A 140,642-nucleotide genomic window follows, 5' to 3' on the forward strand; every position below is an offset into this window, starting at 1 on the left:
CCGGTTCTGGCGGAGATCAGAAGGTTAGAACACACGCCGCACTTAGCTAGTCTGTTTGATCAACAAAAGCTTTTGTGACTAGATTGAAGACGTAGAGTCGAAGACGTATGAGAGCGAGTCACAGTGATGCAGATGTTTTAATTGCGTGCGTCTCGGTATGAAACATGATTAGTGTTCCCGCTCATTAACGAGCTGATGAGCCCCTCGTTCTAACGCCATGGTAATGCGCTAACACGTTAACGCCTCGCATATTGGGCCGGACGTGCGGTGTGCAACAGAATCTAATCAACGCTGACAGCAGTGCACGCACTTAATTGCTTCACAGCAATTAGTTGATCATTTGCCCGAGTGTGCATGTGCTGGTGGAGGGTATATTGGGGTGGCTGTTTACTATTCATGCACGCATGTTTGTGCGGTGAACACCTTCGCATACGTCTATATAAGCTCGCGTGAATTCATGTGCGTGAACCTCCGTGAGAAGACATTAACCGTAACTCTTACAGTTTCGTTTGGAAGTAACAAAGAAAGGAAGACAGAGATTTATTTATTTTTGTATGAAGTGAACATGCTAGATATGAGATGCTCACTCAACCCCACCTTCACCCAATAAATAAATAAATAAATCACCTGACTAGTAAGTGAAGGTCTGTGTTCAAAATAACCTATTACGTACTACTCGCGTAGTGATTGGGCCCCAAATCACTGTGCCGTATGTGTATGTGACTATGGAAACACATGGAAAATACCCGGATACTTCCATCAAATATTCTAGTATGCGACCAGAGCTATCTTGGTGTACTGCATGCCATTATGCAATCATAGTAGAAAATGTTTCCCAAGTGGGCACCTTCGTAGGTTCACGTGACCTCGTAGTATGATTTGTGTTTGTTGCATACTGGATGCTATAGGCCTACTGCATGTTACTATAGGGACCGGTAATGTAGTATACACTATGTAGTAGACTATTTCAAATATAGCCTAACTTAAACATTTACTTAAAAATTGTCCAGAGATGAAGGCTATGATCAAAATAGCCTACAGCATACTGTATGCTGCATACTGGACTGAGTATATATTGTATACTGTTTCTCATATTAGTATACAGTATCCAGTATTTGACAAATGCAAACCATATTTTGAGGTCATGTGAACCTATGAAGTTTCTTCCACTTTGCTTTCATCATATTCTGGAATATTTTGCTGCAATAGTGTGTCATCAGGGTATCTTTCGCATAGCCTACTGGAAATATTCATTTTGGCATACAGATTTTGGGCCCAGACTGTATGTGAGTAGTATGTAGTAGGCTATGTCAAACACAGACAAAGAAGTTGAAGAAGAGTAGAAGGAAGATAGAAAAGGGGAGTGAAGAGATGGGGATAGATAGAGGTTAATGACAAAAGAGGAGGTGAGAGAGCAGGGCCAAAGGAAAACGTGACTGAAGGAAAGAGAGATGAAAAGAGAAGACCTGGGCGAGATGTTCTGAGATAGAGAGGATGAAAGAATGAGTGCTCCACTAAATCAGCTAGATGTCAGAAAAATCTCTCCCTCATCTCTGATCTCCTGGAAAGATGCATGTGAGCTCTTGGTGGAAGCTGCCCTTTTGCAGTGATCCAATAAGAGCTAATGGCAGGACTGGTCCAGGTCGTAGCCTAAAAGGATCATCTCCACCCTGCTGTTTGGTACAGGTTGTACAGGATACTTTTAAAAGATCTATTAATCTTGAAAGTGTGTTTCAGATCGCTTTTCCCCATTTCCTCATTTCACTTTTTTTTACTTAAGTAAGATTGTTCTAATTATATTAGGCCTTAATTATCGTATTGATGTATTTTTAGTTACATAACTGCATAACTTTATCTGTAGCCATGCAAAGTGTGGCAGCACCATCCACACTGTTTATCAATGCTCAGTATCTGACCAGAGAACCACTGCTGAATAGCTTGTAGACTAGTGCACTGTTACAAACACAGGGTTACTGGAGCTGTTAATCATATATCTAGTAAATTGGCTTAGGAGATGAGATGAGAGATATATTTTTAATAAAGGGGGTAGTGAGTGGGAACCCTTTTACATTACCTAGATTTCTGCATGAATTATAAGTGCATTAGATTATACGTGATCTAATCTCCTAAGTAATATTAATAAACAAACAGCCTCATTTAACAGACAACACACTACATTTGACAGTATTATATCTTTACTGAGCAAATGGTTTAAATGTTCTGGTTAGGTGTCTAAAAAAAATGAAGTGAGATAGAGTCCCATTATTTACATCATTCCAAAAAACCCAAAAACAATAAACATGAAAAACTACAGTGGGAGTAATCAGAATCTTGTATAAATCACATGTTTCTCTTAATCCTTTTTTGGCCAAAACTTCTGTCAAACCCTTTCTGCAATAACTGGTCAGTTTAGCATTTGGTATGTCCCCCTATATCTGTTTATGACTAATTTTTGTTGTACTCAGGAGCCTGAAGAAGATATTTTCACTGATTAGTGAAAAATGCAGACACAAGGAATCTAACTAACTACATCAAATTAGCCAAAATTGGTTAGCAAGCAGTGAACAGTAACAGGGACATTTGCTGACACACGTCAACACATTAGCCCACAGCTTTGGGACATTTCAGAATAACTGCAGAAACCAAAGGTAGGCTGACTAAAGGTGCATAGTTTCATGTGGGTCTGAGTCCTTGCTTGAATGTAATTTGAAGAGTTATTTGCGATTTGGATGAATCCTATAATTATTTTTAACATCTTTTGTAACTTGCTGGTTTGATAAAATGACATGTAAAATGTAGAATATTTGTGATAATATACATAGTGACAGAGATTACTGTAGTTGTTCGTCTTAATGTGTGTCACATGACATACTCTGTTTGCTGAGATTTACAAGTGTTTCCAATATGGTACTGTTGAAAGTATAGCACTATTGAACTTGCATGAAAGGTAATGTGCAGTAATTGGGGGCCCCGTAAAGCTGCACTTAGCTGCCTGGTTTCTTTTTCAGATTCAACATCATATGATGAAAGCCTCTTGAAGCTTTATACCCAAGTTTGAGTTCATGTGCAGTTCTTTATTATTTTGCCTAAACAGCCTTCTTGAGATCACACCACAGCATTTCAGTGGGACTAAGGTCAGAAGTCAGCCATTCTAAACTACAACAGCTCTCATGTTTGAGACTCTCTGAATATGATTTGCTCCTGTGATTTGCATTATTACCATGCTGCATAACAAAGCCTCTTTTGAATTTTAAAGGTTAAGACATTCTGCTGCAAAATTTCTACATATTTGTACCTATTTTACCAGTTTAAACAATCAAAGTCAGTGATGGAGAAAAGCATGTAAACATCAAGGAACATCTTATTTAGAGTAATTTAGTTGCTGGAGTCAGGTGTTCCCATCAGTATGGTTCACCTGCCCTGCCACAGAAAGAGGGCTCGTTTTTGGTTAACTTCTCAATTCTCTTGCAATATCTTGCAATATGGCTCAATCAGAGAACATTCTAGAAATCCTAAGATATATCTAAAATGTTTTGTTCTTTTATTAATTCTACATTAATATTAATATTAATAACTACTGCATTCTATAACACTACAAAATTGCTGACACTAAATAGAACACTAAACATTAAGTGGGTGTGAATCCAGACACAGCTCTAGAATAAAGGTTCTTGAAGCTATTAAGACTGACAGGGAATATAAAAGGGTTATAAAGACTTGGGATTTCATCTGTCCAGATACATAGTTGCAAATGTAAGGGTTCATCACTGTTGCACACTACCTAGAATTGGATGTTCTAGAAAGATCAAATGTCTGCAGATCTGTAGAGTGACAACTAAGGTTCTGGAGATGTCCTTTAATAACATAACATTTGATCATGAAAGTACCATAAAAAAACACTCAACAAGATTGCTATTCACTAAATTACTCCTGAAGAAAGTGCTTTCTGGGAAAAAATAATTATTGCAGGGCATCTCACACTTACCAGATACCACCTCGATGTTCCACATCACTGCTGAATCTCAGCAAAGTTCGGTGGGCAGCTGAGACAAAGTAGTAATTTGGAGGAAGTGTACATAGGATTATCTGCTGATCTATACTGAAGAACTGGATAACTGATTTAATAACAAAGTATGTCTAAAACTCACCGGCCATGTTGGTTACTCACTTCCACTGTGTAGATAGAGTTTCTCGCTGAAAATCCTTTCAATATGTTTTGTTTGGTTTTTTTCTTCAGAGCGTATAGTAAAAGGATCCATGGGTGGTCATCTAATTGGGGTACTTTATGAATGTATTCCTTGTCTGTAAGTGTCTTGATAAGATTTTGATATTTTCTACACTACAAAATTACCATCCATTCTTGAGTGAGCTGTTTGAGTGTTTGGAATGTTTCAAGTCAGAAGTGTTGTCCATGTCTGGCTAAATATAGAATGATTAAATGTAGGATACTTTTATGCATTATGCTTTGATGTGCGATATGTTAAGTACTGCATTTATTATAGAACTATTCAGTTCATACAAAATAGCCTAATAGCCTAACTAGATTCAAAGAAAAGGCTGTTGTTTAAGCCATTTGTAATACAGGTAACATCACATGGTTATGTTAAATTCAATTTTTACATATTCAATCAACATATAGATAGATAGATAGATAGATAGATAGATAGATAGATAGATAGATAGATAGATAGATAGATAGATAGATAGATAGATAGATAGATAGATAGATAGATAGATAGATAGATAGATAGATAGATAGATATGTGCTCACACATTTTTATTATTTCTTTCTAGCACACACACAGGAGCAGTTATTATTGACAAGCCTGGAGATTAATACGCATTCACTGTTTTACTCACTACAGGCTTAAGTGATACTATGGTATAGCATGTGCATGCTAGGATATGTATGGTTTGAGATTATTGTGGGTTTTTTTTTGTTTAAATCTCTCTTGTTCCTTCGGTTATCACATCATATATGTCAGATTTTTCATTTTCTGTGTGTCACACAAATCAAATGTAATACAAAGGAACACACAATAAGTAGTTTCACTTTGGCCTTCTGTCTCTGTCTCTCTATGTTGTGTGTGTGTGTGTGTGTGTGTGTGTGTGTGTGTGTGTGTGTGTGTGTGTGTGCGCGTGCAATAGCTGTTGAGGATTGATATGGATTGAGCACACACTCTGAAGTGAACAGATATGAAAAATGACATTTCAAGCTGTCAGTGTCTTCTCTCTCTCTCTCTCTCTCTCTCTCTCTCTCTCTCTCTCATGCACACACACACAGACTCTCTCTCTCTCTCTCTCTCTCTCACACACACACACACACACACAGGAACACTGCCTCTGATAGCACTCTGCTCAGCACACTTGTCAATCACAGTGGTGTCAAATCTGTTTGGTTGGGACAGGTGTGGTTTAGCACAGGCTGGAGGAATAGGACAGAAGTAACAACAAACAGCAGGATGAGGCATGGTGAGAAATCAAGCAAAGTGAACCTGACCCTCTCTCCCTCTCTTTCTCCCTCTCTCTCTCCCTCTCTCTGTCTCCCTCTCTGTCTCTATTCGCCTCTTTCTCTCACTCCCTGTTTCTCTCTCCCTTTCCCCCGTGTCAGTGGTTTGACTGACAAGCTGCCAGAGATCAGTGTCTGGCTGAGGCAAGCGGGAGGGCTGAGGGTGACAGACCTGGAAGAACAGTAAGAGGGTTTATCAGTGGCGCTTAAAGCGGGTGGAGGGGTCTGGAGGGGAGGGGAGGGGTCTGGAGGGGAGGGGAGGGGACAGGAGGGGAGGGGAGGGGTCTGGAGGGGAGGGGAGGGGTCTGGAGGGGAGGGGAGGTTGAGGGAGAAGAACAGGGCGAGAGAGCCCAGGGAGGGAAAAAATGATGAGGGGAGGAGGTGAGTGAAGGAGAGGAGGTTAGGCAGTGAAACAGAGCAGCTGCAGCAAACCTTAGAGAGGGGGTGGGGTGGATGGGGTAGTGGAGGTGGGTGGGGGTAGTGGGGGGGGGGGGGGGGGGGTCTCTTGCACTGCCGGCATGGGATGTGACTGGATTCTCAATAAGCCTGAGCCTGGAGCTAAAAACCAGCTTCTGCTTCAGTGATGAATACTGCAAACACACACACATACGCACACACACACACACACACACACACACACACACACACACACAGGAAAGAAACTCACACATTTACTATATTTAGTGGTCCTGTTGCACTTTAGATCTGTCTGTGTATGTGTGTGTGTGTGTGTGTGTGTGTGTGTGTGTGTGTGTGTGTGTGTGTGTGTGCCTGTGTGTCTGTGTGTGTGTTCGCGCGCAATTTGAAGTGAGTATTTCATGCTGTGTATATCTGGTTTACTGCCTTGCATCATTGCCAGTTTGCAGCACAGAGGCATTATGAAATATTTGCCTTTTATTCTACCCCTCATTGCCACATCTAGACGAGGAGTCACATGTCATTCCCGTTTGAAGGCTGCATTTCCATCCCTCCCTCGCAATTACGCCTCATATGTTTTATGACCAGCTAAAGGACACGGTGTCTTAAGGGTAAGTTTACAGCCAATGCCGCAAATGCTGCCTGATTTGCCACTACTTTACAGATGCCGGCCTTGGCAGCTCTCCAGCCAATAAACAAGTGGCGTTTGTGTCATCTGGCCAGTGCGGGGAGCGCGCTTCTCCTAACCTCATTTACCATTGGCCTTGCTTGGCCTCAGAGCAGTCCACTTATTTTAGCAGTCCACTGGCCTGAACTCAGGGTTCTTGTGGACAGAAAGATAATAAGGTCATGAGCAAAATGTACAGATGTTCTTAAAGGACATAATCTATGTTGGATTATAACAGTGATGTTTTTTTTATCCAAAACTGACTAGAAAAGTCAAACAGGACTTGACTTTGAGTTGACAAACACAAAATGAATGCTGCAAGGATACTGCATGGATACGGGCCGATTGCGCATGAATGCTGCACTATGCTGATCTGTTTGGTCACATGAGCTTCATGATCCAGTCCAACACCTGCAACAAAACTCCGTGTTGGCAAACTGAGTATCATCATCTGCTCCCTCTCTCTCCCCCTCTCACCCTCTTCCCTCTCTCCTTCTCTCTCTTCTTTCCGTTACCTTCTTTTCTTTACTACCCCCTATCTTTTACCTTCCCTCTTTTCTCTCAGTCTCTCTCTCTCCCTCTCTCCACCCCTCTCTCCATCAATTGCTCCTCTGTCGCGGTGAGAAAGCAGCCAATCCATCACGAGTTGGGGTTCAGGGGCAACGTGACTCTGAGCATTCCAGTGCACCCCTCATCACCCTCTCCTTTCGCACCCATACCACCCCCATCCCCCCACCCTGAACCCCTCTCCTCCCCCACCCACCTGCCTGCATCCTGAGGCTCTGCGCCACCTGACAGGCAGGGGGAAATGGAAACACACATGCTGCTCATCTTTTACTGAGCACCTTTAGATCCTGTAATGACCAGCCAGCCTGTGCAGGGAAGTGTGGACATGCTATGAACAGACGATAACTGCACTCTGAAAGATTGAGCAATGGGGAGAGTACACAGACCTGTGGCATATATTATTTTTGGGGGGGAATTATTAATGATTTTTGGTATACTCCTGCAAAGCCCATTAATAGATTTTGGCCTCTCTGACTTAATCTGAGTAATATTACCATTACATACTCTAGGTTAGCGTTGAAATTAAGGTTAAGGTTAGAGATGAGATTAGGGTTAGGGTTAGGGTCAGGGTTGGTGTTAGGACTGGATTGAGGCTTGGGGTGAGGGGAAATTTGAGTTGTCTTGCATAATCCTGCCAAAAAATGATGTTTAGCTAGCAAATTTTTTATTCAAAAATCAGCTTTGTGCTTCCAAGTCTCGGAGTCTGCACTAAAGTGGCTGGGGAGGCGGATACCTTTTTTGCATGCAGCATGCATTGCCTGGGTTGGATTGCACATTAATTGTAGAACATTTGATCTACATGTTACATACGCACAACATTTTCATAACACAATGATCTGAAGATCAGATAGTATGGAGAACTCTGCATGAAATCTGCATTACAAGGTCACAGGCATTACCACGATTCCGTCCGCACAGTCACACAAAATAAGTCAAATATTTGTAACGTGGGTCATTTCAAACACAGCAAGAAAATGTTTCATTTCAAAGAGGGAACAAAATGATCCATGGAATGTTTCTGGCATTCTGATATCATTCAGATATTAGAGAGAATCTCTGTGGTGAGTCAGATGTAAGAGCTCTTTTAGGAAGCCTATTCATTATTGACATGTAGCGGATACTGAGGTGTTCCCTAGGCGACGTTGTAGAGTGACCATCATCAGAGATTAAACCCAGAGCATCTGGAGTTGCTGCCAACTGTTCTAGTCTCTGTACTCCCCCTCATCAGAAACATCAGAGCATTACAAGTAGGTGTAAGTGTGTGTTTATGTGTGTGTGTGTGTGTGTGGGTGGGTGGGTGGACCTTGTGTGTGCGCTAATGTGTGTAGCAGCGTGTACCTCTTGAAGCCTGTATGTGCATACAAATGAGTGAGTTTGTGAGAAACGGTGTACTCATCGTGTTTGTGAGAAACGGTGTACTCGTCAAGTTTGTGAGAAATGGTGTACTCATCGTGTTTGTGAGAAACGGTGTACTCGTCATGTTTATGAGAAACATGTACTCGTCATTGTGAGAAATGGTGTACTCATCGTGTTTGTGAGAAACTGTGTACTTGTCATGTTTGTGAGAAACTACTTGTCATTGTGAGAAATGGTGTACTCGTCATGTTTGTGAGAAACAGTGTACTCGTCATGTTTGTGAGAAACTGTACTCATCATTGTGAGAAATGGTGTTCTCATCATGTTTGTGAAAAATGGTGTACTCATTGTTTGTGAGAAACTGTGTACTCGTCATTGTGAGAAATGGTGTACTCGTCATGTTTGTGAGAAACAGTGTACTCGTCATTGTGAGTAATGGTGTACTCGTCATTGTGAGAAATGGTGTACTTGTCATGTTTGTGAGAAATGGAATACTCGTCATGTTTGTGAAAAATGGTGTACTCATCATGTTTTTGAGAAACTGTGTACTCGTCATTGTGAGAAATGGTGTACTCGTCATGTTTGTGAGAAACTGTACTCGTCATAGTGAGAAATGGTGTACTCATCGTGTTTGTGAGAAATGGTGTACTTGTCATGTTTGTGAGAAATGGTGTACTTGTCATGTTTGTGAGAAATGGAATACTCGTCATGTTTGTGAGAAATGGTGTACTCATCATGTTTGTGAGAAATGGTGTACTTGTCATGTTTGTGAGAAATGGTGTACTCATCATTGTGAGAAATAATGTACTCACCATCTTTGTGAGAAATGGTGTACTTGTCATGTTTGTGAGAAATTATGTACTCATCATTGTTTGTGAGAAATGGTGTACTCGTCATGTTTGTGAGAAACAGTGTACTCGTCATTGTGAGTAATGGTGTACTCGTCATTGTGAGAAATGGTGTACTTGTCATGTTTGTGAGAAACAATGTACTCGTCATTGTGAGTAATGGTGTACTCGTCATTGTGAGAAATGGTGTACTTGTCATGTTTGTGAGAAATGGAATATTCGTCATGTTTGTGAAAAATGGTGTACTCATCATGTTTGTGAGAAACTGTACTCATCATTGTGAGAAATGGTGTACTCATTGTTTGTGAGAAATGGTGTACTCGTCATGTTTGTGAGAAACTGTGTACCCGTCATTGTGAGAAATGGTGTACTCGTCATGTTTGTGAGAAACAGTGTACTCGTCATTGTGAGTAATGGTGTACTCGTCATTGTGAGAAATGGTGTACTTGTCATGTTTGTGAGAAACGGTGTATTCATCATTGTTTGTGAGAAATGGTGTACTTGTCATGTTTGTGAGAAATTATGTACTCATCATTGTTTGTGAGAAATGGTGTACTCGTCATGTTTGTGAGAAACTGTGTACTTGTCATTGTGAGAAATGGTGTACTCGTCATGTTTTTGAGAAACTGTGTACTCATCATTGTGAGAAATGGTGTACTCGTCATGTTTTTGAGAAACTGTGTACTTGTCATTGTGAGAAACAGTGTACTCGTCATTGTGAGAAATGGTGTACTTGTCATGTTTGTGAGAAACTGTGTACTCGTCATTTTGAGAAATGGTATACTCGTCATGTTTTTGTGAAACGGTGTACTTGTCATGTTTGTGAGAAACGTTGTATTCGTCATGTTTGCAAGAAACTGTGTACTCGTGGTTGTTCTGAGAGTCTCTGCTGGAAGGATGAGAGTTTTGTTAGCCTTTGACTAAGGATTAAGACGAGCAGTTGGCTTGTTGCTTAGCTGTAGCAGGTTTTCTTCCTCTAGCTTTGGCGGAGGTTTAGCTCCAACTACGGAGTTGTTGTTTTATTTCTAAACTTCTTTTGTGTGGTGGCTAGAAATAGCTGCAGACAATGGTACTGCAGGGCCTGGCTAATGATACAGATATTACACATGTTCATGTCACATTAAGGACAGATGCAGATATTATACACGTTCATGTCACCTTAATGGAACAGAAATAATGGTTTCTAGCCATGGTCTTTGATGGGGTCTGCCCTTGAAATCAAAGGAACAGTGCACTCTTGTGTGTGTGTTTGTGTGTGTGTGGCAGTGTGTCTGGCGGGCATTAGTCCTATATTGTATGGTAGGTGTGATTTTACATGCAGATCTGGTGTGTGTGTGTGTGTGTGTGTGCGTGCGTGCGTGAGTGTGTGTCGCTAGTTGAAATGAATAAGAAATCGAGTGCCTCACCTCTTCTGTGCTCCCTTATTGGAAACTGAATATGAAGGATTTTGTGAGTCAAACCCTTCTGACCTCTCAAAGCTACTTTGATTGCTATTGGCTAAAGAGCAATCAATTCAGAAATTACCCAGCAGGTAGCAATGTCCAACATGACATGAGTTTTAGGATATCAGTTCCAATCTCTTTCTCTTTCTCTCTCTGTCTGTCCCCCTCACACACACACTAACAACTTTTCTATCAACACATTCCAAACAGACTAGATTTTGATACATTTCACACTTCTGCTCCATCTTTTTTGCAAGTATGATTGTTAAACAAGGTTCATACAAAATGTGTGTATTCATGTAGGCTATTAATTAACACTTACTGACACATAAGCTCTTGACATTCTTCTGTGTTGATAAGACACCTCCTTCAACATCATTTTCTTTTATTTTGTGGTAAAGTAATTTCAAAGTATCACCTTAAACTGTTAAATGGTGACACACGGTTATTATTATATTAATATTACAAGAGCTGACCTGAGAGAGCACTGCATCATGAGATGCTGTCAATCAACTGCCTCAGTCTTATTAATCACCCTCGTCACCCAGACTGCTGAGACTGGGTCAGAGGTCACCATGTCACATGACTCTGAACAATGATCCCTGATAGGGGGCACAACCCAGATCCTCACCACGACATAGACAGGCTTACACGAGAAACCTCAGCAGTCTGGTGCTCATTGCCTGCAGCGAAGGAGAGAGGGAATGAGAAAGAGAGACAGAAAAAAGAGTCTTTCTCTTTTTCTCTCCTTTTCTCTTCACTCACTCCCATTCTCTCTCTCACACACACACACACACACACACACACACACACACACACACACACACACACAGACACACACACACACACACACACACACACACACACACACACACACACACACACACACACACCAAAGATCCAAAGTGTGATCCAAAGGACTCCCTGGCTGACTGGGAACAGTCACGACCATCTAGTCGCCAACCCGTGCGTGTCGGTGGTCTCACGTTCCCGCGCCGCCTGTACCCTGCACTGTTCCATACGTCCTTCCTCCTCTCTGCGGGCACGTCGCCCCGCCTCTACAGATTCTCAATTCCTGAATCGACCCCGAAAGCAATCAAAGTCCCATAAAGCAGCAAGTGATGGCAAGGTCTGCATCCACGCCCTTCCTTCATCAGCATTTCCCAGAGTCACACCGCAAGTACACTGAGTCAGTGCCAAGGGAGGCATGATCCTCCATATGTCTTGCCTTGATGTTATTTCCTTACTAAGTGACTATACTACTCATTTCCCTCCTGGGGTAAATAAAATTTTGTTAAAAACCCAAATCTACACTCTGCCACATGCATGCAACACATTCAGCTACATTATTACAAGGCAAGCTGTTCAAGCACTGTACATACTTCGTAAGCATATTTACTGGTAATACATAATGTGAAATTAAATCTACATAGTACATGATCCACAATAAAGGACTGATCTGGGCTTGCCAAACAGATACTCTGGTGTGTGGGTGCCATGATGTAAGGTGCTTTAAAAAAGATGAAATTAAGAACTAATTTTAAATTTAATTCTGGACAAACAAGATAATGAGAACAATAATAATATCTGCAGTCTGTTCTGTCTGTGTTTCTTTAGTAAGCCAGAAAATTGCCACTGAAAGCAAGGTGCAATGCACAACACAAAACAAAATGACATAGGACATGAAACGGAAGTGAGGAAAGAGAACATTTGAGAGACAGGTAGAGGGCACCTTTTCTGTATGAAAAGCAGTGTCATATCTAGTGCTTTAGAATTCAGTTAACATTTAGAGACCAATCACAGGGTGTGAGTGCACTAAGTTCAAGAATAGACAAAAAAAAATCAGCCTCTAGTTCAGTCTCTATCCTTAGGCAAGCTACTTAGTTTGCTAACATGTCTTGTGATAATTAGTTAAAAGCTATGTGGCCTACATGCCACATAATTAGGCTGTTCTGCTGGGTTTGTTGTTGTTGTCATTGTGTCATAGTTTAAAAAGCTGAATTGGGGAGAGTTTAACTTGACTATTACAAACTATTTCTGTTTGTTTGGAACACCCATAGACAGGAGAGACTTGCACAACTGAAATATATCCTCAGTTAAAGATCCTTGATAACAGCCAAACATGCAACAGCATCCAAAGGAAATGAGTAGCTAGTTACTGAAGCTGTCACAAAATCAGCTTGAATTAAACGATGCCCCAAAGAAGCCTTGGTCTTTTTGTCTAGATATAGCAGAGAATCTTAAACCGATTCGGAATGAGATTCTATCATTCTACTCATATTTTTCTCCAACTTGCTGCTTCTCTGAGCACAATTTTGGCCAAATCCTCTGAAAATGTCTTCTCTCTGTCTCATCTCTCTCCTTCTCTGTCTCCCTCTCTGCCTCTGCCCCCCCCCCCCCCTCCTCACTCTAGGGTAATAAGTGAGCACCCTCATTCCCTTGCATGCTGTGCCACATTGATCTGGCCTGCAGGTCAAGTTCAATAGGAACAGCAGAGTGGCTCTTTTTTCTCTCTTAAGGCCCACGGCACAAAAACGCACACACGCATGCATGCATGGTCTCACACACACACACACACACACACACACACACACACACACACACACACACACACACACACACACATATTTAAACAAATCAAGTGTTATGTGTCTATGCGTCCCTCTAAGGAGGTCACACTTGACGAGTGCTCTGCCCCAAAACAGAAACTGGTCTCTTTCTTCATTTGCATGCAAAAACATATGCATAAACACACACACAAAAACACTCAACACACACACATACATAAGGACTGAAATGAGTCTCATTCAACATGCAAACACATATATGCAAACATATTCAATGAAAAAACAGAAGACCACGTTCCAGAAGTCAAGTTAAGTAGCCAGTGACTCACTGGAGGTGCTGCACACACACACACACACACACACACACGCACACAGATGCTAACACACTCAAAACGTCAGTAACAAAATCCCTCAACAAGAGTCCAGAGAAGCCCCTTGCAGCCTAAAGTAGTAACATTCTTTTCATTCTTGTTAGAGTTGTACAAGACTTTCTATGACTGCTGTACTGAAGTAATTTATCCCAGAGAGAATGGATGAAGAAAGGAATGCTAGACAGCTTTTCAAACCAAACTTAATCATGTTTGTTTTATCCAGAGGGGTGGTACTAAAACTCTTGCACAGTTTCACTGTTCTCACTGGAGTATTGCTTTTAATATTTACTGCTGACTGCATTAAACCCATTTATTTTATATCCTCAGTAGTGGAATATATGAGTAATTATGTGCTACCACACACTGGAGCTATACTTACTGCATTATCCATGAAGTTCGGGTGTTTCAATGCATTGGTCTTATAAAATCAAAACATATACTGGATAAGTCAAGAAAAAGGACCAAGCAAAAGGTAAGAACCACTTCTATTTCTCCTTCTCTCTCTGTAAACACACACACACATACACACACGTCTGAGTGTGTGTGGAGAGAGAGAGAGAGAGAGAGAAATGTATAATAAATCTACACATGCATACACCATAGGTTCAACACCTAAAACACCACTCAGTCCATCTGCACTGTTGACTGACTGCAGTAGGGATTTTATGTTTTCATAAAAACATTGTGAATGTCTATTCAAAATAATCCAACACTACCTCAGTTGAATGCTGGTAAGGCAAAAACTCAACCAAAACAATTAAAATACTGCATGTCCTAGAAATGTTCTGTATCACCATTATCAAATCTGTGCAGCACTGTAAACAAGGCTTGTTATGACAAGTCTAAATCTGGCAAATTTTAATATTAGTATATCTACTCTGTCAATCTATTTAGAACTAAAAACTTGTTATTGAATAAATAAATAAAGGAACATGGTTTTCCACCCAGTTGTTCTAGAAGAGTGAGGAGATTTCACTTGCCCAGTGAAAGCACAACCCTGTGTGTTTCCCAAGGCCTGCCGTCTGAGCGAACATCTGGTAGAGCACGTGAGCTGCTGTTAGCGTGAGGTGACTGCCGCAGCGCCTCTTCCTTCTGCCGGAGAGACTAACTGTCAGATCAACAGGGCTCTGCTCACGTTCGGCTCCATGACGCCTTTCATGGGGTTTCATCAGCTAGTGTATTCCTGTGCCAAAGAGGGGGACCTGCGATGATCAAGCACAGTTCTGTTGAATGCAAATGCAAAGGAAGGGTCCGGCCACCTAAACAAAGTCCCAGAAGTCCGCCGCAGTAACGAACTTTGCTATGTTTGTCGTTTATAGAGTTTAAGAGAAAATCTCTATTTTTTGCTTGTCTCTTTTGGAAATGAAAATATTGTTGAGGACTTTTCAATTTAAAAGTTTGATTTGAAAGAGAAAGTTGATAAACTAGAATGGAATCATGGAATTTTGCTTTATAGAATGTGAAATGGCTTGCAGTAAAAGAACAGTCAGCTAAGCTATTTGCACTTTTCAGAAATGCAAGCATTCTGTGATAACATAGTCTCAAGCCCAACCCGTCAATCTAGCTGAAAACAATTTTAGATGATATATAATCTTTATATGGTGAATAATAATCTTTATATGGTGTGTTACCCAGTTGTTGGTAATATATGTGCTACTTTACATGTTCTTGAGAGGACTTTCAGTTGTAGCATGTAGACTCAGTAAGTCTACACAAGTCTAAACTAAATGACTGAACGCCACTGGACCAGAAGCAGGCCGTGGACCAGCTTTGATCACTCTGTCATCTCTGACGTGCTGCTTCAGGTCCATGTGGTGAAGCTCCACTAAATGGCTCTTTGAGTTTTGGTTGGTCTTTTCTCAGGCACACAGAGTAGCCACTGAGGGCAGGTTGGGGGCCTACCGTTGCCATGGTAGCATGGGGTCAAGCGGGTCGCAGCTGCAAGGTGCAGCTTTGTAGGGAATCGTAAACCAGAGGGGGGTCCGCTAATCTCTCACATACGCGCGCACACATACACACACACCCTCATTCTCTCACAAACAAACAAAGACACAGATAAGGCTAGACACACATGTACACAAAGGGGCATGTATAAATAGGACGCCTGACATACACCATCCTGCACCACTCTTACCTACGGCTCCCGCGACTGGCTGCAGCAGCTCCCTGTCTTCCTCGCTTTCGCAATCGCGCTTTCTCAGAAACACACACACACACACTCACCCTGTGCCCATAGTCCTTTATGATGGTGGACAGATGGTGTCCTGTCTTAAACCACTTCTTTTCTTTTTTCCCCCTTCTTTCGGACGGGGGAGCGGGCCTCTTGGGAAAGTGACCTAAACGAGGTGGAAGCTTTAGTGAGGCTTGAGTGGATCTTAAGAGAAACAGGGACGGGAGACTCAGAGGTTTGTTGGCCCAACAAAGAGGGCAGAGGTGAAAGTGTGAGACAAAGGCGGTACAACAAAGAGAGAACGAGCACAGAAAGAACCAGGGAGAGAAGGAGAAAAATAAGTGAATTGGCGTATTGGTTTATTCGGTTTATAGGAGCTCGTCAAGCTGGTCTTGCATTGCCTGTTTATATCTGTGTAATTTGGCAAACAGAGACAACAGGGCAATAGAAATGTCTTTTTCAGTTAATAATCATTGTTCTCATTGGTTAGAAGAATGATCAGCCATTCAAAGCATCGTGACACACACATGCGTGTCCAAATGTGCTCCCGAGCTAAACCGGCGTGTGTGTAAATCCACTGTAAGCACCGTCGCTTGTCTTGTTTGCATTTCCACCTCCTGCAGGATTGTTTAAAGACACCGTCTGAAGGCGCTTCTCTCATCTCACCTTTAACTGCTCGAACCTGAGTGAGATTCACTGTGTTAACCAATGCTTTTGCTACACACCACTTTGCTCATGCTTTTAGCCGCCCTAGCATACCCATTAGCACTGAACTGGGCAGATATACTGCCATTTTAAACCGCGGTTCAGCCATTTATATTGATTTGGACTGATATACTCCGGCTTTAACCTGTAGTGTAACCATCCGGATTGATTTGTCCAGATTTACTTCAGGTTTAATCTGGGGTGAGCCCATCTATATCGATCGTCTTAGACTTTCATGGCTGTAACCTTCTGCAGTGCCGTGAATATTCCAAGGGGCTACAAAAGGCCTAAAAGACATCTGCCATCATGAGTATAAGTGGAAGTGACATTGGTAAGAACATGCTTTACCAAGTGTAGTGCTTCTGCTAGAAGCTTTGTCAGTAACGGTGATGTCGACTGTACACAACGAATTGAGCCCTTTCTCATTTCGTCTTTAAGCTGTTATGACTGGAATCGTGATTGCATGTCCAAACAAGACAGCCAGCATGGAATGACAACGGTGAAGGACACAGGCTGAACATCTTGGACACACCCCAGTCATGTCCAACGGTGGCTCTAGCCCAGCGGTACATTTTGCATTCACAATTCTATCTCTTCTTCTGATTAAGGTCTTAGAAAAACAGGTCGGCGACAGTCAATAACATTCCTGAACCATATTTATTACACTGATAATTACAATGATAATTTCATTGTTTTCTTTGTAGGAGAAAATGAACTTTTCAGTATAAGGCAAAATGTCAGCTGCTTTATTTAGCAAAATGACTTCAGTTTAAGAATAATGCATAATGCGTCTTCTAAGAGATATTAGATAAAAATAAACCTTTTACCTACCTTCACATTTAATGCATTAAACATAGTAGGTATTACACCTCACTCTTTCAAAAAAAACGATCCTCAGGATTGCACTTGCAAACCTACACATCTTTATTCTCCAGCTGAATTTGCACCTTTATGATTGTATACCTTTTCTGACATACTTGGAGGCTACACAATAAGAAAATAAAATACTATCCATCCATTTTTAGCCATTTCCTTTTATAGCTTCATCTCCTGGGCTGTAAAATGCACCCAGCCATTAAACTATTCAAGAGGATTCTAACTTCTTACACTGTTTGAGTATATAGGCAGCCAGATACACTAGAGCATGAGATGCTCTTACTGCCTTGCTGGAATCCTTTACATGTACCAAACACCTTAATGACTACAGAGTCATGTATTATAATCTTTGCAGGCACTCAAACCCCTCAGCCATTTGCTCCGGTTACGTATATAATTCCCCTAATTAGGTGGCTAATTACAGCGTCCTGCACAAAGTCTGAGACACTGGGGCCACAGGATTACCTGGTTAATCTGTCGATGTAGAGATGCATTCATGCAAGACAGTGTTACTGTCTGTCATAACGTGCATAAAATTATCTTAGTGACGGCCCCATAATCCCGTGCGTGGCACCAACAGCTCTACTGCCATACTGACTGAGGTGTTTAGGAGTCAAGCTGCAGGGAGAGCTGACGCAGTGCTCAGGTTCCATTCATATGTGTTTATTTGTTTGTTTGTTTGTTTGTTTGTTTGTTTGTTTGTTTGAAGCCGGCCACCTGACGTGCTGCAGTCGGACTGAGCACACCATCACTACGGAGGTTCGAATCATGACAGCAGCAGAGCAGTGGAGTCTGGTGGTTTGGGCCATGTCTTTCTCCAACCTGCCAAGAGGAGTCAAAGGAGCTTCTGCTCGCCTCCACCCATGAACCCCCTCTCCCCCACCATGAGTGTAGCTTCAGTATTGCAGAACATCCCATTTACTCTCTTGTCTACAATTCACGTCTGTAAACACACATGACATAATGCTACAACGTTGTAAAAATCCAGCATGTAGTGCATCATGCCGGTGTTTAGCATTCTCCAGGGGCAGGAGGGATGAACATGTCGTATGAGCACCTAGAAAATGAGTTCACTGAAAGAAACTCAGGGATGCTCAGTTTGTTTGTGTACATGCTTGTAAAGTAGGAGAGGATATGATGCTTCGTGCTGTGGGTGGCTTCAGTGACATGCCTCAGTCCACACCGAACTGAATGGAATAATTTGTTAAGTTATCTCACCTGTGCCATCTGGATGTCAAACATTTAAATTAGTATCTGATTTGGCCTTTATTAAGTTACTGAATGTTTGTATTTGTTTACTACTTAGTAAAACCAGTGACTACTACTGGGGCTCCAGAGTGGGACATTCTAACCTGTGGGGTCTAGTCCAGGCTCTGCATCTGCAGACGGCTTTGTGTACTGCAGGCCTGAGAGTATTTGATCTAATGAGGTGTGTGTTAATCTAGTACGAAGCTTTTGTGTATGTGTGTGTGTGTGTGTGTGTGTGTGTGTGTGTGTGTGTGTGTGTGTATGGGTGTGCATGCAAGTTTTCAGCAGTGACCCCAGTGTTGCTGTACTCAGTGGGAACCCTTTGCACTGAGCTAAGCTGACGGTCTTTTATAAGGAGGATAATGCCCATTCCCCTACAGCTGGCCAACACTATCAAAGGGAAGGGGAGTCCCGGGATTACACTTTTAACAAGGCCTTTGTGAGGCCTAATTGCATGTGAATGTGGGACAGTGGGGCCTGCTAACCCAGCCCCACTCATATCTACAACATGGCTTACCTCGGACAGGCTTTGTGATAAACAGCTGCAGGCAAGGGAGAGTGTACATGAAAACTCCAGCCCCACAATACTCTCATACACATGCGTTATATAGGCTACTTCTTGCATGTGTGCTTGTGCCCCGATAAAACATATAATAAACTGTATTATGATTGAGTAAACAAAAGAACAGGCCACAGTTCATTCTAATTAAGATGTTTGGTGACAAACAACAGGATTTCATGATTTCAAATGAGCTTTATAAGCCATGCCATTCTACAAAATGTGTAATGACATTTTCTGGCAGTCCTAAAGCAATATAAAAAAATATTCGTTACTGCTTTTGTGTCTTTTGACAGTTTGATTGAATAATACTCATGGTTTGCTACATTTGCAGTGAACTCCCAAAGGTAGGCTATTTTTTCTGTTGTATGTGTGTGGGGGTGGGTGGGGTTGGAAGAGAGAAAGAGAGAGAGAGAGAGATTTCGCGTGAAATTTTGTTTTAGCGGTACCCCGAAATTTCCGCGTACGCATTAATTATTAACTTCCTTATATCAGCGCATGGCCATGTTTTAAAACATTCTATTAGGCTATTATGGGGTGGGAAGGCTGCTTTACCCAATTAGCCAATGAGAAATTCAATCTTTGCGGCATGGGGTCGATATAATTACTGTTAATTTAACACTAAAATTGTTCACCAATAGCTTGTAGGTTAACTTCTGAAAAGCAGACAGAAAAGAGTCGTCTAAATAAACGTAACCTCTTACGTAACCTCTTATATATGCGTAAGAAATTCAATAGCTAGTCTGTTAGACCTAATAACGAGCTTCGCGTCATTTATGCTATTAAGTCATGTAATTGAATGACCCATAGTTTACATATTACTCTATTAAGGTAATGTGTTTCTGTTTCGTCTAACGCGATTGTCTAAGCATCGACGGCTTGTAATTATAACAATTACATCCCAATTACCTAATGTTCTTGCTATTTGAGCAGCTCGTAGTCATTACTTAGCTTATCTATATATTTGTCTTTATTATAAGATGGGTCAAGCATGACAGCTCAGCCTGTAGGCTGTTTTTTTCAATGTGTAAGAAGTCGATTAGTTTATGTTTGTTAGAAATCATATTAGAAAGTTTCTATGTTTTAAAGCTGTGGATTAAACTAGGAGGATCGAAGCAGTGGCCCTCTTACCACTGGATGTGCAAACACTGTGCGCTCTGTATTGACAAAAGACCGTCTTGGTGTGGAGGTAGCCCACACTTTGGACAGGCGCAGAGAACAACTATTCACCTCTCCTTGGCCCTGCGGCCCGGCCCGCAATGCCCTCTGCTTTTCAGGCATTGTCCCGCCGGCATAGCCGTTAAAATGGGCCTTTTGCGAAAAGAGAGGAGGCTCGAGCAGCTGTGACGTGGGCGGTGTTGTTTCATTCACATCTCGCCATAGCAACGAGCAGAGGCTCGAGAAATATGCCCTTTCGTGTACACGATGACGGGACGGAGGAGACAGAATATGGACAGAGAGAGGGGCAGCAAGGGAGAAGTAACATGTTGTTGTTGTTGTTGTTGTTGTATTTAAGATATAAATAGCTTTAGATCAAATAAGAACACTAGTCTATTATATTACTACCAACTAATAACAATGCTGACGACGAAGATTGTTATCGCAATTAATATAGTGTCCCCTGTCGATGATATTCATTTTTTTTGTTTTGAACATCAGAAAACAATATTTTTTTTGTCATTTTAACAACAAAAAAAGATTATTCAAGTTTTGCTATTGGATTCTTACACTAGCTATGTAAAGGTAGAGCACATAATCCTGTTTTGGTTGTTTTTTTCAGTAGCCTACAAAAATATCTGATTTAGGCTACTTCAGGTTTTGTGGTTTTGTTGATGTTGTTTCTGTGTGATTTTAGTTCACAATTTACAAGTTCATAATTTATAGGACGAGATAACACGGGATCTACTTTAAATGTAAGATTTACAGACTATAGCAATATCAAGTAGGCTAATTGTTCAGAATTGTTCGTTTTTTTGTCACATACAAATAAATAAAAATCAAACTGAACTCAGCAGCTTAAATTAAGAGTTAATTTGACCGAAACTTACCGGATCGTAAATAGATTAAGAAATGATTTACTAATTCAAAACACAATTTATACTGCACAACCACAACTGTATAATGCAGACCACACAATGTTTAAAAACAAAAGGCATTTGCACTCCGTCACTTCACGCTTTACTGTGTTGGTGTTCAGCCTAGCACGAAACTTCAAGTATTGTTCAGGAGAGTGTGCAGGGTTCTATAATCTCTTGTGACCAATGAATGCAAGGCTGTCAGGGGCAACCACATCTGTCAACCATTTCTGACCAATAGAGAGCAGAGCAAGGCGGACCTCAGGTGCGCGCCTTTGCGTCCTCTCGGCTTGGCGCTGGGGAGCCGCCTGTGGCACAAAGTAACTGTCAAACGCGCGGCGCCCTTAACACGACCAAACACTCTGCCTCCTGGAACTATGGCGACCACGGCGTCAAACCATTACAGTATTCACACGTCCAGCGCGTCTGTCGTGCACTCAGAACCAGGGAACATGCAGCAGGCACCGGCCTACAGTGACGCGCAAAGCCTACTGCAGAATGAGTACACCACCCTGCAGAGCAGCGGGAACCCGCTCAGCCATGCGCATCAGTGGCTAACAGCACTGTCGCACGGAGAGGGGTCGCCGTGGTCCTCCAGCGCGCTGGGCGAACAGGACATTAAACCGGCACTGCAGGGCGACACGGAGGAGCTTCAGCACTCGCCCAGTCTGCAACAACAGTCGCGATCAACTCATTTGATCCATCAGGCGCCCCACGAGGGGACCCATCACCAAGCGGGGGCTTGGAGGGCAACAACCACGGCTCATATGCCCAGCATGACTGCTTCCAACGGACAGAGCCTGATCTATTCTCAGCCGGGATATGGTAGCCTGGGACCTGGAGACGAAGAAGGAATGCACCATCATTCCCTTGGGGAGGCGCGCGAGGACGACCACAGCCCGCACCTGAGCGAGCACGGCCACCCGCAGAGCCTTCATCAGGGACACCACGAGCACTCGGACGAAGACATGCCGACTTCGGACGACCTGGAGCAGTTCGCCAAGCAGTTCAAGCAGCGTCGGATCAAGCTGGGCTTCACCCAGGCGGACGTGGGTTTGGCTTTGGGAACGCTTTACGGCAACGTTTTCTCTCAGACCACAATATGTAGGTTCGAAGCTCTTCAGCTTAGCTTTAAGAATATGTGTAAACTGAAGCCACTGCTGAACAAGTGGCTGGAGGAGGCAGATTCCACCTCCGGTAGTCCAACGAGCCTGGATAAAATAGCTGCCCAGGGAAGGAAGAGGAAAAAGCGGACGTCTATCGAGGTGGGCGTCAAAGGGGCTTTGGAGAGCCATTTTCTAAAGTGCCCGAAACCCGGAGCGTCGGAGATTAACTCTCTTGCGGACAGCCTGCAGCTGGACAAGGAGGTAGTTCGAGTTTGGTTTTGTAATAGACGGCAAAAAGAGAAAAGGATGACGCCTCAGTGCGGACCGCTCCCAGATACCAAGGATGTATACGGTGACACCCAGCCGCACCGCGGAGATCGGACACCGGTTCCGTGATTTGGAGTTAAGGCAGGCAGCAACCTGAACGGCAATCTCTTTGTCCCTGCCAAAGGCCCGGTAAAGGCGGACCAACTGCTCAGAGAGCCTGCATGACACCTCAGAGGGACGCGAAACGTATTGTTACCCAAACAATACAGACAAGGAAGCGACAAGATGCGCTTATGTGAAGCAAAGATGCTCGCGCTCCAAGGAAACCTTACAGGTGCAAGGCGATAATGTCATTTATAAAACACCTGATTAAAGTTTAAGTCCGAGGATCTGTGAAAAGCGCATCATATCAGTTGGAACCGAAAGCTGTGAAAAGGCGTCAGGGACGTCGTGTTCAATACGCCATCTTCCCGTCATGTCCACAAAACATGTCAACACTGTTATCACACTGATGCAGTGTCTGCCATTCAGATTTTCCCAGGTTATAAGGGAGATAACTGTTATTATTATTATTATTATTATTATTATTATTATTATTATTATTATTATTATTATTATTAATGTTGATAATCTAAACTTCTGACTAAATATTTCAGCCAAGGCCATTTAAAGCTCTGTACGTTTTCAACCTACATCTTCTGTATATACTGTCGGGGTCAGTTTTGACAACAAAGGCTGCCAGGTGCTGCTGTCAAGTGCTGTGCAGACAGAGGAGTTCAGTTTCCTGCAGAGCTCGGAATGGCACCGCTGTTGTACAAAACAGAAACCCTTGTCAAGATGAAGTCTATTTATCAGGAAGATTAGACTTTTACGCCAGTCGTTCTCACAAGTGACGGCTGTGCATTAGTTGTCTAGTCACCGACAAAACATGGGTCTGAAGAGTAACCCATAGAGAATGAAATACAGATCTGAATGCTGTAATATTAAATATCATTTCATTCTGCAATATTAAATACTGTTTAAACTGCTGGTTGAAAACCTACAGGCCTTGACCTTGTCAAAGGGATATGACAATTGAAAATTAAATATGGTTACAAAGTGGTTACAGTTTCCATAGGTGTTTCACCACAATATAATTCATATAATTTATCTTTAAATTTATAGGAAACGCTATATACTGTATTTTATGCTTCAGATGTTATTGTTTTGTTAAAAAACGTATTTGAAAAATTATTATTTTATAATAATAATAATAATAATATAATAACAATAATAATAATAGTGTTTTACTGCCTACAGCAATAGATTTGAATAATCTCTAAGCATCATGTAGGCAGCCTCACCCTAATGTAAATCTGTACGTGCTTGTTTGTATTTTGTAATTATCTCTTGTTAAAAAAAACAAATTGTTGATTCGACCATTTTTGTCAACAAAAGTAACCTGCTTGCCTTTTATTTGAAGGAGGACATATCCGGCACCAGCTCTGTGGTCAGTGGATAGTCTACATTTGATCACCAAAACGATTATTTGATACAGTAAGAACAAGGTTCTTATAAGCTACTTGGGATGTATCTTTTGTACGGTTTTGTGGATATTGTTTGTCTTGTCTACTTATCTTGGCGTTGCCAAAGCACAACTTCGATGTAGCTAGCCTGCTGAGACGAGAAATGTTTCTGATTTTGAAAATACTTGACGGAAAACTTGCACAATTTTTAATATCTTTTGTCATTAAAGGACCACTTACTTTTACATCATAGGCTGCCGTATCAAATAATATCAGTATATTTTTGTTTATTATTCATTCATTGTAGCATAATCCTTGTTGAAGTACGCAGTAAAACCACCATCGCTGAATACAATAATTGTTCTCTTTGCATCGTGTAATCTGGACGCGGATAAACGCAGTAAAACTCATTCAGCTCTGGGATTTTACTCTGTTAAATGTAGGGATTCAAATGTGTACATTTATGCGTTCAAAGAGCCTATATGCTAAATGTAATTCAGTCTGAAGGCTACATCATCAGTGCCTATCGTTTGCAAACACCTTGCTCAAGCCCGAAATAAGAGTTACGTGATAAAGAGTCAGACTGATTTTCACAAAACAAGATCTTACATACGTGTCGTTGCTACTTTAAGGAGGATACACTTGGTTAGGCTCGCTTGCCTGGCCTGTTTAATACTTTTATAAACAAAATATAGCCTACTCTTGAAAAATCTGATGGAAGCTGTAAGATCAATTGTGTGTTTATGCGTGTTCAGGTCTACCTACAAACGGTCATTACCACTGGGATTTTTTGTTTGTTTGCTTGTTTGTTTGTTTTTTTATTCTAGACTATAACGATTTCATGAATCTATATCTGTTATGAAGAATGTTCAGTGATGAAGAATTTGCACATTTTTTACTTAAATGCAGTTTACACCAATATTTATTACATTAGTCTTAACATATAAGTTAGGTTTCTGTAATTTTGCTTTTAGATTCAGAAATAAGTCAAGATTATTTTAACTGAAAACTGCCAGGCCACACAGTGTAAACACAAAAAGCTGGCGTAACTGCACATATATAATGCAGATTCGGTTAAATTAGCTAACTGACACAAACTGGCCCGAATTTTAAGACATAATAGCGTCTCTCATAATACTAAAATAATGCTTGTAACATGGCAGTCATTAATAAAAAGAACATTGAAACAAACAAAAAATATATTATTTAGTAAGTCTATCTATTAGACGTTTCAAACAAAAGAACACTGACAATAACCTATATAAACGTAATAATCTCCTAGGCTGCAGTATATTTGTATAGACATTAGGCCGTTATCGAAGGGGTAGTGCCTGATTGTTTGATTTTATAGACTGGCTATGTCTGAAATCGTACACCTTCGTACTGTACTTCGTACACATTTTTAGTATGACTGTGCAATTCGTATACTCACATCCTTGCATACATAACCTATATAGCTAGCATACTTAAAAGAACCCGGATGCCATACTAAAATATCCCAAAATGTAGTGCTTTGAAGAGGACACTTGTCATACTATTTGAAAAACCGGCATGCACTACGAAAAGGAAGAGGTGGGGCTATAAAAATAGCAGCTAAAAATCACAAATATTTAAAATAATATATTTTAAAAATGTCATGTCATGATTTTTCCAAATTCAGTAGGAATGTATCACTTTAGTTTAAAAAGGTAGTCTAGCTAGTTTAAATCTGAAACATGCCAGCTAGCAAGTGTGTCAGTGTGGAATTCAGCCACATATTTCATGTTAACGTTACTAGAACCTGCTTCATAGATTAGTGAGTATATTCTCTGATAAACACAAAAATAGCCCGAAATATCAGAAACAGAACTTACTTTTCTTTACTCTTCTTATTTACCCTTCAGGCCAGAGAATGCCAGAAATACCACTAAACGTGTCTTGGATTAAATTTCTTCGAACAAAACAAACAATAATGTAAAATGCTGCACTTACCTAAACATAAAGGATGAACATATCTGTGCCAGTCTGCTGTTATTCGTTTATTTTTTTGTTTGTTAGTTTAACGTTTGATTTTAATATTATACACAACAAATCAAACTGTCGGTAGGGATACACTGACACGCACTAATTCGTCATTAACAGCCTTCATGCGTAGAGCCTATGAACTAAGCAAAGGCAAGACATAAGCGCCACCTAGTGGTTTTAATGCGAGCATTGCGTCTGAAGTCTGGACGTAGAAACTGCGCTAGCTGTTCGAGTGTAAAAATACTGTTTTGAAAAATGTGTAAATTACATATTTCTAGAGTGTTACCTAAAGGGAAAACCACCAAGGTTAATATAGTTAATAACATTACAACATGTGCTGTGCCTGTAGAGGCTAACATGAGATGCCTTAAGAACCTACATGCATTTTGATCTTCTAAAGTCTCACACTTTGTGCCTATTATGACACAATCCCTGGAACACAGTCTGTCTGTACTTCTTGCCTGTGAAATTATCTGATTTTAATCTCAAATTCCATTTAGAATTCATCCACAAGGTGTTCCACGGAACACTGAATGACTGACAATGACATTGAGACGTGGGCAACATGCTACAACAGCAAAATGAATCACTACCACAGCCCTGTCAAGTGAAATTAGAACCGTTGTTTTTATTTAAATATTTTTGAGCACTTTTTTTCATACAACCTTTCATCTCTAGTTACTATACATTCAAAGGAAGAACCTCATAGTATTTTTACACTGGTTAACATAGTGTACATGATCCCCCACACAAAAGTGTACATGATATCCTGTAAGTCCACACAACAGCCATCACACACACACACACACACACACACACACACACACACACACACACACACACACACACACACACACACACACACAAACACTAAATCTGCAAACTGTAGGATCTGCTACATCCCATACATATAACACACAGCTGTGAGGATGAAGCTGATATGAACTTTCTGCTTATCTGTTTCTCCTGTCACCACAGTAGGTCGTTTGGTGTAATAAAAGTTTTACGTTTTTGAGTTCAGAGTTCCACGCCACTTTAAAAAAACCACATATGTCAACATAGCATTTTTTTTCCTGATGGCGAAACAATTGAGTATGATACACACCCCTCAAACTGGATTCACTTAATGTGTGACAGAAGTTAGGTGCAATTCTGGAATATGAATGTTAAGAAAGGATGTATGGAACCTTTCCACTAAGGACCAGTTCCCTCTGCTATTAGATTTAGGTTTTAATTGATCTGTTGCACATCAAGCTTGACTTATTTTTTAAGTCTTGATAAACTCAAATAGACATACATGATTTTGTGCATTTATTTTTTAAAACATACTTGTTACACAGTTTAATTGAAAATGAATAATGCTTACATTACTCAGAATCTTCTAATTCTAGAAGGGTTTATTTGATTCATCTGGAATTTTAAGATATATTTGCAGTGCTTATGGTCTTTGTTTTTAGACACATTGCCCAAAGCAGTTTGAACAGGACAATCACACTCTTCTGACCAAATAAAATGAGTTATAACCCTGCTTAAATCAACTGTAACTATCCCCTGTGTGCAAAAATATATACTGATTAATTAATATAAATGATATTTAAAAAATAAATATTGTATGGTTTGAATAAACAATACAGCCAAATTCAACATTCATATTTATATGTCAGAAACAATCATTTGTTTTTGCCATATCAGGCACAGGTCTGTTGGGCTGGTAAGACCATATTCAGTGTTTCCCAAAGAAGTCCTCTGGTAAAGACCTTTGTATGCAGTGGTCTGCTCATGCCATTTGAGAGTGAGTCATAAACAGAGAGAGAGAGAGAGAGAGAGAGAGAGAGAGAGAGAGAGAAAAGAGCGAGAGAGAGACCTGGGGGTATGGAGAAAAAAACTGAGAGAGAGCAAGAGAGAGATTATGTGAGGTGTAACTATGAGTGGGAGATAAATAAAATGAAGACAGAAAAAAGAATGAACCACTGAAAAAAAACCTATAATACATAGAAAAAATAGTGTGTATTTGTACGGCTGGCCACATGGGTTCCTGTAAACACAGTCCCTGTTGAGCTCAGAGACTGTCAACTGTTTAACAGAGTAAACCTTTAATGCCTTATGCAGAATGCCAGTTTAATCATCAGCACCTCAAACATACAGATCTACTAAATGTGAATATTGTAGCTGAACTGCCATGTCAGACCTGTGAGTAAGCTGTAGTCGCTGTTTGGCTAAATGCAGCAGAGTGTGAGCGGGGACTGTGAGCATGGCCCTGTGTGTGTACGCCACCCATCTGACACCTGCCTCAGACATCTTTCCACTGAGTGTATTTTTACAAGACTATGACTCATTGATGCACCAGACAGACAGATGCATTTTCTGTGAATTTTCAGGACATGACTTTAAGCATATTGAATGGGTATTCTTTAGACATATGTAAATATATGCTTTAAAAATATATTTATTAGTCTTGTCCAGAATCTAACAAACTAAAATTAAGGATTTGTTTTGCACTTTGAATAGAAAATGAAAGGCTTTGGAACGTTTTGACTTAAATTGGTGACTAAATTGGTCCTGACAATTTAGGTATTTTTCTCTTATTTTCCTATGTAGCCAGAACATATTTGTCTTGAAAATTCACATAAACAAGCATGCACACACACAGACACACACCATTCTTTGCATTTGCATATGCAATTCCTTATTGGTGCAGTTCCTGGCACAGATTCCTGGAAGGAACGTTTCCCTTCTCAAAACCCAAGGCTGATGTACAGCAGTACAAAGAGATAGGCCAAATGTGATCTATATTTCACATATAGATATTGATGTTTTTTAATAAATCAAACTACTATATATGAAAGAAAAACTTTACACAGATCACCAACAGGTCAGATCATCAAACTTGCTGCTGCAGCATATAGCCACATCCATACTGAAACCCATGATCACGCCAACTGGATACACATCATGGGGAAAACACGTCTCTCATGGTCCCCATGCTTTAGATTTGAGCGTTTGTGCACAAGTCCAGGCATGCAGTGACAACAACATACAAAGTGGATGGATCACACGGACAAACACGTCAAAGAAAGGCCTGCACTGTGCATTTAGGTCTTCGTGCAGCAGCTGAGGGTTGATTTGGGGAGGTCTAGCACAACTAAAGTCTTAGGAGAAGCCAGTGCAAGTCCCATAATGGCTACGTGTGTGTTAGGTAGGAAAACAGCAAACATAGGCTACAGACGTCATTACATTATAACGCAAGACGCTTCTTTCTTCTTCGCATAATCACTGCAATGTTTGGACTGCTGTGTCAGAATGAAACAGGGCACAGTTTGTGCACAAATGCTAAGGAAAAGATCCAGTCATTGAGGAATTGAAAGGGGAACAGTGCTTTTATGTTTGTTTGCTTTTAATATCAGGTTGTGGGGCTGTTTCAGGATCACATGTGTTAATAAGGTCAAAGTCTGATCTAAGACAGACAGACAGGTGCCCGGTACAAGACAGGGCAATCTGTGAAGAGCAAAACCAGCTTTTATGTAGCAGAGTCTTTGAGGAATGGCCGGTTGACTATGCCGCCCAAGCAGCACAAGGATAGGCAACTGCAAGGATATAATCATCAGAAAACTTACCGACAGCTCTCCTTAAAGTCCCTAAAATATTCACACTCATACTGACGTTCGTGCAGGGAATGAATCTTAGGACAGGTGTGAAGAAGAATGTGGTCATAGTGGGTGGATGCATCTAAAACACAGAGCGACAGCAAACCTGCACATCAGCACGGCTCTTCCATGACCGGGAGGGGGGCGGATCAGCTGGGACGTCATTCCCTCCCTTCTCCTGTCTTCCTCCCCTTCTGTGATCTTACCATTCCAGTTTTCTCTCTTTCCCTCATGTCACAAGAGCTGCTCTGATGTATCACTTACTCGCTCAAGCTGTCCTATGTGGTTACCTTTCTGCTGCCCAGAGTTCTCCTGCATGTACTGGATAATAGAGATTCTCCAGGTTTCCCACTGTCATTGTTCAGTCTAATCATCCTATCTCTCTTGTACACCTGGCATGTTGGAAAAGCCCCGCCCTCCTCACAAAGGTATATTTCTGCTAAACCCCTCCCCTTCTGACTTGCAGGAGAGTTGCAGGAAGGAGGCGAGGACTGGTCAAGGCTCCGTTGGAGGGGTGGGGCTATCAACACTTCAGTTCTGCCTCTGAGTGCTCTGCGTCCATGTCGGAGTCGAAGAGGGAGTGTCCGGTACGGTCACTGTCCAGAGAGTGTGAGGTGGCAGAGCGCGAGAGGGAGTTGGCCTCGTCATGGAAACTGTCGCTGTGTGTGTACAGGCCCAGGTCAGGTAACTGTGACGGAGAGTCCGCCTCCTCACTGGAGCCATCGTAGTAAAAATCATCGACATCCACAAACCACTCAGGCCAAAATTTCCTCCGGATGCGCTCACAGTACATGGCTAGGTTGATGAACTCGCCTGCATAAAATGTCAAATTACCAATTGTAGCTAACCACAAGAAATACTGAAGTTCAAGTTTGTCAGTTTAGGTCACATTCACCATTATAATGTAATATTTACTAGCTATATTTCAAAATACTGTATACAAAGCTATCATAGGTTAACATTCTATGGTAAACCTGAAAATGTCCTACTGTTTTCAACAAAGTAGCCACCTCTTATGTACTCAAAGTGACTTTTGGTCAGTCGTGCACACACATTGTATTGCCATTTATAAACAACCGACAACAAAAGCCACATGCAAAACTTGGAGTACGGCTGAAAGTTCAGTGGTCTCACCTTTGATGAGCTGCTCCGGACGGGTGCCGGGCAATGTCCACATGGCTTGGGCAAGATGGCCAAACACTGCAGCGTCCACCGTGGACACCCTGGGGCCCATGATGTACTTCTTATCTCCTATACGAGTGTAACGGGACAGTGACATTTAAAAATTTTAAAACTTTTGTATTACGCATACAAAAGTGCATCTTTTTGTCCCGTGTATGGACAACTTTTACCTACATTGGGACCGAATTACAAGTGCAGTACCTTGTTTTCACCAAAAGGTGTCAGCACTGATTTGCTGTAGTGATATTACTGTAGTTTTTGGGGTTTTTTTTTTTTGAAAGACCAGAACGCTATTACATTGAATAATGGAAATATACATCTATAAATGATTAATTATTTCATAATCTAAGTAAATACAATCCTAATATGATCTATCTTAAATATTCTTGTTACCAACATTTCAACATCATCTCATTTCTACTCACACAAAACCACACTCACACACACACACACGCACACACACATGCACACACGCACACACACATGCACACATAATCCCTGCTCCGCCGCTGTGTGTGCTGACCAAGCAGAGTGGCGAGGGTGCGCATGTCCTTCTCCATGAGCGCGTACACCTGCTCCCTGGTGAAGCGGCCGATGCCGTGGCCGTACATCTCCCTCTTCACCAGTCCTCTGGTCACGTGACTCAGGATCCACCGGAGCAGGTCACTCAGTGGTCCGCTCACCGCCAGCATCCTCTTGGTCTCCTCCAGGTTCTCCACCCACTGACAATAGGCTATCGTCCTACAAACACACACACACACACCAGTGCACGCACACACACACGTGCACACACACCGAGAACATTCACTTGTTTCATAGAGACAATGCACCGAGTTTCATAGAGACAACGCACTATGCTACATTTTTTACAGTGGGTACGGAAAGTATTCAGGCCTCTTTAAATTTTTCACTCTTTGTTTTATTGCAGCCATTAGTGTGCACTCAGTACCCCTATCTTCAAACAGAAATGTGGGCATTTTTGCAAATTTCTTTAAAAAAAAACCTGAAATATCACATGGTCATAAGACCCTTTGCTGTGACACTCATACTTACCTCACATGCTGTCCATTTCTTCCATCCTAGAGATGGTTCTACTCCTTCATTGGAGTCCAGCTATGTTTAATTAAAACTGATTGGACTTGATAAGGAAAGGCACACATCTATCTATATAAGACCTCACATCTCACAGTGTATGTCAGAACAAATGAGAATCATGAGGTCAAAGTAACTGCTCTAGGAGCTCAGAGACAAAATTGTAGCAGGCACAGATCTGGCCAAGGTTACAAAATAATTTCTGTATTATTATAAATAAGAGCACAGTGGCCTCCATAATCCTTAAACAGAAAAAGTTTGGGACGACCAGAACTCTCCCTAGTCCTAGCCGTCCAGCCAAACTGAGTAATCATAGAAGAAGAGCCTTGGTGAGAGAGGTAACGAAGAACCTAAAGATCACTGTGGCTGAGCTCCAGAGATGCAATAGGGAGATGGGAGGAGGTTCCACAAAGTCAATTATCACAGCAGTCCTCCACCAGTCGGGGCTTTATTGGCAGAGTGACCTGTCGGAAGCCTCTCCTCAGTGCAAGACATATGAAAGGCTGAAGAGAGTTTGCCAAAAACATATGAAGGACTACCAGACTATAAGAAATAAGATTCTTTGGTCTGATGAGACAAAGATTGAACTTTTTGGCATTAGCTGTGTGTGAAGAAAACCAGGCACTGCTCATCACCTGCCCAATACAATCCCAACGGTGAAATGTGGTAGCAGCATTGTGCTATGGGGGTGTTTTTCAGCTGCAGAGACAGGACAACTGGTTGCATTTGAAGGAAAGATGAATGCGGCCAAGTACAGAGATATCCTGAATGAAAAGCTCTTCCAGAGTGCTCTGGACCTCAGACCAGGCCGTTTTCATTTATGATAAATTTGCAAAAATTTCTACATTTCTAGTTTTTTTTTTGTTTCAAGATGGAGTGTACATTAATGAGAAATAAAATTAATTTTTGATTTTAGCAAATGGCTGCAATTTAAACCAATATGAAGGGGTTTCTAATACTGACCAACAACCATCACAGACAAAGGAGGAGGCCTAGACATGCATTCTGAGTGATAGTTTCATAGGAATTGTAATAACAATGATCACATGAAAATGACCTCATATCCTTCGCAGGATGAGTTTAGGGGGTGGCGGTATATTTAAATTCTTAATATAGTGTGGTTTTTAACTACTGGGATTCAGACTAGCTCTGCTGGATCCACAGTACTTTATTGTACTAAAGGTTTTCCATTTTTTCATCAAGTTCGGAGAGACGTCCATGTTTTTCTTTAAAACAGCCACCCAACACATGTTGCACACACTGCAACATAATACGCACAAACCTTTTATCTAAAATGCACATACTGTACATACTCACAATATAACAAAGTCAATCAGCATGCACTGGTAATATATTCAAAATTTTCAGTCTGTAAGACTCAACTTTAGAGCAAGGTCACTACACCATAACCATAATTCTCAAAACCAACCAATGGTATCGCCTACATTAACATTTACAGCTGTTAGTAGATGCTCTGCCCACAGTAACGTGGAGTAGTGCTTAGCTGTCTCCATTGAATAATTTCTTAAGCTAGAGCTCTAGGACTGAGTCTAAGGACACCATTACAGTACAACCCTGTCAGAGGGAAAACACAGAAAAAAAGCACATGGTGGTGAATATTAATTCTGCAAACCGATTTCTTCCAATGCACAGTAAACGTCGGGATTAATGCGGAGTATATGAGAGGTACAAACATCAATCAGTCCTTCAGGTCTGTTGCTGGTCCTTCAGAACGTCTAGATAACAGATACACAGGCCACAGCGCCAGAGTTCCTTAAACAATCACAGATATGCTGTGTTGCCCCTCCTCTGTGGTCTAGTGTTGGCTAAGAATGAGAAAGAAAACTAATAGGCAAGATTTCTCATTAGCAAGATGTAATGCAGAAGACCTGCGGCTGGTTTGTTAAATTAAATGAATTTAGGGATCTGTAGGTATGCTCGAGAAGACAGAAGTGAGGTGATTCATTATGGAACTAGGTGTCTGCCTACCAGCCTGCGTCCTTGAGAACTGCAGAGAACACAGAACATTTAGACACCCACAGATACACACACACACACACACAACCACACACACACACAAACACACACAAACACACACAAGTGGATGTACAAATGTGCACACATCTGATTCAGCTAATCCAGCTAAGGTCTCTGGCAGAGCTTGATGGATAAAAACAGCCTGACATCACATCCTGCAGCATAGTGACTGGCTGGCAACTGTCACTGTCTCTTCCACAGATACATCTGTTCTCCATGGAAATGGACTGAGCAGCCCCTTCCTTCATCCTCTCGAGCACACCATTACTTCAGGTTTAGCATTTTTCAGCTTAGATGTATCATTACTCTAATTATGTAACAATTATTATGCATTTACATATATTATTATTATTAGTGTAAATGGTCAAGATTCATTTTTAACTGTAAAATTACAACTAGACTTTCTTCCTTAAAAAGTATCATACAAACACAGCACTGGGGATTCCGTGATGATGCGGATGAAGATGTAGTTAAAGATATAGGCAAAGATCTGACTCATATAGCTACATGAGCTGGTAATTTTTTATATTAAATCTGCTACATGCAGTCCATAGGACATTTCAACAAGGTGGAACCAATAATCACCAACCAAGCCCGTGCCGAGGGTGGAGCAAAGAGGAGCAGCACGCCTCACCAGTAGAAGTGCTCCTCCACCATTTTGGTGATGGCGCGGGACACGGCCCTCTCCTGCGCGCTCAGCCCACCATTCAGGTTCGCGCCCAGCCTCTCCTCTAGGAAGTCGATGATGAACTCCGAGCCGTACACCTGCTCCTGGTTATACTCAATCCATGGCATCTTCCCCTGCGGAGACAGCTTCCCGTCGAAGTAGTTCTGATCGGGCAATGCGAAACGGAAAAGACAATGAGGTAGGTGTAAGATTACAAGCAGATGGCAATGCAAAGACTAATCCTCACGAAGAGGATATTCCACATAAGTGATTTTCCAACATGCAGAGTCATGTGACCATATTATACTTGTTTACAAAGCTTTTAGGGGCAGCTGCCTTGAGTGCATTTCAGAATTCCTCACAGTTTTACAAACTGAATGAAGTTCTCAGGTCAACAGCCAATGGTCTTTTACTCCTTTCCAAATGGAAAACTACTTTTGGTCATTACGTTTCCATTTTGTGCAACACAATGCCTGATGACCTAAGAGCTCCCACAATTGTCTTGTTTTAAAAGTAAACATAAACCCTCGTACTCAGACTTATTCTCGAATTTGCTAATTTGCATTTAGCCTAGATGTTCGAATTTACCTTTCAATGTTTATTTGTCTTAACTGTATATTCTTACAGTCTGTTACCCTTCCTTGTCAGGCATTTTACTGCTTACTTATTGCCAGTCTTTCTCAATCGTAAATATTTATGGTCACTATGAGTGTGTGATGTTCTTTCTCAGAATAAACATATCTATAGCTCATTTAGTCTGATACTGCCTTTTTCAATTTGATGTTTTTTTTCTTTAAGTACTTTGTGACACATCTTATCATGAAAAGTGTTATATAAAGATTGTTGTTGTAGCTTCTGCATTTCTTGTTTACACCCCAACTGCCATCTCTGGCTGTTTGTGTGTCTCCCAAGCAAGTGAGCACCTGGTACGGCAGGTCCACCATGCGCAGGTAGGTCTCCATCTTCAAGCAGAAAGGGGACAGGCTGGGAACACCACTCTTGGGCCGGGAGAACTGATGGAGGATGATGGCATCCTTGGAATCCAGTTCCTGTTCTTTTCTGCAAAACACAACGGACATGTAGGTGTCACATATGGCTCTGCCCTGCACCTCTGTCTTGTTGTCATGTGCTTAGTTCCGTTTTTGGTTTCCATGGTTTTCCTTTTGTCTGCCACGCCCCTGTACTTTGCCTCCCTGCCTTCAATGATAATTTTCAGCTGTGTCTTGTGTAATTACTCGTTTGATCTGTGTATTTAATCCCTGTGTTTCCCATCATGGTTTTCAATTATTGTGTTTGCATGTCATAGTTTGATCTTTCACTATTCCTTTTTATTTCTCTGTAAAACCTTCATCTAGTGCCTAGCCCTGTGTTTGTCGTTGTTCCGTCGTTTGGTTATTTCTTATGTTTAGCTTTGTGCTTGTTAGTTCTGTCTATGTTTGCAATCCCCAATATCTCAATGTTGTCTCCATGTTACTTTATTTGATATTAGTGATATTGTTTCCTTTCTGTTAGTTTCCTTTATTAAATACATATTCTTCTGCATGTACATCCAGCCTACCTGCCATCATGTTACAGAGGGTAAGAACACATGTAGTCCAGACGTGGGGGAGGTGTCAAAGGAGACAGTTTTGGAACTTCTATACACCAAATGATCATGGCCAGCAGCATCAAAAACAGATATGATGAAAAACCAGTAAGGACAAACACTTACTTCCCTTTTGATTAGAAACTTTGGTGGCGGACCACTATCAACACAGCAGTCACATTATCAACCTAGTGGCACTGCAGTGGTGCTGTGATGGCAGGAGCTTATCAGGCACGGTAGTGTTGCAGAAGTGTGAGTGTTACTGCTGGGTTGAGACTGGTCTGCCACCCAGTGATGAGGTTTGATAAAGGCTGAAGGGTTGGAGAATGACTAAATTAAACTGTGTATGGCTAAAGACTCAGGAGGTGTTCTTATTAGAGTGGATGAGGAATGCAATAGGTACAAAGTGTCAATAGGTACAAACTGACCCTGTGTGCTTGACCAGGTGGCTGGGAGTTACTACCTTGGTGCTGATTAAGGAGCATCAGACCACATCTCTATTATCATGCTTGAAACAGAAAAACTTGTCCAGGTTCAGTACTTCCACTAAAAAGTATTATACCATACAGACACTCCCAATCCATTACTTCTACTTTAAACAAAATGGTAACAGACCTACTGAGTGTAATTCTAAGTCACAGGGATACATGGTACAAAACAGAATACCCACTCGGTAATTAGCAAAAAAAAAAAAACCAACCTAACGCGGCTATTTAAAACTAAGCAGTCCCTAAAATGTTGTTATCTAGATATCTGTCGCTGTCCAGTTGTAAGCGGTCCTGAAACGTGCCCTTGAAATATTACTCACTAAGGATATTATACCCATTGACACCTCGCTACTATGAATATGTCTAATATTGTGAATCATGACATGAGTTCTGAACTGTGCAATCGCCAGTGTTGTCGATTGTTGTACTGTTTTCATGCAAGCTGAATGTTCTTTTCTGGGCCTAGTGGCCGAGGTCTATTAAAGCTGTCTGTATGCCGAGATAATTTTGTGAAGAGCAGGAAATTTCAAATTTAAAATGCTAAGAGCAATCTTTGCGACTCTGTTATTACTCCGCGTTTTAAAAACACCACCAAAAAGGTCAAGAAAGGTCATTCTAACACAACAGCAGCAATTTCCATGTGCAATCACAGGAGACATTTTCCTCTGGGATAAAACACGGCAATGCCACTGGAACTGTTGTCCTTGAGAGAACATGTATCAAGCTATGCTGTTTGCGGGGCGCAACTCTTATTGTGTAGGCTATTTGAATGCGCATTTCTCTCACAGCATTCTCACGAATCTCTAAAGGAATCATCAGTCGCTTACCAACGCTTTACGCTTTAGTGAGTCATTATTTCAGCACATTGCGTACTGTGTTAGCCCATGTTTCTCTTACTCAGGAGATACTGAGATATTGTGGCGATGCTCCTACCCAGCCCATCCCTGTCCTATGATAGGCCTACATCTAGCCTACGTAGAAATGCAACATAAACAGCCTGCTGGGGACAACAGGGACTGCCCACGCAGACTGACAAACACATCCGAACATACACAAAGCACCGTTTTAGTGCCTCCGAAGTAAAGATACATTCGTAAATACGACATCTAATCAACGACATATAGAAAACAAACAGTAGTTACCTGATAACGAGCAACTCGTGTAGTAAATAGGCAGCGGCGGCGAGCAGCGCGCCCCCGGTAATGTAGAGCGATTTCCGCCACCATGAGTCCGACCCCAGCGCTGACATGATCCCACCGAAGTCCTGCAGTGGGTACGCAATGATGTACCCATAAAGCGAGAGCTGTTCATCCGAGCTACACAAGCCGAAGGAGAGGCTCTTGTTGCGGCCAAAATCAACTACACACGATCGGGTCCAAGCGACCCCGATGCGCCAGTACATTCTCTCTCTCTTCTTTCCGCCCTTCGGCCCTGCTTGGTTTTGTCAATGGGGGCTTCATCGGAGCTGCCTGGTGGTGATCATTTGTTTCTTGCGGAATGGAGGTGAAGGGAGCATCTCTCCTGATGCTCGTCTCCGCGGTGGGGTCGGCACCCGTCCGCAGCCGCCCGCCGCCGCTGTGCACTGGGAGCCTGCTGCAAGTGCAGCTACCACACGGGACGTCATCAATAATTCCGTACTACGCGGTGGGTCGCGTCATGAAAATAATAATAATAATAATAATAATAATAATAATAATAATAATAATAATAATGTGGGCAAATGAAGAATGTTACTTCTAAAAGGATCATTTATTAATCGCATCGTGGGCTGCATTTATTAGCAAACGCCTATGCGATTTATAAATGAATTAACATTTTCATTTGCCTACATGATTTCTTGGAATGCAGTTTTAGGCTTATACTATGATTCTACTTACTTATAAAATTATTTTTTAAACAATAACAATTGTCCGCTTAAGATGAAATGTGGGTAATTGCCGCTAACACGGGGCGTGAGAAAATTTTCCTATTTAATAACTTGACGTCCACGTCTAATTATTACTCTTCTTCCACATTTCTACATGCTCAATTTACTTGGTACCTTGGCCAAGAGCGACATAGCTATGGCTCGCAAGGAGCAACAACCAATGACCTTTTCGAGGTGATAGAAATTACAGTATTAATTTTGGTTGGGTACGACGGATTTCTGGGTCTTGTAGAAAAACCTTAGACTGCACCAACGAAGTCGCTCACTAGCGCTCCCCTAACGTAACGCGGCCATTAACCTTATGGGTTTAGAGTATTCATTAATAATACAGCCCGTCATTAACGTTTCATGGTTAATTTTAGGTAAAAACGTTAATGACTACACGACTAGAAATTATAAGAATCTCGTTCTATCTCATTTTTGCCTTCAAGATGACACACCTGTTTAAACCAGCAGCTTTATTTAATAAGGCATTCAATCTGTGACAAAAATCCAAGACAAAATCCAAATACCTTCTACATCACTCAGAGGCCTTAACATATTTACAGGAAAAGTATTATACCCAAATAAAACAACAAAAACAATCAATTAAAAAAACCTGCCACATCACTAGCCACAACTACATTTGAGCTGGCACTTTCAAAAAAGGCGATAACATTTTTACCAAACAGCACTAATACAAATAATTTTTTTGTGACAGAATCTGCTGTTGTACAGTCCAAGGCCCCTGTGAGAAACACAATCAACCAGAGAAAACATCTCTTGATCCTTTCAACAGAAAAAAAAGAATGATGTTCAAGACCTAAGAACACATACTGGCTACGGGGGAAGATTACCACAGCCATTATACTGGTGGATGTTTGAAATCCACAAAGCCCACATACTACACCTAACAGCAGTAAAATAAACCTACATAATATCTCCAACAAGACATAAAATTAAAATAACTGTTTGGTTATAGGCAAATACAAGTGTGGCAAATTCAAAGAAATTGAATTTGAAGTTTATCTTTTTAAATATACATTTTAAAAGCATATTTACAAGTGCAGGTTTGGGATGGTGGTGAACAAGGTGAACTTCTAAAGGAAATAATATAACCTGTGCTTTCGCATTCACAGTGCCTATGTCCAACTGCAACAAAAGACAGGAAAAATATCCAATCAGGATCAGATTACACAGTACAAGGGTCCAATGAGATCACGTTCACATAGCCCTGTGGCCAGTTATTTCACAGACAGCCTTCTGTGGAGTAAACTGCGTTTTCCCTGAGGAATGCAACCTGCGATATGGTCAACAAGAAGCGCGCAGACAGACACACACACACGCACACATGCATGCATGCATGCATACACGCACGAATGCATGCACGCTCGCACACAGAATGCAGAAAGAAATTATCAAGTTCTCTTATTCCCATAGAGCACCTGCTTCATAGGATTCTTCAAGGAAGTCAGGATCAGGTTAAAGAACAACATAGCTGAGTACACTTCACAGACAGGCGTGTGTGTGTGTGTGTGTGTGGCCATAATGTTAAGCTAACATTATGACACAATACAGCTATATCGAAACACCCCAGATTCCTACCAGTATTCCATCACTGGTTAGCTGAGGCCAGAATTGTGGCTCCATACCGTAAGCAAACATTAGCTTAACAGAGACTCTGATCAGTGGAGGAAACACAGTGACATCACATCTGCCCTTGCTGCGGGAGCTCATAAGGGCAGACGTCGCATGGGTGTAGACAGGCTGCAAAGTGAGTCTGCATCATCCCTCCATCACTGAAACAAATGGGGTTCTTGACATGAACAGGAGTCAGGTGTCCACAGTGTGCCACCGTGCTGGGTCTGGACTCCCCTCAGCTGCCTCTGCTGGGTGAGCTTTAAGACTGACTGTACGAGCTGTTTTGATTCCCGTTGGAGCTCTGATCATTCTCACTGCGGAATGAGAAAACGGGGAAGCAGATGATTAAGCAGCAGATCTAACAATGATGCGTCTTTATAAACTGAGGCCTTATGAGAAAGGCTTTGTTAGTAGAGGAGTAAGTAGCAATAGCTTTTTCTGTATCTCTATCATTTCCAAAGCTTGGCAATGCTTCTGTGTCTGCACCTATTGCAATATCAACCAAGTGCAGTTGTGATCATCTGTTTCTCAGGTCTTGTCTGGTCTGTCATACCTGTTGGGAGGTGGCTTGGGTTTGGGAACTTTGTTTAATATGGCAGGCATTTCTTTCCTGTCATCAAAGTTTTTCCACTGATCATAGAGCTTCAGGATCACTCTGATGATCTCCAAGATCTAACCAAAAGACAACAAAAAAATAAGTAAATTATTAGCAAACTGTGGTGTATTTCGTAAGTCATTGTCCATTTAAGATAGCACTGATTCATGAGATGTAATGCTGTTTGTTGGTTCTAATAAAAATGAAAAATGGCATCGTCACGTTAACTAAAAGGTCCGTTTCTGTCTCTTTATTCAAAGAAATTGTAAATTTCTACTTTTACCTTAAATGGTTTTATGATATTGTTTTGTTAAGCACTTTAGACAATGCAAGGCATTGTTGGAAGGTGTTAGATAAATAAATTTATAAATAAATAAATAAATAACCCCAGCCTACACACGACATAACACAAACATTCCAGCATGGTCCTCGAAGACGACAATAGTCTGGTTTTTAAAATTGCGCCTTGGTCAACGCCATCTAATTTTAAAGACCCAGGCAATGAAGAAAATATTTCCATAGAGCACCATTTAAGGGCAATAACAGTTAGCAACAATTGTTCTTTCTCTTTAGTAAAGAAGTTATATAGGCTTAGCAACAGGAGCACTTGGGTTACCGCCTATGAGAAGCTGCAGTGGAAGTATACCATGAATACCAGACCTTTACTTCCTACCTTATCCATGTCCACGGACAGTTCAGCGAACCACTGCCGGGCGTCCTTCTGCTGCACCACACATGCCACATGCAAACATGCTGGGGAAGGAAAGGGGGAGGAGATACAGAGGTCAACTCCAAACCAGCAGCAGATCGAGCACCAAAGATGGCCCAACCAATTATCTTAATAAGACAGTGTGGAGACTCCACTTGGCATTTAATAACTGTGTCTCAAAGACCATCACACTCGTTCATTTAAAAAGCACCTTCTGTTAATTGTCTCAAGGCAAAAGGATGAAAAGAATGAGTGATTGTATGGTAGCTGCATGGAGTAGCCATGCCATTATGAAACGAACCTAAATTTCTAAATCGCCTGGAGATAATCACGTAACCAACTTATTGTGAGGAACATCTTAAAGACGTCAAACAACCTGTGGCAACTGATGCCGGAGAACGAAGAACATTTATCTGTTAGATGTTTCGACTTCTTAGAGTGTTGAGTTTTAATGTTCGACAGGATTTTCAATGAGACAAAGATTAAATCTTTAGTTAACTCGAAAATCAGGCCTAACTAAATTCGTCTTTCAGCTCTCAGTACTACTGCATCAGGCCATTAACTGTAGTAAAGACCTGTTATAATGCATTAGGAACTGACATATATCAGCAGTTTGAACGGTGTGGTTGGTCACTAGTACTGTGCTGAGAAATACAGTATACTGCATACACATACACAAATACTGCATATGCATACATATACAGTTTCTACCCAGAAGTAAAATTTTAGAGCACCTAGACCTTAACTGCATGACACACACACACACACACACACACACACACACACAGAGAGAGAGAGAGACAGAGACAAATAGAGCTCTGAACTGCCTCTAGAAGTAATATCAGCAGCACATCTGTGGGCCAGGAGTTGTTACATAAGAATCTCCTACCAAATTAGTGAATTTGCTTGTGGGAATTTGGCTGGTTTCTGAGAACCACCATAGTGGGACATCACAGAACTTCAGAATGTTTTTACTTGTCATAGAGGATAAAGTCTGAAGGTTATGCTTTTTGGCATATTTGGCATATTGCATACAGCAGTCCAGAACCATTTTGGTCACCGATCGTTTTGGCATGTTATCCTAACAATTCCAACTAAAACCCAACGGATACCTTACCAAGAGCAATCATGAAGGGCGGATAGAGCAGACACAGGTCAGTTCTGTACGTGTCATTCACTATTCTCCTATAGAGGCAGAAAGAACAAAAACTGAAGAAACATACAGACTGCTGCAATCAGCAATGCGTTGTTTCATGGACACAAATGTGTTTTCAAGCAACACCCGATGAACTTTAGAGCATTAGTGTGATTAGAGCTACATTATACAGACAACAATGATTGACTGCTTGATTACATTGCTAGATATTACAGACATTCTTTGTGATTCATGAAAATGTTAGGGGGGGGGGGGGTATTACCATGCTAGTGGGAGGAGCATGTCCTCCTGACCCATGTCCTGTACATACTGCAATAACGGTCTATAGGGATGGTACACAATCAGACAGCAGTCCTGAAACAGCCAGACACCTCAAATAAGTGACATTAAGACCATTTTCTGGGCATTTGGGGGGTGATGTGGGATGGGACACACTAACCATAAGCTCCAGCAAGTAGAACTCACACTCCAAGATCTACAGAGCCAGAGAGAGATGGAAAGTATACACTCAGGTCTTGTTGATGAAAAACAGCCCCATATATCTCAACACTAGTGCAGTAGGTGTGCTACCGACCAGCCCACGCCTCTACCTAGGCCCACGGGCGGCCGTTGGGCAGTGCATGCGCGGCTACCCACAAATAACCCTCCTGACCATCAGAAAGCACTTAGAGCCAGCGTGAGACCCAAGAAGAGCCACTCCGCCACAATATCTTGGGGCAGCGCAACGTTTGGCAGGGAGGTGCAAGGAGCGCGTGCGTAATTCCTTCACAGATGTCAGAAGAGTGACACACAGTACATGGCTGAGGAACGTTCAGTCACCCCACCTACCCCACCCTCGAGTGCACACGCCCATGCAAACACACAGGCGTGAGTTTGGCATTCTCTTCTCACAAGCTAGTCAGCAAGCCATTGTCAGAAGCGTGGCTGTCAGTTTTCCATAATTTAACCAATACAGTCCTTGTCAATGCTTTCAGGAAGGGGCGCAAACATAATGTGTCTGTGTTTTAAATCCCCAGTATATGTATCCATGGTGAAAGGGAGGAAAGCATTTATACAAGACTAATGTTACTTACATGGTTCATTCTATATGGGAACTCCTTAGGAAAGGCATAGGAGAACCGTGTTTTCACTGTTGAGATAAACAGAAGCACAGAGGGTGCTTTTCAAGTAGAGTACATGGAAAATTTATTTTAAATAAATACTGACTGAATAATAAACCTGCTGTCACTGTTCCATTTAAATTCCAACCTCCAGAGAACAAATCCAAAGCATCAAAATGTTTAAATAGATGATGACATGAAAGACGGTTGGGCAAATCAATTATTGTAAGTAAATCTTCAGGTTAGGAATCTTGAAAACGATCATTTATTTTTGGGATATAGAGGCTGAACAGCAATTGCGTGAGGGGCAAATGGATTTCATGCCACTGTATTTCGTCTTTTTCACTTACACACAGAAGTTGCTGCAGAAATAAGGCGAGTATTTGAAACAACTCCAAATTCCTGTCATGAACAAAGACAATACTGGTTTAGATGTTGAACCAAATGTGTTAAAAAGTGAAGGCATGGAATGTGGGAATTACTTTTTTACCTCTACTTTAGAAGCTAGAAACACACAAGTAGGAGCCATCAATACTGGGTCTATGCTCTTTAAAGAGTACCTGCGAAAAAAGATTGAACTGATGATAAAAAAATAACCCTTTGACACAAAATGTGATGTAAAAACAAAGGCATGTTTATGAACCTGAAGTTCTGGTATCACATGTTTTTTAACTACTTATCAAGCAACACTCCAAGCTGCACAGACTGAGCAGTGCACACCTCTATTCCACTGCAGGGCCGAATGCCAGTGGAATGTCCACCTGGACAGGGTCTGGCATGGAGCACTTACAGATAGAAGCAGAACCTTTATGGAAAATGCCTTAATAATGCATTCAATGACTGGTTTTACACCATTAGCTCAAGCACAGGTGGTCATTAGCAATATCAGCTAAATGATGGTAAGAGAATGAAAGAAAGAGGGGAAAACAGAACAGCAAATATGGTCTGACAGCTTCTGAACAACATATGTTTTAAAGCACAATTTTGAACAACCCATTTTAGGGTTATCACAGAGCCAGCCTACTCACCTAGCATAAAATCGCTTGAAGTAGACAGTTGCCGTGGCAATGACCTGCTGTCTCAGTTTCAAGTGTTCCCCCAAGGCCTGGATTACTAAAAGACAGCAGAAGTTACTCTCTCACCTTAGTAGAATTATTTAGGCACCAGCATACTTCCTCTTTAATTTGGCGCTCTTACATTAATTTTCTGAAATAAAAGTTTTTTCTTTCATTGCCATAAGTTACTATGGCATAAGTTACCAACTAGAAGATGGCTTATATTATGCAAAAATTATATTCAGCAGTAAGCTACATTCCTAATCACTGTTAAAAGATTTCAAATTAACCAAATACATACTGAATGTAAATACAACATAAATCTTAATATGCTAAATGAAAAACTATAATTTGTCTTGTACCATTTGCAAAAAATATCTGCAGTTTCCAGTACTCCTCCTCTGTGAGGAACTTCAGATCTTTCTGACGCTCTTTCAACAGATCCTGCTTATCCAGGACCCACTGCAGGCTAATAAAACAAAAACTGGGATCTTAAAACCAGATTAAAACAGATTTAAACACTTCTGTTTACTTTTTAAACCTGCAATAAGCAATGGATTATACGATCTCATATTCTAAAACATTTGGAGTACTTTCCATATAAGGTTAAGTGCTGGCTCCACATCTACCCAAAATCTCAAACTAGTCAACTTCCTTCTAAGAACTGGATTCACATCATGAAAAGAAGAGAGTTAGGGCTTTTATTTTGTATTTACTAATTAAACGCTACTGTTCACGGTGACACTTTCATGTTGGCTTGCACAGCAATCCACATATGAACACAATAAATTTGTAAGCATGACACCAAGACAAACTATATGTTGACAATCTCCACGATCTAGTCAATTCTTCAAATTTTCATCATACATCTCTCACCCTGTAGAATATTGTCTATCTTAATATGTTAAAAACTACGAATTAGATGTAAGGACGTGAACAACAATGACAAAGCAAATGTTTTTTTAATCCGTTATTTGACAGAAAGACCATCTGGCTATCTAGATTTTAATTCAGCTTAAAAATAGCAAGAAACAGAAGCAAGCTACGTTATTTATTCAAACTGACGTTTGCCAGCTAGGTTAAATTAGCCAGCAACAGCTATATTTCCTAATAATAAATATATTTCTTTTTCACTGGTCACCGCTCAAGATAGCAACATAAAGGCTACAATAAGAAAGTAAACTTTAATTATGTGCTACTATAGGCACCGATAATGATCCTAGCTTACATCAGACAGCTGGAGGACGAGAGGTAGCTAACTAACTAGTTAGATATAGCTCGTTAGCTAGCGAACTGTTTCGGTCTTTAAAACACTAGTTAAGTCGGACGCTTCTCGGATTGTCCGTGGTAGTTATGTTCGAATTCGTATTTACCACTTTCATGCAAACAACATTACAGCTCTAAAATACTTGCTGTCAGGTCCTGGTTGGCCATCTCTAACGCAGCTAACCCACTAACGTTGGCTAGGACGTCTAAGGCCAGCTGGGAGAGCTAGTTTAACTAGCTACGAAGCTAGTCACAAATGTTAGCCAAATTCGCAACGCAGCAGGCCCTGAAACAAAGAAATCATTCATAGCGAATGGACAGACTTACTAATGCGAACTCTGCCAAAAGTTCCCTGCCATTGTGGCCGAGTTGAGGTAGAAAATGTGATATAAAGTCGTTTTCTATTTTCTGGAAAGCACTGGACGCTTGAGACAAGTGGTTACTTCAAGTAGGGGGGCACCTGAAAAACACTCCGACGATTCTGCGTCCGACCGAGAATAACGCTCGGTGGGGCACAACAGATCGTCTGAACACAGTTCTGATCTAAGAGGGCTAATGAGATGAAGATAAAAACGAAAATGATCAATAAAGGCATATAACACAACAACAACAACAACAACACAGTTGTGCTCCTGGTTTACAGATGAATACGTACATTATTATAGTAATTTTATGTATATATTTTTTCTTTTGGTGTGTTAGACCGAATATTTATGTTTTAATCTTCATGTTTATTATGTTGAAAACAGCCTAAATCATTGTTATTATTTAGTTGAATATTTTCTTTTTTGTTTGTTTGTTTGTTTTGTTCATCCATTCGTTTATATTACTATCTCGTTTCTAACAATAACGTGGGTGCGTCAGAATCAGATACAGTGTGACTACAGATCTGGAATTTGCCAACATTTCACGGACTAATTAAGTGCTCCATACTTCCCTCTGCAGCTCAGTAACAAAGACAATACTCTTTCTCCATCTCGCGCATGTATGCCACCAAAGCATTATCATAATAATTTTCCTTTAAAATACACTGTATTGGCGAAGTTTCAGGTCACTGGTGACCCTGTAGCATGATTTCTACATACAGTAATGTCTCTCCTCTTAATTAAGTGCAGTTCTCTATTTTTATCGAGTGGGCATACACGTTCTTCACGACGGTTCGTGAGATATTTTAAGAGGTTCAACTAAGTGTTAAAATGGTTCAAGATTCCGTGACGGGTAGGTTGGGTCCCACCAGCGGCTATAAAAACTCCAATCATGAATGAGTGGGTATAGGACAGTCTACCCGTCTTGTCAGAGCAAGAGAACTGAAAGATCCACCGGCCTCAGAATGAGTGGAAGCCCAGAGAGAATGTCTTCTTACCGCCGTCACTTTGAGGACGCCCTGGCCTCCTCTTGCTCGTATCAGGTTCGAGTGTCAAGCCCCTCTCCAACTCGTCGGGAGACTCGCCACCGTTCCGCAAGTTATTCGCGCATCGGGACAACGGGACAACGCAGGGCGCTTTCAGGCACGCGCAGGTCAATGACTAGGTACGTTTGTCTGTCTTTCTTATTTCTTTTTTCATTCTTCCTTATTCCATGTAAAGATTTACATGCACGGTATGATACGCAATAGCGCAGTGTGTATTGTGTGCTCGTGCAGCAGCGTGAGTATGGGCGCGCTGTGTGTCGGTACCGGAGGAGCGTTGGATCTGGAGGCCGCTGCCGCTGATAACCGGGCCTTTCTCAGCACGCGCACGAGCGAGAGGCAGGAGATGGTCACCCTCAATGACCGTCTGGCCATCTACATTGAGAAGGTACAGCACATCTGTATACGCGTAGCTGTTTTCCCTGAACACGCGGCATAAAGCTGGCGTGGCTGTTTTGAAGGTGCGCTCTCTGGAGCAGCAGAATAAAACGCTGGAGACCGAGATCGACGCTTTGAAAGGCCGCTTTGTGAAGCCATCCGGTCTGCGCAACATGTATGAAGATCAGCTGAGGGAGCTCAGGAGGATTGCTGACCAGATGAAGGGCCAAAGGGTGAGAGATCTATAAGGACAGCCCAAAACCACCTTTACATGATGACCGCACACTCGTGCGCACCCAAATACCGCAAAGTTCCTACACTAATGCCCTAATCTCTCGCCCTGAAGGATCTTGCCACTGCTGCTAAGGAGGCCATGGCAGGGCAGTTGGAGATGGTGAAAGTTAAGTACGAGGAGGCCCTGGAAGCCAGAAATAAAGCGGAGCGAGAGATCGAAGTTTTCAAACCTGTGAGTGGTTCGGTCAAAACTGAACGGCACATTCTAATAACTTCGTCGTTGGCCTAGAATTGTAAAAGTTTAAAGTGAGTCGCGGCATGTGACTGTAATTGAACATTTGACAAGTCTTCGTGTTCTGGCGCTAATCGGAGAAAAATTTACAAGGATGCCTTTTAGTGGCTAATATCTTCCACCCACATCCCAGGATGTCGATGCTGCCACTGCCGCCCGCATCGCTTTGGAGAAGCAACTGGAAAACCTGGATGTGGAGTTGGAATTCCTTCAGAGGATTCACAAACAGGTGGAACATTTTCCATTACTGCAGTAAACTGCTCGACATGGGCCACATTTCAGTACTTCGGTTAAGAAAGTTACTGTGCTATTCTGTGCTGTAGTTTGACAAGTTTGGTTACTTGAAATTATAATTTTTTTCTAAAACAGCTGGGTTTGAACTGTGGTTTGTGTGTGGGCTAATTTTGCTTTCTCCTGATCAGGAAATCGAAGAGTTAATGGCACAGATTTACGGAACCGTGGCTAAGGTGGATGTGTCATTCTCACTGCCAGACCTGGCCTCAGCCCTCAAACAGATCCAGTCCCAGTACGACAGCATCGCAGCACGTAACCTGCAGGTAGCCAAAACCCTACACTAATAAGCCTTTTTCCTCATGAACCTGTGCTTGAAAGATTGAGATAATGCTGTATTTAAGTGAAAATATGACATCTCACCATTCTCAGTTCTGGACATGGGTGACTACAAATATAAACAGTTCATGGGTAGATTTGGTACCAACGTATCCATGCCAATGTCACTGTCTGATTTTGTGATCACCAGGAAATGGATGCATGGTACAAGACAAAATTCCAGGACTTGAATGTGGCGTCATCACGGCATGTGGAATCTGTTCGGGGCGTCAGAGAGGAAATCACTGCCCTGAAGAAGGATGTAAGTTCAATTCCTTTATATCGCTTCCTCTGGTCTTCACCATTAAACCTGCAGGTCTGATTCATGAGCACACGTGCAACAGTCCATCTCAACTCGTGCGCGTGTCCACAGATCCAGAATAAGCAGCGTGAACTAGAAGCTCTCAGAACCAGGAATGAGGCTCTGGAGGCCCAGGTCCGTGAAGCCCAGGAAAAATACACAAAAGAAGAGGAGGAATTGCATGTAAGTGTGCAGTAGAAATTCTGCAATTCCACTATCGATTACACAGTTTGTATTAATATTGAAGGCTTGTCTTACAGATACAACTATGAGTATTTGTGAGCAGGGTTATAACAGTAACTAAACTAGTTAAAATGCATTAAGTGTTTACAAACTCTCAGCACAATGCATTATTGTAGGCTCAAATTGAGGCACTTAAGGTGGAGATGAAGATAATGAAAGAGAAGATAGCTCGGCTGCTGAAAGAGTACCAGGACCTGCTGAATGTGAAGATGGCTCTTGAGATTGAGATCACCACGTACAGGTAGTGTAATCCAACCAGATAAGTGTACTGCTTCATTTCAAAGACGTAACCAGATCCTGTGAAGGTTCTAATCCTTCATACAACTTTTCCATTTAATTTCTCTTTTGTAAAAAGCGATGTAATTTTCAGCTAAATGGCCACGTGGTACAGTGACAGCCGGCAACACTCACAATCTTGGTGTTACCACCACCACTCTTTGCATGTTCTAACAGGTGAGCTACAGTAACTGGGATCCATTCTGTCCTTGTATAGGAAGCTGATCGAGGGTGAAGATAACCGGCTCAACTCCATGGTGGGTGACCTGTCCCTGATGAGTGTTGGCGCAGGCCTAGTCAGCACCCACGGGCTTGGCCTTGGTCAGGGATCCAGTGGAACAGCTACGGCCTTGCTGAAGGCAACAGCCTCTTCCTCCTCCTCCGTCAGACCCCAGGGGACGCTGGGAGAGGTCACCCAGGAGCAGGCCGTGGAGGTGACCGAGAGGAAGACTGTGCTCATCAGGTAAAAGTAGTCACTTCTGCCAGTGTGACCAATTCTGTCCCTCCCCTTATGTAGATGCGAAATCCTCAATACCCAGGAACAGTGCATGAAGCAAACCCAGTCAAAAGTTTGGACATAACTAGTTTATTTATTTTTTATATTTTCTACATTTTAGAAAAACAGTGAAGGAATCGAAATAATGAAGCAATACATGGCTTTACTATGTTTGGTCAAAGTAGATGGTTTAATAGATGGCCATAGGTTGTTCTTCAGAGCTACCCATTACTGGACAGTTTGGGATGAAGCTCTGGATGCTCTTGGTGTTCTCTTAACCAGCTTCCTGAGGCAGCACCTATGATGACCTGAAGACATTCTCATGTATGCTGATCACTTGTAGGATGAGGAGCAAAATGTGTAATTGTTTTTAGGAGGGAACAAAAATTCATTTAAAATGTCATTATTATTAATTTTATATACTGCATACATTATATTGGGAAACAGATTTATATCCGTTATATACGCTATCGACATTAGACATTTATATTATTTATATTTCTCAGAAGCTAATTAAAACATAAAGCATTAGCTAAAATGCCATTAATACTATGAAGAACATACATTCAATCAGCTGTGTCCAAACCTTTGACTGGAAGTGTGTGTATATGTCTATGTATACATATATTTCTGTTGCAGCTTTCCTTGATACTAATGCCACCTCTTTGGCTTTAGAACAGTTAGGACAGAGGAGGACATTCTGCACAGAGACACACAAGAACGCACCATCACCATCTCTGGCGCAATCAATGAGATGGAGGAGTAAGAGCTCAAATGGCCTGATCAACACATCCCCTTCATTCCTCTTTCTCACCACTGCGTGACCAAAGCAGGAAACTACAATATGGTGGCTTGGTTTACATAGCTCATGACTATCCATATTCCTGTCAATCACTGAATACTGAAAAAAATTATATTCATAAAGGACAATGTCAAGGCCTTAATTTTAACCTTTACTAGAAACCATAAGTTGAAAGCAGGAAAGTGACTCCTCACTGTCTACCTCGTCTCTTGGTGATACTGTGCCAAAACTAAGTAGCTAATATTCTGTGTTCTCTTGTTGTCTTCAAATGTGCAAGAAATAAACTACTTTGAAGCAAACTGGTTGTCCTGGCTACCAGAAATGCCATTGGCTTGTTGCTATAATTACCATGACAGTTAGTTTGAACTGAAAAGATTGCTTAAGATGGGTATATGCCATCCAACTGGCAATAAATAACTTCCTGCTATCTTACAAGCAATAAATGGACTACAAACAAATCATTTTTATGCCCAATTTTTATTAAGCTAAACTATTGTTATGAACTTTTTCACAAGGGCAGTCCAGTGATTGTTAGACAGAATCAGACTGCATCAGTTTTGGTACCATGAGAAGTGCTAGAGAAGAAGAACCAAATATGTAATGTAATCTCTGTTTATTAAGGCTCATGATCATGAACACAGGTCAAAGTGCTCATAAAATACAAAATGAAATAGGCAGCACAATTTTGCCATGTTTGTGCTGAGAATGTGCCATTGATATGAATTCTACATTGACACAAAACCCCAAACCCCAGCGCCAGGTTCTGGACTGTGTGTGTGTGTATAGTGTTATCACTTTAAAGGCTTTGGCTCCTCCCCAGTGCCTCCAGCTTGGCGGTATACAGCCAGACTTACTTCATACGCCAAACTATCTGCACCCTCCTGCATAGACAAACACATCTCACATATTACTACAAGCATACATGCATTTGTTACACAATTTGAAGTAAATGTAAAACTCCCCATCTCTAGAGAGGAGAGGCATACTGTGCATGTACAGGTGAAGAGAGAGACAGACAGACACATACACAGACATACTGAGAGAGAATATATCCACCTGTGTGTCGGCCTCAGCGTATACTCTGACTATGTTCTCAGTGCCTGAGGGTCGCACAAAAGCACGGGCTTGTTTGTACTTCTTGACCAGGGCATCTACAGTGTCCTGCAGACCTGCTGGTGTCACCGCGCGACGCTCCGCATCTGTGGTGTCGATCACCCGCCTGTCTGCTACCTAGCGATGAAGAAGCACCACAATTTTAGTTTAGAAGCGTTCATGCAAAGTCATTGTAAATGCATCTTATAATCACTCACTTCAATCACACATGCATATATACAGGCACACATTTCACTACCAGTAGTGCAAATTACAGTGGTGAGAAACAGGAAGGCACGGGTGTGACTGCGATAAGGCACAGCAACCTGGGAGCGTATTCAGAGGTAGTACTGAAGGACCCACCCACCTTGACTTTGAGCTGTCGGTTGGGCAGGTCTGTGTAAAGGGCGTCCCATTCTTGAATGCTCATTCCTCTAATAGCCAACAGGGCTTCAATCAACAACATATCTGAAAGAGAATCACCTGCAGCCTACAGGAGGAGGGAGGGAGAGAGACAATATGAACATGTTTACACAAAGACATGAACAAGACGGTTATCAATATGGTCCTCAAGACATGTAGGGTCACTGGAGGCTCCTGGAATAAAACAGTGGCAGCTGCTGTACCTGGTTGATGAGATCGATGGTGCTGGCTAGAAGCTTGGCCACGCGTTTCTTCTCATCATTGGCGTTGGTGTGTTTCACCAGCTGTCGGATCTTCTCCTCGGCTTCCTTGCTGAACAGAACCTTAAATGGACCAGAAGCACAGACAGTTCAAAGCAGAGTTGGGTCTGTTCACAAGGCTTAGATCAGTTGAGTAAGCTGGAAGAAAGCTTTCTGGACTTCAGAAAGAGATATTTACAACTCTAGTCATCATTTAATGGTCTTCAAAAAAAGTAACATTGAGCTAATGCCAATATGGACAAGGAACCCATACAGATGAGGGACCATGAGGATCAGGATTGACAGGTCTTAATGACTGATGTAAAAGAATTGAAAATAGATGTGTCCCTGTAAACCTTTAAATAAAGAGAGTTTTGAGTTAATTGCATAAGTTTTATTTATCTGTGATGCAGAGGCAGACATAGACCTAAAATCTATAAAAATAGTGAAAGAAAAAAAGTTATGTACTAAAGTAATTACAGTGAGCTTACTGTTCCATGGCCATTGGCTTCAAAATAAACTCCAATATCAAAAGCCTGGGCAGTCCGGTGGAGATGCTTCACACCCGTCTTTGCACAGCACACTGTGACCTAAGAGTAGAGGCCAAAGTAGTTACAGTACTTCAAAAAGAGAAAACGCAAAGTTTGGAAAGTATGGAGAACTATGGATTATTACTCACTAAAAACAAAACAAAAATGAAAACCGAATATGTATTACGAACATTAAGGAATATTGGAAATCCAAATCTCAAATAAGAAACAACGGAATAAACCAGATCTTTCTCAACATGGATCACAGAGGAATGTTGTGCAGCATCAGTTGAAATGTACCTTCATCACATCCTCCAGGTATCTTGTAGAGCTGCCATTAGCATATGCTGTCTGCACAACAGCCACCTGCAGGTTCAACCCTGCCTGTACAAAACCATACAAGTAACATGTACAGTAAGACACCACCATAGGCAACCAGGATGTTCCAATAGCCCTTGTTTAAGATGAAATTCGTGTAAAATAGCAAACCCCATATACATTTCCTATTATGTTTTTTGTCCTGTAAGCACATACTTGTCATACATTTCTTTCATATACACAATGCAAGACTCTAGTCACTAAAAAAGTTAAATAGTCATAAAAATCAATGTACTACTATATGTACTACTTTCTCCAAATGTTGACAACCCCATACATGTCAACTTGTGCTTATGTATGTCAGGGCCTACCTGTATATGAATATTAAGTATGTCTAATACAAAGTGGGAAGATTTTAATTAAATGTCAGCTTTGTATTTATGAGTTGATCCTTTGTATGTGTGTGTGTTTTACCTGTGTTAAAAGCTCTTTGAGGGACATGCTAATGAGTGTGGCCATCTTATCCCCATCTAGCAGATGAAAGCGGCCAGCAGAGTCGTTGTAATAATAAATGATACGATCCGCATCGCCATCAAATGAGCAGCATCGCTCACCTGGACCCATATGCATACCTGTGGAAGGTGGGGGATTATTGTTGTAGGTTTTATTGTTATTGGTGTAAGCAAGTCCATATGTGACTATGAGGAGACATAATGAGTCCAGGTTAAAGTGCAGTCTGATACAGGAAGAGCTGTTCAAAAGCTGCCAGCACTACTGCATGAGTAGGTCTGGAAATAACACAAGCTGGTAGGAAAACACCATATAATACATATATTTAATATTATACACACCTTGCGGAGCTTTCTGGTGTACTTTCACATAGTCGGCTCCACACAGGTGGTTGAGCTTGCCGCTGCTGCCGTCATTGAAGAGCGCCACCTGCAGTTCGTGCTTGAGAAATGCCTCCATTTCTCTCAGTTTGAGCGCTCCAACGCCATTGGCACCATCTACCAGCAGCCTCTTTTGGTCATCAGTGCGATTAAGAGCCTAGGGGAGCGGTGAGGAAACATTTTAATGGGCAAAGTGTATTGTGTCAATCTCTGGAAATGAATGGCGACATGTGTTTTATTTTGATTATAGTATTACTTTCCCAGAGTCTCTTACATTCTTGGTGAGTTCAATGAAAGCCTTGGAGAGTTTCTCGTAGTAGCCATGTAATGTGGCGGTTCCGTAGCCATCTTTGGTGTTGCGACAAAGAACCATGAAATGCAGCTGAGGTGTGGTCACCAGACCATAGTCTAAAACCAACATGAACAATGAACATACACACACACACACACACACACACACACACACACACACACACACACACACACACACACACACACACACACACACACACACACACACACAGCTGAAACTACTGAATGAAAAAAATTTCATCAAATACAGAGATTATTAAATTGACTCTGTTGTCTGAAAATACAGGTAAGTTTAACTAATATTATAATGCTTGATTGTATATATTAAAAAAAAAGCCATATGCACACCTTGACTGTGCCCGCCCATACAGGAAACGCCATCAATCACAGCCTTTGACAGGCTCTCACTACTTGGCCTGATTGACAACAACCACAGCCAATCAGCTAGTGCATTATGCAAAATTACTAGAGAAACTATTTTAGTTTTCATTATATTGTTAATGGGGGGAAAAAAGAAACTGCTCAACAGGCTACCTGGTGTCTCTGCCGATGAAGACACTCGCAGGTTCACTCATGTTAATGGCTTCCTTCTCTATGATTTCCTTTAGCACAGTACACAAAGCTTCCTGCTCTGCATTGGCTAGTTGGGTAGCATACACTTCCCAGGCTGGGGCCACCATTTCACCCATTGGGTCAATCATCTTAAGGCCGTTATCCTCCTGAGAAAGCAGAGAGTCGCACAGAAGGGAAAGGTGTGTGTGTACAGCAGACATGGGCACAGACATTCACGTCGAAGTCACACTTAAGTCGCCCTAATGATTTTTGACTCGACCTCGTCCAAAATAACCTGTGAACAATAAGTCAGTTCGTTATCCAGGTGCTGTTTGCAAAAGTTATAGAAAAAAAGACTCAGTGTTTATGATGTCATTATTTCTTACATTTGTTTTGGTCAATGTAGATCACAACGCAGATCACATAATCCGAGATTGAAGCGGCAAATGTAAACACATGAGTACCATACAAGGAGTGTTTGGCTATAGGGGGTTTACAGTCCTTGGACATTACCCGAAAGACCACAATATGTAAAGAATATGGGGGAAAAGGGCACTGGGACGACCACATCAAACTTCATAAGGCACCTGAACACACACCCAGATAGGTTTGTTTAGCTTACGCTAGTCACTTTGCCTTCAATACAGTTCTTCTTTTTATTCATCTTTCGGCTATTCCCGTTTAGGGGGCGCCACAGCAGATCAAACTCCTCCATCTGGCCCTGTCCTGAGTATCCTCCACTGACACACCAGCCACTCTCATATCCTCTACCACTGCATCCATAAACCTCCTCTTAGGTCTACCTCTCCTCCTCTTGCCTGGAAGTTCCATCATCAAGGCCCTCTTACCAATAAACCTCTCCTCCCTCCTCTGTACATGTCCAAACCATCTCAATCCCGCTTCTCTAACTTTATCTCCAAAACATGCTACATGTGGTGATCCTCTAATAAACTCATTTCTGATCCTATCCTTCCTCGTCACTCCAAATGAGAATCTCAACATCTTCATCTCAGACACCTCCATCTCCCTCACCTGTCTCTTTGTCAGTGCCACTGTCTCCAGTCCATACAACATAGCAGGTCTCACTACTGTCACTATAGATCTTTCCTTTAATTCTAGCTGACACCCTTCTATTACAGATCACCCCAGACACTTTATGCAATCCACACCACTCTGCCTGCACTCTCTTCTTTACCTCTTTCACTTCCTCCATTACTCTGTACCCTCGACCCTAAGTAGGTAAACTCATCAACCTTCACCAAATCAACTCCTTGTAACTGGACCTGTCCACCGTCTGCCCTCTCATTCACACACATGAACTCTGTTTTACTCCTGCTCACTTTCATTCCCCTGAATTATATTTTACCTTCAATACAGTTATACAATAGTTATTTTCCATCTCCTGTCCCTAAGCTTATCCTGGTATTGACCTGAGACTTGTATTTTGCTACTTTTGAACATCTCTGGTGTACAGGCAGCAATGAGAAAGGACAAAGAGTGTGTCTCGTTGTGCATTTTCTCCCAGTCACGGTGTACCGGTATAGCGCTAAGCTGCACTGACCACTGGGTTGTGAGAGGCAGTGACCATGACCCCGATGGTAGACTTGGTGTTTTTGGACCTCAGAGCTGCCAGCAAGCCCGTGCGGAACATGACGTGGTCCAGGTGCGTTGCGGTGGTCCGGAACCCAGCTGTACCATACGGTACCGACAGACCCGATGGTTTGGGATACTGCGCGGATTTCAGGGACACCTTCTCAAACGCGGCCATCTCTACAGAAATAATACAAGGAAGAATGAGTCTAGTCGCCCCAGAGAAGCTTACAGAGAGAAATAGCCTTAAGATACAGGTCTCACTTTTCAAATGTAATACCAAACGATGAACCATAATCTCTCATCTCCCTCTCCTGTTTTTGTGTATAACCAGAGACATATAGCGTAAACAGCCAGCCAACTAGCCAGGCGCTGTGTATTGTGTGCACGAATCACGGGAGCGACAATAATACAAGGAAGTTTACTCATTTTAATTTCGATAGCTACGTCGGCGATTGAGACTATGCGCAATAAAATACCCAGTTAAATAACTAAAACATACTAACTATGCTTACAAATATAAAAAATAGGATATCTTATATAAAACAGATAAAAGACATCATCCAACTGGTCAAGTTAGGTTAAAACTCAATCTAACTTCACAGTTCTAGCAGGCTAGCTAATTTAACTGCAATCCGGTCACAGATTACAATCAAATGAATCACTAGCTAAACAATGAAAGTGCTCGGTATTTAGACCACAACCGCGAATGAACACACAATTTATTCTTGCCTTTTTCTCAACAAGTTTGAGGGAAAGTGACAGTTTTGCATTCATACTTACTTGTTCAGTTGTCAAAATCTACTAGTCAGTTCAACATGGTCTCACTTCCTATTGGTGATGTGGCCGTTCGACGTATCCGCGTCTCGTTGGGTGTGTTCACGAGAACCAGAGCCGGTTCAACGCAGCGCAGAACACATTCAGGAATATGTCAGATATTTCGCCCCCTGCTGAAAGTAAGCACTAAAACGAATTCAAAAAGAGATTAAAATTATTTGTGATCTGAAGTAGAGGTCTGCACTCCCGCAGACCTCTACTATCTTGCGGCGCGGGACAGAATTTAATTGTTATTGGCGGGAGCGGGAGTTTATTTAGTCCAGGCCAGAGCCGTAGAAAGAGAGAGTTGCGACACTCCCATAGACTCCTATTGTAATTCAGGAATGCGGAAGTAAACGTGCCATGGGGAGACCAATAGTTCCAAACATGCTATAGTTCCAGCATTGAACTGCGTATATTTGAAGCATTTCCGCGGCTGTTTTTCTGGTAAGTTAATGAATTATTCATCGTTTCCTATATAATCCTCCATAAATGTGATTAGTATTACTGTTATAGTTAAGTGGTCACTTGTTGTTAGTCTTGTTGTTAGTTTATTTCTGCATTTTAAATACCTTTAGCTTAAATTACACTTCGCTAGCATTAGCTATGTTATTAAAAGCAGGAATCGCTTAGCGGTGCATTAGCCTCAGAGTATTCAGTCATTAGGATAATTGTTAAATTCAGTAATACCTATATAGATTTGATCATATTGTAATTAATGGTAACTATCTGAAGTAGAAAAGATGGTTGGATTGTAGTGAAGTTGCTCTTTAGTTGATTAATTAATTAGCTAGTGTTTCAGTGACAGGTGATATAACCAGCAGCTTGTACATGGATGACCACTATTTATACAGGATGCAACAATCAACAGGTCTATATATAATCTCAACACAATTTAGTAACAAATTTTTATTTAATTACGTATGATGCTTAGGATTGTCATTACCATCATAACATTTAAAATATTTTTTTTAGGCCGGTGGTGTGATGACCAGACCAGTGGAGCAATGTAGATTGGTGATTACTGCAGTAACTGGTGGAGTGGGGATGAGAAAAACAGATCCTCCATACCTACTGAAGTTTAAGTACCACTGGGTGGCAGGACATTTGTAGGAGTTAAAGACAGACCAAGCACATTCATGGTAACAATGAAAGTATTTGATGGGGGTGTATTTCCAGGTGTTACATGGTTTTGCTGGCTTTTCTTAGCCATTTTCATCTGGCTTTTACTTCCAAAATGCCCAGTTTTGGACAGTGTGTGTTTTTTCCTCTCAGCCTGGATGTGCTTTGCTGCGATTCTCAACCTCAGCCTGATGTATCTGTTAGTTATTTTTTGTTTAACATCATGGCATGAGGTAAGCCTACTGTCTAAGAGCCTAGCCTCTATCTCCATTAAATGTTTTGCATTAGGGAGTGCCATAAGTGAGGCACTGGTCCTAGTTTGAAACAATTGCTCGATTTTCCAAACTAGATCAAAAGCCTCCTGTGATGGTCGACAAAGTGCACCTGACTTGAATTCCTTCAACTTTAGTAAAATACTGTGCTCTTCTTCAGGGCTCTCGTTTCTGTGCTTAATTGCAATTTGACATTCATTACAAATTTTGGAATATTTGATTACTTGATTCACAATGTAGCCTGTCAGATGATAGAGAGCACAGGTCTCCATTTTTGTGTAGTCAGGTGAGGGTGTAGGCACAGGGTTGTGCTCCAACAGGTCATCCACTCTGATGCCAGGACTGGGAAATTCCTCTTTAGCATCCAGGAAGTCTGCCAATAGGCTACTGTCATCCTCCTGATAGCTTCCTGATTTTAGTGTAATAAGAAACTGTCCAACTGATATTGATCTTAGTGCCCGGTGAAACTCTACAGGAGTTGGGACTGGATTCCTCTGTCTTATGCAGCTAAACAGGTTTTCAAGACAGTCTTGTGTACACCTGCTTGTCAACACAAAAAAAAGTGTCCCTGGGCCAGCATGTCTTCTTGGATTGACAATATTGTGGATGTTGCCATAATGATGTTATTTTAGTGTTGTAATGTGGCTAATGAATTAATTTATGTATTTAATGATGTTATTTTAGTGTTGTAGTGTAGACTACAGAATAAATCTATGTGTTTTTAGTGTTGTTTTGTGGACTAAATAAATCTATGCCTGAACCTTTAATAGTGCAGGCTGCTTCAACAGGCTATTTGTAACTCTAGTTTTGTTCAAAGATACTATAATATATATATATATATATATATATATATATATATAATTTTTTTTTTAATCAATAAAATATATATATATTTTTTAATATATATATTAAAATTATTATTATCAAGTTATAAATTATCAAATTATATTATCAAGTTGTTCGTATGTGGAAAATGATAATTAATGCATATTGTGTTGTAATATTTACCAGAAATACGGTAACCGCTGATGTCTTTCACGCTTAAAACCATTCAGTGCTCGTGTTTGATTGGAACTATACGGGCCTCCATGAACCACGTGACCTCTGAGCGGCGAGATCACAGAGTGTCGCAACTCTCTCTTTCTACGGCTCTGGTCCAGGCGATGCGGGAGCGGGACCACATATACATGTAGAAAAATCCCGCAAATTAATAAATAGTCTAGAAAATTATAATATTAACAACGCAATGATTTCCATGCATAAGGAACAGGACGAAAACAACTAATCATTCAGTAAGTAAGCAATAAACTAATTCAAAATATTGGCTAAGCAACTGATCACGTGAACATGAAGTGTGCGTCATTTTGTCATTTTGATACCGAAATGGCAGAGACTGTAGACGGTCAACCAGTTTCAGCTGTGGAAAATTCAATTAAAACTGGCGAATACACCACAATTAAGCCAACTACAGGAAAGTCTGATGTATGGAAGTCATATTCCATTGTAATTAATGGAGATGGAAATCGTCTACCATTTGCTTGTTGTGATAGATGTCAGAAAGTGTTGGTGTACACCTGACGGCATGTGTTTGGACTGTGGTAAGAAATGGGACAGCGCGATCCATCGCTATAATTGCTGTTTTAATAAATACATAAGAAAATTTCAAGTACTAAATTTAATTAATTCAATTCATATTAGGATTGCGGGCGGGGGCGACAGAAACGTGTATGTGGCGGGCAGGTGCGGGATTAAAACAAGCGATTTTCTGGCCGGTGTGGGCGGGAGCGGGACTAAAACATGCAGGTGCGGGTGGGAGCGGGATTAAAACAAGCGATTTTTTTTGCGGGAGCGGGATTAAAGCGGGCGGGAGCGGGATTTAAAAAACAGTCCCGCGCAGACCTCTAATCTGAAGTATCAGACGTCTGCGACAATAATTTAATAGCATAAAACTCAACAAAAATCCTTACAAATACATGCAGTATTCATTAAAAATGGACAATCACTAAATTTGTAAAGGACTGGACAGCCTCACACATAATTGCCGTTTTCATACTATGTTAAAGCAGGTATCTTCTTGGTCTGAAAACAATGAACACAAATCTAATTATAAGCATAAAATAAATTTGCTGTATGCAAGTTCTTTAAAGAGCCTTTCAAGAAGTGCCTTTCCTGACTGATAACTAAAATAATTGCTCACCAAAACCAGTGTTGGGAATGTGATGTTAAAATGTTACTTAAAAAAATAATTAGTTATAGTTACTCACTACTTGTTCAAAAAATAACTGAGTTAGTAACTGAATTACTCTATAATAAAAGTAACTCGTTACCAGGGAAAGTAACTATTTGCATTACAGTTAAAAAAAAAGTTATATGCCAATGAATACGGATTTTTTGAAAAAGCAGTTTTCACAGTCAGTTGAAATGAGTAGATCAGAAAGTTGTTTAACTTTTGATATTTATTGCACATCAACAGACCAGTGCAGGATAAAATCCTTTAAAATCCCAAATCTTTGTAAAAAAAATTTCTTCGGCTTGCTCCTGACTCGCCATTTCTGCCTCTTCTAAGTTTGTGTCGTGTCACTGGTGTGCTTCGGCACGCGTGTAAAAACACTGGCTCTGATTGGCTACCATAATGCTGCCTTAGCCAATCGCTTACTGACTTGTTAAGTTAAACAGGCGTTACACCGAGAACTGTGACCTATCGAGATCTGTTACTCCTCACTAGCCTGGGCAGCGGATTACTGTTAGTATATCAATATATAGTAGCACCGCTTTTAATGACCAGTAACATCAACGGCGTTGTAACGACAGGAAAAGTAATTAATTATATTATCCCATTACTGACCAAATGACGCCGTTACCTAACACCGTTATTTTTAACGGTGTTATTTGCAACACTGACCAAAACTGGACAATAGAAGATTGGAAAAATGTTGTATCAACGGTTCAGGCTGGTGGTGGTGGTGGTGCAAAGGTGTGGGGGATATTTTCCTGTTACATTTTGGGCCCATTAGTACCAATTGATCATCATGTCAATGCCACAGCCTACCTGAGTATTGTTGCTGACCATATCCGTCCCTTTATGACCACAGTGTACCCATCTTCTGATGACTACTTCCAGCAGGGTAAACGTAAATCTTCTCAGACTAGTTTCATTGAACACAACAATGAGTTCACTGTATTCGAATGGCCTCCTTAATCACCAGATCTCAATCCAATAGAGCACCTTTGGGATGTGGTGGAACGGGAAATTATATATATATATATATATATATATATATATATATATATATATATATATATATATATATATATATATATATATATATATATATGTATGTACATGTGTGTGGGTGGGTGGGTCTGTGTGTTTAATAAGGTCTATCTGTTATTCTGACAGTCCTAGCTATAACAGCTTAACAAAAAATGAGATTTTGAAGGTGACACAGGCATGAGGACATAAGCACCCCTACTATTTGTGTATATGTTTGAGAGCAGAGGGATGACCAAATCTCATTTTACCAGTTCACCTTAATTCTCTAAATCCATGAACCTCTTCATAAAGGTTCATAAATGAGGCTGAGTACTGTACACTGAATGAAAGGTTAGCACAAAGCTGATTTTAGTTTCAAAACTTGCAATAGTACTCCAAAAACGTTCTTCTTCATGTTATCCACATTGTGGCTGTCATCTATGTACTTGAGCCTGTCTGTATTCACACAAAAACGTGGCAAAAAACCTCACACCACAGGGTGTGCTATAATAAGATTACTAAACATAAACATTTTCAGCTCAGTCATATGCCTGACCATCTATATATATTCTGATGTGGGCAAGAATAAAGTGTGGGTTTGTGCATCTAACTCACTGCATTCACAGTGCATCTAACTCAAGAGCCATTCATATTGAGAACTGGTGCACCAGAAGTCCCTGAAGGTGGAGCAACTGTGAGGCGAACAGTGGGACTAGAGGGGGTTATGGGAAAATCAGAATTGTTACAAGAGGACAATAAATGATTGTTTATTATTCATTTATTATTAGTGATGCATGAAATGTTTCATATATGATTCTTATGAAAGTTGCACTATAGTTTCCTCCAAAATCTTATAAATGGCAGATTTTTAAATACCGTAGGTCTATAATTTGACAGTTCATAAGGTTTGAGGTAAATTTTCAAAAAGCTTGATTACTGCTAACTTGATTACTGCTAATTTGGTATATAGTCTGATACAACAGCTTACTGTTGTTAAGAGAAGCTTTATTGTTTGTAATATAATTTTATTAAGTAATCTCTGTGATGATATGAGCATCAGGAGAAAATAATGGGATGTTGTGATTCACAGAACAGAGCAAGAAACACAGAGAAAGTGAAACACGAATGACAGCACACAGAGTGAACAGTAGATGAACATATACAGTAGATGAACGTATACAGGCTTACAGCACTGAGGTAGTTGCTCAAGCAGCACACAGAGAGCTCAGGACGTACTGTAGAAGGGGACAGTTTTGATGGTAAGGGCCTCAACCCATACTGAATTCCTGACGCTTGCTGTCTACACACAAACAGGGGCTATGCACAAACACACTCGCGCGCAAACACACGCATGTGCACACACACACTGAATTCATGAGGCTTGCTTTCTACATGAGCCCCTGCATTTCTTCATGAGCCCCTGCTTTCTAAACAGGGGCTATGCACGAACACACACACATGCACACACACACATGCACGCCCACAAACACTGAATTCATGAGGCTTGCTGTCTATACACAAACAGGGACTATGCACACGCATGCGCGCACACACACACACACACACACACACAGCATGGTGTGGCCTTCGCCCCTTTAAACTGCTTTAATAACTGCTAATGTTGATGAAGCTGGGAAAGACTGCTGGCTTTGTTCCCTGCCTGAACTCTGAGCTGCAAGTTCTAGTTACCAGGGTTACTGTGCTCAAAACACATAGTCAGCTCAAAGGGAACAACATCCAGGATTGGGAACACAGGTCTCAGGGACCACATAAACAACTACACTTCATCTAGTGCTAATGGACTGGTGAGTACTCATGTTATGAAACTGCTGGTTTGTAATGTGTAGAACAGAATTCCCACTCGGCACAAACAAATGTCAGAGAAGCTAGTAAAATACGATTTAGAATTAAACTTTAAATCTTTGAAGTGTTTTACTTGTAGAGCAAGAAGTAGGAAAATGTCCAGAGAATGAACCCTCATTATATTCAAACCGTGCTACTCTGAACATTTACTTAAACTTTACAATGAAAGCAAAAACAGGATTTTCTATTTGTTTTTACTTTAGAATCCTAAATCATACATTTTCATTACGTTCCTACACTGTTATTACCTTTTTGCAAAACCTAGACAGAAGCCTGGTGTTATTCACACATTCTAGTGGATTGAAGTATACCACTATGCTCCAAGTAGGTGAAAAGGATGTTTTTTCTGAGGGTTTTGCTCTTGTGTTTGGCTTTTAATTTAGTGCTTGCTTTGTTTGTGTGTGTGTGTGTGTGTGTGTGTGTGTGTGTGTGTGTCTGCATGTGCATGTGTTGTAGCTGTGAAAATTGTATTGTGTGAGTGAAGACATTTTGGTTAAAACGATTATAATCATGGTCACTAATCTTCATCACTTCGGCTGCAGCCTTGAATTTGAGAAATTCAGGTTAACTCACAGCTCCCTTATACACAGATGTGCCTTGTCAGATAACCAGTGTTGGTTGCAGTATGTAAGCTAAGTGGCTAGTTATTTGTATAAGTACTGCTTGCAGACTACAGTCCACTGACAACTACCCACCTGAACATAAAAGCACAGTCTGTAGCTAGACACTACAAATTAGTAGAACGACTCATGTCAGGCTTCTATGGTTATCTGTCCTGAACTGTTTATAGTAAACCTACCTTGAATACATGTGCATAGTATTTCACTGAATGAAAACATCTACTGTAATTACTGTGTTCATGTACATTGGGTTATGTGAACTGTTAGTTCCTACTTACATTGTTTCAACTAGCCTGCTTGGGGCAATATAATCAGTGCAATATTATCACATTCAGGTTTTTATTCATTTTAATTTATTATATTTAACCAATGACTAAACAATTCAGTGAATGTGGTATAATATATTCTATACTTGTTTATCCTTTTAGAGAGTAGAGCATTTGGCCAGGACCCAGATTTTTTCACTCACTCACAACTATGTCCAGATGGCTAAGGTCATTCTCAGCACACACTCTGAAACCCCCTGAAGAAGAAGATTGTGAACTCAAAGGCTTCAAAAGTTGCTGTTTCAGGGCTGTTTACCTCAAGATGAGCAGAACACATTTAGAAACGATATATTCAAATGTTTTAAAATCTAGAATATTCACATCATCATAAACATATATGGAACTGTTGTATTCATCATACAGATTTGTGGAAGACATATTAAATATTAACAAGACATTTTCACAAAAAAGAGAAGGTGAATTTATACTCCTAAATATACTTCTAACATTACATGTGAAAGTAGCCAATGTGAACAGGCACTTAGTTGATGGCTCACACTTATTTGCTGAAACCAACCACTGCTATACTCTGTGAAAGAATGTACCCCTGACTCAGATGTGCATGCTAAGTTTCTCTGGGAATTCACAGCAGAAATAGACAAATGGCAAAAGCTTATTGCTTGCTTGAAGACAAGAGACAGGCAAATGCTTGGGGCCCCAGGCCAGAAGGGGCCCCCATGAAGGGCTGATAAACTTTAAACTACAGCAGTGTCAATGAGCAAAGTTTGCAATGAAAAAATGATATCTGAATTCCCCAAGGAATTTCCCATCGATTGCCACTGCAATTGGAGATGCACATGAGCCCAAGGGCATCTAATAAAAACCCATGTCTCAGTGTACAGTGTTTTTAAATACAATGAAGCTCTCATTGAATTATCTTTGCTCTCATACAAACACTCACCAGCCACTTTATTAGGTACACCTTGCAAGTACCGGGTTGGACCCACTTTTGCCTTCAGAACTGCCTTAATCCTTCATGGCATATATTCAACAAGATACTGGAAACATTCCTCAGAGAGTCTGGTCCATATTGACATGATGGCATCACACAGTTGCTGCAGATTTGTCGGCTGCACATCCATGATGTGAATCTCCTGTTCCATCACATCCCAAAGGTGCTCTATTGGATTGAGATCTGGTGATTATGGAGGCCATTCAAGTACAGTGAACTCATTGTTGTGTTCAAGAAATGAGATTATTTGCTCTTTATGACATGGCGCATTATCCTGCTGGAAGTAGCCATCAGAAGATGGGTACACTGTGGTCATAAAGGGATGGACATGGTCAGCAACAATACTCAGGTAGGCTGTTGCACTGACAAGATGCTCAGTTGGTACTAATGGGCCTAAAGTGTGCCAGGAAAATATCCCCCACACCATTGCACCACCACCACCAGCCTGAACCGTTGATACAAGGCAGGATGGATCCATGCTTTCTTGATGTTGACGCCAAATTCTGACCCTACTGTCCAAATATTGCAGCAGAAATTGAAACTCATCAGACCAGGCATCATTTTTCCGATCTTTTATTGTCCAATTTTGGTGAGCCTGTGTGAATTGTGGCATCAGTTTCCTGTTAATAGCTGGCAGGAGTGGCACCCGGTGTGGTATTCTGCTGTTGTAGCCCATCTGCCTCAAGATTTTGACGTTTTGTGTGTTCAGAGATGCTATTCTTCATGCATTTGTTGTAACGGTTATTTGAGTTACTTCAAGTTATCAGCTTGAACCAGTCTGGCCATTCTCCTCTGACCTCTGGCATGAACATGGCATTTGCGCCCACAGAACTGCTGTTCACTGGATATTTTCTCTTTTTCTGACCATTCTTTGTAAACCCTAGAGATGGCTGTGTGCGAAAATCCCAGTAGATTAGCAGTTTCTGAATGCCCGTCTGGCACCAACAACCATGTCACGTTCAAAGTCACTTAAATCACCTTTCTTCCCCATTCTGATGCTCAGTTTGAACTGCAGCAGGTAGTCTTGGCCTTGTTTTAGTGTAATTTCCTGTGGTATAAATACCATTCTGTTCCTACATGGCCCCTGTGGCATTTAATACAACAAGTCTGTTGTATTTTTCATGGTTTACTTATTTTTGTTGAATTATTTTCACCTGCCTCCATGTCTTACCTTTATTGCACGTAACACCAGTGTTGGGTCTTGTCATGCAATTATATTGGGAAACAATATTTTTTCTTCCTGCAAAACATACTCATTTTATTACATGGTTTTACACAATGAATCCAAACGTGTCCACCTATAGGTTGTTTTTTCCAAGCAACAGGTTTTCCCAGTATACTCATATTTTATCGTGTAGTATGGAGAAACCATACCAAAGACGGTGGACCCTCTCTGTTGACAGACTACTGTTGGACAGTGAAGATTGAGGTTGCTCAGGCTAAATATAGGCAAACCCATAGATTGCACATTTTAGAAACATCCATCCATCCATTTACATCCATTTGCATCCATTTATAAGGGTCGCGGGGGCAGTAGCCTAAGCAAGGAGGCCCGGGTGTACCTCTCCCCAGCAACCTCTTTTAGCTCTTCTGGGGGGACGCTGAGGTGTTCCCAGGACAGCTGAGAGATATAATCTCTCCAGCGTGTCCTAGGTCTTCCCTGAGGTCTCCTTGGAGGTTGGCGGTGCACCAGGCAGGCGCCCATGGGGCATCCAGACCAGATGCCTGAACCACCTCAACTAGCTCTTCTCTATATGGAGGAGCACCGACTCTAAATGAAATCAAATCAAATCAAAATTTATTTATATAGCATTTTCCAACAATGCCTTGCATTGACCCAGTGGCGCAAAAAGGGGGTATGCAGCGTATGTGACGCATAGGGGCGCTGCACTAGAGGGGGCGCCAAATCGATGCTGGAAAATTATTTGCCGAGCTGGTGGGGGGTGGGGGGGTGGAGTGCGGGGGGCACCGATAGTATGTTTGCATACACCTCATAAAGTATGTAGTTGCAACCCTGCATTGACTAAAGTGCTTAACAAGTGCTTAACAAAACAAATAAAACAATATCAGAAAACCATTTAAAGCAAAAGTAGATATTTACGATGTCAAAAATTAAGTACTTAATCAAACAAAACAAATAAAACAATATCATAACAACCATTTAAAATAAAAGTCTAAGTAATTTAAAGTGTCAAGAATTATACGTCAAAGGCTTTTTTGAATAAGTAGGTCTTAAGTTTGGCCTTAAACAGAACCAGGTCAGAGATGGAACGCAACTCTAAGGGAAGACAATTCCAGGCCATTGGACCAGCAACAGAAAAGGAACGATCCCCCCAGTGATTGCATCTAGATTTTGGCACTTTAAGTAGGTATTGGCCATCTGACCAGAGGTGGGGACTCGAGTCACATGACTTGGACTCGAGTCAGACTCGAGTCATTAATATTAAGACTTTTGACTTGACTTGAAAAAATATTCAGAGACTTAGACTTCACTTGGACTTTTACACCAATAACTTGGGTCTTGAATTGGACTTGAACCTGTTTACTTGCAAAGACTTGATTTTTTTTTTAACCCAAATCTAAATTTTAAAACGCATATTAATATTTATAAAGTGCGCCCCATTAATTTCAATTCCGTCCTTCTGACGCAGACCGGTGTTACACCAGATTCTGTGACCGTCGAGTTTTGTGACCACAGGGGGCGCTATTTCACAGTTTCTGTTCAGAGGCACAAACGCTTTACGAATGCTACGTAAACTACGCTGATGCACTTTCTTTACTCATTTTGTTGGTGTCCACGAGCCAAAATATGACAGATGTTTATATTTACATTTTATTGTCTCTTAATTACATAAATGTACTTAACAGGGTATCTGCACATTTTTAAATCTCAAATTCAATGACTTTTAAGACCTTTTTAATACCTATTATAAAAAATAATATGAGCGAACGAGAATTGTTGACCGGGGGGTTGGCGAACGAAAATTGACGTTGTTGAGGCCGTATACTCCAACGCTAAAGCCCCCCGCACACAGCGAGCAACTAGCTGAGCAAACGGTCACGCGTGCCCGTTTGCTCAGCTAGTTGCTCGCCGTGTGCGGACACTTGAGACAGAATTCTCTGCCTCTTTTGCCTGTGAGACAGACATTTATCTAAAGCCCCCCGCACACAGCGAGCAACTAGCTGAGCAAACGGTCACGCGTGCCCGTTTGCTCAGCTAGTTGCTCGCCGTGTGCGGACGCTTGAGACAGAATTCTCTGCCTCTTGAGCCTGTGAGACATTTATCTTATATCTCATTTATTATCTGTTCAACTTCTTTCTTTACTTTTGATTAGTGATGGCCGTTAACGGCGTAAACGCCGAAGTGTCATGTGACGCCAAGCGAGCTTCCAATTGGCTGGTGACGAAAAGTTGCTGAGCCAAATTGCTCAGCCGAGCGCACACGGTGAGATTTCGGGCACGCGTGCCAGAAAATATCAAACACGTTAGATAAATGTCTCACAGGCTCAAGAGGCACAGAATTCTGTCTCAAGCGTCCGCACACGGCGAGCAACTAGCTGAGCAAACGGGCACGCGTGACCGTTTGCTCAGCTAGTTGCTCGCTGTGTGCGGGGGGCTTTATATCTCATGGTTGTTATTATTTGTTCAACTTCTTTCTTTACTTTTGATTAGTGATGGCCGTTAACGGCGTAAACGCCGAGGTGTCATGTGATGCCAAGGCAGCTTCCAATTGGCTGGTGACGAAAAGTTGCTGAGCCAAATTGCTCAGCCGAGCGCACACGGTGAGATTTCGGGCACGCGTGCCAGAAAATATCAAACACGTTACATAAATGTCTCACAGGCTCAAGAGGCAGAGAATTCTGTCTCAAGCGTCCGCACACGGCGAGCAACTAGCTGAGCAAACGGGCACGCGTGACCGTTTGCTCAGCTAGTTGCTCGCTGTGTGCGGGGGGCTTTAGATAAATGTCTCACAGGCTCAAGAGGCAGAGAATTCTGTCTCAAGCGTCCGCACACGGCGAGCAACTAGCTGAGCAAACGGGCACGCGTGACCGTTTGCTCAGCTAGTTGCTCGCTGTGTGCGGGGGGCTTAAGATCTAGCACTAGGACCCTGGAGCGGTTATTTTCTGCATGGTCCTAGCGCTAGATTCGGCAAAGTTCACATCGCGCCAGAACAACTGAACAACACACACTTATAATAATTTAATGCCTCCCCTCATAAAATTCCAGACATTTAAAGACATTTTTAGGCCTTGAATATGGAAAACTAAATTTAAGACATTTTAAGACTTTTTAAGGACCCGCGGGTACCCTGCTTAAACAAGATTTACCATCCCCTCACCATTGCAGCCAACAAAGAAATCATGAATGGGATGTACAGGTGAGCCTTTTTAACTGGGTTCACCAATTCTGACGGCAGCCATCAGAATATGTGACCCCACTGAATCTCCAGGTAACAATAGTAGCCTACACCGTGACCCCACAATAACAGAAAACAATGAAAAAATAACCCTAACCTTTTATTAGTCTATATTTAAACATTTTATCCAAATGTTTAGAATAACCATTCGTAATGACAGCATCTTGCTTACGATGAAGCTTGTTATTTTCGTGTAAAATGATGTAACGAAACATTCTTGTTTAAGTACATTTATGTAATTAAGAGAAGATAAAATGTAAATGATCTGTCATCTTTTGGCTGGCGGACACCAACAAAACGAGTAAAGAAACGCATCAGCGTAGCATTCGTAAAGCGCTGGTGCCTGTAAAAAAAAAAGACTCGAAAGGACTTGAAATTCCAAGTTTCAGACTTGGGACTTGACTTGACTGTTGCCTGTCTTGACTCGAGACTTGACTTGAGTTGACTGTCTTTGCTTGAGACTTGACTTGGGACTTGAGGATAAAAACTTGCACTTACTTGAGACTTGCAAAACACTGACTTGGTCCCACCTCTGCATCTGACTGTAGGGGAGTGCTGGGCTGATGTATTTGTACACGTTCTGTGATGTAGGGTGGTGCAAGGTCATTCAAAGCTTTAAAAACAAAGAGCAGCAGTTTAAACTGTATTCTAAACTGAACCGGGAGACTGTGCAAAGATGGGAGAACAGGTGTAATGTGCTCAGATTTATGTGTGCTGGTCAACAAACGAGCGACAGAGTTTTGAACAAGCTGTAAATGAGAGATGGAAGACTGATTAATTCCAACATATAGAGCATTACAATAGTCGAGTCTAGAGCTCACAAATGCATGGATGGCTTTCTCCAAATTAGTACGGCTGAGGAAAGGCTTTATTTTAGAGATCGGAGCTGAAAGAAGCTTGTTTTCACAATCTGTTTATCAAGTATGGTGGAATTGATGGCACAGAAGTCGAGGTCTTATAATATATTAAGCAGTATTTATTTGATAGCAAGAGAGTTACAAAATATAAAAGTATGATATGAAGCTTACGCTTCATGCAGTAACTCAGAACCCTCTCTCCCAATCCAGTTTCTTTATAGTCAAAATGTGTGTGTAGAAATAACTAAGGATGCCTGCTTCCCAGGAGCAGTTATCAGTTTCCCCGGGATTCAACCTTGGGCACATAGAAACGGATAAGCAATGTTACCTCTAACTCTGCTATTGCACAGAAGACTTCAGTCTTACAGAAAAGCATCTTCAATATGGTTACAGTTAATTACTAAGCTGTGCCAGCAGTACTTTTCACACAGACTGGGCAGTCATGGGCTGGTGGTTAGGGAACTGGTCTTGTGACCGTAGGGTCATGGGTTAGATTGTGAAAAATCACAATTGACAAAATATGGCACATTTACATTTTACATTTACATTTAGACTGGGCTATAGTGTCTGCATGGACATGATTAACATGAATCACACATGAATATAATCAATATTTCTTTCACACAAGGTTTAAATTACTGTCAAGCTAGGTTTTTTTACCACCTGGTTAAGGCGGGGGAGCGAAAAACTTGAACTGAAAGAATTACATGGATTCCTGTTAGTGTCAAACAAAATCCATTCAGTTTTGTCATTGTTCAAATGGAGAAAACTTTGAGACAGCCAATGCTTAATGTCGTTTAAGCAGCATAACAGAATTAAAACCGTGTGCAGATTTTGGAGCAACAGACAGATAGATTTGTAAATCATCTGCATACAAATGGAAAGACAGATTATGACGTGCAATGATAGGTCCTAATGGCAGGATATAAAGTGAGAAGAGTACAGGTCCCCATATGGATGCCTGCGGAACACCAGAGGTCAAAGGAATCGCCGAAGTGGAAGACATATCACCTATCATTAGAGAGAAAGTTCTGTCGGTTAGATAGGACTTAAACCACTTAAGGACCACTCTCTGGAGGCTGATATGGTGAGCCAGATGAGTAATAAGAATCTGATGGTCCACAGTGTCAAAAGCTGCTGAGAAGTCTAACATGACCAGCAGAACTGGTTTTTTGGCATCGAGGGACAAAAGAACATCATTTTGTACTTTAAGTAGTGCAGTAGTACACTATGACAAGATATAAAACCAGACTGGAATTTTTCAAACAAATTATGACTCTACTCTCCCGGATAACCATACTCCGCACCTTATCTCTAAGGGAGAGCCCGGACACCCAGTGCATGAATCTCATTTCAGGCACTTGCAGAGCTGGAATGGCTAATCGGGAGATTCGGGAGGATTCCCGATGGGCCGGCTCATGTCAATCTCTAGTTTGGGCCGATTGGGAGGGAAAAATAATTTTGGGCTGGATTTGGGCATGAAACTCCCGGGCTGAAAAAGTGGCCCACTCCGGCCCTGGGCACTTGTATTCACAATATCATTCTTTCAGTCACTACCCTGAGCTCATGACCATAGATGAGAGTCAGAACGTAGTTTAACCAGTAAATCAAGAGCTTTGCCTTTTGGCTCAGCTGTCTCTACTCCACAACGGTCCAGTACAGCATCCTCAACACTGCAGATACCACAGCAATCTACATGTCAACCTCCCATTCCTTCCTTCCCTCGTGAACAAAAACCAGAGATGCTTGAACTCCTTCACTTGAGGCAAAGACTCACTCTTGACCCGGAGAGAGCATTCCACCCTTGTCTGACTGAGAACTGACTGGTCTTTGTTTTAAGAGGTGCTGATTCTCACCCTGGCTGTTTTGCACTTGGCTGCAAACTGATCCAGCAAGAGCTGGAGGTCCTGGCCTGATGACATCAACAGGACCACATCATCTGCAAAAAGGAGACGTGGAATTCTAAACCCTCTCCACAACTTGGTTATGCTGAGATGTTCTGTCCATAAAAGTGAACAGAATTGGTAACAAAGGGCAGGCCTGACGGAGTCCAACCCCAACTGTAAACCAGTTTGACTTACTGCCGGCCATACAAACCAAGCTCTGTTTGTACAAAGACTGGATAGCCCATAGCTGTGGGCCCAGTACCCACAGCTATCTTAGGTTATTTTAGAAATATTTGTACATATTTTAAGTCTAATAACTGCTTATTTGTAAATAAATAATATATAATTTATAAAAATTTGCTTTGTCACTGTAAAGCCATATGTGATAGAAGTCCACTTTAAAAACAGCCCCCTCCATATAGGCGCTCTTGGTTTGGTCTGCACTCCAAGGTGTTTGCCTCCGCTAGCAGACTATCACTAGTCAATAATCTGAGGAAAGAATAACAAAACGTAGAAAATACATGGAAGTGAGCAGGAAGCTTAAGTTTGTAGCTGGTTAACTTGTTCTGTTACCTGCAAGAATTATTTTAAAACCTGAGGTCTCTTGAAGACCTCATGATATTGTTGGGAGGACGTTCCTTTCTCTTTGCATATCCTCCATGATTTCTGGACTGGGCAATGGCCTTGGTGCTCTTATAGTCCAGACAGTACGACAAAAAGAACTGAAAGTGAATAAAAAACAGCATCCATCTGGCCTGCCTTGGCCTCTTAGAAGTAAAAATGTTTTTAAAGTTCTTGAGTTGGGTTGGACAACCAGTGTCGTCATTTATCTAATGCCAGCTCAATGATCAGAAAATCCTGGGTGCCACATTACAAAAACAGAACAGCAATTCCATGCTTTGGGTGTTGAAAAGTGGCTTAGCACTTTGGATCTTGTAAGCAGCTAAAATAAAGTCCCAGTAGGAGCAAGATAAAGAAAAGGCTGCATTTTGCATGCCTTTTGGACCTTATTAATTCAACTATATGCCTGTTGCTTTATGCAACCTTTACATTCTTACATTGGATGAGACTAACTGGCCTTTTGTTGTAAAAACACATTCAAGAAATAACATGGAGAATCACACAATACCATGCACAAGATGGATAATTCTATCTCTTTTTAAATATATTGTTACATTTTTAGCATCGATTGATCTATCTGTTTCTCACTCACATGCTAAAGTTTTGGATTTGATCCTGTTAATTGGTCTTTGTAGGGAAACCGTACATTTGAAACTAGCAGGTCTTTGGTTTGTTCTATTATGGGGTAACCATTGACATGTCTATAGTGCATCAAGGTGGCTGCAACGCTGGTGGATATGGGTGCCACAGGCTTAGCTATGGTATGTACAGGTTGAGTCGAAAGTTTTTTTAATTTCAAAAACAAAAGGGAAAATGACTCATCTGAATACCCCAGCAAGTAATGGGTGAGGGGGGCCTATCTTTAAACTGAACTTTAATGTCTGAAACATGGCTGCCATTTTGAATACCACCATATTGGATCCAGTTTTTCCAATGGAAAAGAGGTCATGACGCATATCAAAGAAGACCAAAATTGTCTCAGAAACCGAATGCCACGATCAGATTTGATATATCTCTGTCACGGTACAGCCCCTGACCCCTCCCCTTTGGGCGTGTGTTTATGTCGTCTATGTCTGGACGTCTGCGTCTGTGTATCTTCGTGGGTGTGGTTGTGTCCGAGTGTGCATCAGCCTCAGTGTCCCGTGCTCGTCTTTGTTAGAATCATTCACGTGTGTGTGAGTTTATATGTTCTACGTGTGCTGTCTATGCTTCGCTTTGTTAAATAAACTGACGAGTTGAGTCTGCATTCTGTGCCGCCTCGTTTCCTTGACGCGCACGCAGCATCACAATCTCAAAACATACAAAAGCTGTTGAAATTTCAATGTATTCAATGTGCTGTCCATGGTGCTGAACACAGAGCTCTGTGAACACGTCAAATATTCCAGTTGTCACTTTCTGTGTTGATAAATTTTGAACCACAAGAGATATTGCAAATCTGGTTGCTTATGACTATTGACTTACCCTGTATACACCCCTCCTTTGCTGCTTTTGTATTCTCACCAGGGCATACCAGGTTATCAACCCAGCAGGCATTTTGACGTTGAATCAACTTTGAATCAACGTCACATGTGATGGTTGAAATAACGTTGGATTTGGTGTCGATTTTGAAAAGTGAATCAACGTTGATATGCCAACGTTGTTTCAACGTCATACATTCAACCTTGAATGAACCACAAAACTCACGTTCATGATACGCAAAATTGCATGGGAGAGAGGAAAAAAAACAACTGTATGCCATAATGAAAAAAAGAACAATTTTATTTTTTTAATTTTCTCTGTAAATTTCTTCTCGGAGAACCACCACACAACCTCTCTGGTGCATACTTGAGGTATTTAGCCATCGTGTCCACTGCCTCCTGTTGTGTGATTTTGTGTGTGCTGAGAACAGCATCTAAAGAGGAAAAGCAAACGTCATAAATACTGTACATCCTGTATACAGTGCCAACAATTTTTTAATGAACGAACATCTAAATTTGTAAAAATATTGAATTTTCATCCACTCGTTTCTAATTGCTCATGCTAGCTAGTGGCATCCTCACAACACCTAGCCAGGAAAGCTAACCAGCTAGCGTTACTGGAGTCGCCCGTTTTAGTAACTCTATGTGTAATTAATAATATTATGCTCCTCAGGTATTGACTAAACTTTGACTTTGCTTACCATAACTTAACTTTAAAAGATGTCAAGTGAGCAAAAAAGCCAAACTCTCCCAGCGTACGCCACACCAACGTACGCCACACCAACGTACGCCACACCAAGCAGCCAGGGTCGCCGGTTCTGGTGGAACAGAAAAAATGCATTGATAATAATATATGATATGCTATAATACCGCGCATATTATGTAAGAAGAAAAAATAAAAAGGACATACATACCTTTACATTTCACAACCTCCGCCTGCATCACTGACGACACTGCCAGAATCCCTTGAGTGATCACACAAGACTCACAGTTGCTCTGCCTGATGTCGAATACTTTCTCCTGCTCTATTTAAACTTGTTGATTTGTCATTGTGAAGTTTTGTATCTGCCTCAAAACATTTCAAACTGTTTCATTGCCTGATGTTGTCTTCCTGGTTAATACCTGCCTGTTTTTGACGACGTTTTTGGACGAATTAATAAATAAATAAAAATAATATTAATAATAATAATAATAATAATAATAATAATAATAATAATAATAATAATAATAATTATTATTATTATTATTATTATTATTATTATTATTATTATTATTATTATACCTCTTTCAAAACCCTCATCCAATGCCAAAGAGTTGTTTGTACTTTTTTTATTGTATTGTGTTTTTTGAACTTGAAATGGTAATACAAAGGCAGGTTGAAGATATTACATTGATTCACCGTTAATTGTTCAACGTTTGCGCAATCATTTAACATTAAAAGTTGTTTCAACATTGTTTCAACGTTGAAACAACAACAGACAGTATTTCAACCATATTTCAACCACATTTCAACGTTGAAGGTCGGTCGTGTGCCAGCTGGGAATTTCTTTACTGTACTCTAAAATGGTGTGGTTGAATAGTGTTCCCAGTATTGAATGTGAGGTCTTGATTATGTGTTGTTCTAGATGATCTCTCGGGTTTGCAGTCAGCAATGAGCCTAACTGTGTGACCAAAGTTGTGCAGATCAAAACGCTCACAGTTTGAAACAATGGCAAGTGTTTCACATTCTGTTTGTGAATATCGTCTCTCAGCATTATTGAGAGTTGGGCTTGTATACACAAATGTGTGGCCCTATGTTTTCCATTGGTATCTTTGACACAGTCCAAAGACGTGTGTTAGGTTGATTGGTCACTCTAAATTGCCGATAGGTGTGAGTGAGTGCGTGCATGTGTGTTGGCCATGTGGTGGACTGGCGACCTGCCCATGGTGTACCCTACCTTCACACCCGATGATGCTGGGATTGGCTGCAGTTCCCCCCCCCCCTTGACCCGACTAGTGGTATTAAGTGGTAAGGATAATGGATAGATGGATCTTTGGCTCAGAAACTGCACACCAATCTGCTTGTCAATTAATCCATGCACAAACTCACCTTATTCTACTATGAACAAACATGTTCTCTTCTGCTGATGGTGGAGCTAATAGCTGTGAGTGGCATTAATTTGAGCTGTGATATTAACCCTTCCATGCAAGCCTAGTCTAACAGCATTTTCAACATGCAAACCACTGCTTTGGTGTTTGGCTTATCGTTCTAAAAGATGTTTCAAATTCTTGAATTCTTTTGCAGTCCATGTAGAGTCCCCACCAAAGCAGGCAAAGAAAACAGAAGAGTGATTTTTAGCTACATTTGCAGTTAGCCATGTTTCCCTCTTGAACCAGTCTGGATTGAAAGTTGTTATTATCCTTGCCAGACTGAAAGATGGAGAAATCCGCTGGCTGGTGTGGTCCCAAACGTTGATCATGTCATGCACTGTTCCACAGCAACATCTGCTGGGGCCCTGCCAAATGAAGAGTTGCCCCTGATCTTTCTTTCTGAAATAGTGAGACATCGATAGGGCTTACATCTTCTACCAGTTCAGTTTCTCTGGTTTCAAAATAGGACACATATAACAGGTAAATATAAGCGTATTATTTATAATTTCACCAAAACATATGACATATTTCCCTAATTTTACTTATGCATATCCTACCTGTGTGTATTATGTGGGTGGTGTGCACGGGCACATACGGGAGTAATGTTGTTGCACTTGAACGTGCGCCAACTAAAGCTTTTTTAAACAGAACTACAGGTAGGTCGAGTCAAGCTGCCTAATAATTCTTAATAAAGCTGTAGAATTTGTGATTAGAACTTAAGACTAATTGCTGTGTTCTGTTCTACACTACATCTGCAGTGCATATGTTTGGGAAGGGATAGATAAATTTTAGTTAGTTGCTTAGAAAATTAAGATGTAAAAAGAAAACTCTTTCGTTAGCTAAGCTAGTCAACCTAACTAGCTAACATCAACCTAGTTAGCTATCCCGACTGTATGAAGACACGACATGTACTGGTCAAGTTTTAGGATTTTGGGCCATTCTGCTTCCATATCATGCCTTCGTTTAGTATGATTTGGAGAAAACGTTCAAAATACACATTTTCGTGTTTATTTTTATAGCTACAATTTGTGTGTTAGCGTCTGAAGATTTCTCATGAATTCACGAAGAGTTAGCATGCTACCGCAACATGCACTACTACTACGGTTAACTATCCGATCCAAATATGGTCATTTCCTTTGTATCGGCAGCAATGCGTGAAAAAAAAACGGATAATTTAAGCGTAAGTATTAAATCTCATTGGCTATATGGGTGTTGTGGGTGGGTGGGGTTTGTCTGTTGAAAGAAAACTAATTCAATTCAAGTTATTGTATTCTACTGCATATTACTTTGTGCCTTCTTGAATAAAATATATTTACAAAAAAAAAAATCTCATTGGCTGTCGGTTTGCTACAACATGATTCGTTTAGATGCGTCACGCACTGTCCTCTGACACACACTGGGTTTCGCTTCCTTGGGAAATTAGGGGCACGCAGCAGTGGGTGATAGTAGGTGTATAATTTACAATATTAGGACAAAATTAAATGTAGCCTAGTAAAACTGTGTAGGCTATTTTTTCAGGACATTCCAGGTGAGTTTTATTTTCTCTAATGGGATTGCTTCCAAATAAAACAGACCAAAGGCTATGGTCATTTTAGTTATTATGTATTTACATTGTTCTATATTTCCATTTTTCACAGAGGTTGCCAGCTTTCTGCATAGTCAATCACTACAGACCTTCTTAATGTGGCCTTCAGATTAGCTCAAAAACAGTGCATAGAGAGCTTCATGGAATGTGTTTCCATGGTCGAGCAATTCAAGCCTTATCAAGCACAATGCAAAGTGTCAGATGTAGTGGTGTACAGCACGCTGTCACTGGACTCTAGAGCGGTGGAGATGTTCTACAGTGTTGGAGTGACCAATTATACTTCTCCATCTGTAAATCCTATGGATGAGTCACTTGGTTTGGCAGTTTCCAGAAGGACAGTATTTGTTTGCATTGTGCAAAGTATAAAGTTTGGTGGAGGGGGGATTATGGTGTTGAGTTGTTTAGTTTGGTGAAGGGGAGTGTCACGTGCGGCTACGCCCCCTCTCCTAGCTGTCACTCTGGGTTCCCTCGTGTCTGTGTTCTTGCCCGTTTGTCCCGCCCTGCTCGTTAGTTTTGATTAATCCCTTGTTAGTTACCACGCCCCTGTATCATTGTTGCACCTGATCCTTGTCTAGTTCCATGTATATAAACCCCTGAGTCTCCCTTGTCCTTCGTCCGGTATTTTGTTGTGATTCTTGTATGCTATTAGTTCGTGTACCTGACCCCGTGCTTTCGTGTTTTGTATTTCGCCCGTTTATTTCCTTGTGCTCTGTGTCTCCCTCCCTGGTTGTGTTTCCTTGTGTTCAATATGCCAGTGTATGCGTGCTTTTCGGACTGCCCTCCTGTTATCGACCCTGCCTGGCTTTCGGATGACGATTACGGTATTCCCCTGAATAAATCTCGCTCTTCTCAGCACTTGTGTCCGTCCTCTCGCTCCGTGGCGCGAGCCACATTACAGGGAGATTATGGTGTGGGTTTTGTTGGGCTAGGCCCCTTAGTTCCATTGAAAGGAATTTGATGCTTTAGCATAATAGGAGGTTTTGGTAAATTCATGCTTCCAACTATGTGGGAACAGTTTGGGAATGGTCCCTTCATATTTCAACATAACTTGGCACCAGGTGTTCAAAGCAAGGTATGGATCAGTGAGTTTTGTGTGTCCTTACAGTTGCACCGTTCAACTTATGTATCATATTACATACGGTAGGTGTGATGTGATGCTGACACTGAAAAGCCATATTTGCTTCCCATGATGCCAATGCATATTCTAACTCTGCTTGTGTCTTTTGGACGTGTGAATATAGAGGAAATTGTGCAGGGCCTGTAACAGTTTCAATTATGTCATCGTATTCAAGATTGTGTATCTCCATCTCTGCTTTATGCTGAAGATGAAAAGACACACTCCTTTCATGGCTGACATTTTTTTTCTTTACTGTGAGATCACAGTACTTGTACAATTAGAAGTGCTGTCTTGGACCCATAGGAAAGTTTCCTGATTGTAGTACTGAAACTGGGTTGGGGTTTTAGAGTATGAAATTTTTTTTGTATGAAAATTGCTTTGTCAGTGATTTTTACTGTAGCACCTGAAACAATTCGGACCAAGACTATAATGTAATTTACCTTGATATGCTGACTATGATGAGGAGAAATTTGCTTTACATCTCCAATGTGGTGGGACATTTATCTTTGAATATGTGTTGTGAAGATCGACTTGGTTGCCTGGATGAGGTCTGCTAATGCTTTGCAAAAAGGTTGAAGAAGCTCTACATTCTTTTCCAGGACAGTCACCCTCATGTGAATGTGCCACTACAGAATGTGCCACTACAAATCTGACATTGAAAGATGTGTATTTTCAGTACTGACTGTGAATTTTGGCACTGTTTATTGTGGTTTGTGCAAAGCATTGGCTATGAAATTTGAAGCTTGATGAATGCCAACTGTTTTCCTGTGGACAAGTACCATGAGTACCATGGAGCTCATAGTGTTTGCCAGCATAGTTTTGAGGGGGCGTGGCTTTGTATAGGCTAATTTGTGCTTTAATCTCATTATTTGTATACACAAATAGTCACAGTTCTTTGCAAAGATGTAGAGTAGGAGTCCAGATTTTCTCTTATCTCCTGTCTGTCTTTTCTGAACGTAAAAAAATTTGCACAGGGCATTTTTCTTTTGGAGTGAAATAAATCTGTTTTGCATCTTTCAATGGCTACATGTAATGCACTTTTGCTTTATTTGGATGGTGTAGTTGTTATTTCCACATCAGTGCTTAGAATTGGTGTTGTCTTTAACAGGTTTATCTGAACCTGAAGCTAAAGAAATTATCATTTTTATAGATGGAAGCTGGCTAATGTGGGAAATGTTTTTTCAATTATTTATTTATTTATTCTTTTTTTTTACATGAGTAGCCTAATTCTTTTAATGATACAGTACTGTACTTATGACAGAACTTTATACATGCCTGTTTTGAAACTTTTATGTAAAAAAATATATATATATATATATATATATATATATATATATATAAAATCCGGTGATATACAAACTAATCAAACTAATATACATACTATATATATCTTTAAAATATATATTTTTTTACATGAGTAGCCTAATTCTTTTAATGACACAGTACTTATGACAGAACTTTATTCATGCCTGTTTTGAAACTTTTATGTAAACTATATATATATATAAAATCCGGTGATAAACACTATCAAACTAATATACATACTATATATATCTTTAAAATATATGAGGTTGGCTATCTTAGAAATGAAGGGACTGTAACTGCTTCAGCTGATATACTATTGACTCAAAATGTTTGCATGTTTGCACAACTGAAGGCAACGTATTGAACACAGTTGTGAGGCAAAAGCTGAACTTGAACTTGAGATAAGGACAAATCTCATATATTGATTGGATCATTATATATATATAATAATAAAATCTTATAAGATCTGCATTAAATCTGGGTATGAAGCAAACGTGAAACAGATTGACTCCAGTCTACATGGAAATGTGTTTCATGTTCAGCAGGCTGCCAAGCCTTCCCATTACCCTTGATTGTGTAACATGTAATACGCAATACCCCCGCTTGGCTCAAAGCTAAATGCTGTGCTGCCTCATGTGAAGTCCAGTCATGCCTCAAACTCAGGCAATTGAAGATCTTCATTTTTAACTAAGAGCAGTCCCTTGCAGCTCTTAAGATAGCAACACCATTAGAGACTGTTAGAGAAAAATATCACAATATAGTTACCATGTTAGGTCCACAAAAATTACTTTACTGGACAATGAGTGAGTGTTTCACTGCTTTTTGAAGATCTGGATGCAATTCTTGAAGCTTGTGGGATTCTAAAGGAGAGATGGCAACCAAGAGAGTGAAAGAAGGGAAGGACAAGGGAGTCCACCTGAAGCAGAGGATTGGTCTGCTGCGTGCTGTCTCCTTTATCATCGGTACAGTCATAGGCAGTGGCATCTTCATTGCCCCTAAAGGTGTGTTCATGAATTCCGGGAGTGTGGGGGTGTCCCTGCTTGTATGGGCACTCTGTGGAGTCCTCTCAACCTTTGGTAAGTACGCGTTTTAAAGCTGTTTTCAGCAGCTGGCTTATATCTACAATTTCAAACTGGGAAATGGTCTTTCTGAAGGAGTTTTTGCATCCCCTTGTGGTGCTTTTTGCATTATCTCATTATTGAAAAAGAACACAAATGGACAAACCTTGCAACAGGATGAGAACTCCATTTCCCATAACACTCCTGTGACTGTCACACTGTCAGGCACTTGCTCCAGCTCACAATATTTGCTATTCTCTCACACCTCTTTGCAAAGTCTCATTGGTGTTCCCACTATGTTACTAACCTTTTCTACTTTTGCTGTTATTCTGTTATTATTGTGTAATACTCTTTGCTTCTTTATCTGCTTTCCCATTTGTTTGATTGGCCTTCTGGACACATGTGCTGGTTGTACTATCTGTATGTTTGAACTCCTGCAGGGTTCCCACGGGTCCTTGAAATCCTTGAAAGTTTGTGAATCTGAAAACAGGCATAAAAGACAGCCGTCCTTGAAGGTCCTTTTTAGCGGGTTTGAAATTTCACATGGATGAAGACCACGGTCAAGGAATAATAGGGCACAGTTGGTAGGAAGTCAATATTTACAAAAGATTGCTATGAAAAAGATTGTCATGATGTTTTAAATTTCTCATCCTTTTGATGAAAAATATGATCTGATATGATAGTTGTTATAAAGATTTTAAGAACGTCTACAAAATGATTCCTTTAGCATTGATTCAATTAATCAAAAATGTCATTTTATATTCAGAGTTGACTGTTTCGTTGCCCATGTTAAAAGTGAATGATTGTAACTTAGTTGACTTCAAGTGTAATAAGAATATTATCACTGATGGTATGAGGCAAAAGATATAATAGAGATTCTTTCAAGAAACATCCTAATACAAATTATAAAACCACAATGGCAAATAGCCCATATCTTCTAAAGTAAAATAGACTCATTGCAAAATAATAAATAAGATATATCCTGTAGCCATGTTTCTTGAAAGAAGATTTAAACTTGATGTGGAGTCATGTACCTTTTGTAAGTCAGAAAATGAATCCCAGGAGCATTTGTTTTTTCATGTCAATATTCACAAGTTTTTGCATGGACACTAGAAACTGGATTAATCTCTAACTTAAAATTCTTTCTTTTGATACCATTTTACTTTATGCTGATGTGACAGGCAGGGTGAGTGAAATAAAATGGAAGCAATCACGCCAAGTCTCAGGGAAAAAGGATGGTTTAATAAAGAAAGTGCGCAACCCAAAAAACCCATGTCTTGATGAACAAATGACCCTCAGGTGAGACGGATCGTGGGCTCCGCCCACCTGAGGGACGAACACAACAACAACAACAGGACAACTGTTGCTGTGGACGGGGGCAACCGGCAGGGGGCCCTCCGCAACGTGACAGATGAAAAAGTTCGGATTTCTCTGATGCCATAAATGTAGTCGTACATTTAGCAAAATACCACATTCACTTCAGTAACTGGAGTGGTTAAAAGCCTTCTTTTCTCTTTATGAATGAATTAATTCATATTATTCTGCATTAAGTAGATTTAGAAACTGTGACGGGCGGGGGTGAGCAACGAAAAGGAAGCGATCACGCCAAGTCTCAGGGAAAAATGATGGTTTAATAGAAAGTGTGCAAACCTAAAACCCATGCACTATCTCCAAATTAAGGATATAATGACCAGCGGTCAACTGGTACGACGACAAGACATATATAGACAGACAAACGACCATCAGGTGGGAACGGATCACGGGCTCCGCCCACCTGAGGGGCGTACACGACATCACAAAACAACAACAACACAGCCGCTGTGGACGGAGGCGACCGGTAGGGGGCCGCCTCACCGTGACAGAAACTTGGAAAATGCTAGAATCATCTCACACCAGATTTCTCTAGAGATCTATAGTTCTAATCTCATTATATGGCTTTGCTCCTCTGTTTTATGTATGTACTGTATGTGTATATGCATATGTGTATTATTGATATTATTGTCTACTGTCAACATGTCAATATTTTGCCAGCACAAGTTCATTTAAAATTATGTTGATTCTACAGGCCCAATGCTGACTTTTACTTTGCAAAAGTTTGGTCATTTTCCTGTAGAGAAATTTGTTTGTTTGTTCAGCACTGAAAGCTAGTGTTTCCTGTATGTAGTTAACGTATGTGTAGCCGCTTTACGTGAATGTCACCTTCTCACAGGTGCATTGCTAAATTGCCAGTCACATTCAGTATGAGTGAAGTTTTCGTTGAATCAGCCCTTAATGTCATGCACAGAAAATTTCAGGATGCATGGCTTGAAATGACTTTTGAATTTGCATTGTATTAACATAATTTTTTGATAACATATTCAGAGGTAATAGTAGGTAAATGCTGCCAGGTGCAGTCCTTGAATTTGAGGAAGTTGGTCCTGTAAAGTAATTTAAAGGTCCTTGAATTTGATGTTAACCAAGGTGTGGGAACCCTGTCCTATCTTTTTTTGTTTGCTATTGCTTCCATGCCTTTGATTCTCTTTTGACAGCCTGCATAATAAAAGGCCTTGGAATATTTTAAGTTTGCATGTGACTGCCACTGCTTGTGCCAATATGACAGCAAAAATCATTCCAAGGAAATGCAAAGTGTTTCAGAATAATTATTTCCAACTTTGTTCTTTTAGTTTCTGCAAATTAACATGCTCAATTAACAGACTGCACCAAGTAACTTGGTTGAACTCTGGCTCAGCCTATTTTCTGTCTAAATGATCACAGTTTAGAAAGAATACATTGAGCTACAGTATATATGTAGAAGTGACAAGGCACATGTAAGGCACATGCTCTATCACACATGGTTTCACTTAATGGTTAATTACCAGATATAGTGGGTGTGCTCCAGCAGGGAAACTCTGAAAATTGTTTTGCACTGCTAGCCTCAAGGAATGGAGTGGACACCCCTGTGTTATACCATCTGTGAGTGCTGTGTGTCTGTTGCTCCATTCAGGTGCCCTGTGCTATGCTGAGCTGGGTACTACTTTTAAAAAGTCTGGTGGCCATTATACATATTTGCTTGAAACCATTGGACCACTTCCTGCATTTGTGAGGCTCTGGGCTGAGGTCATTTTCATTAGGTAAGCGGTTGTCTCTGTATCTAAATCATTGTTTGTCAATACAGTGCTGGGGACCCATTACAATGTCCACATACTTCCTTTAATCTAACTTCAACATACCTGCTGGTTCAGGTGTCTATCCTGCTAGGTGGGATAAAGTAAAAATCCATCTGGGGGGGTAGAAAAACTCACTTAATTCAGTTACTGCCCATGAAACCACTCATTACAGGAGAGATGATTTAGTAAGGCTGTGCATATGTATGAATATGGCAACTCTGTGCTAAAGAACTTTTAACAGTACCAGTGTGACAGCACATGGAAAAGTCACAGCTGAGGGTGACTGTGTTATGTTTGTGTCGTAGAGCTGCAGTGGCCTCCTACGTGTCACTGGCCTTTGGGCGCTATGTCGTAGAGCCCTTTTTCATGCCATGCATGGCTCCTCCTGCACTGGTCAAACTGGTCAGCATCCTGGCAGTATGTGAGTGTTATTCATTTACAAATGTGCCTTGTTTTGTAACACCATACCTTGTAAACATAATCATGGTTTACTGTTCAAGCTTATATATAAAGGTCTGCTTGTTCCATTTCAGCATTTGTTGTGACGCTGAACTGCTGGAACGTGTCACTGGCCTCTCGTACACAGGTCACACTAACTTTCATAAAGCTGTTTGCTATGATGCTAATCATCATCCCAGGCATTGTGGCCTTGATCAAAGGTAGGAAATGTGAAAAACTTCTGTGTTACAATGTGAGGACAAAAACTTCCCAGCGCTCTCTACACATGTTGTTTTGCAATGTTTCAGATAGGAGAAGTTTGTTGAGGACATACATCATGAACATACTGTTATATTTGATAAAATTAGGTAAATGTAATTATACACAGGAAATGTTGTCTAACCACATAATCATAACCCAGCCTACTCACTTCATTCATAATACACCTCTAAGAAACTACTGGCTCACAGGCTCTTTACAGGGACCTCTGTTCATCTGTGTTTCACTGAACTGTGCCTTCAACACAGGAAAGCTCAACAGTGAGATCTGGCGTCAAATACCCAATCCCCTCCAAGATTAAATCACTGACCTACCACAAACTAGACCTCTAAACATAAAACCTACACTGGCTCCACCGTTGTCTACAGCTTTATCCACTGACAACGTTAATGTGTGTGCAGTGCCACCAGTTTTGGATGCCACCAAGCACTGGCAGATCCATACTGGCCTATCTACTGACTAAAGCCATGCTTAGCCCCACTGAGACCACTAATGCATGCCCAGTGCCACCATTTTCATCTGAATCTTCCATTGTAGTCTACTTCTATGTACCTGAGACACCAAAAGACCTCAGGAACTCAAATTTCATGCTGCATTTCTGCAACTAGCCTGTCCTCTTCTCCACAACCACTCAATGCCTCTTTAAACTACTGATAATTCTTTCACAGCCACTTACATTCTCCAAAACCTAATTCCAAAAGCAAGGGCGTGGCAGACTTCACTACAAATCCCATTTACTTTGGAATTTTTACCAGCACCATATCTGACATCCATGTAGTTAAAGTAATTCCATATGTGACTTGTAGTTTTCTACCTACATCTACTTGCAGTTTCCAATATGTCACTTCCATCCATCTAGTGTTTATGGTCAGCGCTCATTCCACTACACTCTCTCTCTCAAACCTAATTTCTCTACCATTGACATGATCAGGCAAAACATTAACCTCTATACATGTGTTACTGTGTAAACATGCCAAGGATCTTCTTTTGCAGTTTAATGGACATTGTAAGTCACTCCAAGCAAACATTTGCCTGTGTACAGCATTCTGAACCACAGAGAGGAATCTTGTTCTATATAAGCATAATTTACTTTATTAAGTACCGTATGTAGATTGTCAGACTGAAGTGAATTTGTATACTTTCTCTCTTATGTAAGGACAAACAGAAAACTTCCAGAATGCTTTTCACTCTGAGTCTTTCACCCTAACCAAACTTCCTCTGGCTTTCTACTCTGGTCTCTATGCCTATGGTGGATGGTGAGTAATAAATCTATCAGGAAATAAAGGAAAATAGTTTAATGGAAGAGACTCTGGTATTATAGGAAACTACAAAGTTGGCCGAAACCTCACAATCAGATACTTACTCCCCCACACTACTTTTGTGTGTGTGACTGTTAGTGTGTATAATTTTTATCAAAGTGACACAACATTACATCATAGGACAATACAGTGTAGGGAATTGATAAAAAATATATATCACATCAAAGGGGGAAATGACAAGGTTGTATTATTATTATTAAGGTTGTATTGCATTGCAATAATCTAGAAGAGATTACACAAATGCAAGAACTATTCTCTCTAAATCCTGAAAAGACAGAATCTGTCTGATCTTTGCTATGTTTCTTAATAATAATTCTTAATAAGACTGAGCAAGATTCTTGATATGTGTTCAAAATTGTAACTGAGAATCAAAAACAACACCAAGATTCCTGGGAAATACATCAACCCTTGAAATGATTGAGACAAGAGCTACCTGTAAGACCAACCACCAAAACCTCTGTTCTTTCAACAACTACAGTTTACAGTGAGGAAAATAAGTATTTGAACACTGTAACGTTGCATGCGCAACGGAGCGAGGAGACGGACACAATCGCTGAGATGAGCGAGATTTAATACGGGGAATATCAAAAGCAGAGTCGTATATACAGGCAGGGGTCATCACGGGCAGGCAGTCCAGACATGAAACGTAGACAGGCATAATCACGGACGAGGGAAACAACAAGGCAGGCAAACAACGGAGGACGGGTAAACCAAAACGCACACAACACGGCAGAACTCACGGCAATGAAGATCAGACAACAACATGAACAAAGCAAACTGACAGAGTAGACAAAATCACGGATGACACGACTGGGGAATGACGGGACATATATACATAGAACCGAAACAAGGAACAGGTGATAACAATGACACTGGGGCGTGGCAACAAACAAGGAATAACAGAGACAACGAGCTGGGCGGGATAACCAAGCAGGGAACACAGACATGAGGGAACCCAGAGTGACAGCTACGAGAGGGGGCGTTGCCCTACGTGACAGAACCCCCCCTCAAAGCGTGCCACTCCGGGGCACGCAAGGGCAGACAGGACAGGGACAGCGGACACAGGACAGACCGGAGGAACAGACAGGGGGAAAGCAGGGCATGGAGACCGGGGCACGGCAGGGACAGGGGGACCAGAGACGGGCCAGGAGCCAGGCCGGGGCATGGCCACACAGGCAGGGACCGGGCGAGGCACGGGAGGAGGACTGGACAGGACAGGACTGGGGACAGACACGAGAGTCGGGCCAGGGGACAGGGCAGAGGAGAACACGGAGGCAAAGACAGCATGAACAACAGAGACGGGCACAGGCACAAGGTGACGACTTGGGGAACAGACATGGGGACGGGGACAGAGACGACACCACAGGAAACAGACACGGGAACAGGAACACAGACCTTGACAGACATAACCACGGGGACAGGGACCAAAACAAAACCAGAGATGGAACACGGGAGCAAGGGGGACACAGGCATAGAGGCAGGAACACGGGGCGGAGCAGACAACACACTGAGTCCAAGCCCACACGTGGGCAGCACAGTCTCTGGGGCGACAGGCGCGGCCGGGCAGCGGGCACAGGCGCGGCCGGGCAGTGGGCACAGGCGCGGCCGGGCAGCGGGAACAGGAGCCGGCAGACGGGCAGCGGGAACAGGAGCCGGCAGACGGGCAGCGGGAACAGGAGCCGGCAGACGGGCAGCGGGAACAGGAGCCGGCAGGCGGGCAGCAGCGGGAACAGGAGCCGGCAGGCGGGCAGCAGCGGGAACAGGAGCCGGCAGGCGGGCAGCAGCGGGAACAGGAGCCGGCAGGCGGGCAGCAGCGGGAACAGGAGCCGGCATGGACGACCTCTCCTGGGTCGCGGAGACAGGAACCGGCGTGGACGACCTCCTCCGGGTCGTAGGGACAGGAACTGGCATGGACTGCCGACGGGCAGCGGGAACAGGAGCCGGCGTGGACGACCTCTCCTGGGTCGCGGAGACAGGAACCGGCGTGGACGAGACGTCCTCGGGGGGCGTGACCGCCATACTGACGTCCTCGGGGGGCGTGACCGCCATACTGACGTCCTCGGGGGGCGGAGTCGCCGCACTGACGTCCTCGGGGGGCGGAGTCGCCGCACTGACGTCCTCCCGGGTCCGAGCCGGCCACTCCTGGGGTGAGTGGCTAGTACTCCCCCCCAAAAAATTCTTGGGGGGCCTTCGGGGAGCGGCTTCCGGAATCAGCGGAGGGAGGTCCTCTTCCACGGGGTCCTGGGCGAGCCTGGAAGAACACACAGACACACACACCCCTCGGTGGCTCTCTCTGCGATGGCTCCGCCTCCTCTGAGGCGTCGGGAGCTCGCAGCAGCCATTGAGAGCCAACCGAGGGTTAAGCCACGGCTCGTCTGTGCGCTCGTTCCGTCTGCCCGCTGCTTGCACCACAGGTTGCTCACCCCTGTGGTGTTCGCCAAGCGGGGCAGACTCCCAGCGCTCAATAGGAGTCTCGTCGCGAAAGCCAGCAGTGAGAGACTGTGCTTTCTTCGGTCTGCGACGAGAATTCCTTGTTCCCACAGCGCCAGGGGTATTCCTGTCTCCGGCTCGTTCGCGCTGTAACACATGAGAGTTAAACTGCACGGAAGCAGCCAACAACTCGTTACAGTGACTAAACTCACCGGAGTCTCGCTCTTTCGCTGTGTCCTGGTTGGATCCGTGATTATGTAACGTTGCATGCGCAACGGAGCGAGGAGACGGACACAATCGCTGAGATGAGCGAGATTTAATACAGGGAATATCAAAAGCAGAGTCGTATATACAGGCAGGGGTCATCACGGGCAGGCTATCCAGACACGAAACGTAGACAGGCATAATCACGGACGAGGGAAACAACAAGGCAGGCAAACAACGGAGGACGGGTAAACCAAAACGCACACAACACGGCAGAACTCACGGCAATGAAGATCAGACAACAACATGAACAAAGTAAACTGACAGAGTAGACAAAATCACGGATGACACGACTGGGGAATGACGGGACATATATACATAGAACCGAAACAAGGAACAGGTGATAACAATGACACTGGGGCGTGGCAACAAACAAGGAATAACGGAGACAACGAGCTGGGCGGGATAACCAAGCAGGGAACACAGACATGAGGGAAACCAGAGTGACAGCTACGAGAGGGGGCGTTGCCCTACGTGACAAACACCCTGCGACTTTGCAAGTTCTCCCACTTAAAAATCATGGAGAAGTCTGAAATTTTGCATGTCCACTGTGAGAGACATAATCTAAAAAAAATCCGGAAATCACAATGTATAATTTTATAATCATTTATTTGTGTGTTACTGCTGCAAATAAGTATTTGAACACCTGTGAAAATCAATGATAGTATTTGGTACAGTAGCCTTTGTGACGCACGGGCAGGGCGAAGAATGAGACACTGAATCCTTGCTTCACAGACGGTCACTTTAATCAACGTAACGAATAGCGCAGCATGCACATGTATAAACACAGAGACGTTTACACAAAACGGGCAGACTCAAACAATGACGAGCACAGGACACTGCGCGAACGCACATTAAGTAGACAAACCACATAAGTCCCACGTGATTACGAGACGAGCCACAGGTGAGACGAATCAGCACAAGACACAACCGCACCCATGGAGATCCACAGACGCAGACTAGGAGATGTAGACGACGTAAACACACGGCCAAAAGGGAAGGGCTGGGGTCCTCAATGTGACAGCCTTTGTTTGCAATTACAGAAGTCAAATGTTTCCTGTAGTTTTTCACCAGGTTTGCACACACTGCAGCAGGTATTTTGGCCCATTCATCTACTCAGATCTTCTCCAGATCAGCCAGGTTTCTGGGCTGTCACTGAGAAACACAGGGTTTGAGCTCCCTCCAAAGATTTTCTCTAGGGCTAAGGTCTGGAGACTGGCTAGGCCACTCCAGAACCTTGATGTGCTTCTTACGGAGCCACTCCTTGGTTATCCTGGCTGTGTGCTTTGGGTCATTGTCATGTTGAAAGACCCAGCCACAACCCATCTTCAATGCTCTAACCGAGGGAAGGAGGTTGTTCCCCAAAATCTTGCAATACATGGCTCCGACCATCCTCTTCTTAATATAGTGCAGTCGTCCTGTCCCATGTGCAGAAAAACACCCCCAAAGCATGATGCTTCCACCTTCATGCTTCACAGTAGGGATGGTGTTTTTGGGATGGTACTCATCATTATTTGTCCTCCAAACAGGGCGAGTGAAAAAGTTCTATTTTGGGCTCATCTGACCACAGAACTTTCTCCCATGAATCCTCTGGATCATCCAAATGGTCATGGTCAAAGTTAAGACGGGCCTGGACGTGTGCTGATTTAAGCAGGGGAACCTTCCATGCCATGTATAACTTTAAACTATGATGTCTTAGTGTATTACCCACAGTAACCTTGGAAACTGTGGTGCCATCTCTCTTCATGTCATTGCCCGGCTCCTCCCATGTAGTTCTGGGCTGATTGCTCACCTTTCTTAGGACCATTTCTATACCATGCGGTGAGACCTTGCATGGAGCCCCAGCCCGAGCTCTTTGGTCTTAGCCATGTTGATAGTTGGAGTCTTACTGATTGTGTGGGGTGAACAAATGTCATCATGCAGCCAACGACCTCAAACAGGTGCTTCTAATTCGGCATAATAGTGGAGTGGAGGTGGACTAACAGGTCTTTGAGGGCCAGATTATTTGCTGATTGGCAGGATTAGATTATGTCTCTCACAGTGGACATGAACCTAAGATGAAACTTTCAGACCCCTCCACAATTTCTAAGTGGGAGAACTTGCAAAGTGTAATGCCAGGGGCATCAGTGAGCAATAAGGTGGACGCAGGTGCTGGGAAGAGCGAGATTTATTAAGGGCATATCCATAATCCGAGTCGGGGTCATGGTCCATGGATACTCATAGTGAAAAAACAGAACTGAACAGACTAACAAAAGGAAATGAACAAATCACTAAGGAAAATGCACAGCAAAATACTAGAAGTGCTTGACTTACATTGCAAAAAAAAAAAAAAAAAACCACTTTAAATACATACATTCAGAAACTCACAAAACACATCCAGGAACAACATTGACACATTCAATAACCAGCACTGAGACAAAGAACAGGGTTTAAATACACTGGACTAACAAGGGAAACCACTAGAAACAGGTGGGAATAATAATCATGGGGTGGGGTTACTAATGGCATGTGAGTGGCAGGAGAAATACATGGGGATCCAAAACAAAAGGTACACTTGACAGGTGGGGGTAGGGCTAGACGTGACACAAAGTCGCAGGGTGTTCAAATACTTATGTTCCTCACTGTATCTGGTTTGTGTTTCCTGATAACGAAGGATTGCCAGTGTTTCCCAGGAGCTTTCTTAGTTTTCAGATTTACAAACGAGTTGACTCCGCCTCTGTATCAGCACTGGTGAATCTCAGCCAGTCGAAAACCAAACCACTAATTTAAATAAATGTTCTGATTATTATACCAATAGTATAATTAGGAAATTAATAATAAATAGGGCACACATGCACATTAACCTTTCACACATCATTCAAGAAATATGGCAAACCACAATTGCAAACCAAATTTTCTTGAGTGAACTGAATTTTTTAAATAGTAAAAATAAACAGTAAATTCGAACAGAAATGTATTATCTTAAAGCAGCAAGATGCCCCATTACATATGGTCCATTTAAATGTTGGGCCTGAATGTATATAAAAGTTAAAACACTCAATATAGATGTAAATATTCTCAAATGACAGCTAACATTCTACACTTTAACGTCATAGTTACTGTTTAATTTCAAATCCACTGTATAGAGTTGTAGCACTGTAGCATCTACCATTTTCTTTTTTTTTGCTTTCAGGTTCTACTTAAATTTTGTGACAGAGGAGGTTATCAATCCCAACAGGTATGCAAAACTGGAAAAGAAATCTAATCATTACCACAATAATGTTAAGAGGTAACTAAAGGTATACAGCATTCTCCAATGTTATTTGCACCCCTTGTTCAAATGTGTTAATGTGACGGGCGGGGGTGAGCAACAAAAAGGAAGCGATCACGCCAAGTCTCAGGGAAAAAGGATGGTTTAATAGAAAGTGTGCAAACCTAAAACCCGTGCAATATCTCCGAATTAAGGATATAATGACCAGCGGTCAACTGGTACAAAGACAAGACATATATAGGCAAACAAACGACCCTCAGGTGAGACGGATCACGGGCTCCGCCCACCTGAGGGACGCACATGACGTCACCAAACAACAACAACAACAGCCGCTGTGGACGGAGGCGGCCGGTAGGGGGCTGCCTCACCGTGACAGACCCCCCCACCAAGCCGCACTCCCCTCCACTGGGTGTGTGGCACACAGCGGCTGCTCACAACACGAAGGGGCAGGAAGGCAGAGACAGGCAGGAACACACCTCCTGCCGTCCGGGAGCTGGAACATAACACACAACATTAGGCAGCTCACCTCCCCGGGTGGGACCCTGGACCGACCGGGCCGTTAACAACACAAAACCACGCCCCGGTCAGTCACAGGGCCCTCACGCCCTAACCGGCGTTTAGCCAGAGAGCCCCAAGGGTGTGCGGACGAGGAGCTACGACTCCTTTGTCGTCATTAGTGTGTGTGTGGGTGCAGGTTACCTCCCCGAGGCGTGGCTACTTCTCCTCCTGGACCTACCTCCTCCCAGAGCTGACCCCAGCCCTTGGCTAGGGGTCACCCCAGCCTCCTGGGGAGCCAACCCCTCCCGGGGCCCCTCATCGCACGGTGGACTCCTCCACCCAACCCAGGAGCGCCAGAGACCGAGGCCCAGAGCACCCCCGACGCGGGCTAGGGAGCAGCCCCAAGGGCCTCCTGGTCACCCCGGGCAGGAGGGAGGATCTCCATCTCCAGCAGGAGCTTCTCAGACCGGAGCCCCATGGTCCCCAAACATCCGGGGGCCCCATCCCTCTAGGGAGGGGCTCTTCACGACCGAGCTCCGGTCACCCCACAACACAAGGGGGCTCCTGCCAGGTGGAGACCCCCACAAGGTCCAGGAACACTGCCAAGGAGAAGCACCTGCACAAAGAACACAACCTCACACACACACACACACACATATATACAAACACAAAACACAAACGCGCCTTACCCTATTCAGGGCCTCCCTCGGGAGCGACGCCCTCCGTGCCACACCCCATGGCACGGGACCACAGCCGGTCCCCCCCCAAACACACATTCACGGGGAGGAGCATGCGTGGAATTACACGCAAACAGTTAACACGCTAGGACACAACACACACGCAAAGACTAGACAAGCAAACAAAAACGGTGCACAGACAGACAGACGGGACCAACACATGCGCGCTTGACATAAACACACAGTGACGCGCGCCGCTCAGAGTCGCAGTCGCTCCCCACATTTAACACAAGACACACGGGGAGCGAGGCGACGGTGACGAGCGGCGACCGCGTCACACACAAAACACGCAACATTAAACATAACGAGCACGCACACTGATCCACACATCCGTCGACATGAACACACGTTTTAACAAACACAAAACATGAAGAGCCTTTCCAGGGAAGACGCCCTGGTCCTCGCCGTGCCACAAACACAGACACGGCAGAGCTCTTCAAACAAGCAAACAAACAACAGACACGAAGAGTTTTCCCAGGGCAGACAGCCCTGGTCCACGCCGTGCCACAAACACAACACAAAAGCACGGCGGAACTCTTCACAAAACACCACGCAGACAAACACTTACCACGAGACATGACCACGAACGAAGGAGAAAGAAAAAGAGACTCGGCGGCTTCCGAAGGGTGGCTGATCATTCTGTGACGGGCGGGGGTGAGCAACAAAAAGGAAGCGATCACGCCAAGTCTCAGGGAAAAAGGATGGTTTAATAGAAAGTGTGCAAACCTAAAACCCGTGCAATATCTCCGAATTAAGGATATAATGACCAGCGGTCAACTGGTACAAAGACAAGACATATATAGACAGACAAACGACCATCAGGTGGGAACGGATCACGGGCTCCGCCCACCTGAGGGGCGTACACGACATCACAAAACAACAACAACAACAGCCGCTGTGGACGGAGGGGGCCGGTAGGGGGCCGCCTCACCGTGACAGTTAAAAGCCTTAAATTAAATAATTGTTTTTATTGCAGAAGCATAATCTCACTTTGAACAAAATTAGGAAAAAGCAACCTTTAACTCAAGTGAAAAAAAAAAAGAAAAATCCTAGATAGAAGGTTCCTAAATACTTTGATCCAGTTTATAAACTACAGTAGAAATGACATAAATGGTTCAAATACATTTATTTCCAAGAAATTGTTAAGGGTGCCAAAATTTGTGGAACATGTAATTTTATGGTAAACAATTTTTTTCTTTGTCAGGACTTTTCTTTTTTTCAGAGTGAGATCTTGCTTCTGCAATAAAAATATGTATCTTAAGGCTTTTAACACATTTTAACTAGGGGTGCCTATGGAGGGCGCTGTAAGTAATCATAATACTCTGTATTGTTAATATGTCTAAGCTTAGATTCTTCTGCCTGCCAGAAACATTCCATTGTCTATCATGTTGTCGATGGTCACAATCACCATATGTTACGTGTTGGTTAACGTGGCATACTACGCTATAATGACTGGAGAGGAACTGCTGATATCTGATGCTGTGGCTATGGTGAGTCTTAATTGCATCAACATGTTATTTGGGTCTATCATTACTTCGATTCTCTGCCATTCCTCTTGTGCTGTACGCAGACCTTTGCCAGCCGAACTATGCAGGGCATGATGAACGTTGTACCCATTCTGGTTGCTATGTCTTGCCTTGGGGCCCTCAATGGAGGATTCTTTGGTGCACCCAGGTATAATGAATCCAACCTCCTCAGCTACTGGAATGGGTTTAACCTGTTGTTTGAGTGCAAAGTCAACAATGAGCTGTGTGGTGTGTGGTGTGTGTGTGTGTGTGTGTGTGTGTGTGTGTGTGTGTGTGTGTGTGTGTGTGTGTGTGTGTGTGTGTGTGTGTGTGTGTGTGTGTGTGTGTGTGTGTGTGTGTGAGAGTGTAGGATGATATTTGTGGGAGCTAGAGAGGGACATTTGCCATCTCTGTTTTCCATGATCCACATACGAAGACATACACCTTTACCTGCTGTACTGTTGATGGTAATGTACAATAGAATTCTTATTTAGTGTGATTTAATGTTCTTAATTTCGCAAAAGCTAGAAACAGTGTTCATATACATAGTGCTGGGCGGTATATCGGTTCGCACCGAAAACCGGTGTTTATTTTTGTCCGCTCGGCGATCTTGGTGGCTCCACTGTCACATCGTGAGGTCGCGAGTTATGTTTGCAGGGTTCATACACCTTTACAAGATGGAATTCAAGCACTTTCAAGGTCCATTTTCAATATTTTCCAGCACCTTCAGCTTAATTAAGTTACATATTTATACAAATACACATATGGTCGAAATTATTTGAAATAATTCGCTTTTTATCACATTAAAAGGGATGGTAATGTCTCCCTAGTATTCAACCACTATTATTATTTATTTGTTTAAATATTATGTTATTTAATTAAAGGTAAGGTATTTGGGACTTTTCAGTACATACAACCATTGACAAACAGCCCTGTCTACGTTATGTCTAAATACCTATTATTTGTTATTAACAAACTGGTGTGCAATTTATAATATTACGTAGAGCTTTTTCACATAAGTTGTATAAACTTAGTTTTAATGTTGTCTGAAAATTTTTTTAAATAAAAAGATTTTGCATTTTTACTACAACTATCATGCTATATGATTTATTCACTACTTTACCATTTGCTACCATTTGAAAATTTATGATGTGGGGCCATGCAAATCTGTATTACATGTAATACTTAGGTGGAGACATTTTTCTAACAGTGGAATAGGGTACTCTTAACCACTCTACTGCAGTAATTCTTTTTGCAATCAATGCAGGTAACACATCATGCATGGGGGAAAAAAACGTCAAATATCGTGAAACCGATATAATTTAGAAAAATATTGTGATATAGAATTTTGGTCATATCGCCTAGCACAACATATATATTCACCACCCTGCATATTTTGCCTTGCATATGTCTTAGCAACCGTCAAAATCTTCCTCAGTATGCCTGTATTCCTTTTTTTTTTTACAGTACCCTCTGGCTATCATCATGGTTGCAAAAGGAGAGATCTTTCAAATGATAAACTTAGCCTCTTTTTCTCGCTGGTTTTTCATTGCACTGGCTACTCTAGGGCTACTTGTCCATCGCTATCGATTCCCTGATCATCCAAGACCATTTAAGGTCTTTATTTTATTTCCTCAAATCTGTATTTTCATAGCATGTATTTTGACAAGTTTTTAGTTTCCTCACCATCTTTCTTTTCCAATCTGAGAACAGGTTCCTCTGGCTATAGTCGTGATCTTCACTGTGGTGTGTTTCTTCATCGTGGGTCTGTCTTTGTATTCGGAGCCTTGGACCACAGGCTGTAGCTGTGCTCTCTCCCTCTCCGGAGTACCAGTGTACTACTTGGCGATAAAACACCAATACATACCAGTTCGCTGGAGAAATGCCTTCAGTAAGTAAAACCCTTGCCTTTCTCCAAACTATTTCTAACCATCACTGTTGAACATAACAATTAATCTTTTCTTCTTTAGATCGGTGCTGCAGACAACTTCAGATCCTGTTGGAGGTGGCTCAACAGGAGGTTCAGACTTACTGATCTCAAGTTTCTGTCCATCACAACTGAATTTACTCATGTTAAATGCATGCTATTCAATGCAGAGTACAAGATAAGCATACTTATATTCAAAACTGAAATATAGAAATGTTAATTGGAAAGGCTGTTGGCCCTTGACACACTGAGCAGTTTGGTGGGAATAATGGAGAAAGCAATGATAGATGTTTGTTTCATTGTCTAAAGTAAAACCTTTGTTTTTAAAATGTTGAGGAAAAAATATTTACATCCCAAGGAAGGATATTTTGAATATAGAGTAATGTTATCTTTATAAGGATAGTTTATGAATGTCAGTTAAACATTTTTATTGGAAAAAAAATAAAACAAAATGCAAGCATGTTATTCACAGTATGCCCTTTATTCAGATCTCAAAATACCCCTTTCAGAGGTATAAAAAAAAGAAAATGTGTGTATGGAGGGTAGAGGATGTTCAACCTTTGACAGGGGAAAAACAAAAACATGCTCCCTAAGTAAACAGAGTCCTAAACACCGCACATGCAGATATACAGGAGAGGATTACGCAAGCTGGTACAACTACTACTACCTTTTTGTGTTTGCTAGCTACACAAATCAGTTAACTGATGTTACGCTTAGTACCTCAGAATGATCATGATTCCTTTTAAACTCCCAGGGAATGTTCAAGGTACCTAAGAACACCAAGGGCATCAAATATTGCTGAATAGCTGTTGTGTTTTTTTGCATTTAAGAACCTTCCCTTAACTTTCCTCTAGAACATCAAAAAGCCAAAACCGGAAAAACATAAAATAAAGGAGCATAAATTGGTAAACAAACATTTTAAATGAAAGCAAATAAATACACCAAAAGGTTGTGGGTGGGCAACACTCTGAACATATAAAAAAGAAATGTCATAGACGACCCTGCATACTGTACAACCACTCATTTTACATTTGCAACAGACAGTTAAAATGGTATGATCAGCAGAAAAAATGCATGTTTTTTGGTAATTGTACAAAAAACCCTGTAAATCACAAGCCTACATGACTGAATAATGCAGTGTAATTTAGTGTAGATTTTAAGCCACTGCTGCATGTGTATAGACAATACTGACTAAGCCGACTAAAACATTCATTTAAAATGTTCAGAAAACTTTCAAATATCAGTTGAGGTTTAGTTCCTACTCTATATTCAGTTTCATTTGACTGATTTGCATTCCCATCCCAATAGAATTACAAGTATATATTAGAAGAACGACTGTCAAATGTACAACTGAAAATGAAGGCTGCTTCCAGGTAATGGTGGCATTGTGTCACACTATCATTAAAGCAGATCTTACCATCCATCCCAAGATGAGCCTGAGGAAGGTACATTTCCGCACTATTAAAAGCTTTTTAATTTTTATTTTAAATGGCAGGAAAATACTCTTAAGCCAAGCACCCCAATACAAGAAAGAACCATCTGGCTGCACCGTCACCATAGATATGATGAGTCAACTTGAATTATAGGTCCACTCCCACTGATGCACTCTGTAGTCTTTGTCTAGTAGTGTCAGACCAGGGATTCTGCCTGTGCCTGTGTACAAGCTTTTGTTCTTCTAAAAAAAAACTGCTAAATACTTATATTTATATATATTTATATATATTACAAATTGTGCAAAATTAGTTCTAAGTACATTCCTTCAACAGTTTTGCGCACTGACCACTCATTCATTTTCTGAAATGGAGTGCAATGTTAGATATGAAGACACACTCAGAAGAACAGACAAGGACCGAGGGTAATCACAAAAAGGAAAAAATACTCACATAAAACACATAAAAGTGGGAAATACAGAGGCAGTGGAAGACAGAGCAGCTTGTGTAGATGTGCGGCGGTGGCCGCCACAGGCTTATTTCAGCTCTGGGATGAGCTGTGACCAGCTGATGTTGGCCATGCCCAGGTCTTCGTCCTCCAGACAGGAAAAGCTGATGTCCACAAGGACCTTACTGAGGCTTTCATTCATGATGTCCAGCACCAGACCTTCTGTGAGGGAGCGGTTAGAGGCGCCAGTGGCTGGGCCCCCCACCTGAAGCTCACGGGAACAGGCGGGCGAAGGACGGAGCGGAGATGGCCAGCCGGAGGTGAGCAGCTCCCGGGGGGAGCTGAAGAGCGGGAGCTCCTTGAATGGCGTGCTGCTGAGATTGAAGGAGATGTGCTCTGAGCTCTGCGGGGTGAGCTGTGGACCACCAGGCGTATGGATGGGGCTGACGTCCAACACCCTGCGGCTGCTTTTACGCAGAGGGGTGACCTTCCAGGGCTCCAGCGCTGCAGGTGGCTTGCTGGGCGTGGAGGACGCTGGATGGCTTCTCTTGATGGGAGTTTTAAAGGAGTAATGCGGCATGGAGCTGTCGGGACAGGGTTCCGGCTCTGCATCCCGCGTGTCCTGGAAAGCAGAGGTTTCTGAGGCCACGCCCGAGTCAAAGAAAGTGCTGTCGGGGAAAAGTAGGACGGGCTCTTCACTGGAGGGCAGGACAAGACGCTGTTTACGGCGGGAGCTGCTGGCCTCCCTCTGTCGGGCAGCTGGAGGTGGGGCCCTCGAAGTTTCACTGCTGAGAGTTGCACTCACAGGCTCCTCCGGGGGCGCCTTGCACTCCGGGACTGAAATGATATCTTTCCGCAGAACCTTAAAAAAACAACAAAAAAAACACACCCCATATGGCGAACAGTGTAATTACAACACCCAGATTCTTTCTGGACCTCACAAACAATCACGATATGAGAAGGCTTTACCTTGGGGGCTATGCGGACCTGCTTTCCACCCCCACTGGGGGTGGGAGTGGAAGAGGTGGAGCTGTGAGAGGTGGGCAGAGGCAGGGGTGTGGAGGACGGCAGGAATAGCGAGGGAGCCAGAGGAAGCTGGATGGGCACCAGATAGGAGTCTGTACGAGGCAGCAAAGGCTTCATCTTCCTCTCTGCAAACAGGAGTGAAATCAGAGAAACCCCATCCAAACCATGTAGTCTTACATATCCACAGGCTACTAATTGTATTACAGAAATTAACAGCAAACATTTTAATACTGATTTCATAGTTAACAAATCATTAATACATCAATTACGGTGTTTTAACAATCTCAACAATCTATACCGGTGTCATGCAGTATATCATTTAATAGTGTTTACTGACATGCACGACTTGCTTTGACTGGACTGTAAACACAACTTGAAAATCTGCACCCGAGTTTTTTTATGCGTATTTCAAGCGCACATTCAGTTAAAGCTTAATGAATCTGCATAAGTGCTTGATCTCATTAGAAATCAGGTGTCCTTACAATGGCAAATGGCCATTGTCAAATGGCCCTTAAAGCTTGTGATGCGAAGAGAATGGCGATAGACCCACCATTTCCCTCCACCCACCTGTGCTTCCAGCTAGTACAGGTTTCTTCAGATCGAGCAGACCGCGTCTCTGATGCTGTGGAGACAAAGCGTATTTAATCCCTCTACCGCACGCAGAACTTTCCCCTCTTTACACAGCAGCCACAGCAACAGACAGCATTTCTCAACCCAGGTCCACCAATCCACATTTTTGCTCCATCCCAGCTCCCACTACACCAATACCAGGTATCATCATACTTGGTTCAGGTATGTTTGTGATCAAGCAAAAATGTGGCCTGTCTTTTGAGATACAAAAGGCTGGGTTGCCAAACACTGGTGTACAGATCAAAATGCTTCCTGCTCTTAGCCTGAACCTCTTCAGCACTCCTGAAATAAAAACAGTGTGATCTTGGATATGGCGAAGGGCAATCACGTAGCCTCCCTGTCTGACTGCGGTGAGACAAAGTGTAGACGGACTGACGTTATAAAAAGTTCTTACTTGTTGGTAACAGACCTGCATGGTCTGAGGATAAGGGGGGCCACCTGGGTCAACCACAGGCTGCGGGGATGGGAGGCAGGATTAAGTCAAGAAAGGTACCACAATTACAAATGTGTGCGAGTGTGTGAAATCTAAGCAGTGAGAATGTCTAGGGACATGCTTACTTTATAAACTTGCTCTAAAGTAAGACAGCGATTCGCCTCTGGTCGAATGGTCCAGTATGAGATCTTGCCATCTGTTGTCGTCTCCCGGACAAACATATCATGCAGGGAGAGGTTATGGCGAATGGAATTCTAATGAGAAAAAGTAATACAACATTGCAGGTAAATTATGACAAATTATATTAATTTAAATCATCACATTATCAGTCACTCCAGCCAAAAGGAGGACAGAGGACTGAACAGTGTTCTGGCTGCTATAGATTCTGCGTTACCTTCCAACCTGGTTTGGCCACATTTCGAAAATAGGGAAAATGGTCCTCTATCCAGTTATAGATTTCCTTCAGGGTCATCCTCTTGTTCTTCTTGCTGTTGATGGCAAACTGAATCATGGCCATGTAGGAGTAAGGTGGTCTTTCCAACAACGGTTCCTTAGCTGCACCCTCCTCATTTTCTGTGAGTGTCGACTAAAAGAGAAAGCAACAAATGTATTTAAGGCGATGGATATAAAATATAACTTGAGACCTATAAGAAAATTGAGAAAAGAAACCATCGTGAGATGAGTAAAAAATATGTCTTCTGGTAAGTGTTCTATACTTTGGAGAACATTATTATTATTAAAGTCAAGCTGCACAACAATTGTGTGTTCTTTTAGTGAAGCTACACCTTGAGATGATACATACATCCTGAGGCTGATCTGAGCCACCTTGATTTTCCTTATTGGACGTTCCCTTTGTTGGCTCAGGGTCAAAGACATCTGTGCTCATTTTCCCCAACCACTGCATGTTTGTCAGACTGTCATCTAATGGACTGCAATCTTCCATTTTCACTGACAAAATGAGACAATTTAATTAGTTTGATTAAATAATGCATGGCCAGTCAATACAAACCACAGAATGGACGTATTGGAAATAAGCAAAAATAAATACATAAATCAATAAAGTTGTAATACATTATTGAGCATTTAAACAGTTATCAATACATGCCTGATTTTGTGGGTGTCAATTGCGTGGAATTCATCATACTGTCCATTGTTTCAAATCTCTCATTTCCAGCCTCCAAGGAGGCACTACATGTATTGGTTCCATCCTCCTGACTTCTCTCACCACTGAGCAAGATGAACTTGTTTGGCCCCTGCAGGCCACGTTCCTTCCCTTTGGCAGTCAGTGCAGATATAACGCTCTGGAGATCTGCAGTCTTTGGTATGACCACCACTTGTGTATCGGGCATAGTGGGATGGTCCATAATGCAAATGCCATCGGGAAAGGCCTGAGCTGTCTGTGCTGGGGCAGCTTTAGTCCCATCACCTTCATTACTCTGAAAAGGCAGTTTCCTCCTCTTGAGGATAATAGGTCTCCTTGGACTCTCTCTCATTCTGTATCACGGTGCTTGAGTTGTGGTTATTGGCTGTATGAATAAAGGAAACACATTTAACAAGACAAATACGTAACACGATTAAAGGAATACCGACATTTCTATCCAATAATATCTAGCTAGGTGAGTTAAACAAGACGTCTGAATCTTTCAATCGATGTCCGTTAGTTAGATTGATATGAAACGGAATGCAAGGTACCAGTAGACGGCTTAAGATGAACTAGTGAGCTAGGTAAATATCTTACGTTATTTAACACACGACGCCGTATTATGATCGTAGCTAGCCGAGCTGCCCGTCGATGAAGAGATGTTAAAATCTGTTTTGAATGTCATCTAGTCGTGTGACGCGCGTTCTTCTAGAACACGTGTCCGTTAGTGTGACCCACCTAACCCACCTTGATTGAATCAGTGTACCTAGAGAGCCAGCTCACCGGATCAGCCGGTCGCATGCACGTTAGCCAGTTAGTGGATGTTCTGGGGTTACCGAACTGGTGAGCATCACTCTCTTAACTTGCCCAATAAAGACGATCAACCAGCTAACATTTCTCCATCTAGTACGCCTGCTGCTGTCCGTTACATTTGGCTTGGTAATAGTACACATATAGACCCACTCCACGTGCAACGAAAACAGATGTGCAAGTAAATTGGAGTAGAAATCATTCACTGTAACTCCGCCGACATAAACGTGCCAATCTCGCTAACGTTAGCTAGCTAGCTAACCTCATATGTGGTTGTAACAGAAGCACAAAGGGCGCTAGCTGGCTAGCGAGTAGCATTTGATCTACTATTGAGCTAGGCAAACGCTTGCAGAGACAATCTGACCACAGCAGGAGCCACTTATTAACTATTTAAAAAATACTACGACAAGCAAACCTTCATATTATTTCAGTCTTTCAGTTTATCACATGTCCTTGTCTTGCCGTTCTCAATTTTGGAGAATCGCGATGACCAAAGCCACTTTCGTTTCCTATAAACACCAAGGCAGTCAGACAGATTTGAATTTTGGCGCAGTCCTGCTGATGTCAGTCACGTGATCACTGTCTAACCAATAGATTTGACACGACATGTGTCGCGGCTGCGTGAGGAACCAATCAGCGGACATGCGGAAGTACATCCCGGGACGTGATAGCAAACGTGAAAATGAATTACAAACGGGAAATAAGGCTATACGATTTAGACAGTTGTTTGTGTATAAGAAACAGGTTAATAGATATGATACGCACCTATATTGAATGTGTGACAATCACAGAAATAGGCACAGGCAGTCACTCAAATTAAAGTCAGTCGTTTACATTTTACGGTGGTTCTAACCGTCTTGTACTGGTTGCTTGACTAAACATGTTTTAACTCACTTAGGTTTTTCACCATTTTGGAAACAGGATTATGACCTTTGATGCCTCGCAGTTCACGTAAAAGGAATTTACTGAATTCGCAAAAATCTCAGCTGCTCTTTGTAGAACAACCCAGAAATGGACCAAGACACGACTATGGACCACAGTTACGAAGTGCGATTAATCCGAGGTCCTTTGTACCACAACAGTCACGGCCAGCCGTTACGGTTTCTTCCTGGGTAATTATATAGTTGGGCAACAACTTTTTATTCTGTGACCATGGTTTACTTGAGTCAAAGTCTGGACTCTTTATATGTTATACTAAGAACAACAAAACGACTATGCAAATCACAAAAAAGTTACGATATATGTTTATCTTCTAAAAATCATGGGTTCAAGGTTTTGCAAATATAATGTGCTTATATCCCCTGCAGGTGTCTCCACAGTTTGAAACCACAACAGTCATACAAGGTAAAAAAGGGAGGAAAAAGAATCTGCTCTCCACAAACACATCTTCACATCTGTCTTTGCCTGCAGTTAAAAAAACAACCGCCTGCAAATACCCTGCTTTGTCATTTGAAGCAAGCAAGCTAGTTCCACAGAGATGTCCCAAGACACTACACAACGAAAGGACTACCATGTGTGGTGCAGGCACTCCAGAAATAAGACCTGCTCGAGGTGACCATGCTAAAGCACTTTTTTCAGACAAGCAGGATGAGGTGTCTGCAAAGACTTCAATACCAACTCCTTCTTTTAGCACAAGGGGAGAGAAATCGGGAGATACAGCAATCAAGTTTGGGTCCTCAGAGGTTTTGAAAACCCCAGGTGGTTTTACAGGTAGGAAACGGAGGACCTTGGGGCTTGTTCACGCCCCTTGTTCAAAAGGGTGCGGTACATCTTTGACTCCTCCTCAAGTAGATACTCCAGAAATGCCACATGGAGACTGCTCTCCTTCACCTAACATTTTCCAGCTGCTCTTTTCCATAAACCAACCAAAAACTCCTCCAAGAAGTCAGGACTTGGACTTGTTGGTGAAAGACACACCGGAGAGAGACTATGGTTTAAAGGTGACATGGAGAAGGAGAAAAACACTAATGAAATTACTCAGAGATCGAGGTCAACTCCTTGGCAGTGAGGCAATTATCACCAATCAATGGTCATAGATGACAAAATTAAAAAGAAAACTGTATTTTTTTTGTTTCTATGTAGATGGATTGCTTTTTGAAAGAGATGATTTGTGCAAAATATCTAAAATAATTTGTGTTCATTTCATGGATGAAAGTAAACTATAGAAGTATTATGAACTATGCTACAAAGCAAATGTCTTTTCCCTTTCCTGTGTTCTCCACTGCCAAACTGCAAATTTTAGAATATGGGCATTATAGAAAGAATCCTCTGCAAAACTCTGCAAATACCTAAGTGTACAATATGATTGTTTACCATAATTTCTATTTGCATACCTGTGACCATTTAGCAATTTTAATTGATAGCTTCAATAATTGGATTTAAACAGCTACATTTGGATAGATTACTGGTGAAATGTCCTATCCTTGAATTCACTTGGTCTCAGAATGGTATAACGTATTTAATGTAATAAGACACCAACCGTCTAATACACACTTATTGTGAATAATTATTAATTTTAATCATGCTGTAACAAGGGCTCCGTCCGAAATGCCGTACTTCCCTCCTATTCAGTAGGCCAAAGCAGTACGAGATAAAGGGTAGTGTGTCCGAATGCACAGTAGGAATTGAGCGAAAAGTACCCGGATGGCCTACTGAATCGGGCGCCATTTTGAAGTGTCCATAGCACGCTGTCCTATCCCATAATTCAACAGGAGCAGCGGAGGCGTTCTGAGCAGAGAAAAAAGGTAGCGAGTCGGCTGTTTAAAAATGTAAGTTACAACCAGAGACCGTATGGTTAAGTGTATATGCAAAAATACTGAAATTCAATTCAATACCATTTTAAAGACATTCTAAAAATATTTAATAACTCATCACTTTAAGTTGTAATCAGCAACAGATCTTTAACTTACAAAATTATTGTAATTTGCTATTAAATCTTTAAAACACAACCATACAACAGAACAGATACAGTATGAAGAAACAAAGGTCAAAAGAATTAATTGAACCAGGGCTTGAAAATATAACTGGTCATGACAAGAAACAAGTAACTAAGATCTTAGCTATTCATCACCTAGGGCAACTTGTGAATAATAAATAACAATAAACAACTCTGAGGTTTTCTTTATTTATAGATCGATATACATTATCTCATAAACACTGTGACGGTGCTTATGTGACATTTTTGTAATCTGTAACAGCTTGAGTGTTACGTTCGTTTATGTATAAATGGAGCATCTGTAGCCGCATGTGTGGTATGTTCGTTATTTCACAATAAACGAGCACCTTCAGAGCGTCAACAGCGTCTGTGTCCGAGCTCCCCGCATCGCGGCTATCCCGAGGCACTCACTCACTCCGGGTACGAAGCGGTACATCTTCTCAAGACGTTGGACTTGATCAGTTGGGTCATTAATGATCCTATTACAATTTTAATTGTCTCTAGACGCTTTAGCCTACAGGCGGGGAAGAAAATAAATACATTCAGCATACTTTTTGTTTAGGCAAAGCTAAAATATCACTGAAAATTCAGTACACCCAAAATGGCGATGAAGGCTTTTAAATACTTTCTAAGGGCCTTCATTTTTTCAATACTGATTTAGAAACTTTTAATACTTTTTAAGACCCCGCGGATACACTGTACAATCACAAAAATAAAAACTACGATAGTGATGATATTTGAAACATTACGTCAACTTTAGACACGTTTGCTTTCTGTGATTTAAAGACTTGACCAACTTTATTTGGTTTAGGGACTTGTTGGTCGAATTATTTTATGTTAAAATCTGCCTAATTGTCAACGCAGGGGGGATTCACCTCACCTTGGCAGTGAAACAAGCAAAAACCCAAGCAAAACCCTTGCAAATATAAATATATCTAGTTTTGGGATTATTAAGGCTAAATGGAAGTTAATGGTTATTGTAACTCTGTTGTAACCAAACGAGGTAAATGTCGCGAAAATATAAAACATATGGAATGGCGCTATGAATAGCGGTCTTTAACTGCGGTGGTGTGACGTCATATGCCATATCACATGACACAGGTAAAATGGCGGACCTAGTATGTCCGAGGTTATGAAAACTGCCAATTCGCCTACTGAAAGATTACACTGCTTTAAGGGTTGAGCAGAAAAAACGCAGTGAAACCTAGTGCCTCGTGCATTTCGGATTCAGCCAAGGCGATTTAGCTTGTTTGTTTTCCCACAATTATTTGAACCGGAAGTACAACGCAAGTAGTAACTGGATGAACAGCGGTGCTTTGCTTGAAACCAGAAAATCGTATTGCGGCAATTTAGTTAGTCGTTCATGTTGTCCACTCGCCTGCAGCACTTACAAAGTAACGGCGAAGTATTCACGAAGCGTGTGGTAATAGCTGCATAATCCAATCTGTCAACATAAACTTAATGTGCTATGCGGAGCGGTTCCTTAGCTCCAGGTCGCCTCTGCAGTCCCCCAGTATGTTCGCTTACGCATCGAGCAGGACTGGTGGACATTGCCATCGAACATTTAATGGTCAGAAAAGATTTTCACTCCGCGTTTGACACATGCGAGAAGGGACTGAACAGTTTAGCTTCTGACGAGCAGGATGAGACATGGTGGGTGAACTGAGTTTAACCCCGCTTTTGTTAGATGTTGTAAATCTGACCACAGCCTCCCTCAACTATTAGCTGTTAAGTCCTTATTATATTCTTAATATTCTACAGAATATACTCCTAGCGTACTCTGGAGGGTAAGAATACAACTATAACGTTAGCTACAACTGCTGGCGTTCCGAGTAGTCCTTGGTCAACATCAAGATCGAAACACAATCTTAGTTCATAACTCACAATGGCATGCCTAATGTTCAGAAGCCCATGCTCAAATTCAGACATTGATCAATAGAAGCTTATCCTTGTCACTGAACGCAGTGTGAGGATTACAGTGTAATACTATAACTTCACCTTAATATGTTTATTTCCATAGTTCCAGACATGGGGATTTGAAAGCAGCGCTTTGCATAGTTGGCATTCAGGCTTTGGCTGAGCTGAACCAGTGGCAGGATGTCTTCACTTGGGTCTTGAAACACTATAGTGAAACGGAGAAAATTCCTGCGAAGATCATGCAGATGTGGTAAACTGTGTATCCAACTCATTATGCCTTTCAGTTGGTTGCTTTGCTGCCAAGTCAGACTAACATCTGAGCAACTTGGTTATGCCATTAGGTCAAATTCCCATCATAGGCAGCAGTAACACTGTCATGAAAATGTCACAGTAAAATACAATTGAGGCTGTAACTCCCACTGCAAATATAAGTAACCCGTGGGCCCTGCTGAGTCAGTCATTAGTTAATAAGATTAATTGATCACGAGCAGTAAAAACTGAAATAAACAATAAAGTAAGCAGCATTCTGATGTAAGGGATAGACAAGTAATCCTCATCCTCATAATATGTCTAGGTGATTTAACTAACATCCTAATACAAACATCTGTAATTACCATCACAGCATTCTTCTGTACACCAAAGTGGCTGAACAAGCAACAGTGCAGGAGGCAGTCCGCTCATGGCTTCACTGTTCCAGCAACATGGGCCAGGCCGGGTTCAGCAGTGTGGCAGAGCTCTATGTCCTGCACGTTCTGCTGCCACTGGGCAGAACCGCTGAGGCAGTGGAGCTGCTGGAGGATGAGGTAGGACAGGTTGCCTTCACCCAGGACCAGAGACACACTGCGCTGACCATTGTGAAGAGTCATGATGCCGAACCGGAGCCACTTTCCCATCCAAACACTCACCCCGACCCAGTGGAGGCAGAGACAGCTCCTAAGCCTCAAGGTATGGCTTGAGTGGCATTCATTTGAGCAGAATACATGAAGCTATTTCTAATGCTTAGCCATTCTATTGGATCTTCTGCTAATTTATTCCATCTGTAACTCAGTAGGTTAGTGCACCATCTGTGCTGAGAGCTGCTATTTTTGGGGTGAATTCATAGTCAGTAGCTATTTATGGTTGCAACTTACAGGTTCATTGGTTCGGAGGTTGAATGCTGTTCTGAGGTTGTTGTACAGAAGTCTTTCGATAGCCACCACCAGTGTCAGCTCCAATTCTCTGCACAGAGCTCTTTTGCTCCTGTTCATGATCTACCTGCTACTCATACGCATGGACCCAGGTAAGGGGTCATAGGCACCCAATTCCCAGCTGTCTCATGAAGAATCAAGAGTCCTATCAGTATTTGATCAATATGATGAGCAGGCCTTTCTTTGTCTTGAGTCTAAAAATGTATTTTCTAAACTGAGCCCTTTATCCACAGCGTTGCCTTCAGCTTTTCCGTGGATCCATCAGCTGTACAGACTCTTCCAGCAGATGTGGAATGCCATGTTTGGACCATACTACAGGGTTTTTTCCTAAGGGGTTTGCACACAGTCTAGTGACTGTTCACACATGTCACACATGTCTCTAGAGGTAAAATGTCTCTAGAGGTTAAATGTAAATCGTATTATGTTATTAAGATTCTCTGGTTTCAGTGGAAATCTAGGCAATTAAATGTCTGTTTAACTCGTGATCTCTTGACTCGTAATGAAATTGAACCATATTAATAAAACTCATGGACCATGATCAGCACATTCTGCGGCCTAAAAATAAAATATGCATATTTTACAAATTTTAACAGTGCAATAAATAAAAGGTTGCTTTTAAAAGTTTACGGCTTTAATTCTGAAATCGACTAGTGTTATGTTTCCGGGCAGAAAACAACGCCGTTCCAAAAGAAAAGCGCTTGAGCGTGATATATCTAAAATAATTTTCGAGTGTTACGTCACTCAAAGGGAAACCAACGAATGAAATGAAAGTGAAAGCTAAAAGCTTTCGTTACTATACGAATGTTGTTTACATCCGTTTCATTCGATACTTTGTCGATAGTTGGATCGTCTACGCAGGTCAGATTTTGAATTTTCCATTGCCACTAATTCACGGTTGCATACCGTTCGCGGTTGCATACGGTACAGTTAGTAAACTGCTAAAAAACCGGGAAGAGGGAAAATGGCAAACTGAGAAGTCTGAATATTCCTTTGGATGTCATAAATATACCTCTAGTGTTTTTACTCCAGTAATAGATTAGTCTAGTGGCTTTGCTCAACTATTTTTTAAATGCCAGCCATCTCATAAAGATACATGAAATTAATTATACACATCTTTATTTGAGACTGGTCAGGTCATTTAAAAGCAGTTTACACGGGTTTTCTCTTGTTTGAAATATAATTCTGTACTACAGCCTTTAGCACTTTTTCTCTGGGTTCTACGTTTATATAGGTCATTTAATGTTTGTTTTTTGTCTTAGAATTACAAGCAAGAATGAACGCTAAAGCATAGCAAATTTTACTTCTAGATTATGAATTATGCGTGTAAAAATTTTCGCTATGTGATATTTAGGCCCCATCAAATAAACTTCCCCCTACTGGTTCACTGTTGTGAACTGGAGTTACTGGAGTGTCCATGAATCGTAGAATGCTGGGTAAGTTACTCCTGATGCATTTATGTTACAAAGATCATTTGTAGATTTGTAATTTGTAGATTAAAATGTGGGCGGGTGGATTGATGGTTAGTGTTTTCAGCAAGATGTAAAACGGCGATAGTTAAAAACTGAATTAGTTTATTTGAACTGTAGTTAAGTAGTCGTTCTGATTTACAGGCATGAGGGGGCTTTTAAACTGCGGTCTGTCGTGCTGCGTAAATGCTCTTCTTCAGTCCTTCTCAGCCACTACAGAATTGCTGGACTTGCTGATCAGGTAAATAATGTGTTCCAGATGCTTTCTGGTCCTAAAATAATCATTTAGATTTGCTCATTATGACAAGTTGTTCTCTTGTAGCATTATCTGGGTGCTGGATCACTGGCAGAATCATAAAATAAAAATGTAATGTTGAATTATAAGCCAGTAAATGACCTTCCGAATAGGCTTTTCTGAGAGTATCATGATGTGTTTTTAGATGGCAGCCTTCTGATGGACCTGAAGATAAACTCAGTGTTCCTCTGCAGCTTAAGAAGGTGCTGTGTGCCATGAGAGAACAGCGGGAGCCCGTTCCACATCTCCACTTCCTCGACTGCCTCCACCATAACCAAGTTTGCCGTACGCAGTCTGCTATACATAATATTTACATACCATTTACAGGTCCAACACCAATTTCATTTCCATTGAATTGATTGTCATTAAGATAATGTCTTCAAGATTTAGGATTACACATTTTTACTGATTAATCAGTTAGAAGTTCCTATAGATTAAATGTCTTTAGCTACAATACGTTCTTTGAAGTACTTTTGAAATTCAGACTGCCAACAAAGTTTTAAACACCAGGCAACAGCCAATAATTCAGTTTAAACTGTTGTCATTTACTTCTTAATGTCTGTTGGTAAAGAAGGTAAAAAATTATTAGAGGAATACTTCAGCATTACTTCTTAGAAAACGTGTTTTATTTAGCATTCAGTGCATAATACTCAATTTTATAATTAAAGCCAGTACAAAAATGATGCCATATCTCCATATTCCACAGACGCAGAGCTTGTGAAATGTGTCAAGTGAAGCTATATTGTGGTTATGGATTTTCAAAGAAAGATGTATTGTGCTGTAGGGTACACTGAGCATGATGTTGACGAAGTGTTCCACTCCATTCTCAACCTCATTCAGAAGCAGATGTCTGACCAAGACCTGGTAGATTGAAAGAATAATTTTCTGCTTTGTTTTACTATACTGTAAAAGATTAGGATGACCCAGGTCTCAGTCCAGATCTTGGGGGTTCCCAGCTACTACAAGTTTTTGTTCTGTTTCACTCCTCATACCCATGAACCAGTTTATCCAGGTGTTGCAGAGCTGGCTAATGAAGATTAAAAAAAAAACCTGATCTGGCTGGCAGCCTCAGAACTGGATAGACAACCTCTGGGAAAGCCATTTAATTATGTATAAAATTAATGGCAGTATATACTTTTCTTTCTGGATGAAACTGTTTATGCAAGTTAGTGGTTTGCCATGAAAAGGTTTTTTTACTCCCAGGCTGCAGAGATCAAAAATCTATTCAAGATCAAAATGGAAGGACACATCCAGTGCTCAGTGTGCACATACACACATGGCGTCCCAACCTACTTCCTGAGCCTTCCGCTGCATATCCGCGAGGATAGGAACACCTTAGTAAGGAAATGTTCCTTATTCACCATGATGCATGAATGGATTGCATGCAATCATTTGATGTAAACCTTCCGCTTTGTTGGACCTTTTTAGCAAGGTCAAGGCACAATTTACCATTGTACACATGAGCTGCAATACTGATCATTGAGTTCTGTTTCGCTGATTCGCTGCCTTAATTCTATCACTCAAGGGAACATGAAAAGCACAGTTAATGATCGACTGATGTTTTGATTTCCCAGGAAGACTGTCTCTGCTCTTTCTTCGCGAGGCAGACATTAGAAGACAGTGAATCGTTCTACTGTGAGAGGTGTGATGATAAGACACGATCATCTCAGGTGAATAGTTTAAATGTGGCATTTTCTCAAGGTTTGACAGAATTGTTGGAAATAGCAGTGAAACTAACTGAATAAGAAGCAGAAAAATTCATTTCCATTTCGTACACAGGCGTTCAAGCTTGTTTCGCTGCCATCCATCCTGTGTATTCATCTGAAGAGATTCAGAAATTCTAGAGGCTATACCCACAAGCTTTTCTGTGAAGTCAGTTTCCCAAATTGTATTAACATAGTTGACATGTTGCCTAAAGAACATCCAGAAATGGTATGTTTTACTAAATAATTTCTAAGTTTCTAGATACATTTCTGAATAAGTCACGTGAAATGGGTTTTGTGATGTCTTGTGAAGATAAGTTTTAAATGGTGACTGTGTGTCTTTAGCCTGAGGGTAGGTACAGACTGTATGCCGTCATAGTTCATTCTGGGACTGCAGTGCTCGGGCACTACACAGTCTTTATCAGCCCCTTGGATGGCAAATGGTATTATGCAAATGACAGCCACGTGTTTGAAGTGAGTACTCATCTAAGGAACTGGTTGGCTAATTAACCTGTTTTCATCTACCAGTTATTACATCATGTGTGAAAGCTCATCACGACTTTGAACATGAATACTTTTGTCTGTATATTTTCAGTCCAACTGGGAGCATGTTCAGAAAACATATGGAGGCAGCACAGGGTACGTTTGCAAATTTCAGCCAAAACGTTTTTCACAGTGTATAAGTACAAGTAATTGCCTTAAATTTAACACTGATGTTTTAACTGAGTTTTGTATGTTTGTCGGCTTGCTGTTCATACTAAATTTGTGGTTTTGCTGCGTTTCAGAGCTGGTACTGCATACATGCTTCTATACAGGAGATATAGCTCAGATATAGAACAGAGCTGCTCAGAATGAAGCTCAAGTCACCTTCAAATCTCCCATCTTTCATGAGGCTAAGGAAAGGAATGTTCCCATGGGGCACACTGTACAGCACACTATAATAATAATAATATATAATACTATAATAATGTCATATGATAGTTGTAATATACCTAGTGCTGGGCGATATCAATATGTTTCACAATAAATCTTTCCTTGTTGACGATTGAAAAGCTTGGGCAGTAGAATTCAATAAACATTTGTTTCCATTTCCTGCTTTAAGCGCCGCCAATGGAACCAATTTTGTAGCACACTATCAGGCTGCATGCTGAACGCGCTGTAAATATGCAAAGCAAATTCATCAAAATGAGGATGCGTGCTCTACATTTCTGATGCAGCCACAACACAAGGGATGTTTTTTCTGGACGAATGCTTTAACCGAGGCACTCTTAAGTTTTTAGCCATAAACAACTATTGTGTTATACATTATGTTTTTCATTATGTTGAACGGGACTTAAGTAGTAATGCTCTTTAGATGTAGCAGCTGTGTTAATTAAACTAGCTACCTATTTAGATAGAAACTATGCTGTGTTGAATGGGATTTTAAACCTTAGTTTCTGTCTAAATACCTAGCTAGTTTGCTACATTTAAAGAGTTTAGTTTACACGTGAAATAAAGTGATAAGCGATTTCATCACGGGTAAGAAAAATAATGCAGTGTTTCAAAACGATTCCACAAAATAGACTAAACATAACCTGGTAAGATGAAGGGAATAACACTGTAGGTTTTAAACTAGAAACAAGAGTTGTGTTATACAGTATATCATTATGTAATGTAGATTGCTAGGTAATTAAGCCTGAAAAAGTGTATGCCTTAGTTTCCGTCTAAATACATCCGACACCCCTCGTTTGCACCTACACATGCCTACACATCCAGATAAGTCACCAAAATAATAAAAAAAAGACATTTACCAGACATTTCAGTCCTGTGAGTTACGGTGATTATAATGTTGTTCATTGAGCACTCTTGTTTTGCTATGATGAGCAATAAAAGATTACGCCTTATTTATGCACACAAACAACGGAAATTGCGAATCATCTGTAGCGTCTTTGTCTGTGCAAACAATGACTGAACAAATTTATAATGTTGTTTATGAACCCTGGAGGCTATGATCTATGTCAGAAGATGATATCAAAATCTTTTCACTGTGTAACAAACTCTTGTGAATAACAATCTGCAGGTTGTAGCCAGAAAAAAACAAAAACAAAACTTGGGTTATAGTTGGGTTATAGTTGTGTTCATTTCTCACTTAAAGTATAAAGGACATAGTGACTTGATTTATATCATGATGTATATCGATATCGACTAATTTGAAAAAAGGTTAAGATTTTTTCCCATATCGCCTAGCTCTAAATAGTGTTAAAAGGTTGTTTAAAGTTTAAATTAGTGGGGGAGGATGTACATATAACAATGGACTGATTTACTTTGTGTGTATATAAAAGTATGCTGAGTACATAAGGGTACATATGGGGTAGGTTGCTTTTGATTTGTTTAATTATTGAAGTGTTGGATTATATTTGCATGTTACAGTTTCTCAATCGCTAAAACCTTGCTCAATTTTCTTAAAACATTAAAACCTCAAGTAACTTTTAAAAAACCTTTGATTCCTGCTAAATTAAACTTTTGCCTTAAAACATATTTACCAGTGCTCAAAAATGCTCTTAAACAGGGCTGGACTGGGACAAAAAATTGGCCCTGGCATTTTTGGTTAAGGCCGGCCCCTCATAATTAGCGGAGCACAACCGACTTGTAATTTATGTATGTGGGGTCCCTGCTGGAAAAAACAGCTTAAACCAGCTTGGATTTTAAGCTGGTCAAGATGGTCTAAAGTTGGTTTGGCTAGTTGACCATATTTGTCAAGCTGGTTAGAGCTGGTACACCAGTGTGACTCAGCTTGGCATAGCTGGTTGACCAGGTAGGTCAGCTGGTAAGGCTGGTAGACCAGCTTCATTCAGCTGGTATGACCTGAATGGCCAGCAGATCAGTTGCTATGTAACTGGTAGACCAGATTGAGGCAGCTTTTCATTTTGGGATGTTCAAGATGCATGCTTAAATTACAAAGCTTTTATTTATCATTTATAAGTTTTAAAATCTGTAATTTTACTTGCTTGAGTGCTTTTTAAAACATGTTGAACCACAGCATAGAGGATACAAATACAAACTACTATGCAGCCTTTCAACACACCTTTAACCTAAATATCTAAAATGCTATGATAGCCTAAAATAGACCCTTGCTGCTCATCCAGCACTTCTCAGACTTGACCATTTGCTATTTTATCAGAATAAGGGCGCGTGGCTGCCAGATTTTGGGAAGTATGCAAATACCAATTAATATTGATACTAATGAATCGCCATTGCTCATTATTCTCATGTAATAAAGTCCCTGGCTGTGTTCGAAATAGCCTACTACATACTACTGGCGTACTGATCGAGCCCCAAGTCAGTATGCCTTATGCGACCAAAAATTTTCCAGTACGCGAAACATACCCGGATGACCTACTACTTCCGCAAAATATCCCAGTACGCGAACAGAGCTATCTTCGTGGTGTACTGCATCCCATCATGCAACGCTACGTTCACGTGACCCCGTAGTATGCTTGGCTTTTGTCGCATACTGGAAACTGTACTGCATACTACTACGAGGACCAGTATCCAGTATATACGGAGTCCAGTATGCAGTATTCAGTATGTAGTAGGCTATTTCGAACACAGCCCCTGTGTTATCCTAACGTTACTACCTGCTTACGTACTACACTTTCCCGCTCAGTCTGTCCCTCGGTTTCTCTTTCACAAGCCTGCATCTCTGGCTGCTGCTCTCCCTGTCTGCTGCTGCTGTATTCACCTACAGAGGACGTGGAGGCTACAGCAGCGAACATGTCTGTGATTTTTACACATTTTGTAGCATCTACATTGAGACTTATCAATTTCTTCGCGTGTAACTTCTCCGCTCTCCCTTTCTGCTGTTTCTGTTGCTCCACGCTGCCTCTCCTTTAACAACGTGCTCAACACTGAATGTAGCGGGAGTTACAGCGGACCACGCAGAGAAAGGGTGGGGCCGCTTTCGTCCTATATCCTGATTGGTTCAATCCACTGTCTATATTGAAGATGGACCAATGGGTCACCCCCTCTAAATTGTGGGCCGGTCTCTAAGGAAAAAAGGGAGGAAAAAAAAAATCCATCTGCCCCCGAGGACTGTCGGCCCACCGGGCAAATGCCCGGTACGCCAGATTACCAGTCCAGCCCTGCTCCTAAATAATAAACAAAGCAATCAAAATGATATACACTATCAAGCAGTCAGTAAACAATAAACCACAAACCACATTAAAAATAAACATTGTTCAAAACATTGATCAGGGAGAAGTAAATTTTTTACATAACTTCAAAAACATTGTCATTGTCTTTTGATTAATGAAAACGTTCTATCATAGTAGCACAAAACTGATCAGAAACTACTACTCTGCTTTGCTCTTTACAATTTCTTTTGATTCCTCCTCCTCCTCCTCCTTGTAACCCTATTTTTACAGTACTGTACCCTGCAGCTCACAAACTCATCCTTTGTCTCTGTGATGCTAAAATTCTTCTTGGTTGATATGAACCTACAACCAGTCAAAATGTGTTAAGCTGTCAGTAAACAAATGGAAAACACATTATGATTCAGTACTGGAGGCTGGACGCAGGTGCGGACTCTTGAAGTCTTTTTTAATAAAAAAAAAACAAGCACCACAGAAAACACACTGCTAATACCAAGGTAAACCAAACAATAACCAACTAAAAGGCAGACACTAAACATACAGAACAGAGGACGTATGAAGGTTTAGTACAGAGAACATGGAAGCAGGGACCCATACCACAGACAAACTGCAACTACTCATAATTACCAACAACACAAGCGAATAAACACAGGACTTAAATACACTGAGAGGAACCAAAACGAGACACACCTGAACATCATGACGAGGGGTCGGAGTACAAGGAAGTCACAACAAGGTGGAAGACACAACAAGGCATTTCAAAATAAAAGCACACAGAGGAAACCAAGACACAAACCAAACCAAAACAGGGGGGTTGTAGACAGGAACCGTAACAACAACATTCAGGGCCATACAATTTTGTTTACAGCATTGTACAGTACACAGCCTATGATGCACAGTACTACAGTATACAATACTACAGTGAAAGGGACAGAATCAAAGGACCATTCTGCTTCTTGTTGTCTTTTGGCTGGTCAGGCCAGAGCACTTCATTGACATCACAAGCATTATTTTCCCTCCTGAGGCAACAAGGGAAGAAGCCTCTTGTTGGTTGCCGTGTACAGCCCTGACATGATTTCTCACCTCTATCACCACAGGCTACATCTATGGCAGGCAGCAGGTTTATTCTGTTGTAGGGTTTTCCATCATATACTTTCCATCTCCAAGAGGGGAAAAGCTCCTCAACTGGATTCAGGCGAGTATGGATAGAAGGATAAATTCATAAATGACCCCATGATGAGCTCATGGGGTCTGTCCAAGGATTTCAAGTGAAATATTGTCTGTGTAGAAATACAATATATTGTATGTAGAATTTTGTAAGTGGGACAGAGACATTGCTGTACTGTAAAGTACAATTAGGCCTACTGTACTTCTGATTCACATTCATGGTATGTACTAAAGAGTAATGTCATTCACATAGTATTTGGCAGTACTGTAGACAATCTGGATTACAGACAATGTGAACATACACTTGCACATACTGAGCTCAGAGTTCTTTCACATTTGGTGAGCTGTGCTCAGAAGGTACTCTGTATGCTTGGTTCATTCACATCCTGTTACGATGGAGGTCAATTCTGGAAATGCTCACACACAGGCCAGTTCCCTGAAAGTGGGTATTGTCTTGTATCACTCATTCCTGCATTTCTCCAAGTCATATTGTATGATCTTGAAGGACCATTCCCACCATAACGGCATTGTGCTCCTGAGTGAATAGCTATCCTTCCACCTGCCTTGCAATTCTACAAAAAAAAAACATGCAGTTACAAAACATTTACATGCAGTAATATATATACAGTGATGCACTTCAGAAATGTCTGTTGAAACAAGTGCATATACTTAAGTACAGTACATTTGCAGTAACAAAAATACAGTAGTATACTGTACCTGTTCTCTTCCCTTAGCAGAAAATCCTGCTTCCCTCATTGTCAGTCCATTGGTGATTGTTGCTCACATTTCATTGGATATTTCCACTCTTTGTCTTCCTCTTCACCTTTTCTTCCTCCTGCCCCCCCCCCACCTATCATAGGCCTACACATTCATTCTTGTCCTCTCACATAGTGTCTTCTATCTATTCTAAGACTTTCTCATTCCCAACTTCAACAACCTGTTTACTCTCTGAATTGGCTTATATTGGTTGTGACACATCATTTGCTATTGCCATGTGTATTTACCAGTATGGATGGCATGTATATTAGAGTGCAGAATGTGTTTTAAGAATGAGAATGTGAATGTAGTTTTGCTGAAAAGTGTAACTGAGATCTGCAAATTGTGTTTTACCATTTGAAATGGCTTATGGTATTGACATATGGCTAAGTGAGTTCAGGATACTGAGAAAAACTTATTTAAGTGTTTAGCTTTTCCATCCACAAGGTGTCACTGGTCTTCCAATGTAAGTTTCAATGCAAGATTTTGTCCTGTGTGTTTTACACATAGAATCCATATTTTTATGAACTTCTGCATCACTCATCGTTTCTTTGGTCTAGAATAATTATTATTTTGTATAGTATGGAAAACATGCCTCCCACATAATGGCAGACAATTGAAGACTTAATAAGGATCTGTTATCAGGAACCTTTGTAAGGGCTTCAGTTATTGACCAGCCATGGTTGGAGTCATCCAAGCAGAATCAAAATCTACTCTACCTATGAGATTTAAAATCTGAGTGAACTTGGAAGCACTCAGATGTTGCATATTGGCACATCATGCCAGAAAAAGAGAGGTTCCTGAAGACCTCAGAAAAAGACAGCAGATACCTGTCAGTCTAGAGAAGGTTACAAAGCCATTTCTAAGGCTTGAGGGCACTACCCAGGAGTGGATGCACTCCCAAAATATTTCCAAGAGCAATCCGCAAAATCATTCAGGAAATGACAATGAACCAGCAACAACATCTAAAGAGCTTTAGGCCTCTCTTACTTCCACTAAGGTCAGTATTTATGACTCAAACGTCCCACAAGCACTGGGCAAGAACAGGATGGCAGAACAGCACAATGGAAACCATTGCTAACCAAGTGGAATATCCATTCTCATCTTGAGTTAATCAAGAAACATCTAGATGGTTCTGTTGATTTCTGGAATAATGTGTTAGAGATGGATGACTTAAAAGTGGAGCGTTTGGTCCCATCATGGCGAACTGATGTGTGTGTATATATAATGTAATGGGTGCTATCATTAAGGGAACTACAAATTCCACTCTGTATCAGTGAACTCACAAGAACATCGGGTTGTTGGGCTGTCTGTCCATAAGCTGAAGAGCAGTTGGGTCATGCAAAAAGATTGATCCAAACCAATGAGGACACTGAGTATGGATGAAAATCTGTGATCTTTTGGAATGGCCTAGTGAAAATCCAGACCTAAACCCTATGGAAATGTGCACAGCATGCTCATAGGCCTACACAAGTGACTGAGCTGAAGTAGTTCTGCAAGGAGGAGTGGGTCAAAATTCCTCCCTAGTATTGTGAGACTTGTAACAACTACAGCCAGCATTTGGCTGTAGTTAATGTTGTTTGTGGGACGGAGGGGTATATCCAGCTATTGAAAGTCACTTTCTCACACAGAGAAATTGGGTGTTGAATATCTTATCTTAATAAATCAGATTGTTGTGGTTTTTTTCGTTACTTAAAAAAACCTTGGTTTAAGATGTAATGACTCTTTCTGAAATATGCATTCAGGTATTCAGTCAGACAAACACTTTTTCACAGTACTTTTAACAGCCTTCTTTATGAATGAGTAATATCTGTATTGTCAAATTTAGTTGCTTATTTAAAAACCATACCAGAAAGAACAACTGTAAAATTATATTTGAGGTAAGCATAAAAAGTACTTTAAGGTACATCTGTTTTTTAGTTTGGAAGATGAAAAAGTTCAAATATTGTTGCTCAGTGTAGTTACAGTTGTCCTAGCACCCGAGACCACATACTACATGAGAAGACCTCAGGGCTGAGGAAAAAATAGGGGGAAAAGAACAGCTTCTGTTGTTTCTGAGGGAACTGTAGTAAAATCGCACATATTTCCTGGCAATGGTGAAAACATATTTGAAATGAACATCTCATAGAGGCAGTCTGAACAGATTTCATGGTTTTACTCACTTGAGAGATTTTAGATGAGGTGAAGAGGATAAAAAAGAGAAGTCATTATTAAAATTCTTTCACTTGTTTATATTTTTTGAAGGCAAAAATCGGTTCTATCAGCTGTCAACACACAGGCAGTCTAGCTTTGTAATGTAGCAGTGTCAATGACTGTCAAAAAAAAGCAAATATTAAAAATTTGAAATTTTATTTTTTGCACAAATGGATCCTCCATTACAGCTGTTAGCATTATTGCCTCATGTCTCATTCAGATCAAAGATGTCAAAGAGTCTTTCAACCAAACATTTTTTTCTGTTAACACATCCTTTGGTCCTCCCACTCATCACCTCGGCCCAAGCTGCCTTGCGCTTCCCACACTCCACCTTTGATGCTGCTCTTTCCTCTCTTATCGGGTCAGCGGCGTGCTTGTGCGCCCAACGTCACGGCCGCCCCTCATCTGGAGTGAACCCAGTGCCTTTTGATCTACGCATGACTTACACCTGCTGCGTAAGCCCTCCGTCATTTTCTATGAAAGCGAACGCATTAAGCATAAGTCTTCATGGCTGAGGTAGATTTAGAACTATGAGCCCATGAGCCCATTAGGATGTAAAGTAGTTCTCTCGTTCTGTCCCGTTTTGTAATGTAGCGCCGACTTGGCAGTGTGGTGAGCTATTAGAGGTCTTTGCACTGACAGCATACATTCATCCCGTTTTTACAGCCTTTGATGCTTTTAGGTTTTTGATGTTTTGTTTACCTGGTTCAGTGAGCTTCTAGCTCACTGTTTATGTAGGACTTATAGGTATTAAGAAGTGCTTGTGGGCACTGCCATAATGACACTAGATGTGTCCTAAGTCTTATGGGACCCTCCTGACTGCTCTGGAAATAATGGTCTTCTCCCTCGTGAGTGGACTCAGTCATCCACTCTTTACAGAGTAGATATTTTCGGTCTTAAAAAGATTGAAGTTACTGCATTCCAGGAGTTGCTCTTTAAACTTTACTTATCTTAGTACTACAACAATACTACCAGTATTTGTTATATATTTGTTATATATAATGTCATTCAGTTTCAACAAATTACTCATTTCTCATCAAACAATCAAAAAACAAATCTGCAGTGATTTAGTTTAGTTTTTAACTGTGTTTACAGTACAGTGCACTCCACCTACACACAACAAAAAGATATTATGGCTGGTTTCCGTCATAAACCACAGCCTTTACAGGTGCACTCATGTCTTTCTGAAGGGCAAGCAATGTGCAAGGCCTCGTCCGGTTGGACAAGACGCTGCAGATCCGTGCTTGTATGTTGAGGTCATAACCCAGGCAACGTCCCCTTTAATGTTCCAGCTCTTTGCCTCCTCTTTCCGGAGATCAGTGTGTTGTCTGCAAAATCAGGTCTAGCGTATTGCTACAGAGACACAAGACTTGTGCAGAGAAAGTCAGTAGTATTGTGCCCCTCTCAAGCCCTTTTAAGGTCAGTGGCCTTGGTTTTTCTCATAAACACTGGGCCTTTCCCGCCGAGTGCCCTATTTTAGCACACATAGGTGTCAGGCATGGCAAGCCTGAGCTGCTGAAGTGTCTACGCTTTCTCCACCCCTGCTTATGTAATGATTGTGCAAAGCAAAGCAGTTCTCATTCTCACAGCGCACATGTGGGACTGGTGGTAATAAGCGAGCATACGGTATTCTCCCTCTCACACTGTGGGAGTATTATAGACTGTTCCTGCTAACAACTCTTACTGTTAGCAGATTTGTGAGTGTGTGTACATATCTTGCCATAGATAGATAACAGCGTAACAGATAAACTCTATTTTAGTGTCCATTTTATTAATGAGTCTTCACACCTTTTTTGTTAAAGCAGGTATGTTTGTGTGCTAAATTGTACTGTAGAATGTAGTGGTCACCATGGTGAAGTAAGCACATAAACACTAAACAGGAGCTTGTAACCAGCACTGTTGCACGAGTTTTACAGTAGAACTGTACAATTCTAAAATGAAGCTTTGTTGTTTTTGTTGTATTATTTAGTAAGTCACACTGTTTACTAGATTTTTGGCTCATATGGTATGTGTAGTAGTTTATATTGATTGATAACCTTTGACCTTTTACCTTTAGCTTGCAGGTCATAACCTCACAACCTTGTTGGTTTCAAGGTCTTTAGCCGTCATCATCAAATGCCTGTTTAGCTCTCTTTAGGTGATTGTTGATTTTCCCTTGTACAAGTGGCTAAAGTGAGTTGTTGTTAATGCTTGTCTGCAGGAAGACACCCGCTGCTCTGATCCTCAGGAATGTTGAGCTCTCTGCTTTGAGTCAAGAGTAGCAAAATCCCTGTGTTTTCTAGGAACAGGAATTCTGCACGTCCTGAAGTCCTAGGAAAAAGATATTGTTCAGGTTCTGGTGGTCGCTCTGGAGCAGTAGCGTGTGTTTTATGTGTATGTTTGGAATATTTTCTGCATGTGCACCCCCCATAAACTAACAGGAATGTGCATATCGCAGTGTGGGATGAAACCATGTAGGTGAATGCTGCCCATATACTATCTGTGTAACAGAAGCAGGGAGTGATACAGTCTGTACATGCCCCTGAAAACCCTACAAGCACATCTGCTGAGACATGTCTGCTGCTCCCGCTCAGGCTCCCACGGTCTGTTCGCACGTCAGATTGTTATACATCTTCTATTTCTAGAAAAGCCATTTACAGGTAATGGACTCAGGTACAATACTCGCATCCGTACAGGGGTGTATTCCATGTAATGCATGAGGTTTTCCCCTCTTCAGATGTGTTAAAGATCTTATGTGTTAAATATTTACCTAGGGATCCACATAGTGTACCATTTCTTCAGGTAAATTTATAACAAAGCTTTTTCAGAATGCAGTTTTTGATGGGGGTCATTACAATCTGTCATGCTGTCAGCAGAGTGGGGCTTGAAAGCCTAGCACTCAGAAAGAGAGAGAGAGAAAGAGAGAGAGAGAGAGAGAGAGAGAGAGAGAGAGAGAGATGTTCCTTACCAGTCATCCCAAACGGGTATAGCATAGCATTCTCCCAGACTCCTCTGACTTCTTTCTGTTTCAACAAACAACACAGCACCTTCTCACCTTTAAAAATGCCCTATTGTTTAGCGCAGGAAAAAAAAGCTTCAGTATATTTGAAGGTGGTACTTGAATCTTTTCAGATGCCCTTTAGTGCTTCCTCTATTTATTCTAAATGGCTCCATTAAGGGTTTTTTTATTATCTCAAGCGGGTGTTCACAGCTCTGTATATGTTCATTTGAGAAGGTGTTTACAAGGCTAAACAGCAGAAATCATCTCAGGCCAGGCTGAAAAGGTCAAGGGCACAATATCCCATTTCACTGCATGTCTGCTGTTGACATTCCTGCTACATTCCAGGTTAAGAAGTTGCCGGGGTGTTCAGAGAGAAACAGTCAAAAACAAAATTGAGCTTTGGCCCGGCTTGATCCGCCACATCGTGGGAACCCCCAGGCAGTGAACTGAGGTGTGGCCCAGCAGAACACATGGCATTTGGGAGATCCAGCTGATGAACCATGGAGTGAACCATGAACCATGTGCCCTTCTCTGCTGTCATCTGCTCACCATGCTTCGACATTAGCTTTTGTCATTATGTCCACCCTGAGTCGTAGAGGATGACACTTCCATATGCATTAGGCAAATCTCAAAGTTCACACTGCAGTCTAGGTAAGAGCACTGGCATACAAAGGCTCTTCTTCTGTTACACGCCGTCATGGTGACCAAAATAGGGGGTGTAATGGTTTAATGACATAATGCACTACAACACGTCAATCACCTGCTAGATTGTATAGTTCGCACTGAACTAGAACATCAGCGTAATTGTTTTTTCTAACAAGAGCAATATGTTATGCCTGAATTTCATGACGAGCTTTGTCACTTTGGGTTTCTGCTAATCTGTCCTCGTTTATATCATAAATTTTTTAACCTTACGCCAGGGATGATGGTTTATGGCTGTTTGAAGGTCTCAAGGGATACACCAGTGGCAGCCTTGACATGCTCCAAAATGAAGGATACATTTCTTGGCTCCATTCAAAGAATCCTTCAAAATGACACGGGCCTTCGGTGCATCCTTGGTTCTGAGGCACAGCCAGCATATTTCTGCTTATGTTTTAACCTATGCACATGAATTCTGATGAGTTTGATTCTGATCTTTATAGAAAAAGAGGTCAACAGGTTTTCTGGGTCACATATATAAGGCCCCATCCCCCACTGTTCAGGACACACTTTGTGCTTACTCATGGTCTACAGACACACTAGCTACTTGCTGGAGCGATGGTTTCCTCCTTGAATGCATCAGTGCGGTCCTGCTCAGCCTAACCACCATTGCGATTGCCCTCAATCATGATTCACTTTTGCCTGGCACTCACCCACACATATTTCTGAGTCATGACATGACGGTGACTCCAGCACAACAGTGACTCAAGCACGCTGCCAACCGAATGGCCTGTTAGAATGATGTTCGTTTAATGTCTCAGCACATAGCGATCATTTTGTATCTGTAAATGTTTTATTGCTGCGTTGGCTATTTTAATTCACAAATTGAATAGTTTCACTTGCATAAATAATGCACTAGGGAAAATTCATCATTTATAACTGTACCTGGCACTGGTGTGCATTTATGTTTGCAGACATGCAGATGAAGCTGTGGTCTGCAGTCTGGACTAGTGTGTTGAGTGCGGCTGTCATTTTTCTGCAGTGCACTGAACACTCTTGATTGCACCAGACATGTTTTGCACTTCATCCTTGTGGCTTTCCAGCACATTGCTGACTTCTTAGCTTTCATCTCTGAGAAGAGGTGCTTTAAAGAGCTGTGCAATCTTTTACAAGATCTACCTGACTTTAGAATGAAACGCCTGCATTTACAAAGCAGTGGTTCAGCATTAATGCCTCAGCTTTGTATATGCAGATGTTTGGTTTTCACTGCTTATAAAATACACTATATAGCCTTACACAGGTGTGATGCTTATCCTCCATATTTGCAGATCACTTGTGAGGCGGGTGAAATTCTCAAAACATGGCAGATTAGCTAATCCTCCTTTACGTTTTGCCTGTCACTTCCTGCGGGACATTCTGGTTCAGATTTATCCCCCTCATCTGCAGGCTGTTACAACAGAGCGAGGCGGCAGCGGGGTGGATGACATAAGCGCTTAAGTAATTGATCCGCCAGCCTTCTTCAGCGGCACGGAACACACAAGCGGACCCAGACACAAACACACGGGGTTTTTCCAGAGAAGCGAGGGGCCCTGTTTTGGGGAGAGTATATGAAGCCGACTGTAAATGTCACAAGTGAATGAAGGGCCTTGACCTAAAATGAAATCCAATTCAGAGTGGCCCGGGGCTATAGCGTTTGATCCTCTCACATTCGATCCCACCTCTCAAATCAGCACAGAAGAGAGACATTACATCTTTGCCATGTTATGACATCACAGAAATAATTTTTACACGGTTCTAGATGTTGTTTGGGACTTGTGTTTTACTGTCTCCCATGGAGTTGCTCTAAGGTCTCAGGTTCTGCACAAGCCTCCAATCACAATAACACCCCTATCCAAATTTGGTAAGCTTGGAAGTTTTTTAAAGTGTAAAAATAAACCCTTGTTTAAAACGCCTTATAATATTGAGAAATAATATAATGTCAGTAACACACAAGACTCATTGTTGTGCTGTCCAAATTCTAAATGATGTTTGGGATATATAAAAGATTATAGTATCATACATTTTTTTAAAGGACAAAAACATATTTTGCTCTGTAGTTGTGCCTTCGAAGCCAACTTTATCCTGAATGATCAAATAGTGTCCTCACTGTAGGTGTTATTTTTTTACCCTGTACCACAAAGGGGTTTCAGAGATTGCTATTGCTGCAGGAACATCCCAAGGACATCAGGCTCCATCTCTGTCATACTGATTGGACGCTGGCAGTGCCCCTTTCTTTCTACTACCATGTGAACCGTTCACACTCTCAGCTTAGAGCTGATTACCTCACTGCAATAACATTTGATAGTGTCACCAGCAGTATCTGTGGTCTCATTCACCAGATGGAAGCTGGATGGGCTTCAACGTCTGTGTCTGCAGTGATGTAATGCAGCCTAGTGTGAGAGTGTGCTCTTCACGTTCTCCAGACTCTCCAGGCAGTCTGAATCACGATGAAAACTAGGCTCCCTAACACCCTCGGAGGACACAGAGTTGGGTAAGAAATGCATTCAGGTGAGCCAGCTAAGGTGGGAGTCAGGTGAGAATGGCCACTGTCTTGCTTCTTTTGTTTGTGTATTTCTCCTTCTTCGTTTTCTTTTGGAAATCACACAACTGGAGTATTCCCAGTGCGAGTGCACACCACCAAGGAGCAAAGGAACTTGAGTAGAGAGAGTGAGCAGCACAGAGTGATCTTATGCGCTGAGCTCATCACCAGGACAACACTGCCTGGATCAAAGGACATCTACTCCAGGTGGTGCACATCAACAACAAACTGGATGATCAAGGACATGCACCACCCACACCACTCGCACTACAATCAGTTTATCTGTTCCAGTGGGACTTCTGGGAAACGTCTCAGCTAACATACATTCTTATATATATATATATATATATATATATATATATATATATATATATATATATATATATGGAGTATATAAAGCCAGTATATATATATATATATATATATATATATATATATATATATATATATATATATATATATATATATACACACACAGTAGAACCCCGGAACTCCGGCCCGGAAGGAGCATCGAGGAGCAAATCAGTTCTCAACCATCAAGTTGAATTCCAATGCTAAGTCCATCACACAAATGTTTTTTTCATACTTCTCTATGAACGCCTTTTTCAACTCTATTGTTGTTCTTCTTACTGTTACTTTCCTCTTCTGCTTTTCTGCTATGTCTTTCTTGGGACCCATTTTTGTCTAAAACCACAAAAAACAAAAATACAGCAAAGGCTTGGAGCACAGCCTCAAAATGGTTTAAAACCCATTTAACAACAACGGCAATTAACGCCAACTAGCGGCATCGAAAGACAAACTGTATTTTGTTTACAAAAGTCACATGAGTCTGGTCGGATTCCGAAGTTTTGTTCGAGCTCTGAGACATTGAGGCGTTGAACTCTGAACATGTTGAGTTCTGGGGTTCTACTGTGTGTGTGTGTGTGTGTGTGTGTGTGTGTGTGTGTGTGTGTGTGTGTGTGTGTGTGTGTGTGTGTGTGTGTGTGTGTGTGTAATAATCTTTTTACCTCCCAGTATTCGGAGCAGTCACCATACTGTTCTGCACCAGCTACAAATGTACATGTGACAAATATTATTTTCATTGCATCGTCCCAAATGGAGTGGTGCAATAGCTGGAATTCAAGAGCAGGAGCACGTATGAAACCTCCCTCTGAGGTGTCATATCCTCTCCTTTCAAACAAACGCTCCCTTTGATGCCTTTTCACACCAACTCATTCTGTTTTCCCTTTGTGAACTTTCTGCCTGTTTTGCTTACTTGCCCCAGTCTGGAATCTGATAGTGATGTGTCAAACAAGCATCTCCTTTTCAGCTGTCGGCAATCTCTGACTGATGATTACTTTCATCTGATGAGCCACTTGGGGTGTGTTGTGCAACCACCCTCAACACTCCCGCCAGCGTAACCTCCTGTGGACCCACTGCCCCCACAGGTCTGGTACACTTGCAGACGGCTTTTCCCTCCATGTCTCCATTCTCCCTGCATCTGGAACTTGACTGCCGTGTCTTCAGACGGTTGTAAAATATCTTTTTTCCTGGTTTGGCTCTAAAAGCGGGGTTTTTTTATTGCTTACCTCGATTCTCTTGGTAGTTTACAATGCTGGGCCTCTTCTGTGCTCCCCATAACAGATCCTGGCCCATAACGACAGAATAAAGCCAGTTCTGCTCCATCATTCCCTCAGCAGCAACATTCCCAGTGACACTGTCTTTGAAGTTGCTGGTTCTGGTGGTCCTAGGGGTGGTTCTTTTGCTTCTGCATCGGTTCGGTCATCTTCCGCCCCCTGCTTTCTTCCTCTCTGCTTTTCTTACCTGGAGGTTTGCATCAGAGGGACCACACTTATCTCTTCTGTCCCCCACACTTCTTGAAACCTGGTGTCTCCTCATTTAGCCCATGGCTAATTTATTCTTGTTATGCAATTTTCCGTTGCAATGGCCACTGTATCTATGATGGTCACACGTAGTGGTGGCTTGTTCAGGTTTATTTACTTATCTCTCTCTTTGCATACGTTGTCCTCTCCCTACTCATTACTTTCTTTTAGTGCCCCATTCCAATGCCTATCATCTTTTTGGTGTTGTTAGTGTTGTGTTTCAGGTTCATATGCAGAGTTTCCTACTGTGTATCCTGTGATACCTCTCCGTTCCAGAATCCATGTCGGAAGTTCCAGGATGTTCGTTACATCCACCTGACGTGGATTAGATTACATCCTATAAAAGCCCCAAGGACTCTTAAAAGGAGTGATTGCTTAGAGAGCTGCTACTTCTGTACTAAAGTTTAAAATGAAGCCTTTGTTGAGTCCGTTTGCCATGTGCTGTGTTTGTGCTGTTAGTCATTGGAGCCTGAGACTCACTTGTTTGGATAAGTGTTATTGTGACCTTGAGAATGAACACTGAGTATGTTTAGACAGGTTTAACTATATTCCGTTGCCGGTAGTAGAGAGTGAGCGCCTTTTCTTTGGGGTTGTTTTTTTATTATTATTTATGTTTTGTAAGAGACATCATGTAGCACTGTGTTTTCTTTTTATCTCTGGTTAGTGTAACTAGTTTCTGATGGTGTTCTAGTGAGGGATTTGATTGTTGTTTTGGTGAATAATCACTCCTGAAAGCAAGTTTGCATTATATTTTCTGTTTAATGCGTTGATATTTTCTGTTTCTGTCTGGCCTGCCTCCGTCAACAGCCACCTCACTGACTCACTGCCAAACTCATCAAGCATGGTGGAATCTTCGGGTCTCCTTTTGAGTCTCTACAAAGATCTCAGTCCTGCCTCCTCCTTCTGTATGATACCACAACCTCCCCCACTATTAGGAAGTTACTATTAAGTCCAACACTGTCTCTCCAGATGCTGTTAAGTCCAACAGTAAGTCTCTCCACTCCTGATCAAAGCAGAATCTGAGGCCTTTATAATGCTCCACTTTCTTTCACTTCTCTGTTTGCCATATTAAGCATAAATGCCCTGACTAAAAGCTGACCTCCCTGCTCTTCATGGCTACGTTCCAGCTTCTAACAGTCTTGTGTTCTCAGTCTTTTCTTGAATTTTCAGTTTGCTGTACTCCCATTGAAACAAATCTATATCTATCTATCTATCTATCTATCTATCTATCTATCTATCTATCTATCTATCTATCTATCTATCTATCTATCTATCTATCTATCTATCTCTCTCTCTCTCTCTCTCTCTCTCTCTCTCTCTCTCTCTCTCTCTCTCTATATATATATATATATATATAATATATATATATATATATATATATATATATATATATATATATATATATATATATATATATATAAATTACACACACACCCCATTAGCATTTCACATGGGGCCCAACCACTCACTTCATAATAGGAACCAAAACTACACAAGCTCTTCACAGAAGTCATCAGTGTTTCTCTGAATGAAGCCTGAGGTTGCATCTTCTGAAGACCCAGCCGCAGACCCACCCACATCCAAGCTCAAGTGTAAACCATCTGTAATTGCAAAACCTCTTTAAACATAAGCCCATGCATGCTCACTGCCACTAGTTCCTTATGGGCCTTTTACCCACTAAATAAACACCAAACACTTATCTCCCTGTATTTCCCACTGTGCTGATCCACACGGCCAATCACTTCCTGACCAATAAAATCCATATAGTGTATGCAGTGTCACCAATTCCATGTGGATTTTACTACACCACCAAGCATTTCCCAACACAGCATATTCATCTTCTCAGTGACCATGCCAAGTCCCACTGGCACTGTGGCACCAGTTTCATCAATCTACCATTCTCGACATGACAATGACATGACATAACAATCCACTCCTGTGCCCAACCTTCCACACACCCCAGACACTTCAGTCATTCTATCTTTACACTGCATATCCTCAAATAGCCTGTGTCATTCTCATCCACAGCCAGTGACAAACCCTTTCAGCTACTACAGATAATTCCTTCATGGCTTCCCTTAGCTAACAGCCTCTAAAACCAAATTCCACAAGCAAAGATGCGGCAGACTTGGCTCCAAATCCCCTAGCATCTATCTCTACTGGCCTTATATATACTTGCTACCCACATTCTCTCACCTCAGCTGCCATGTGTGCCTATTTCAGCATCTTCCTTAAGAATGCTTCATCAACCACATCCTCAAATGGAATTGTTAACTCTCAAAAAAAAAAACACATGCAGAAGACAAATATGGGGAGACAAACAGAAAGTACTTCATCAGTACAGACTGACGCTCTAATTCATTTTAAGTTTGGAACTGGGAGAGGAAGATAGAAAGTTGCAGGTTTTAAAGGAAAATTAAGCCTAGTCCTAAGTGTTTTCTATAGCAGCCAGTGACTCGTCATTTTCAGGCCTTGCCCTCAAGAGTATTTGGGGACATGAATAGACAGACATTCTGATAACTGAGCAGCTGTGCACATGACATCTCAGGATCATTTATAGTCCTTCTCCATGAAGGCTGCAAATCCAGGTCATCGAGTTCTTTACCATTCTTGTTGTGCAATCACTCATCAAACCCCAGTCAACTAATTGAAACCATGATCTGTGCTCACAAAATAGAGTTATGCAATAACTAATGTGTGGGAGAAAGACTGGCTAAAAACAAGACTTAAACTGAGATTTAGGAAGTGGGGGAGCCCGATAACTTGACTATGCAAACTTTAACAAAATAATCTATGCAATAATGTAGACTGCTGAAAGTTGAACTCATCATGAACAAATTTACATAGCAAGCTGATACACTAAGAAGGAGCATGAAGGATGGCCATAAAGGAGCTGGAGCTGTACTGCAGCACTGAGCTGTAACGTGGTGGGCTAGGTGATGATACCCACTGCAAGGGTTTTGAGCGATAGGCGAACCCAAGAGCTAGTCCAACACAAAAAACAAAGAACTGTGATGAGACACCAGACTACACAATGCGATAGCAGAAGAGGGGCTGACTGCGTAAGCATAACGTAGGGCTCCAAATAATTCAGCCGTGAGGCACCGCTGCCTGAACCAACTGCCTACCTTAAATAAGGGGCAAGACGGCTGCAGGTCATCACTGCTGATTGTACCTGAGTTGTCGGGAGCTGGCTCGTGGGCTTCTCTTGGTGGCGGCAGGGAGTACGACTTTAGAACCAGCCCTGACAGTGCCCCCCCCCCCTCCTAGGCCTGAGACCCCACAGGCCCAGGGCAATCACCCTATCACGACGTGGACGTACTCTTCCCAGATCAGATGGTCCGACCAGGAGGATGGGTTGGTGGAGGCCAGGCAAGGATCTGGTTGGTGGAGGCCAGTGTAGGATCTGCTCAAGGTCCTCATTGACTCTCTCAGTCTGGCCGTTAGTTTGAGGGTGAAACCGTGATGAAACCGTGACCCCACTCCATGACATTCTTACGTAGACACGTGGGGATGTACAACTGCCCAGGCGGCCCCCCTCCTGGGTCGGGTTCTTGGACCAAGGCTCCCTTGATGGCCGTTTCAATGTCCCACTGGATGGGAGCTATGATTTTAGCAGCAGGTAGCATGATACTGGGAACCGGAGAGTGTTCCGGTGGTTCCCATTGGTGGGAGAGGGCATCAGGTTTTAGGTTTTTTCACCCTGGACAGTACGAAAGAGTGAAATCGAACCACCCAAAAAGCAGAGACCACCTGGCCTGCCTGGGATTGGGTTGGGCGTTTTTCTGGTTAACATAGAGTGGCACCGCCAACATGCTGAAGTTTTTAACAAAGCGACTGTAAAAATTTGTAAAACCCAGGAACTGCTGCACCTGGTGGAGTGAGGTATGGGCAGGCCACTAAGCTACCACCCAGGTCTTAGCTGGGTCTGTGGTCAGTTTGCCTTGGGACACTATGAACCCCAGAAATGAGATATGCATGGAAGACCAGCTTCTCCAATTTAACATAGAGATGTTTGTCTAGGAGCAACTGGAGAACCCAGCGTACGTATTTGACTTGGTCACAGTGTGATTGGCTATAGATCAGGATATCATCAAGGTAGACAATATGTACTGATCCAAAGCCTCATGCAAGACTGTATTAAAGTACTGCTGGTAGACAGTGGGGGCGTTCATAAGCCCGAAGGGCAGGACCAGGTGTTCATAGTGTCCTGAAGGGATTATGAAAGCGGTTTTTCACTTGTCATCCTCACTTACCCGGATAAGATTATAGCCACTTCGCAGGTCCAACTTGGAAAAAATTGTGGCCTGCTGCAATGCCTCGAAGGCCATGGCCATGAGCGGAAAAGGATGGTGGTCTTTGACCATTATTTTGTTCAACCCACTATAATATATACGAGGCCTTAAACATCCATCTTCCTTCCCCACAAAGAAGAAGCTGGTACAAGTAGAAGAGGTAGAAGGCCAAATGAACCCTGTACTGTAGCACTGAGCTGTACTGCAGCACTGAGATGGACCCCAGCACTAAGCTGTGTTTCAGCACTGAGCTGTTTTGTGGCACTGAGCTGTACTGCAGCACTGAGATGGACCCCAGCACTGAGATGGACCCCAGCACTAAGCTGTGTTTCAGCACTGAGCTGTTTTGTGGCACTGAACTGTACTGCAGCACTGAGATGGACTACAGCACTGAGTTGTGCTTCATCACTGAGATGGACTACAGCACTCAGCTGTACTACAGTATTGAGCTATATTTCAGCACTGAGCTGTATTGCAGCACTGAGCTGTACTACAGCACTGAGCTGTACTGCAGCACTGAGCTGTACTACAGCACTGGGCTGTACTGCAGCACTGAGCTGTGCAGCACTGTCACCCCTGCCTGAAAGATCATGTTAACGTTTCCTCCTTGCACCTGCTGTCCTGTGAGGAGTTTGAACATTTACCCCTCCTGCTCCTGCATGCTCTCTGTGGCTCCACGACTTCTTCACATGAACCTCAGTCAAGAGGGTGTTGGCTTTCTGGTTCAAAGCAGAAGTCATTCACAACCACAGCTCATGTTCTGTGTACATCTAGTCTTTAGCTATCACTACTCAAACCACAGGTGATTAATTGAAGTTGTGGTCTGCATTAATTGAAGCAGAGATCCACACTTTTTATACACTAATGCCAAGTTCAAACGTTATAACAGAAAGCTCCAAACTGTGAACGTGTGCAGATTCTATTCAATACCCCAGATGTTCTTGTTCAAGCAAAATTAGCATCAAGCTGAAGATAAGTGCAGACTCAGGGCCAGGCAGTAAGCAACCTGTTGGATATCACTCTTCAGGTTGCTATGAGGGCTATTTATTAAATGCACACACCCAATTTTGTATTTATGTAATATAACTTAAGAGTAATAATAAATAAATGATTTCTTAAAATCCTGATGAAATTAAATTCTTAAACATACTTTGAAAATACTGACAATCTTGATTTAAATGGAGCAGATGTGAGAGAAAAAAAACTCAACTGATGAGCTAGCCTCCCCTGTGGAATTCTGGGTAGATGAAAGAACGTCAGCAGATCATAGTCCCAGGAACAGCTGTCCATGGAAGAGGAAACTGGAAACTGGACTAGCCTGCCAGCTACTATATCACACACAAAAAAACACTGCAGTCTCATGGGTGGGTTTCCACACAGATTATGTTCAATCCCTGATTTATTGGAATTTCAGTATGGATTAACAATTGTTGCGGATCCTACATGTAGTTGAAATAGTCCAAGAGCCCTTTTTTTATTACTAGAATGTCTTTGGTAGACACTAATGGAAACTATGTGTTTAAAGCTGAGCTCTGTTTATAAAGAAAACCCATGGAGTTTAAACTTGCTTTCTATTACATTTACATTTATTTATGATGATCAGACTAAGGATGGTATGCCAACTTCATAAAAATAAACAGACATCTTTACTTTTTAGAAAAAATGGACAGCAATACAGCAGATATGTTGCTGTTATACTTATATGAGCCCTTTGAGATTTTCACAAGTTCCTTTTGACAATTGGGGCATAATTTCTCACAGAGTGGCTAGATTCACCCCACAGGAGTTTGACTGGTAAGCTCAGTTCATTTATGACGTGGAGTTCACTGTCTTTTCCTGCTTCTATAGTTCAGCCTACGTTTTTTAGAGTGATACCCTGTTGCATAATAAATCTCTGTCCAATGCTCAGTCTGGAGAATCAGTGCTTTTTCCCAACCTTAGCGGGACCCCATTGCTGCTATGTCCTGAGTCATCATTTTTCCTCTTGCTGGATCTTTATATGGAAGGGACACACAGTGCGGAGAGCCACTCTCCTGCTCTCATTTCCTCCTTGACAGTGGGATTCAGCGCTCCAGCCACGGGTCCAACCAAAACACACGCCCTTACACTTCCTGTTACAGATGCTTATATAAGCACTGGAAACACCAACAGCCAATGGCCAGTGCGGAGCAGGCCCTGCTGTACATGTTAGAATAGAATGGGAATGGTCTTAGTGGAGGTTTGGGTGTTCACACATGCAAAGCTGAAAATCCTTTTTGAGTTTCTAAATGAAAGCCAAGCCAGACGTCCAGTCAGTAACTGAGACTTTAAAGATGGAGAAAAATGGAAAGCTCTTCCCTTGCTCATTTGGGTGACATTGTAGCATATAGCATGCTTAGAATAAATGCAAAGCCTAGTGTAGGACAGAGTGATGAGACATTTCCTGATATGGAGGTTGTGTCCAGAATTGTGACAGAAAGAGTTCCCTGGAGAGTCAGCCATGGTCCTGGGAAGTGGTGACCAGGGGTCAAAAAGAGCATGGCAGATGACCCCTTTCTCCTCTACTCCTCTCTCTATCTCTCTCTCTGTCTGTGTGTGTGTCTCTCTCTCTATCTCCTTCCCCCACCCCCAGCCACTTTCATAAATGGTTTCAAAGAAGCCAGATCTAACAGATCTTTAAATGACAAAACAAAAGTGGAAACTTTCTCCCACTTCTCAGAGTCCACTGGTGGGAAGAGCTTAGGACTTCCTCTTGCTTGACCCTAGCGAGAAAGTTGGACTAGATTGGTTATTATTAGCCCGTATATGAGCATGAGCACAAGTCATTTAAGTTATTGTGTGGGAATGTTTTAGTGTGGCGTTGTGCTGACTGTTCAATGCAGAATCACTGGGAATCTTAGTTCTTAGTTCTTTAGACTGGTGTAGCAAAAACCTTTGCTTTGCACTGCAGCTGTGCTTAGCCTATCTGTCCATTTGCAACTATCAGCATTGTCTGTTGTGTCATTTTTGGAGATTTTTGCACGTTCATGTAAATGTGCAGAAGCTGTGCCTGAGAAAACAGAGCCATGTGCCAAAATCAGCCTTTTATTTCTGATTTAATTGTTTATATCTGACTCATTATCCATGGGAAACAATCACTGTTATACATGGTACCATGGGATAGCTATTCATGAAGTGTAGGCAGAGCACAGAGTGACAGCTGTTCCCACTTTAAGCATGATGGCTGGTGAGTGTTTTGTTTTAAGAGAGTTTTGTGTTTGCACCTTCATTTTGCAGAGGGTCAGAGCCGGAGTGGCTAATCTGGAGATTCGGGAGGATTCCCGATGGGCCGGCTCATGTCAGTCTCTAGTTTGGGCCGATTGGGAGGGAAAAATAATTTTGGGCCGGATTTGGGCATGAAACTCCCGGGCTGAAATAGTGTCCCACTCCGGCCCTGCAGAGGGTTATCATCATCAGCAGGGGAGGCACCAATTCCTTGGATGTTTGTTCTTGGGCGTGACGCTTTGGTGTTGCCTCGAGCTGAAAAAGTTTGTTGGTGGGTGTAGGATAGGATGCCTGTTTCACCTCAGCTTCACAGACAGTACGACAGCCTCGGAGCAAGCCTTGAACTGCTGACCTCACTAGCCATGCGGCCAAGTAGACCATGTAGTAGGCCATGTAGTTTCCGATCTAGAATGGTACCGTAATTTCCAGGGAAATACTGTGTATCCACTCCAGTGCTTGGGTCTGTCCTGGCATGTGCTGCACCCAACGCTCATTACTGACCTTGAGATAAAAGTCTTGGTGTGTGGGCATGACTGCCCCATCCACATCATCTAATTTTCATAACACCGTTTCCTGCTGATAAGGTTTGGTATGCCTTCTGATTGCTCCAGAATGTAAAGGGAATCTGGAATCTGAGAATTTGTGGAATGCCATCTGATATGTACAGAGCATTAACAGTTAGGCTGTTTGTGTTAACTGTTGTAATCTTTATCCAAAAATTATAGAGGTGAATTATATACCGCTTCTCTTGGTCACCGATCCCACCTCTTTCGACTTCTCCAGCCTTTGGTCTGTTTGAGGGTCTGTGTGGTTCTACTCTCTGTAATGCTCCTCTTCAAACATGCTGATACCTTCTTAAGCACATTTTCTAGGCAAGTGTTTACTGGAAAGTGTCCCGCAGGCCGTGGGTAACCAGCGTCTTTGCTCTTCCTGATGAATGGGGTTAGGCTGGTGCTAGGGTCTAATGAGTTCTCTTTGGAATTCAATACAAGAAAGGGCTGATCAGGTAAATTAGAGGCAAGGACCAAAACCGAGGTGGGTGCCTGGTGTCCTGCAGGAGCTCACGTTCCTATCCTCAAATTAGGTCATCTTTATTTGACCCCATGAGCATCAGAGCATCAGACACCTGTCCAGAAAAAATGCTTGGGCTCTAGGTTTTGAAGCAGTTAAATGAATAAAAAAACAAAAACAATTTTTTGATGAACAAAAACTTAACTGGGAATTAAAATAACTTCTTGCTCTTAGAGCAGAACCATTTAAAGTCAGTCATACAACGTTGCAAACATTTGTCACAAAAGAATGGACTTCAAGGAAGAACTACTCATGTGAACAGATTTGTTCTTATATTTAAACAAGCAATTTAAAAGACATTTGTTGCATTTTGTCATATTTGAATTTCTTTTTAGGCATGAGCAAATAAATATGTATGGACTAGATCACATCCAGTTAATTCGCTTGAAAAAATGTGAGTGAGACACAGTAGCATTTGACCTTGCTCTGTCAGGTTATTCAGTGAGAGAGAACTTGAACTGTTGGATGTTGCTATAGAAATCCAGTGTTCACAGCCCTGCTCCTCCCTATGCACACACTGTTAATCTGAGCAGGCGTATGCCCTGAATACATCAGACATTCCACCCTCATAAAAGCTGTTGATTAAAACATTACAGAGTGAAAAGGAAGTAGCAAGCTAGTCTTAGTCCACACAGTACCATTGTTCTGAGAAAAATTTAGTGTTCTGGATCTTTTTGGGATGGAGCAAGAAAATTCTGGCAAAAAAAAAACAGTTCTGGCCACTGTACACCATTCTGGAGTTTGGAGTTTCTATTTTGGAGTTTCTCGACAGGACTCATTTTAAGGAATTCCTTTCTAATTCCTTTAACAAGTCTACTTCAGACCAACATCCAGTGGTTTTGGTGACGCAGCCTTCCCTCCCTCTTTTTGAAGTCTATAGCTTTACTTAAGAAATTCTAACTCTAACGGAAACCAAAGCTCTAGGCAAACCGAGTTTTGTTAACTATGACTTAAGGTCTATTAGTTTGCTCATTATTATTAACACGTCAAAAAAAAAAAAAAAAAGAAAACAAATAGTATAAGGGACAGTGTGAAATGTTTGCAGATTCAGGAATTCAACTCCACACCTTGTTTCCCACTGCAGACTATAAAAGAGAGATCGAGAGAGCAGCAGAGAGAGAAAATTCTTCTGATGAGATCTTCCTCTGTTTAGAGATGTGAGGATGTGATCTCATGCACCAAAAATCCAACCTAAGTCCCTCTCATTTCACAGAGAACCCCCGAAGGCAGCCTTTTCTTTTGCCCTCAGTTTCTCTCACTATATTCATCTGTCTATCTATCTGTCTGTTTGTTTTTCTCTCTCTCCCTCCTCCATGAGTGATATTAGGTAAAACTCTCACTCATGTAATTAGAGCTATGGTCATGTCATTCCTGCAAAAAAAAAAAAAACACATTACACGCTCACATAAAAGTATCTCTTCTTTTTGTGGGGTGGCGAGGTGTCCCGTCCCCTTAATTATAAGACCCAATTATTCAGTGTTATCATTATA

The 140,642-nt window shown here is 41.7% G+C and overlaps 10 protein-coding genes across 20 annotated transcripts; 6 read left to right on the plus strand and 4 right to left on the minus strand.

Moving 5' to 3' along the window:
* Positions 1-21,693: 21,693 nt before the first annotated feature.
* On the plus strand, positions 21,694-26,500 carry pou3f2a (POU class 3 homeobox 2a). The gene has a single exon (XM_077006339.1). The coding sequence runs from the start codon at positions 21,755-21,757 to the stop codon at positions 22,877-22,879; it is 1,125 nt and encodes a 374-aa protein (XP_076862454.1). The 5' UTR covers positions 21,694-21,754; the 3' UTR covers positions 22,880-26,500.
* A 362-nt stretch (positions 26,501-26,862) lies between these two features.
* On the minus strand, positions 26,863-38,562 carry faxca (failed axon connections homolog, metaxin like GST domain containing a). Its single transcript, XM_077006338.1, has 6 exons — positions 38,097-38,562; positions 35,805-35,940; positions 34,849-35,045; positions 31,609-31,826; positions 31,038-31,154; positions 26,863-30,716 (listed from the first exon to the last, which is right to left on the minus strand). Exons 1-6 carry the CDS (start codon positions 38,354-38,356, stop codon positions 30,427-30,429), a joined length of 1,218 nt encoding a protein of 405 aa, XP_076862453.1. The 5' UTR covers positions 38,357-38,562; the 3' UTR covers positions 26,863-30,426.
* A 758-nt stretch (positions 38,563-39,320) lies between these two features.
* ccnc (cyclin C) lies at positions 39,321-46,884 on the minus strand. The gene is made up of 12 exons (XM_077006359.1): positions 46,710-46,884; positions 45,479-45,585; positions 45,090-45,174; positions 44,552-44,621; positions 44,412-44,463; positions 44,035-44,090; positions 43,401-43,436; positions 43,224-43,315; positions 42,923-42,990; positions 41,770-41,849; positions 41,055-41,173; positions 39,321-40,815 (listed from the first exon to the last, which is right to left on the minus strand). The coding sequence occupies exons 1-12, from the start codon at positions 46,739-46,741 to the stop codon at positions 40,761-40,763; spliced, it is 852 nt and encodes a 283-aa protein (XP_076862474.1). The 5' UTR covers positions 46,742-46,884; the 3' UTR covers positions 39,321-40,760.
* Positions 46,885-47,607: 723 nt separating this feature from the next.
* ngs (notochord granular surface) lies at positions 47,608-51,720 on the plus strand. Of its 2 annotated transcripts, none has more exons than XM_077006346.1 (11): positions 47,608-47,912; positions 48,025-48,178; positions 48,252-48,401; positions 48,515-48,634; positions 48,828-48,923; positions 49,117-49,251; positions 49,455-49,565; positions 49,677-49,787; positions 49,964-50,088; positions 50,341-50,586; positions 51,295-51,720. In XM_077006346.1, exons 1-11 carry the CDS (start codon positions 47,644-47,646, stop codon positions 51,383-51,385), a joined length of 1,608 nt encoding a protein of 535 aa, XP_076862461.1. In that variant the 5' UTR covers positions 47,608-47,643; the 3' UTR covers positions 51,386-51,720. The 2 variants fall into 2 exon arrangements, with proteins under 2 accessions (XP_076862461.1, XP_076862462.1); XM_077006347.1 differs by having other exon boundaries at positions 47,610-47,912; positions 51,300-51,720.
* A 299-nt stretch (positions 51,721-52,019) lies between these two features.
* Positions 52,020-58,700, minus strand: pgm3 (phosphoglucomutase 3). Its single transcript, XM_077006345.1, has 13 exons — positions 58,151-58,700; positions 57,339-57,547; positions 55,760-55,944; positions 55,574-55,641; positions 55,188-55,321; positions 54,875-55,070; positions 54,498-54,655; positions 54,006-54,089; positions 53,667-53,765; positions 53,140-53,259; positions 52,881-53,003; positions 52,478-52,651; positions 52,020-52,302 (listed from the first exon to the last, which is right to left on the minus strand). Exons 2-13 carry the CDS (start codon positions 57,543-57,545, stop codon positions 52,213-52,215), a joined length of 1,638 nt encoding a protein of 545 aa, XP_076862460.1. The 5' UTR covers positions 57,546-57,547; positions 58,151-58,700; the 3' UTR covers positions 52,020-52,212.
* Positions 58,303-99,202, plus strand: LOC143514765 (cystine/glutamate transporter). 4 transcript variants are annotated; one of them, XM_077006350.1, is made up of 13 exons: positions 58,303-58,323; positions 82,795-83,042; positions 86,008-86,134; positions 86,476-86,591; positions 86,704-86,829; positions 88,044-88,143; positions 94,073-94,117; positions 96,752-96,875; positions 96,956-97,059; positions 97,261-97,357; positions 98,358-98,507; positions 98,604-98,781; positions 98,861-99,198. In XM_077006350.1, the coding sequence occupies exons 2-13, from the start codon at positions 82,838-82,840 to the stop codon at positions 98,923-98,925; spliced, it is 1,437 nt and encodes a 478-aa protein (XP_076862465.1). In that variant the 5' UTR covers positions 58,303-58,323; positions 82,795-82,837; the 3' UTR covers positions 98,926-99,198. The 4 variants fall into 4 exon arrangements, with proteins under 4 accessions (XP_076862465.1, XP_076862464.1, XP_076862466.1 ...); XM_077006349.1 differs by lacking the exon at positions 58,303-58,323 and adding an exon at positions 60,524-60,869; XM_077006348.1 differs by lacking the exon at positions 58,303-58,323 and adding an exon at positions 64,409-64,635 and having other exon boundaries at positions 98,861-99,197.
* A 77-nt stretch (positions 99,203-99,279) lies between these two features.
* Positions 99,280-105,340, minus strand: foxm1 (forkhead box M1). 4 transcript variants are annotated; one of them, XM_077006340.1, is made up of 9 exons: positions 105,151-105,340; positions 103,890-104,310; positions 103,587-103,732; positions 103,179-103,370; positions 102,910-103,038; positions 102,746-102,805; positions 102,289-102,343; positions 101,665-101,846; positions 99,280-101,557 (listed from the first exon to the last, which is right to left on the minus strand). In XM_077006340.1, exons 2-9 carry the CDS (start codon positions 104,275-104,277, stop codon positions 100,784-100,786), a joined length of 1,926 nt encoding a protein of 641 aa, XP_076862455.1. In that variant the 5' UTR covers positions 104,278-104,310; positions 105,151-105,340; the 3' UTR covers positions 99,280-100,783. The 4 variants fall into 4 exon arrangements, with proteins under 4 accessions (XP_076862455.1, XP_076862458.1, XP_076862457.1 ...); XM_077006343.1 differs by lacking the exon at positions 105,151-105,340 and adding an exon at positions 104,709-105,052; XM_077006342.1 differs by lacking the exon at positions 105,151-105,340 and adding an exon at positions 104,523-104,657.
* On the plus strand, positions 104,673-107,883 carry rhno1 (RAD9-HUS1-RAD1 interacting nuclear orphan 1). 3 transcript variants are annotated; one of them, XM_077006357.1, is made up of 3 exons: positions 104,673-104,768; positions 105,634-105,847; positions 106,043-107,883. In XM_077006357.1, the coding sequence occupies exons 2-3, from the start codon at positions 105,671-105,673 to the stop codon at positions 106,769-106,771; spliced, it is 906 nt and encodes a 301-aa protein (XP_076862472.1). In that variant the 5' UTR covers positions 104,673-104,768; positions 105,634-105,670; the 3' UTR covers positions 106,772-107,883. The 3 variants fall into 3 exon arrangements, with proteins under 3 accessions (XP_076862472.1, XP_076862471.1, XP_076862469.1); XM_077006356.1 differs by lacking the exon at positions 104,673-104,768 and adding an exon at positions 105,211-105,556; XM_077006354.1 differs by lacking the exon at positions 104,673-104,768 and having other exon boundaries at positions 105,212-105,847; positions 106,043-107,882.
* Positions 107,884-108,768: 885 nt separating this feature from the next.
* Positions 108,769-111,259, plus strand: pex26 (peroxisomal biogenesis factor 26). The gene is made up of 5 exons (XM_077006358.1): positions 108,769-109,323; positions 109,691-109,837; positions 110,210-110,532; positions 110,720-110,866; positions 111,008-111,259. Exons 1-5 carry the CDS (start codon positions 109,139-109,141, stop codon positions 111,103-111,105), a joined length of 900 nt encoding a protein of 299 aa, XP_076862473.1. The 5' UTR covers positions 108,769-109,138; the 3' UTR covers positions 111,106-111,259.
* Positions 111,260-111,493: 234 nt separating this feature from the next.
* usp18 (ubiquitin specific peptidase 18) lies at positions 111,494-116,886 on the plus strand. Of its 2 annotated transcripts, XM_077006352.1 has the most exons (11): positions 111,494-111,632; positions 112,126-112,207; positions 112,385-112,481; positions 112,681-112,820; positions 113,320-113,399; positions 113,739-113,873; positions 114,110-114,205; positions 114,315-114,467; positions 114,584-114,712; positions 114,834-114,877; positions 115,024-116,885. In XM_077006352.1, exons 2-11 carry the CDS (start codon positions 112,189-112,191, stop codon positions 115,091-115,093), a joined length of 963 nt encoding a protein of 320 aa, XP_076862467.1. In that variant the 5' UTR covers positions 111,494-111,632; positions 112,126-112,188; the 3' UTR covers positions 115,094-116,885. The 2 variants fall into 2 exon arrangements, with proteins under 2 accessions (XP_076862467.1, XP_076862468.1); XM_077006353.1 differs by having other exon boundaries at positions 111,544-112,207; positions 115,024-116,886.
* The last annotated feature ends 23,756 nt before the right edge of the window (positions 116,887-140,642 follow it).

The sequence above is a fragment of the Brachyhypopomus gauderio genome, chromosome 5 (assembly GCF_052324685.1).
Source record: "Brachyhypopomus gauderio isolate BG-103 chromosome 5, BGAUD_0.2, whole genome shotgun sequence".
NCBI classification, from domain to species: domain Eukaryota; kingdom Metazoa; phylum Chordata; class Actinopteri; order Gymnotiformes; family Hypopomidae; genus Brachyhypopomus; species Brachyhypopomus gauderio.

Bases quoted from the DNA above. Each gene is read 5' to 3' on its own strand.
- ccnc (XM_077006359.1), bottom strand. From the start codon at position 46,741: ATGGCAGGGAACTTTTGGCAGAGTTCGCATTA. The intron at 44,622-45,089 runs GTGAGTAGGCTG...CTTTTTTCGCAG, and splicing joins TTCAAGCGATTTTATGCTAG to GTACTCTTTAAAGAGCATAG. The intron at 40,816-41,054 runs GTATGACAGACC...CTCATTCCGCAG, and splicing joins CCCAAGCCACCTCCCAACAG to TGAGAATGATCAGAGCTCCA.
- usp18 (XM_077006352.1), top strand. The intron at 112,821-113,319 runs GTACGCAGTCTG...ATTGTGCTGTAG, and splicing joins CCACCATAACCAAGTTTGCC to GGTACACTGAGCATGATGTT. The intron at 113,874-114,109 runs GTAAGGAAATGT...TTGATTTCCCAG, and splicing joins GCGAGGATAGGAACACCTTA to GAAGACTGTCTCTGCTCTTT.
- rhno1 (XM_077006357.1), top strand. From the start codon at position 105,671: ATGCCTCGCAGTTCACGTAAAAGGAATTTACTGAATTCGCAAAAATCT. The intron at 105,848-106,042 runs GTAATTATATAG...TATCCCCTGCAG, and splicing joins CCGTTACGGTTTCTTCCTGG to GTGTCTCCACAGTTTGAAAC.
- pou3f2a (XM_077006339.1), top strand. From the start codon at position 21,755: ATGGCGACCACGGCGTCAAACCATTACAGTATTCACACGTCCAGCGCG.
- ngs (XM_077006346.1), top strand. From the start codon at position 47,644: ATGAGTGGGTATAGGACAGTCTACCCGTCTTGTCAGAGCAAGAGAACT. The intron at 48,924-49,116 runs GTGGAACATTTT...TCTCCTGATCAG, and splicing joins TTCAGAGGATTCACAAACAG to GAAATCGAAGAGTTAATGGC. The intron at 50,587-51,294 runs GTAAAAGTAGTC...CTTTGGCTTTAG, and splicing joins AGGAAGACTGTGCTCATCAG to AACAGTTAGGACAGAGGAGG.
- foxm1 (XM_077006340.1), bottom strand. From the start codon at position 104,277: ATGAGAGAGAGTCCAAGGAGACCTATTATCCTCAAGAGGAGGAAACTG. The intron at 103,371-103,586 runs GTATGTATCATC...TTTCTCTTTTAG, and splicing joins GCTCAGATCAGCCTCAGGAT to TCGACACTCACAGAAAATGA. The intron at 102,344-102,745 runs GTAAGAACTTTT...TTGTCTCCACAG, and splicing joins TGCAGGTCTGTTACCAACAA to CATCAGAGACGCGGTCTGCT.
- LOC143514765 (XM_077006350.1), top strand. From the start codon at position 82,838: ATGGCAACCAAGAGAGTGAAAGAAGGGAAGGACAAGGGAGTCCACCTG. The intron at 83,043-86,007 runs GTAAGTACGCGT...TGCTCCATTCAG, and splicing joins TGGAGTCCTCTCAACCTTTG to GTGCCCTGTGCTATGCTGAG. The intron at 86,135-86,475 runs GTAAGCGGTTGT...TTTGTGTCGTAG, and splicing joins GCTGAGGTCATTTTCATTAG to AGCTGCAGTGGCCTCCTACG.
- pex26 (XM_077006358.1), top strand. From the start codon at position 109,139: ATGCGGAGCGGTTCCTTAGCTCCAGGTCGCCTCTGCAGTCCCCCAGTA. The intron at 109,838-110,209 runs GTAAACTGTGTA...TTACCATCACAG, and splicing joins GCGAAGATCATGCAGATGTG to CATTCTTCTGTACACCAAAG. The intron at 110,533-110,719 runs GTATGGCTTGAG...TGCAACTTACAG, and splicing joins GACAGCTCCTAAGCCTCAAG to GTTCATTGGTTCGGAGGTTG.
- pgm3 (XM_077006345.1), bottom strand. From the start codon at position 57,545: ATGGCCGCGTTTGAGAAGGTGTCCCTGAAATCCGCGCAGTATCCCAAA. The intron at 54,090-54,497 runs GTAAAACACACA...GGTTTTGTACAG, and splicing joins TCAAAGAGCTTTTAACACAG to GCAGGGTTGAACCTGCAGGT. The intron at 52,652-52,880 runs GTGGGTGGGTCC...CTTCATCGCTAG, and splicing joins ACCGACAGCTCAAAGTCAAG to GTAGCAGACAGGCGGGTGAT.
- faxca (XM_077006338.1), bottom strand. From the start codon at position 38,356: ATGTACTGGCGCATCGGGGTCGCTTGGACCCGATCGTGTGTAGTTGAT. The intron at 31,827-34,848 runs GTGAGGCGTGCT...GTGTGTTTGTAG, and splicing joins GTGGAGGAGCACTTCTACTG to GACGATAGCCTATTGTCAGT. The intron at 30,717-31,037 runs GTGAGACCACTG...CATTTTATGCAG, and splicing joins TCCGGAGCAGCTCATCAAAG to GCGAGTTCATCAACCTAGCC.